At 44.5% G+C, this 144,179-nt stretch overlaps 2 protein-coding genes and 1 long non-coding RNA gene across 5 annotated transcripts; 1 reads left to right on the top strand and 2 right to left on the bottom strand.

Moving 5' to 3' along the window:
* Positions 1-38,456: 38,456 nt before the first annotated feature.
* Positions 38,457-80,783, bottom strand: Tbk1 (TANK binding kinase 1). Its single transcript, XM_075953993.1, has 21 exons — positions 80,682-80,783; positions 77,837-77,952; positions 73,772-73,912; positions 70,415-70,544; positions 65,920-66,101; positions 60,954-61,114; positions 57,762-57,872; positions 55,467-55,646; positions 53,520-53,716; positions 51,733-51,791; positions 51,296-51,387; positions 48,644-48,745; positions 46,951-47,029; positions 44,908-45,029; positions 44,737-44,813; positions 44,204-44,243; positions 43,249-43,350; positions 43,042-43,138; positions 42,470-42,576; positions 42,255-42,326; positions 38,457-39,246 (listed from the first exon to the last, which is right to left on the bottom strand). The coding sequence occupies exons 2-21, from the start codon at positions 77,921-77,923 to the stop codon at positions 39,195-39,197; spliced, it is 2,190 nt and encodes a 729-aa protein (XP_075810108.1). The 5' UTR covers positions 77,924-77,952; positions 80,682-80,783; the 3' UTR covers positions 38,457-39,194.
* Positions 80,784-81,767: 984 nt separating this feature from the next.
* Positions 81,768-125,668, bottom strand: Xpot (exportin for tRNA). Of its 3 annotated transcripts, none has more exons than XM_075954775.1 (26): positions 125,465-125,598; positions 121,785-121,918; positions 117,275-117,357; positions 115,500-115,556; positions 114,988-115,057; positions 113,918-114,136; positions 112,336-112,520; positions 112,069-112,237; positions 109,836-109,874; positions 109,638-109,715; positions 108,427-108,465; positions 107,637-107,699; positions 106,039-106,163; positions 105,418-105,562; positions 105,139-105,258; positions 104,794-104,888; positions 104,120-104,189; positions 103,140-103,378; positions 102,008-102,293; positions 99,794-99,983; positions 98,610-98,726; positions 98,344-98,459; positions 97,219-97,266; positions 91,217-91,288; positions 87,113-87,169; positions 81,768-84,536 (listed from the first exon to the last, which is right to left on the bottom strand). In XM_075954775.1, the coding sequence occupies exons 2-26, from the start codon at positions 121,842-121,844 to the stop codon at positions 84,510-84,512; spliced, it is 2,769 nt and encodes a 922-aa protein (XP_075810890.1). In that variant the 5' UTR covers positions 121,845-121,918; positions 125,465-125,598; the 3' UTR covers positions 81,768-84,509. The 3 variants fall into 3 exon arrangements, with proteins under 3 accessions (XP_075810890.1, XP_075810888.1, XP_075810889.1); XM_075954774.1 differs by having other exon boundaries at positions 84,310-84,450; positions 84,488-84,536; positions 109,638-109,874; XM_075954773.1 differs by having other exon boundaries at positions 109,638-109,874; positions 125,465-125,668.
* LOC142838980 (uncharacterized) lies at positions 85,273-97,209 on the top strand. Its single transcript, XR_012908661.1, has 3 exons — positions 85,273-85,334; positions 86,969-87,034; positions 97,095-97,209. It is a non-coding gene; the product is annotated as an uncharacterized LOC142838980 (long non-coding RNA).
* Positions 125,669-144,179: the final 18,511 nt, after the last annotated feature.

Genomic DNA, 144,179 nt, shown 5'->3' with positions numbered 1-144,179 from the left:
CCACTAAGCTATGTCCCCAGTCTGCTCTTTTCTGTGCCTTTATCTTTTTCCTCTCTGGTGTTGGGACTCTCCAGGCCGCATGCTTTGGAGGCAAACCTTAAAATCATCCTGGTAGCTACACCTCAGACCACTGTGTAAGTCCGCTGCGGCCTATGGAACCACCTCCCGGTGTTGATCATTTGCACCGGTATTAGGGGCTTTGTGCCTTCACAAAAGCAAAGGTTAAGTCAACTTCACCCTGGTAGGAGAAGGAACAATTTTATGGACATTTAAGACTTGGCCAGATGGTGGTGGCACGCCTTTAATCCCAGCACTCCAGAGGCAGAGACAGGTTGATTTTGAGGCCAGTCTGGTTTACAGAGCAAGTTCCAGGACAGGCCCCAAAGCTATACAGAGAAACCCTGTCTTGAAAAGCCAAAACAAACGAACAAAAAGCTTAACTTGGCCAGCAAGATGGCTCCGTGGACAAAGGAACATCTTAAACCTGAGCTCCATCCCAGAGCCCACAAGCTAGGAGGAAGGAACCAACTCCTGCAGGTGTCCTTTGACCTTCAGATACGTATGTGAGGGCACTCAGACACTCACACAGACACACACATGCAGATGTATGATGTTTAGAAACAGAAATATCATTTTAAGAAGATACAACTTGCAGATAAGCAAGAAGCCAGCTGCCCAGCAGTCCTTGCCTGTCTCATTCATCTTCACAAACAAAGCAAAGACCGAACATGCTGTGTGACTTGGAAGATTCCCCCCAAAGAAACAGGCACTCAGTTCAGACAAAGGGGAGTGAGTGGTGGCTCCTCTTGTGGTCCCAGTTTTCTCACATTCAACAAAGCGTTTGTGTTTCCCTCCCTGAGCCACTAAGACTCCTCTTATTACAAAGCCAACTTGGGGCTGTGACAGTGCCGATCCCAGCTCGAATATTGGTCACGATGAGTCCAAAGGGAATGTTTCGAAACCAAGCCTCTCGGGGGTAATAGAAAACGTGACCTAAGGGATCTACTGGCCTTTAGTGCTTCCTGAGCCAAGGCTGCTATGGAGGCAGGTACACAGGAAGAAGTCTATTCTCAAACTACTTATACCTGGGACTGCATGGATGTTTCAGCAGTTAAGAATGCTTTTATAGAGGATACAAGTTTGGTTCCCAGCAACCTCATCACTCCAGTTCCAATGGGTCCACTGTCCTCTTCTGGCCCCCGTGGGCACTGAACGCACAAGGTGCACACAGACACTTAAAGCGTGTAATTATGACAGGGTGTACCCCTCGGAGATGACTTAAATGCTTACCTAAAGAAGGCAAGACCCTGAGTTCCATCTTCAAAATTTTCAGACACTATGTTTTTTGAGACAGGTTCTTACCAGGCAGCCTTGCTGTCCTGAAACTCACTATGCAGGACAGGCTGGCCTTGAACTCACGGAGATCTGCCTGCGACAACACACTCAGCATTTTTTGTTTGTTTTTAATTTAAAAACCGGGGCTGGAGAGGTGGCTCAGTGGCTAAGGGTGCTTACTGCAGTTCCAGAGGACCTGCGTTTATTGCCCAAGCGCCCACATCAGGTGGCCCACATCCAGAGGATATCTGGACTTCCGGCCTTCACTGGCAGCCAAACACACGTGGCGTTCTCTCACATAGACACACACACACACACACACACACACATACAGAGAAGTAAAAATTAGAAGTAAATCCTTTTTTAAAATCGTATGTATTAGCCGGGCGGTGGTGGCATACGCCTTTAATCCCAGTACTTGGGAGGCAGAGGCAGGCGGATCTCTGTGAGTTCGAGGCCAGCCTGGTCTACAAGAGCTAGTTCCAGGACGGGCTCCAAAACCACAGAGAAACCCTGTCTCGAAAAACCAACATAAAAAAAAAATTGTATGTATTCGGGGGGGGGGGGGAGGGCGGAATCAGAGGACAGCTTCCAGGAGTCAGGCCTCGCCTTCCACCACGTGGGAATTTGTAATTAAACTCAGGTCAGGCTTGGCAGCAAAAGCCACTGAGCCATCTTGCTGGCCCCAGCAGGTTTTTTGGTTTGGTTTGGTTTGGTTTTGAGACAGGCTCTCATGTGGCCCACATTAACCTCAAATTCTCCATATATTTGAGACTGATCTTGATAACCTGATCCTAATAACCTCTACGTCCCCTCTCAGAGACTCCAGATGCCAGGCAGCTGCCATCCTGGCCTGTTTATGCAGTCCTGGGGACTGAAGCCAGGATTCATGTACGGTAAGCCAGCACTGTATCAACGGTGCCACATCCCCCAGGCTTGTGTTTTGGAGACAAGGTCTCATATAGCTTTGGTTAACCTCAAACTCCTAATTTTTTCATTTTTTTACTCCCAAAAACGAAAATTATAGGCTTGGGCTTAGCAGCCCAAATGACTTTTCACAGGGGGCTAATTTGCCTTCTGTGGTTGTTTGAATGGAAAGGTCCTCCATAGGCTCAGGCTTTGGAGCACTTGGCATCCAGCTGGTGGCGCTCTTGGGTCAGGCGGCCTTGATGGAGGAGGTGTGTCAGTGCAGGTGGGCTTGAGAGTGCCTAGCCTCGTCCTGTTAGCGCCTTGTAGAAGCTGGAACCTCTTGACTTACTGCTCCTGCTGCCATCCCTGTTGCTTCCTGCCAAGCTTCCCCAAGATTGTGACTCTTATGTCTCTGGAACCCTCAGCCAAATCAACGTTCTTTCGGAAGTCGCCTTTGGCCATGGCATTTTATCCTAGCAACAGCTGAGTAACTAACACAGCCTCCCACGTATGGGAATGTAAGCGCTTCAATTATCGTTGCTTAGTAGTTTTAATCTTCCAGGTATCAGTTATTCTGGTGAGCATCTAGTGATAGCTCTCTGTGTGTTAGCATCCAGGCACACCTTGGCGCTGCCCCTTGGGAACCTGGCTCAGTGTGTCACCCCTCTGCGCATGACAACCAGTGCCCTGACTGTACAGGTGTGGAGGCCCCTTTACGAGACAAGCTCCGCCCACTCCCACTCTTGCCAGCTGCTCTTCGGAAAAGGCAGGGTGGTCCTTGCCTCTTCTTCCTCTTCCTCTCTTCCCTCGCCCACTCCCTTTATCTCAATAAAACTCCCACGTACGTACGCTCTGCTTGCATGGTGTGTCTGTCCCTCACCCACCCACCGTGGGCTCTCACCTGCCGTGCGGCCCCTTGGCCTGCCAAGGTCTCTGTCGCCCTGTTTTACAACACTATGGTTATTTTGTCTATGTGATTTGAATTTGGAATCTCTTGATCTGATTTTCTAATATCGCTGGGAACATCTAAATATATCTGTTAATCGTTCCCTTTTCTGATGTATACTTTTGTTTGTTCTTTTGTCTCGTATTTATGCTCAGATGTTTCTTTTTCAATTTAATTTATAGGAGTTCATTAGACATACTGGGCAGATATCCTTGGTTAATTGTTTTTCTCTCTCCACTTGTGCCAGTTGAGGAGTCAATATGCCTAACTTTAATTTAGTCTAATTCAAGGGCTGACAAACACTTTCTAAAAAGGACCAACAAGGAAATAGTTCAGGCTTTGTTAGTCACACTATCTGGGACACCCTCCTCAGCCCTGCCAGGCTGTGAGCGCAGCCATAGAAACTCTAAGTGAGTGGGTGTGGCTGCATTCCAGTAGAACCATCCGCAAAAACAGGTGCCAGGTCTGGCCCATGGCTTAACTCTGCCGATTCACAGCCTGCGAGTCAACTGTTTCCTCTACCTCAGTGCTTCTGTGTCCTATTTCTGTCTTTTGTTACCCAGCAACAGGGGGGAGATTTATTATCTTCTAAAATCTTTATTGTTCTAACTTTAACATTTAGATTTAAAATCTAAGTGGAGTGTTTAGGTTTTTTGTTTTTGTTTTGTTTGTGTATATGTATGTCTATTGTGTGTTATGTGTGTATCTGTGTATGAGTATATATATATGTATATGTGTGTGTCTATGTATGTATGTGTCTCCATGTTATCTGTGTATGTGTGTATGTTTGTGTGTATATATGTGTTAAAGTACTTTCCTTCTTTCTTTTTTTATACACATAGATGTCCAGTTTGATGGAGGAAGGTCATTGGTTAAATAAAAAGAAACTGCTTGGTCCTCATTGGTTAGAAGATAGGTGGGAGGAGTAAACAGAACAGAACGCTGGGAGGAAGAGGAAGTGAGCTCATACTCCACAGCTCTCCTCTCGGGAGCAGACGCCTCAGAGAGATGCCATGCTCTCGGCTCCTGGGTAGACACACACGATGAAGCTCCGACCCAGGATGGACATAGGCTAGAATCTTCCCAGTAAGACGGGTGCTCACAGATTATTAGAGATGGGTTGATCCGGATATCAGAATTAGCCAGTAAGGGCTAGAGCTAAAGGGCCAAGCAGTGTTTAAATGAATACAATTTGTGTGTTGTTATTTCGGGCATAAGCTAGCCAGGCAGCCGGGGTGCTGGGGACGCAGCCCCGCCGCCCTTATTACTACACCAGTTGATCCGGAAATACTCATGATAAGACTGTTCAGGGGAACTGGGGAGATAGCTCATTTGGTAAAGTGCTTGCCACACAGCCATAAAGATCTGAGTTGCATTCTCAGAACTACACAAAAATATGGGCATGGTGGCATGAGCTGATACTCCCAGCACTGGGCAGGGGAAGACAGGAAGACCCTCCAGGGTTTGCTGGTCTGTCTGGCTCTATTGGTAAGCTCTGGTCAAGGGAAGAGTCAGTCAAAGAGGTGGACAGCACTCCTGAGGATGGAGAACACCGAAGGTTGTCTTCTGGCCTGCACACATGTGACATACATGTAACCCTCCCCCATACATACTAGAAGAAGAAAGGAAGACTGCTTCGGTTAGGAGTGCTCAGTGCTGGAAGGACTGCCTAGTGTAGGAGGCTCTGGACTCCACAGACTAAGAATTAAGTATTCACACATGGGAGACCAATCAAAGAGCAGAAGTTCAAGATCCTGCCTTAAAAAAAAATAAATCAGGTGTTGTGGGATATTTACTCACGCTGTGAACCCTGAGTTTGGGTTAATTAAATAAAACCTTGAATCGGGAGGCAGAGCCAGCAATGAGTTGATAGGAAGTCATCATAGAAAGTTAGAGGGAGTCTGGAAAGGGATAGAGAAACACACAGACATAGTAGGGAGAGGCTTTGAATCTGGCGGTCTCCTTGGTTTGGGAAGTAGGAGAGACTTTCTCTTGCTGGGTCACTGAGGAAGGTCAGTTGGTTGTGTTTCGGCCTCTCTGAGCTAGCAGGTTTTCACCCCAGCCTCCGACTCACAAGTCTCCATTGGTATATGAACTATAAAGACTTAGTTAAAATCTACATTTGGCTACAGAGGGGGTTCCAGCAGGATGTGCCGGGCCTCGGCCTGAGCATTGGGGCAGTGATTGCAGAGTGGCAGTCAGTAGCAGAAACAGCATTAGAGTCAGGTGCAGCCACTGTGCAGACAATAAAACAACAGGCAGGCAGTGGTGCCCACACCTTAATCCCAGGACTCTGAGGTAGAGGCAGTCAGATCTCTTTGAGGACTTTCTAGGCTAAGAATGAATTCTAGGATTGCTAGTGCTGTATAGAGAGACCTTGCCTCAATAAATAAATAAAGAAGTATCATATAACTAAAATGAAGCATTAAGCATACATAAATGTGTAAGGTTCTTTCTAGACTTGACTTTATTGAGATGAGGATCTCACTGTTTCCAAGGCTAAGTTGAACTTTTTGGCTCAAGTGAGACACCTGTCTCATCTCTATTAACTAAGACTGTATGGCTTGCCACCATGCAGGCCTAGGTTCTCAGATCTGTTGGCTTTTGTTGTTTATTCTTGAGCTGTTATCACATATTTAATCATAGTGGTTTGAGCTTTAATGAAAAGACACTTTCATTTTCATCTTTTTCAAATCTACCTCAGCTGTTCTTGATGCCTATTGTGTCAAACATTTTCTGGTCAAAATTTGTAAAATATTTGCAAGGGTGGGTTGCTGAGGGGTGAGTATTTGCCTAGCATTGCAAACCCCTGATTTTAATCTATAGAACCACAAAGAAATAAAGAAAAAAGGAAAAATATTATAAAAGACCATTGGGAACTCTACTGAGGTTTATTTAGCTGGGGAGAAAATTTGGCAGGGTGATAATTGATATATTTGCAGCTAACAAGTGAATATCAAATATTACCAGATTGATTCTTCTAATTCATGAACATGATATAATCATCTTTAAAAAATCTTTAGAGCTGGGTGTGGAAGTAATGCAGTCGGTAGAGCGCTTGCCTAGTGTGTGTGATATCCTGGCTTCGAATGCCAGGACTGCATTAACTAGGCAGAGGGGTCCAAGCTTGAGATCCCAGCATCAAAAGGAGGGGCAAGATGACCACTAATTAATTCTAATAATTGTTCTAAAGACTTTTAGTATTTTCTGTGTCTATGAACATGTCAGTGGCAAATGTGTGACTCTTTGCTCTGTCTTTCTGTCTTTTATTATGCTGGCTAAAGTGTCCTTACAAAGTTAAATACAAGAGGCAGCACCAGGGCTGGGCTATAGCTCAGTGGTAAAGTGTTTGCTTGGCACGTATAAGGCACTGGGTTCAATCTCAAGTACTAGAAAATTGTTAGGTCTTCAACCAAGGACAATGGCTGACTGAGGTATCCATTAACATATCAAAGTGGGGATGCTGGTGGCCAGGTTCTCCCAGCATCCCTCAGTCCCTACTTGTCACCAGGTATGGCTGGCATGCCCTGCCCCCTACCCTAAGTTTCTCCAGCCCACGGGCTGGGTTGCCCTTCCGTATGTAATCCAATCATTTTGGTTACCTGCTCCCTTCTTCTGCCCTTTACCCTCCTGGCCTCTTGATCTGGCTCTCCCTTCCCTCCTCCCCCTCTTCTCACATGACTCAGGGTCATGCTCACTCTGGACTTTCCCAGACATCCCTTTCTCTGGTGTCTGGAAGCCTAAGACCAAAGTACCAACCTTGGAAGGTCCTAGTGAGGTCTCAGCCTCTGGGCTTAGAGAAAGTCGTTCTCAGACATGTCCACATGGGAGGGAAGGGGAGGAGGGAGAGAGACCCAGTATCTCTTTAATTTTATTGGATGCTGGGATCAAACTCAGGGTCCATGCATGTCAAGCATAACCCCTACCACTGAGCTACCCCGCAGCCTGGAGCCATCACGAGGAGCCCTGTTACTGTGACCTCCCCTAGCCTTAATTACCCGCCAAATACTCTAACTTCAAACACTATCACATAGAGGGTGGGGCCTAAAATAGGACACAATTCAGCCCACAGTATAGTCTAATGAGAAGAAAACACCCAACAAGCAGCCACGCACTCTAATCTAGGGTTATCAACTATATTCATTGCTAGAAAGGCAAAGTTCGGGGGGAATTAGCGTAGAACCTTAACTCAAAGGAGAGGGAAACATACAAATGGCCTTGTGAAGTCTGGGCTTGATGGAAGAACCTTTGCCCTCCAGCCCTCAAAAACAACAGAGCCATTGATTTCTGGCATCAGCAAAACCTCAAAAATCAGTGCGTGTCCTGGGGGGGAGGGGAGAGGAGTTAAACCACAGCAGCAAGTAAGTATATAAACAAGAAAATAAAACCACCACCTGCCCTCACTGGCCTGATCCCAGGGTTGGCTTTATACATATCTGGGCATGCCCAAGCACATGGGAGTTGGAGAAGAGAGAGGCCACATCGACACAAGATGGGCCGGATGGGGATTGGGGAGGATGGCAAAGAAAGCCTCCAGGAACTGTGATACAGGATTCCCAGATGACTGCTGGGAATGACTGATGTGACACCATTGCCCAAGCAGAGGAGCAGCCCAGGAGCTCGGCGTGCCTTCCCCTCCTGACAGCCAAAACACACAGAGAAGAAAGTGCAGCAGGGAGAGGCAGGGGGAGGGTGTGGAGGAGAGGGGAGAAATGGGGGGGGGAGTGGGAAGGAGAGAGAGAGAGAGAGAGAGAGAGAGAGAGAGAGAGAGAGAGAGAGAGAGAGAGAGAAGCACTGAGCAGGAAACCATTTGCTCGGAAGCCCACCCCAACCTTTCAGAGCTGATTGCTCTGAACTGGCTTGCACTTCCTCCGTTGCCAGGCGACTGTGAAGCTTCCTGGCTTATTCACAGGGAGTAGATGGGAGTGCTTTTTCATTTCCTGTTGCCAGGTGGCCTCTTAAGCCCTGACTTTGAAGGCTGACAACCCTGCCTTTGTCCTGGGCCTGCTGCACGTTATTGTGAAGGAAGAGCCGGAAGAGGTTTAGTGACAGTTACTCCCTTTTTCCTTTCTTTCTGAGACAGTGTCCCAAGTGTCCCAGGCTGCCTTGAACTCCCTACATCACCAAGAATGATCTTGACCTTCTGATCCTTCTGCATTTACCTCTCCCATGTTAGGATTACAGGCTGTGCCACCATGTCTGTCTTATCCAGTGCTGGGGATGGAACTCAAGGGCTTCTTGTATGTTAGGCAGGTACTGGGCCAGCTCCACACTGTTGTTCCTAAGGCTGTCTTCAGGGTCACTCCTACAGTGGGTTAACCCGGAAGCCCACTGTTCACATACTGCCTGTTTCTCACCCACTGTCCTCCTCCCCGTGCCGGCTCCCGTGTGATGGGGCTGCTCTGTACTGAACTTGGCAGTCCTCTTACTGATTTGGTAATTAGCAAGGGACTCCCCTAGTGTCCCCCAAGTTGGGATTACCCTCCAGTGGGTGCACACTGACATAAACTGTTCTGCAGCCCAAAAGCCTCTTGAGGGACAAATATTTACACATGTCAGGAAAATGCTTCCAGATGATGTCATTGAGATTTTTTGTTTCAAAGTATCTCTTTGGTGGGTTTCTGGGGAGTGGAGATACACAGGCAGAGTTTAAAGCAAAAAACTTTCAGTGAAAGTTTTCTAAATACGTCATTTCTTTTTGTTTTTAAATTTTTGACAAAGTCTTCTGCAGTCTAAGTCAGCCTTTTACTATGGAGCCGAAGGTGACCTTGAGCTTCTGATCACCCTGCCTCCTCTGGACAGCTGGGGTTACAGGTGTGCACCGCTCTGCTCGACTTGTGTGATGCTGGGGAGTGAACCAGGGGCTTAGTGCACGCTGGGCAAGCACCCTACCAATTACACTACATTCCCAGACAGTAAGTTCTTTTTAGCCTGGCCCCTTGGTGGCCAGCAGTCTTGAGAGCCCAAGGTTAAGAGTCAGTTCCAGTTCATCCTCTGAATCAGAAGATTTACTTCACATGATTGTGATGAACCCTGGTGAGAAGACAGGAGCTCTGCGTGTTCTGTGCCACGCAAGAACCCTGGGAGAGACGCCACAACTGGCGTGGACTCAAAGGCAGGGCAGATTTTTGTGAAGGCTGTTCCTATACTGTAGGAGCAGCGGGGGCAGGCACAGGCAGCGAAGTGGCTCTCTGAAAGACAAATTTCCCCTTTGTTTTTGGCCATTGGAGAAAAGGACGTTTCTAATTTCTAGTCAGCAAGTTAAGCCAGCTACACAAGTGGTGGCTTGACAAAGAAAGAGATCAGTATGAAAAGATATTAAAATTCAAAACCCACTTCAGAGACCGCCTTCTCCTCAGATTGCATGGTGGAAGGAAGAATTCATCATCAGAAATGAGGTCAAGAATGGTGTTGAGTTCGGCCTTATTTGTCCCTTGGTATTATCATTATGCCCAGATGAGAAATATAAAGGAGAGAGGGCTGAGCCCAAACATCTGTCCTCCGACTGCAGAGTCGCTGAACATAGCTTTAGGATAACACTGAATAAGCCCTGTCAAGAGGAAAAATGTCTGTAATCAGCCCTGCCCACGTTTTAATTAAACCGGCCATCTGTAAAGACACAATTCTCTGCTTGGGGCTTTGATTTCCAAGGAAAAATGAGGTCCTGAAAGTTCTCCTCCCCCAGTTAGTGCCCTTTGTGAGCCGACGTCAGAGGGTGCCGAAGCCAAATTGGAAGCAGCTAAGACCAGAGTCAGAGGGAGCCTCGGGGATGCAGAGGCTTAGTGTAGGTAGAGGAAAGTAAATTGTGCCGTATGCAAACCCGTGTTTTTAAATTTAAATTTGAATTCATGTACTTATTCATGTGTGCATGTGTGTGTTTGCACTTGTACATGTGTGTGTGTGCATGTGATGTGTGGGTGCATGTGTGTGCCTGTGAATGTGTGTTCACGTTGTACGTGCACATGTGTGTGCCTGTGCATGTATGTGTGCATGTGTGCACACATGTGTATGTATGTGCTCGTGTGTGCGTGTGCTTGTACATGTGTGTGATATGTGGGTGTATGCGTGTGCTTGTGCATGTGTATTCATGTGTGCATGCACGTGCATGTGTGCATGTGTGTGCATGTGTGTGTGCATGTGTATGCATGTGCTTGTGCGTGTGTGCTTGTTCATGTGATGTGTGGGTGTATGTGTGTGTGCTTGTGCATGTGTGTTCCCGTGTACGTGCACATGCAATTGTGCATGTACATGTGTGTGTGTGTGTGTGTGTACACAAGTGTATGGTGTGCTTGTGTAGCTCAGAGGATAACTTGTAGTAAGTCAATTCAGGGATAAAAGTAATAAGACTTGGCAGCAAGCAGCGTCACCCATGAGCCACCTTGCCTGCCCCAGACCCTGAATTTTTTTTTTTTTGAGACAGGGTTTCTCTGTGGTTTTGGAGACTGCCCTAGAACTAGCTCTTGTAGACCAGGCTGGTCTCGAACTCACAGAGATCTGCCTGCCTCTGCCTCCCAAGTGCTTGGATTAAAGGTGTGCGCCACCACCGCCCAGCTCAGACCCTGAATTTCTAACGTGAACATGGCCCTTTAAAGATCTGAGCTGTTTGGAAAAAACCCAGAAACACAATTTTCTGCTAGGAACAATGATCTTTTCTGTATTCCTATAGATAAGTCCATAGATTTCCAGTTGGCACGCTATAAAAAGCACCTTTGGGGCTGGCAGCATGGCTCAGTGAGTAAAGGCACGTGCTGCCAAGGCTGACAGCCAAAGATCGACACCTGGGACCCACCTGGAAGGAAAGCCATGCCGTGCCATGCACACACACACACAAGTGCAACATAATAAAAATGTCTTCAGTGACCCTCGCCACTGTGAGACCCCGAATCTATGCCTTGAGAGGGAATAACGAGGGATGGGGGAGGAACTGGCCGCAATGCTGGGGGTGAGGCCTCGGCAGCAGTGGGAAAGAGCCAGCACTGCAGCTGTGTGGCTGTGCACTGCTCAGAGCAGCAGGCCGGAGGCCAAGCAGAGGGTAAAATCCAGCCTCTCTGTGGCAGCCAAGCTGGGCCTCCAGGGCAAGCCTCTGTCAGAAAGGCCCCAAAGAGTACTGGAAGCTTCCATGGCAACAGCGAGGGGCAAGGAGAGACAAAGAGAAGCTACCATGTTTATACACAACTATACATCTGGATCATTGGGTTCACATTGCAGGGGCACAACCTTGTCCTAGCAAAAATCTCTTGTGGAAACAGAACTTGGGCCTCACCGGCTCTCCCCCTGGCTCATTCGAGACTTCCTAGTCAACGCAGCTACCTCAGGGGCTGAGTGGCTAGGCTGGTGCTAGAGGAAAGAAGAATACAAGAAACCGAGTTTTCAGGAGAGTGAGGCCTAAGTAGACAGGGGAGAGTGCCCACTGTCCCTGTTCTGGGGAGAAACCTCACCAAGCTGTGAGGGGAAGCAGCTGTGGAAAGTGACCCCACGTCACTTTGGATGGGCGTGAATGATATTTCCCAAGACACGGGCCCTGTGAGGTGATGCAGGCAAGGGAAGCAAGCAAGTAGTTAAAAATGGCAAATTTTGCCTGGTGTAGTGGTGCACGCCTTTGATCCCAGCACTTAGGAGGCAATTTGAGGTGGCCAACCTGGTCTACAAAGTGAGCTCTGGGACAGCTACGACTACATAGAGAAACCCTGTCCTGACAAATAAATTAATGAAAAGGCACATTTTATGTAATATTTGGTTTATGCCCTCTCCCCATGCACATGACCCCCCCGCCACACACACACACAGAGGCATCAGTATGCAGACACACACCCACGTACATGCACACAAGGTCTGGGAAAGGCAAGAGAATCTATATGGTGTAGGAGGTCCTTCTGTCCATGTGTTACTTTCATTGGTTAAATAAAGAAACTACCTTGGCCTTTTGATAGGGCAGCCTTTAGGTGGGCGGAGTAGACAGAACAGGATGCTGGGAAGAAGGCAGGCAGAGAGAACCGCCATGAAGTCGCCAGGGTCAGACATGCTGAATCTTTCCCGGTAAGCCACGACCGACCTCATGGTGCTACACAGATTACTAGTATGGGTTAAAGCAAGATATGAGAGTTAGACAAGAAGAGGCCAGATATAATGGGCCAGGCAGTGTTTAAATGAATACAGTTTCTGTGTAATTATTTCAGGTATAATCTAGCCAGACGGCGGGACACGCCTGCCACTTCCCTCATGACATCTCTACAGTGGCTCTCACGGTCTGTTGAGTTAGAGCAGGGCTGCAGTTTGCCTTCCCGATGAAGGGAGGAGGTCAGCCCTGCATGCTGGTCTCGGAAGCCTTTGGACTTTGGAGACCTATCTCCCAAGCTTGCAACACCATCAAAGACTCGGTGATTCTGAGCTGTGGCTAGGTAAGTCCTAGTTCATGAGTTAGAATTTTAATTCTGTATTGTGGCAGGTTTGGGAGAAGTCTCAGTAGGAGGCATTTGTGTCCTTACACACGACCGCTTGCCCGTCTGCTTTCTACTGTGTGGCACAGCCTGAGACCACAACAGTGGACACACAGTGTTGTTCTCCCAGTATCAACATCCCAGAGTTAAATTTCTTCTCCTCAGAAAGCATCTTTTTCTCACCAGGCGGTGGTGGTGCACGCCTTTAATCCGAGCACGTGGGAAGCAGAGGCAGGCGGATCTCAGTGAGTTCGAGGCCAGCCTGGTCTACAAAGTGAGTTACAGGACAGCAAGAACTGTTTCACAGAGAAACCCTGTCTCAAAAAACCAAAGAAAGAAAAAAGAAAGAGAGAAGAAAGAAAGAGGAAGAAAGAAAGGAAGGAAGGAAGAAACTATCTTGTCTCAGGTTATCTGCTATAGCCACAGAAAATAAATTGAGGTCCTTTTCAGGAATGGTATTTTGTAGCTGCCGGACCCCAAGGCTGGCTATTTCTCAGGGTTTGTTAACTGTTTCAGAAAAGTCTCAAATCCTTCACTTCAGGCTGTAGTCGAATGGGCATGAGCAATCACTGGGAAGCCAAGGCTCCTTTCAGGCTGCAGCACAGAGGTCCCTTAGCTCAGCTCAGTGTGTGGAGATGTTTGAGCATGGCAGATTTAGGAAGTGAGGGCTGTTACCTGTCAGAGAAAAAGGGAGGCTGGGGGTGTAATGGAGAGTCTGCCTGTCACTGACCCTCCACACAGGAAATGGTAGCTTGTGGTCCCTGGCAGGACATTCTGGCCACATCCCTGTGTCTGTCCTTGTCCGGTCCTAACTGAGACAGAAGAAGGCAGAACCAAGAGTCACTCCCTTAAGTTCAAGTCACCAAGAGTCAGTCCCTTAAGTTCAAGTCAGACGTCAGCCAGGGTCCCCCCGGGGGGAGTTACTGTCATCAGCAGGCATCTGGCTCTGAGCAGCTTCTCTGCAACAGGTCTCCTCTGTCCAGGACTCTTTGAAATCCATCTGCTCAACAGTTGCAAGCCCCAGCTGCTGCCCGGCCCCTGCAGGCAGTGGGAGAGAATCAACTATCCCGACCTTGGCTGCTGCAGCCTGCGCCCCAGCCACGCCCACGAAGCTGTACTTACTGTGGACCTAAGCACCCCAACAACTGCCTTCTGTCCTTGGTCCCCACCTGGCAACATGATAAACACGGTCTCAGCTATCAGGAGTCTAGAAACCCTACCCCTCCGGAGACAGGGACCAGCATGCATTGCAACTTCCATTCCAGATGCCATGTGCACAAGTGAATATCTGAGCTTTATCTTTTCACATTTAAAAATTACATTTCTGTACCTATTTGTTTGGTTTGTGTGTACGCGCATGTGCCACAGTATTAGGGGGAGGTCACGGGACAAACTTGGGGGAGTTCTGGTCTCTTCTTCCACTGTGTGTCCCAGGTATTGAATTTGTTACCAGGCTTGCCAACAAATCGCCCTAACCGGCTGGGCTGTTCCACCAGCCCAAGTGGACTTTAGCTATTTTATTAAGCAATCAATGAGGTGGGGACTCACTACATAGCTCTGGCTGTCCTGGAACTCACTACATAGACCAGGCTGGCCTGCGTCTGCAACTTGAGTGCTGATATTAAAGGCAGGGACTACGATCACTGGCCCAGGCCTTTATCTTTAATGTGCGTTTTTTTTCACACGGCAGCCTATGGTCTCCTTGTCTCTGCCTGAGAAAATTCAGGAGTGTCGTGTGTGGAACCCGGATTCTTACTCGTTTTTAGAACTCTCAGCGTGGCTAACTGAGGATGTATCTGTTGCTGCCTTGGCCCCCTCCCCACCTGGGCTGGATAATTATAGCAATGAGCCCGCTGACTGAGCCCTTCGTGGGGGCCCTAGCTCCTTCTGGCCCCTTCCAGTACCCCATGTCTGGCTTACTGAGTACCTGCTAGGTGGCAGGCTCCACTGGACCCTGAGTTTTGAAACCACTGGCTTTGTTTCCAATAAGTTTTGTTTGGGAATGTGTCTCTTGGGTGCTCGGCAACAGTGCCACAGAAATGGACTGAATGATAAAATACAAAAATGTGAAGCAAGGTGATTGACGTTCCTTGGAGGAAAAAGCAGAAATGTCTAGGATGGTGAATGCTCTTAGAAAAGCTTTCTTTGGGGCTGGAGAGATGGCTCAGTGGTTGAGAGCACTGCTTGCTCATCCAGAGGTCCTGAGTTCAATTCCCAGCAACCACATGGTGGCTCACAACCATCTGTATTAAGATCTAGCACCCTCTCCTGACTGACAGACATTCATGCAGAGAGAACATTGTATACATAATAAATCTTTAAAAAAAAAGAAAGAAAAGCTTTCTTTATTTATATCGTGAATATGGAGTTTCAGGCTGCTCCTGTCCACACACACACACACACACACACACACACACACACACACACACACAACCTGATAGTTGAGTTTAGTCTCCAAAATCATAGGTAAATAGGATAAAAAAGGAAACTTAACCCTACCCTGCTGAGGTCAAAGGTGGGGCTTTGGAAAGTAATTCAATTGGATTAAGTCCTCCTGACCAGTTCTGAGAGCCTCTGAGGGAAAGAGTGTATTATCAGACAGACACTGAGATCCATTACCCCTGCCATGATGTAACCAAGCCAAGGGGGCTGTGGCCAGAGCTTCTTTGTGCTTTCAGGATCCAAAGCTGTAGGTTAAACAGACCTCTATTCTCCATATAGCTGACTGCCTCAAATACGCTGTTACAGTAACAAAAATGTTACTAGTAAGGAAGATGCATCTACAAAACCCTTCCATCCTTTGGGAGTCAGTAGTTGGTACGAAAAGACAAGTGTGTTCTAGCACACACTCTAAGGGACGCTGAGGATCGTACCCAGGGCCAGGCAAGGAACAACTGAGCTACACTCCCAACTCCAAAGCAAGACACTGTGTTGTTTTTATTTTTCCAGTCATGTACCAACCTTTTGTTGGCTCCCAGAACAGTTTGTTTCCATTCACTCTCGACTTCCTCATGCAGAGTTTAACCTGAACTCACTAAAGCGGGCAAGAACCACCGAGACGCAATCAAGATGTCTTCTGACAGGACGAGTTTGTTCTCCCTCAGAGAAGACAATTTATAGAACTGTCCTGGGGAAGGCATTTCTCCCTCCGCGTCCCTCCTGCTCTTTGGAGTTCTTTCTCATTTTTCCTTAATAAATTCATGCTTGCATTGTCAAACATGTCAAAATATAGAAGGAGGGAAGTAGTGATTGGCTCTAAGAGAATAACAAAAGGAAATCATTAACATTAGAATAATAGCTATCAAGAGTCAGGGCCCTCCCATCGTTTGCCTTGGAAACTACGGTTCTTCATCACCAAATAGCAAGTATTGTTTATCAGTTGAGAACTGATAGGTCAGATCAACAGCACATGAGACAGAATCCAGCATTCAGGATACTATGCATCCGTAGCCAAATCTCTAATGCAATTATCAGAACCCACGGTGACGTCAGATAGGAAAAGAACCAGTGTACATGGAGGTATAATTCAGCCGCTGGGCACGGTTTGCAGAAGCCATTGTGCCAGGCTGGGATGGGGACTGAAGTGAAGAAGACAGGCTGAGGGGATAAGCAATAAAGTAAGCCGCGTGCTGGTAACTAACATGGAGACAATGGACCAAGACTGTGTCTCGTCAGAGAGAAGGCATGGAGTCGCTGGGGTTTTGGGAGCCAGGAAAGGCCTCATTGAGAAGGTGATGTCTGAGCTCAGGCTGATAAGGAGTGAGTGGCAGAAAGATCTGGGGAGAATGTCATAGGTGACTGAAAAGTGAAGGACTGAGCTTGCAGACGTCTGGGACAGGTCAAGGTCAGTGGGTGTCTGGCAATGGAGCGCACAGTGGTACAAGCCAGAATCAGTTAAACAGACAAGCTCTAGATTTAGATCATTAGGGTGCGTGTGTGTGTGTGTGTGTGTGTGTGTGTGTGTGTGTGTGTGTGTATACACAATACACATACACATATACATACATACACACAGAATATATGTGTGTGTTTGTGTTTATGTGTATGTATATGTGTGCATCTGTGTGTGAGATGTAGTGAATATGTGTATGCATGTTTATATGTATGTGTGCACATGTGAATGTGCTTAGATGTATGTGTATGTATTTGTGTGTATCTGTGTGTGTATGTGCACATGTGTGTATTCATGTGTGGGAGGGAGGGAGTTAAAGACCACCCAGGGCCTTATGTATGCTAGGCAGGCACTCTACCGTTGAGTTATAGCCCACTTTTTTTTTTTTTAGACAGGGTTTCTCTGTAGTTTTTGGTGCCTGTCCTGGAACTAGCTCTTGTAGACCAGGCTGGCCTCAAACTCACAGAGATCTGCCTGCCTCTGCCTCCGGAGTGCTGGGATTAAAGGCGTGTGCCACCACCACCCGGCTATAGCCCACTTTTTATTTTAAATTTTGAGACAGCATTTCATTAAGTTGTACAGTGTGACCTTGATTCATTCCGTAGGTCAGGGCCACCTCCACCTCTGGAGTAGCTGGGATCACAGGCCTGTGCCCCAGACTCAGCTTATAGGGTATCACTATGGCTTGTGCCCAAAGGTTCACAGGCTAAAAGAGTGGTGCCCTGGTGGCAATGCTGAGATGAGGTGGAGCATCTGCAGGGTGGGGACCCAGCAGGAGTCACTGGGAGAAGCCACCCTTGGGTGAGATTAAGACAGTTCTCACAGGACCTGGAGGAGTGTCTACAAAAGAGGCTGTAATAAGCTTGTCTCCTGCCTGCTCCGGCTTCCTGTCCTTACCACATGACCCCTTCCCTTCACGTGATGTACGTGGATGTAACACTGTCTGTCTGGCTCATGCTATTCCAGTAGCTTGAACCTCCATGACTGTTGGCTAAATCCAGCATTTGATCTCTCTCATCTGCGTTCTTCCTCTCAGTTTCTTTTTTCTTCATTCTTTTTCTAGCATAAGGACTTAAAGCCAGGGCCTGTCACATGCTAAATGCATGTTCTGAGGCATTCTTCTAAGCTCTCTTCTCTGCAAGTGTGTGTAGGCGTGTGTGTGTGTGTCCCATATGGGTGTTTGTGCGTGTGTGCGCGTGTGTGCGTGTGTGTGTGTTTGCACGCTCGTGCACGCCCGTGCGTGAGCTCCCAGAGGCCAGGAGAAGACATCGAATATCCTATTTTATCGTTCTCCACCTTGAAATAGGGTTTCTCACGAAGCCTGCAGCAGAGCTGGCAGCCAACAAACACAACAATCCTATTGTCTCTGCCCTGCAGATGCCGGGATTATTGGCATGTACACAGCCGTGCCCAGCTTTTTAACGTGTGCTAGGAATGCAAACACAGGGCCTCATGCTTGCTCAGCAAGTGCTCTTACCCACTGAGCCATTCTCCCCACACGCTAATCTCCTTTTCCAAAATAAATCCTTCACTAGAGGACACCTCCGCGTGGGGCCTGGGATTTAATAACTCCGGAGGACGAGTCAAACCCATTGCTAAGGTGACTTTTCAAAACCTGGAGAAATAATCGCCAGCGCCTAGCGAAGTGGGAATGCTGGTTGCCCTGGCGAAGGAAAAGGAATTCAGGAGCCAAGAAAGGTGAACCTGTGAGGCTCCAGAGAGCATGCTGTCTTTAAAGCCTTCGGGACTCAATGGGGCCCCAGTGGCACTAGCAAGTTTGGAGGTGGCTCTCCCTTCCGGTCAGGACTGATGGTAGAAATGACAGTGATAGGCTGGGCTCATTAACAACCAGGGTACAACGAGGCTCCAAGATAATAGAGGCCAGTGTGTGTGTGTGTGTGTGTGTGTGTGTGTGAGTTACAGATGTTTCCAGAGCTGTGAGGCCACAATTGCTATTATTGACTCGTGTGGGCAGAGGGACAGGCAAGGGGGCTTGACCCAAGGGACTCGTGTGTTGTACCCAGAGGCAAAAATCATAGGTATTTAGAGCGCTGTGTAATATCTATACCAGAGAAAGGTGGGCGGGAGCTGTTCCAATAAAAAGCTGAATCCCTTCAGATCCCACTGACTGTCAGGGTGGCTGGGTTCCAAGGAGGAAGGGCCCTGCCACATTGGCAAGTGTCTACTGCATCCATTCTCACTGCCATTCCTCGGGGAAACCTGCAGGCATTTACCCAGCTGACTGGAGAGCAGAAAAGGGGAGTGCCCAGTCACTTCAAGGACATCACACCAGGGGGCACAGGGGCTCAGTTCCTGGAGTTAACCCTCCCCTTCTATGTTTATGGGCCTCTGACAAGGAAGACTTGGCTACCGTGCACACAGCAACCACATGTGACCTTGAACTTCTGGTCCTGCTGTCTATCTCTAAGGTGCTGAGATTAGAGACCCGTGCCCCAAGGCTGAAGGGCTTTTAAACAGGCACTTTACCAGCTGGGCTTCAACTTTAGCCCTTCCTTCTTTTTTTAATTAATTAACTGATGTCCAAAGTCCTGGGGATTCGCTTTAGAGCCCTGCAGGTGCCGGACAAATGTTCTACCATGAAGCAGTGCCCTCAAAGCAGAGCCTTCACCCTTTAGAGTGCCAGTAGGAAAAGAGAAGAAAGAAAAAATCCTAGTGGAGGATTGAGCCTAAATATGAAAATATGTTTATCTTTTCCTTATTTCGTAAAAGTCATTTAACCTCTCTAAACCTAGAAACAGAAATATCTTTTTATTTTTATTAAGATTTTTTTTAGTACAATCTTTTCTCATTTTATACAGATATCCCCATTTCTACTCCCTCCCCAGAAATATCTTGGTAAGAGAGAGCAATGTGACTCAGCATGGAAAGGCGACGGCTGGGGACCCAAGGACGGGCCCTGGAACCATCGTTAAGGTGGATGGAGAAAACTGATTCTACAAAGCTGTCCTGGGAAGTCCACATGCCACCCCCCTGTGTAACACACACACGCACACACACGCACGCACATGTAAAATAATTTAGAAATACCATACACTTGTTGCTAGCATGGACCAGAAGGCTATCTGAGCAGCACTCTGAGGCTTTTCTTTCTCTCTCTCTCTCTCTCTCTCTCTCTCTCTCTCTCTCTCTCTCTCTCTCTCTCTCTCTCTCTTTCTGTCTCTCTCTCTCTCTCCCTCCCTCCCTCCTTCCCTCTCTCTCTCTCTCTTTCTCTCTTTCTCTCTCTCTTTTTCAAGACAGGGTTTCTCTGCAGCTTTGGAGGAGGCTTTCTGAACATCAACATTAGCGATGACAGAGACCAGAGGTAGTGACATAAACTTTAGTCCTTCATGGGAAACCAACCAACATCGCATTATTAGGCGTCGGTGTTAGAGCGCCCTCTGCTGGCTACGAATGCAACAGGCTAGCCAGTCTAATTGGAGCAGACCAAACCACTCCACCATTCTTAACACCCTGCCCACCAAATCTGAAGAAGCTACATTTTTTAGTGGATTTTAAATTTTTATGTGCATTTAATTTTTGAAATTTATTTGTGTTTTTCTTTTTTTGAGATTAGATTTTGCTTCTTTGCTCAGTTTGTCTTGAACTCGTGGTCTCAAGTGATCCTCCTATGTAGCTAGGGTTGCAGGTAGACACCACTGGGCCAGACCCTACATTTTTAAAAACACTTATACACTGGTCGTAGTGAGTGGCACACGCTTTTAATCCCAGCACTCAGGAGGCAGATCTCTGTGAGTTCAAGGCCAGCCTGGTCTACAGAGTGAGTTCCAGGACAGCCAGAGCTACGCAGTGAGACCCATCTCAAAAATAAAACAAAATAAGTAAAAATGACTGCAGGCTAGGAAATGGTGACGCACGCTTTTAATCCCAGCACTCAGGAGGCAGAGGCAGGCGGATCTCTGTGAGTTCAAGGCCACTGTCTTTTCTGGAGGGGTGGGAGATGGGTCGAGACAGTCTCTCTACATAGCCCTGGCTGTCTTCGAACTCACACAGAGTATCGCCTGTCTCTGCCTCCGACCTGAGTGCTGGGACTAAAGGTGTGTGCCACCATACCTGACTGACTGTGTCCTTTAACTATGTGCAAACGTTATCTGTGAGTTAAGAGAGACAGGTGATTTATGCCCTGGGAGCCACTTCCTGCAGCGTTTGTCTCAACTCGACAGGCGCTAAGCCCATCAAGCACAGGTTTGCCGTCTCCGGAGCCTCTCGGAGAACCTGCTACCCTCTGCTCCCTCCAGAGTCATCCTGCGAAGGTACCAGCTGCAACCCCCTCAGTGAGAAGAGGGCGTCTCCTGCAGCTCTTGGTAAGGCCGGCACATCTTGTAGGAGCCTGCATCCATGGCAGCCATACTCGTCATCAGTCACTTCGGAGAACAAAGCCTTCCGGTTGCCAGGAGGACCATTCATTATTCATGCCCTCTACAGATTCCTCCTGGGCCCTCTCTGCTCCTGCCAACTGTGACTAAGCTGCATGGGGACCTCCACATGTGAACCACACATGCAGAACAAACTCTTCAGAAGAGTCAGCTTTGTCAAGAAGGAACAAGGCGGAACTGTGGGTCTAGTATCTGTGTTCAGTGTTGGTCAGGGATCAGGGGAATTGGATCTTTGGCTTCAAAGAGTTTCATTCTCAAAAAAGGGAGGTTGAACAGCGCTGTTAACTTCAGACAAGATACTGAAAGATCATTCAAGGCTAGTGCCCAACCTTTGGGGAAAAATACCAGCTTTTTAATACAAACTAATATGTCAGGAGAGAGATGCTAAACTGAGTTTGCAGACGTGTGGCCACCATGGCCAATGACATGTCTAGAATTTCAGCTACTGTGAAGGGACCATAGGGTGCTGTCAGGAACCAGCCGAGGCCCTTTGGGAAATAGGTTATTACTTCCACTAACTCATCCCTTCTTCAGATGTTCAGTTTCCCATTGGTTTCAGTTATTTTAGGCACACTTAATCTGACAGATTACAGAAATGGGTAATTCCTAGGTTTAAAAATTACTACTGTGTGTGTGTGTGCATGTGTGTGCATGCACGTGTGTGTGTGTTTCAAGATCAGGTTTCTCTGTGTAACTGCTCTGACTGTTCTGGAACTCACTCTGTAGACCAGGCTGGCCTCGAACTCACAGAGATCTGCCTGCCTCTGCCTCCTGAGTGTTGGGATTAAAAAAGGTGTGTGCCACCACCACCTGACCTGTTGTATTTTTTGAGACAGTGTCTTACTTTGTAATTCAGGCTTTCCTGGAACTCACTATATAGACCAGGCTAATTTCTAACCCATGGTAATCCTCCTGCCTCAGCTTCTGAAGTGATCAGATTATGATTATAAAGATGAGCCCACTGTACTGCTAGTTTTATGTCAATTTGACACAAACTAAAGTCAACAGAGAGGAGGGAGGCTCAATTGAGAAAATGCCTCCTTAAGGTCAGGCTGTAGAGAAGCCCGCAAGGCATTTTCTTAGTGACTGATGGGGGAGGGTCTAGCCCATTGAGGGTGCAGCCATTTCTGGACTGGTAATTCTGGGTTCTATAAGAAAACAAGGACATGTGCTCAACTATGTTCATAGCAGCATTGTTTGTCATAGCCACAACCTAGAAACAACCTAAATTCCCCTCGACCAAAGAATAGATAAGGAAAATGTGGTACATTTACACAATGGAGTACTACACAGCAGAAAAAAATAACGACATCTTGAATTTTGCAGGAAAATGGATGGAGCTAGAAAACATCATTTTGAGTGAGGTAACCCAGACACAGAAAGACAATTATCACATGTAGTCACTCATAGGTGGTTTTTAAACACAAAGCAAAGAAAGCCAGCCAACAATTCACAATCCCAGAGAACCTAGACAACAATGAGGATCCTAAGAGAGACATACATGGATCTAATCTACATGGGAAGTAGAAAAAGACAAGATCTCCTGAGCAAATTGGGAGCATGGGGACCTTGGGAAAGGGTTGAAGGGGGGGGGGAAGGCAGGGAGAAGAGCAGAGAAAAATGTAGAGCTTAATAAAAATCAACAAAAAAAGAAAAGAAAACAAGCTGAGCAAGCCACAAAAGCAAGCCAGTAAGCAGCACTCCTCCATGGCCTCTGCATCAGCTCCCGCCTCCAGGTTCCTGCCCCGGCTTCCTTTGATGATGAGCAATGGAAACCAAATAAACCATTTCCTGCCTGAATTACTCTTGCCATGTGTCACAGCAAAAGAAATCCTGAGATACCCACCATGCCTGGCTTAAAGAATTTATCATTGGGGGCTGGAGAGATGGCTCAGTGGCTAAGAGCACTGGCTGCTCTTCCAGAGGTCCTGAGTTCAATTCCCAGCAACCACATGGTGGCTCACAGCCATCTATAATGAGATCTGGTGCTCTCTTCTGACATGCAGGCATACATGGAGGCAGAATGTTGTATACATAATAAATGAATAAATAAATATTTTAAAAAAGAATTTATCCCTGGTCTACCGAGCTACCTCCAGGACAGGCTCCAAAGCCACAGAGAAACCCTGTCTCAAAAAAAACCAAAAAAAAAAAAAAAAAAAAAAAAAAAAAGAATTTATCATTGTATATTATTATTAGTCATTATTAATCTGTTATTACACTTAATTACTAAAAAAGGTTATATATACATATATATATGTATATATATATTATATATATATATATATGATTTGGTACACTGGGGGAGGGGACTTGGAACATGTCTGTCACAGACAAGGTGCATCTACTGTCCTAACTGGAAAGGCACACAAGGAGTCGGACTCCAGCAGGGTCTCAATGCTTAGGTTCATCGTTAGATGGTATGGTGGTTAAAAAGAGAACTGTCCTCCATAATTCAGGCATTAGAATATTTGGTTTCCAGTTGATGGTGCGATGTGGCATGTTTAAGAGATGGAACATGGGCGGCAATTGCACACAACCTTAATGCCAGCACTCGGGAGGCAGAGGCAGGCAGATCTCTGTGAGTTCGAGGCCAACCTGGTCTACAAAGCGAGTTTCAGGGCAGCTAGGACTATTTCACAGAGAAACCCTGTCTCAGAAAACAAAGAGAGAGAGAGAGAGAGATGAAGCCTTGTTGGAAGGAGTATCACTGAAGGTGGCTTTGGCAGCTTAAAGACCCTGAAATCTCTTCAAGTTTGTTCTGTTTCTTGCTTACAGTTCAGGATGGGAGGCCTCAGCATCCAATTCCCGCCACGGCCATTCCCGCTACTTGTGTCTTTACTACGATAGACCCTAACCCCCAGAACCAGAAGCCAAAACGAATCCTTTCTTCTTTAAGTTGCCTTCGTCACATATGTATAGCAACAGAAAGGTAATGAATACATAAGAAAAAACAAGCATCCCAAATTCAAATTCCATGTTCTGGCAGCACAGACATATGCCTCTCAGTATGACTGACCCTGGATATACAAGTGATCAAGCAGATTAAAGCCGTGTGTTCTGTAACAAATCTGTTGGGTAATCCATGGCACAAGCCACACATCTGTTCTAAAACCATAGCTCGGAGTTGAGCTTCTGGCTCAATAGGAAAGACATAACGATAAGGCGAGAACACAGATCTGTTCCTCCGGGCCACCTTGGTAAGCCACAGGGCCATTCCCCCGGCACAGCAGTGACAGATGGCCTGAAACTCAGAATGCTGCCCACGCCACAGACGTCTCTGCTCACCTGACTGTCCCTTTTGCTGTAATGTCTGACTTCAGAAACAGAGCTGCAGCGGGGCCGCTTGCCGTTCTGTGGGCAGTCCAGATGTAGCAAGTCTCGGCAGAGAGAGTGGCAGGTGTATCTACCCTCTGAAACAGAAAACACACACGGCTCTCGTGGAGATGAACAGGGACCTCTATCCGTCCCACAGGCAAATCTAAATCCCCTATAACAAAGCTCTATCCAACTTAAAGTAATGAAAGTAGAAGCATTGGCCCTGTCTGCTCACAAGAATGTGCGGAACTGTTTAATTCTTGGAAATCTTGGCTTTCTATGAAATCCAGTCATAACTTTGTTGATTATCTTTTGTAAAAGCAGTGTGCTGGGTTTATTGCTTGGTTGGTTTTTGAGATATAGTCTCAATATGAAGCTTAGGTTGATATCAAGCTTTTTTAAAATGTATTTTGTGTGTATGGGTATCACATGTATGTATATGTACCTGGTAGTCATGCGGGCTGGAAGAAGACATCAGATCCCCTGGAACTGGAGTTACAGGTGGTGAGCCATCGTATGGGTCCTCTGGAAGAACAGCTAGTGCTCTTAACCACTGAGCCATCTCTCCAGGACCTGGCCCCAAGCCCTTTACCGTATCGTCTCCTCCCCAACCCCAGTGTTGGGATGACAGGTGTTCACAACCATGTTGGAAACATAATTCACATAACATGAATTTCACAGTTTAAACAGCAAAATCCAGTTTTTAAAATATGTGTGCAACAATGGCCACTAAGGTTTATCCATGTCTGTCTTCCCAGAAAAAAACAAAACAAAACAAAAAAAACCCTAACTCACATATGGTTGGTGGGTACTTCCCATCCCCGTTTCTGTAGCAACCATTAATTTATTTTCTTTCTGTACGGATTTGTTTAACCTAGATATTTTATACAAGTGAAATATGTACTATGTGGCACTTTTTTTTGGTCTAGCAACATTGTCTCAGCAGAATATTTTCCAGGTCTGTCTACTGCAGCACGTCACCCTCCACACACCCTGATGCACCTGTGTCAAGTGAACACATACAAGCACACAGGTGAACTGGGGTATGCTATAGAGTCAGACAAGTCCACCCTACACGATCAGGCAGCCTGTTGGCCACAAGCACTCCAACATAGCTATGACTGGAGCTGACACTGAATCATAAACCTACTTAGAACATTGAGACACATTAGTTATTTGTTTGTTTTGTGACTCAGTCGGGTGCCTGTTGAGCACGAACTTTGTACATGACAACGCCGTGTCGTGCTGCAATGTCGTAAAGTTGGAGATTCCAGTCGGCGTGGTTTAGAGTAGGAACTACAGACACGGTGGCGACCGTTTTTACTTTCGCGGAGTGCTGCTGTGGAGGGGTGCTCAGAGGATGGTGGGCGGTGAGCGCTTCCAGGGATAAGGGAGAAAAACTACGAGGAGGGTAGGGCTGGAAGTCCAGACCAATGAGCTTCAAGGAAACAATGGGGGTGGGGGTGGCTGGGCAGTTAAGATTGCGCGCTGCGCTTGCGGAGGACCTGAGTTCTCTTCTAGTACCCTGCGCTAGCTCACAACCCTCCATAACTCCAACTTCAGATTTGTCATCAACTGTACATGCACTCACAGACAGAATCAGACATAGATACATTTGGAAATAAAAATAGTGGGGTTGGGGAGAGGAAGAAAGAGTTAAGAGCCCTGGCTGCTCTTGCAGAAGACATAAGCTACGTTCCCAGCACCTACATGGCAGCTCACAACCATCTGAACCCCAGTTCCTGGGGACCTGACGCCCCCTTCTGGACTCCACAGGTATCAAGTACACATACATACAAACCCATACACACTCACACATATAAAATAAAAATTAAAAATAGAAATAGGTGCTTTCTTCCTTTTTTCGTTTTTAAAGAAAACAATTAGGTTGGCAATGCAAATCGTGACAGCAGAGAAGACGGACAAGGGGCCAGGTGCTGGGAAAGTCGAAGGCAGAGAAACTGGTCTTAAACAGAGAGATGAGGCAGAAGGGAGGAATCTGACTGCGTCTCCCCGGAGACTCAGGGGACACTAAGAAGAGACCCTGCTCACAGAGAACATGGATACTGCCATGCTGGTAATTAGGAAAATATGGATGTTGTACCGTGAGGGAAAGGACAAAGTTCTCTGCCTGTTATCCCCCATCCCGTGGGAGTTTAAATACAGAATTCTTTATTTCAACTCTGTATAGAATAGGATATATGAAGATTTGAATTCCTTGGTTCACATTATTCTCCTTCTAAAGCTACGTACCTTAAAAAACAAAAAACAGTTGCAGGCTGTCTGTTCTATCCTGAGAAGCAGATTAAATTGATCATTTTGCTATTTACGTCTGCTTACATGGTAGTAAAGTCAACACACGAACCGAGTTAGCCAGCTGTGTGAGAGTCCGCATTTTCCTAAGAGGGGCGCTGTCATAACAAGAGTAAACACTTTCTCCCTCACTCAAGACTAATTCTTATCTCTGTGATGTTGAGTCCACAACAGACCTACCTTCTCCTTCTAACACACTCGCAAGAAGCAAACACAACCCCCGAGCAAGATGCAAGCTGAGCTCTCCTTGCACGCACGTAGCTTTGATAGATTGGGAATGGTCTTTTAAGGAGCACTGAGTTATGAGACAAAAGGCTTTTCTTTGTCTTCTAAACCCAAGGTCTTGGGCTTATCTATAAATTTTATCTTTACTAAATGGCACTTTTTGTTTTGTGCTTTTGCAACATAGCCTCGAACTTGCTTAATATGTAGCCCAGGAGAACCTTGACTATCTGCTCCTTCCCACTTCACCTCCCATGTTCCAGGTCTACAGGTATGTACCCATGTCCGTTGTGTATGGAGTGCTGGTAATTGAATCCAGGATTTTGTGCATGCTAGGCAAGCCCTTTACCAACTAAGCCACACCCTCAGCTTCCTAAAAGACACATATGTATTTTTTGTAACGCATGTAAGATGGCATACATCTTACAAAGAAAGGCATGCTCAATATAATTGACAGCATTTTCCATTCTAACAGATATAAAATGATGTTGTTTATACAAATCAGTGGTGCTCAGCTGGGAACATAGCCCAGTTGGTCAAGTACTTGTCTAGCATATATAAAGCCATATATACAAGACACAATGGTGCTTGCCTGTAATCCCACCTGAGGAAATAGAGGTGGGGGGGGGGAGGAGGAGGGACAGAAGTTCAAGGTCATCCTTGTAGGTGAGTTTGAGGTCAACCTGAGATGTGTGAAGTATCCAGTCTTGGGAAGAAAAAAAATGGTGCTGGGCGTGGTGGTGCACACCTTGAATCCCGTCACTCAGGAGGCAGGCAGTTGGATCTGTGAGTTCGAGGCTTACTTGGTCTGCATAGTGAGACCCTGTCTCAAAAGAAAAACAAGGGCTGGAGAGATGGCTCAGCGGTTAAGAGCACTGCCTGCTCTTCCAAAGGTCCTGAGTTCAATTCCCAGCAACCACATGGTGGCTCACAACCATCTGTAATGAGATCTGATGCCCTTTTCTGACCTGCAGGCATACATGGAGGCAGAGTACTGAGAACACTGTATACATAATAAATAAATAAATCTTAAAAAAAAAGAAAAACAACAACATTGTGCCTCAGATGTGACAATAGTCAGGCTGGGCTTTCTAAAGGCAAGCTGTTCCAGATAAATGACTAAGAGCCTCTAACATCAGGAAGATGGTCTCATGGCGAACACGCAGCCCTGACATATGTCATGGCTTAGTATGAAGTCTGGCAGCTTGCTGTACACATCAAGAAAAAGCAGACCATGGATCAAGGTCATAGGTTTGCTTTCTGAGGCCATTCCAACCCTCTTCACCTTAACAATCTCTCAATCTCTCTCTCTCTCTCTCTCTCTCTCTCTCTCTCTCTCTCTCTCATTTTCTCACCACACACACAGACACACACACACAGACACACACACACAGACACACACACACACATACACACACACACCCTACACCCTGCAAGGCACTTACATCTTGCAGGGACTTTACAAGTCTTGGGACCAGGCCTCCCCAGCCCTACTTTATCTCAGTATTTCCTTTCTGCTGAAACTTCAAGGCACATCTGCTGATAATCAGGGCCTCCCTGTTTTCCGAAAACCCAGGGAACCCCAGCCCCTCTAGGCGTTCTCCAGAGATGCTACGGCACCTGCGTACATTCCCCCCACTATTTTCTGCCGAGTACCAGACCCAAATGTTTCCTTGCTTGCTAAGAACCTGGAGTCACAGCCTGAAAGTTCTTGTGTCCTTTTAGGAAGACCCTGAACAGCAAAACACATGTCCTTGATATTTATAACTGGTCAGAATAATGCTGGAGTCCACGTTCCATCTGTTACTGGGAATCAGACCCTCTGAGCTATCCCGTGGCTGTGCTGGCCACCCTTTGTTCAACTCATGCAACATTTGAAAGCATTTCAGCTTACATGAAACAAAGTTTCCTAGGGAAACGACTTCTAATCGAACTCAGATGATGAGAAACTCCAACAGCAAGCCTGCCTGAAGGGTTCATCCCTGGCCCCCAGAACCAGCTGGGTCCTGCAACATCAAAGGTATAAACAATTGAATCAACGTGGGTCCCTGATCCCTCCCAGTGGTCCTGGGGCCCTCAGTCATCTCAAACGAGGGGAAAGCTTACCGGGCCTGTGGGTCTTCTTCCCCTGAAAGTTGATTTTATCTGAGAGCTTATATATTGCCGTCCCCATCTCTGAACGGAGCCCAGCCCGGCTGTGTAGCATTGAGAGACAGCTGAGGGTGACAGGCTGAGCGGGCCAGCCCCACTGACCTGTGTGACTCAGAGCCTACCAGACAGGGGCCGGGTCCCTCCAGTGCCGGCTCCCTGTTTATTTTTTTAGCGGGCCACCAGCGCGCTCAGCTTCTCCTCTCAGGGCTGCCGTCCTTTCACACCTACGTCCATAAACGACATTGGAAAAGACTGGAGACCTGTGGTTTAATTAGAGGTGCCTCTTCTATACTAGTTAAGAGACCTCTGAAATCACACACCTAGAACTGGCTAATGTTTGGCAACTTTATTAACACCTTCTCACTATTTAGCCATTTCTTTTGTAAGCTAGGAAAATGGTTCCCACTTGATTCGGGTCATTTTTATGGTACCCCAGGTTGAACTCACTGAGCCTTGTACGTGCTAGAGGCTAGGCAAACAATTTTTTTTTCATTTTGAGACTGGGTTTATGTTGCTACAACTAGCTTTGAACTTGCTCTGTAGCCCAGGCAGGCCTTGATCTTGGGCTTCTGCTTCAACTAGCTGAGATTCCACGTCTGCACCACCGAGGCTCAAGGCCTGGCTCCGATGCAGTTTGTAATTCGTGCCAGAGGAGGGCGCCGCTGAGCGCGGCCTGGCTCAGCATCCCCGAGCCCCAGCAGGCTCTCCTTCAGAGGAGCCATTTCCACCCTTTTCTAATGCCACTCCGTCCCAGCTCTGCCTTCCGCTCCCTTGGTTACTCCCCGAAGACATTTTCGAATGTGAGGAAAGCGGATTTTACCAAAACCGGATTCACAGAGGGAGGCTGTGAGGATTTGGTCAAATCCCCCAGCCGCACAAAAATAGCAGTTCTTTTTTTTTTCTTCAGCTGGCTCTGTCACTCAGTGGCATGATCCCCGGGTCTCAGTTGTCACCTCTCTGAGAGGAGTGATGCTTCTACAGGACCTCTGGGAGCCCTGGAAATGCCCTGCTTTCCTTAAGACTCAGACCCACCTCTCTGGGACATCAGTAATTTTAAGTTTATTTTTGTGGTCCCGGGGAACTGAACGGCGGGCCTTACATAGGCTAGGCAAGTTCTCTACCGTTGAGCTGTTTTTCATCCCTAACATTTCTCTTGAAACAAAACTAGAGAATTAGGAAGTGGCACTAAAAATTCCAAAGTTTGAAAAAAAATGGTTTTTTAAAAATGTTCATTTGGGGAAAAATAGGAGTGATTGATGATAGCATTGCATTGTGTACATGTGATTAGTGCCATTGTGTCCTGTATTTAAAATGGCTAAAATGTGTAATTCCAGCCCTTAGGATGGAAGCAGGCTGGGGTGAGGTAGTGGGGGTAGATTTCGTCTGAGATCAGCCTTGGCTAACAGACTCTGTCTCTCAAAAGGGGGGTGGTAAAACAGCAAATTTTATGTTATATCCACTTTCATAAAAATATCAAAGTGCAGTCTTCAACCCAATGTGGTGTCGCAAGCCGCGGGTCATGAGTTCAAGACCATCCTCAGCTGCGTAGTGGCCTTCAGAATCTGCCTGAGCTACCTGAGACCCCATCACAAGAAGCCCAAACCAACCAAACTTAACATGACAACACATCCTTCTGTAGACTAGAGAGTACAGAAACTAGTCTACACTCGTTGGTCAACCGACTTCAAATGCAGGAGGGCAGTTCAGTGGAAAGGCAGATCCTCTGACCACTCGGCACTTGAGGCAGCAACTCTGACATCCATGCTGACACCACGGATGAGGCTGTGGGGACAGAGCTAGAGACCTTCAAGGCACCTGTGGTGGCTATTCTTGGCTGTCAACCACATCTGGAATTAACTTAAGCTCTAGTGGCTGGGTATACTGTAAGGATTTTTTTTTCCCCTTAATTAGACCATTTGGAGTGGGAAGACCAACTTCTAACCTGAGTCTTTTGCGGCGGGAGGATTCACCTTTCATCCGGGCCCTACCTTCTCTGCTGGCAGCCTGTATAGAAAGAACACGGAAGAAGCAAACTCTGCCCTTTGTCTGCTCGCCCTCACTCTCGCTGCAAAGTCCATTCCTTCGCTGGCAGCAGAGCCCACTTCCTCGGGATTCTGATGTATAGCGCAGACCAGCTGAGACAGCCAGCCCTCGTGGGCTGAACAATTATTGGATTCTTGGACCTTCTGTTGGTGCAGGGAGCCGGACAGGATCGCCATTACAAGATGGCGCCGACATCCTGTCTTGTTGGAAATAAACAACTCCATATTTGGCTCTGCCTTTGGGAGCTGCGTGTCCCCTGCTTCCCCGCTTGCCCGGTGGTTTAGAGTCCTTGGGCCTGTCCTGACGCAGTCTAGTGTCAGCTGATGGTGGCAGCCAATCACAGGGCGACCCGTGTGCCTACTCCCTATATAAGCAGCTGCTTTAATGCTCTCAGGCGCCTCTCGCTTCCTGCTCTCCCTCAACCAAGGGCACTCCATTAAAGCGTGATCTGAGAAGAATCCTCGTGTGGTGGTTGTTCTTTCTCGCTGGTCGAGAAGTTCGCCGCATGTTGGTAGTCAGCCTTTGCCGGACTAGCTGGACCACAGGCCGCAAGTCAGTCTCATAAATCCCCTTTATCTATATAAACACAGAGTCATTTGTTCAGTCTGTTCCTCTAGAGAACCCGGACGAATACACCTTAGGCAGAGATCCATATTGCGTTTGTATGTGTGTGCGTGCGCGCCCCTGTGCATGCACGCGTGTGCACTGAAAACTGATTGCTAGGCCATGGAGCTAAACCAACATTCCAGAATCACAAGTCTTCAATGGAAAGAGTTGAAAAAAACTGAACATGAAAATCAAGAACACTCAGCTGAGGCGGTCGCTCAGTTGAAAGAGTGCTCGCCTGGTAGACAGGAAGCTCTGGATTCGATTGCGTCACCGCATAAACTGGTGTGGTGGTGGACGTCTGTAATCCCAGGTACGAGGGTCAGAAGTTCAAAGTCAGCCTCAGCTACATAGAGTTCAGGGTCAACCTAAGATACACAAAACTGTTTCAAAAAAAAAAATCAAAACAAAGCTATCTCTACCTGGGTGCATGGTATATGCCTATAGTCTCAGAGTATTTGCAGGCTGAGGCAGGAGGCTTGCTTGAAACAGGGAATTAAAATTGGCTAAGTGACATAGTGTTACTGCGTCTATACACACACGCACACACACACACACACACACACACACACACACACACACACGAGGCTGTCACATAAGAAGGCTCTCAGGAGGTCTAAGCCCACGTCTAGAAGAGGGTGTTTGTGTTCCTAATAGCTCCATTGGACAGATTTATGCCATGTGTCAAGGTGTTGGGAAATGTTGATTGGGCACAGCAAAGGGAACAGCTGACAGTGAAGAGGCAGTGTACAGAGTGCATGCTTCTAGGTGCTCGGCTCACGGCTGTCCTGGAAGCAGAGAGGAATGCATGCATGCATGCTCTAGGTGCTCGGCTCACGGCTGTCCTGGTGGAGCTTGCCTGCCCGCCCCTTCCTGTCAACTTGAGTTATCTGTAAAGAGGGCTGCTCAGTTGAGAAAATGCCTCCACAAGACCGGCCTGTGATTGGCATGGGAGGGCCACACCAACCCACTGTGGGTGTTGCCACCTCAGGCAGGTGGCCCTGGCCAAGCAAGCCAGTAAGCAGTGCTCCTCTGGGGTCTCAGCTTCAGCCTTTTCTCCACCTTCCTGCCTTGGCTCCCCTCAAGGGGCTGTGACCTGGAACATGCAAGCTATAAGCCCCTCCCTCCCCAAGCTGCTTTCAGTATTTTATCGCGGCAATAGAAACCTAAGACGACCACCCACATCCAGGAATGGAGCCATCCACATACAGAGCGGGCCTTCTGGCTTGATTCATCCAGTTTAGGGAACCTGTCACAGGCGTGCACACAGGCCAACCTGAGCTAAACAACTTGATGCTATGTTAGGTCAAGATGTCAACAAAAGTACACCTCACAACCACCATGCCCAGTTTACAGGGTGCACTGGAGAGTGGATTCGGGGTCTCAAGCTTGCTACCCAAACAATCTAGCACCGAGCTTCATCCCCAGCTCTTCTTTAATTTTCATTCTGAGACAGGTCTGAGTTGCCCAGGCTGACCTTGAATTTACTCTGTGACAAAAGTCACACACCTGAAAATAATCTACAATTATTAGGCCTTTGAACTTGAACTCTTCCTGCCTCCCTCAGTCTCCTGAGGAGACCCCAGGCCCAGCCTCACCTTTCCTTCTAGGTATATCACAGCCTCAATGACACGTTCGATGATACCTTGATTCTCACATCTGTCCTGGCAGGAGTTCTGATCCCACTGGCAGTAACGCAATAAACTCCAAAGCAGGTGCAAGAGAGGGTAGACTCAGGAAGGCAGAAGCAAACAAACCCTCTGTCTGTAGGAATCTCATCCATGTTCACACTGTAACCTGCATGCCCATGTATCCCAGCTCGCACTGCTACCTGCGTGCCTATTAACCTGCGTGCCCATTACCCCAGCTCACACTGCTACCCCAGGGCCCATTTATCTCAGCTCACACTGCTACCTGAATACCATTTCCTCTTCCAAACCAAGCAGGGCTCCACCATGACTCTGCACATGTCCAGACAGATGGCTGAAAGAGGCTCAGAAGAAGTGGGAGTGTGTGAGTGGTTGAGTCACAAAGCAGTGGGGATAGAGCTGTTGTAGAGTCGGGGCTGAGGCTGGTAAATGGCTCAGTGAGTAAGAGTGCTTACCGTGGGCTGGAGTGGGGGCTCAGAGATTGAGAGTGCTTACCGTGGGCTGGAGTGGGGGCTCAAAGATTAAGAGCACTCGTTGCTCTTGCAGAGGACCCGGGATGGATTTCTAGCACTCACAGGGCCCCTCACAACCTCCTGTAAGCAGGAGGAATTTGAGTCTGAGGTCAGCCTGGGCTGCATACCCTACCTCACAAATAACAGCCTGCTCCACCCCCGGAGACAGGCAAACATCTAAACTCCCAACTTCTTTAGCAGAAAACAAGAGGCGAGTGTCCACACCTGACAGGATGGCTTCAGAGATGAGGTGGATGGACAGTTCCTTCCTCTGCTGGTTTGGCCTGCCCCTGGTCCACAGCTTCCAGTCACTATCAAAAAACCAAACAAACAAAACCTCGATAGTTGTCAGTTGATTAACTCTGTAGGCTTTTGGGGGGCCCACCACCCAGCTCCCAAATATATTGTACCTGAAGGCTTATTCTTAGTTGTGAATACCCAGCCTTAGCTTGGCTTGTTTCTTGCCAGCTTTTCTTAATTTAAATTGTCCCATATATCTTTGGCTTTGGGGCTTTTATCTTTCTCCATTCCTGTATACCTTTTCTTTCCTTCTTACTCCGTGTCTGGCTAGATGACTGGGTGGCTGGGTGGCTGGGTGCCTGGACCCTGAAGTCCTCCTCCTGGCTCGTTCCTAGATCCTTTTAACCTAGATTTCACCTCATATTTAGCCTCTCTGCCTGCTAGCCCCGCCCGTTCCTCTCTCCTGTCTCGCTATTGGTCGTTCAGCTCTTTATTAGGCCACCAGGTATTTTAGGAAGGCACAGTAGCACCGCTTCACAGAGTTAAACAAAAGCAACATAAACAAAAGTCACACACCTGAAAATAATCTACAGTGCTTGCTGGGCAGCGGTGGTGCACACATTTAATCCCCGCACTTGAGAGGCAGAGGCAGTCAGATCTCCTTAAGTTTGAGACCAGCCTGGTCTACAGAGTGAGTTCCAGGACAGACTCCAAAGCTACAGACAAATCCTGTCTTGAAAAACAAACAAACTAATCTATCATGCTCAATCATCCTGGTGAAAAGCCTAAGAATTCAGATCGTACCAACTACTTGAGAGTTGGTACACTGGCTAGTTTTGTGTCAACTTGGCACAAACTAAAGTCATCGAGAGGAGGGAGCCTCAATTAAGAAAATGCCTCCAGAGGATGGGGCTGTAGGGCATTTTTTTCTTAACTAGTGATCAATGCGGGAGGGCCCAGCCCATTGCGGGTGGTGCTATCCCTGAGCTGGTGGTCCTGGATTCTGTCAGAAAGCAGGCTGAGCAAGTCATGAAGAGCAAGCCTGTAATAAACACCCCTCCATGGCCTCTGCATCAGCTCCCGCCTCCAGGTTCCTACCCTCTTTGAGTTCCTGCCCTGACTTCCTTTGGTGATGAACGGTGATGTGGAGGTGTACGCTGAATAAACCCTTTCCTCCTCCTTTGGTCATGGTGTTCGTCACAGCAACAGGAATCCTAGTCAAGACAGTTGGCAGCTTCAAATGGCTAACATCAAGAATCTGGGGTCAGAAATGTGTGTAATGTTTCTATGCTGCTGTGTGTATGCGGAGCCTGGTGGGAAGGTGGGGTGGGGGACGACGATGACGAGCGATTTAAACATTTTACCCATGCATTTCATCACCGGGGCCCACCACGGTGGCAGTGCCTCATTGTTGAAGGACATTAAGTTGGATCCCTGCCAATTCCCCCACAAGTCCTCAGTAGGAGCCCCGATGAAAATTCCCTGTGGGTTTGACATCTGGGGATCAGAAACGCTACTAGATTTCTGCTTTTTATTTTATATGCCAAGGGGAAGGGGAAGGAAGGGAGAGAGACAAAAGAGGGCAGCGGGAGCGAGGTGGGTTGGTTCTGTGCCTGAAGACCCCTCCTCACCACAGCGCCTGTGGCATTTTCCAGGGGGGTCTCCTTTGAGTTCTCTATCCAGATCTGTCTGGAGAACAATGCACAGGGCATCTCCAAGGGTGGTTATTCATTTTCAGGACTTCCGGAAAGTTTGCTGTTTTATTGCATGTCTCTAGTGTGATGCTACGGATTGAGCTGTGGGACTCACACGTGCTATGCACATGCTTAACCACTGAGCTGTGTGCATGTGGTGGTCACATGTGTACACGCTCATGTGGAAGTGTGTGTGAAGGGCAGAAGTTGGCATTAGGTGTCTTTAGTTGCTGTCCACCTTAGTTTTGAGACAGAACTGTTCACTGAATCTGAATGTTACCGGTTTGGCTAGGCTGGCTGATCAGCATGTCCGGGGGGCGCTTGCCTCCACCCTTCCACCCTTGAGATTACAGGCATGTGCTGCCACCCCAGCTTTGACGTGGTTGTGCCAGAGCTGAACCAAGGCCCTCATGCTTGCATGGCAAACACTTTGGTGAGTGAGCCACCTTCTGAGCCTGAGTTTATTTGTAATGTTTAGGAGTTGCTATTAGATTTATTCATTTTATTTTATGTGTGTTTGCCTACATGTCTGTAGGTACACCTTGGTGTCCAGGAAGATCAGAAGAGAGTACCAGATCCCCTGGAACTGGAGGTATAGATATGTTTGTGAGCCACCATGTGGATGCTGGGAATTGAACCCTTGTCCTTTGCAATAAGTGCTGTTAACTGCTGAGTCATCTCTCCAGACCCCTGGAGTTGTTTGTTTGTTTGCTTTTGTTTTTTAAGAACTCATAAGTGTGAGATTAGGATGTAAGAGTTTTGTAAGTCAACTTCACCCCATTGCTCTGACTCAACCAAGCCAGGAGGTGGGACGGATCCTATCATTTGGGGAAGGGCCCTAACACATTTCTTCATCTTATCCATTTATTTTTAAAGACAAGGACTTGCTCTACAACCCAGGCTGGCTTGAACATTTATTCTTACTTCCTCAGCCCTCTAAGTGCTGAAATTACAAGCTCAGACTCTTAACAGGCGGCCAGCCCTTAGCATGACTGATGCCGTGGTAGAAGTCCAGTCAAGCCTTGGAACCCAACATGGAGACAGTGATCCTTGCCAAAAAAGGAACAAAGGTTGAGTCAATGGTTCCAGGATAGGGCTGGGGAAGTTCCCAAATGTACTAAGCTTGCTTTTCGGTTTCTGTAGGTCAGCTTCTTGCTAACTGATTTTGCTCATTGAAATAGGTCAACCCAGGATTGTGCTTTAAAACCCAAGAATTAGGTATGGCTTGGTGCTGCATGATCTGGGCAAGCTCCCTGTGTAGCCACCAGCTGGCTATAAAGACTTTCTATGGACTTTAAGATCTGTGTGTTCCCTGAAGGAGCTACTTTGCAACAATGTCCCCATGCTGGTCACAGAGTTTCAGTACAGATGCTGGCAGCTATCCAGTGTGATGATGTCATACACACACACACACACACACAGAAAAAAAAAAAAACAGGCAAGAAGGTTCGTGGAAGGAAGCTTCTACAAAAACACACAGGCTTCTTCTACAGGATCCATACGTAACTCCAGCTCCAGGAGAACTAAGCCTGTTGCCTCTGTGGGCACCTTACCACTAACATGTAAATAAAACATGGATTTAAGAAACTGCAAGTTTAAGGCTTTTTCAGGTACATTGTTCTTCCAAAGTGATATGGGGAAGAGATTCTAGCTAAAATTACACATACTTTTTTTTTTTTTTACATTGTTTTTTGAGACAGGTTCTCATTATGTAGCCCTAGTTGTCCTGGATCTTGCTTTATAGACCAGGCTGGCCTCAGATCAGAGATGTGCCTGCCGCTGCCTCCTGAGTACTGGATTAAAGGTGTATGCCTGGTTAAAACAATGGTCCTAAGCATCTCTTTCAATGTTTCAACAGTGTCTCTTCACAAGTTCTGCTTTTGATTTACCTACCTTGTGGGCATGTGTGGTCAGAGGATAAGTGATGGGAGCTAGTTCTGTCCTCCCACCTGGGGACCGAGCTCAGATAAGGCTTGGAATAGAGCACTGTAACCCACTGAGCCATTTTGCTGGCCCTAGACAGGACCGTGCTTGTGTTGCTCCAGTGACTGGCCTCAGCCTCTGGCATGCCAGCTTCAGGAAAGAAGGGGACGGGGGCCAAAGGCCACCTAACTGTTCTAAGTCGTGCAAGCATCGCCTCTCATATCCACTGGAAACGGCTGGAATAGCCCATCAGTGACCTAAAATGCTAATACAGTTCAATTCTGGGTTACAGTTGTTTGCTGCCTTGCCCAAATGTCTTTCAGAGCTCAGAGGTACTGCCTAACTGTCCTTCAGCAATCTGACAAACCAAAATCCAAGCCAATCAAAATCGTCACGGACAGACAAATTTCTAGATGAAGTCACTTCTTCAGCCCAGAGCTCCGGGTAGGCTTCTCAAGGACAACACTGCCTTTCATCTTGTACAACATGAAGTCTCTAAGAGGGGCAGTGTTACCCCACATCAATATTCCGAGAATAATTTCCCGTCACCATGAGACTGGCTTCCTTCAGGGTAGCTTGTGGACCGAAGATGTGGCCCAGTGGTGGGACGTGGCTAGCCCAGTGGTGTCATGTGACCCAGTGGTGGGATGTGGCCCAGTGGTGTCATGTGGCCCAGTGGTGGGACGTGGCTAGCCCAGTGGTGTCATGTGACCCAGTGGTGGGATGTGGCCCAGTGGTGTCATGCGACCCAGTGGTGGGACGTGGCCCAGTGGTGGGACGTGGCCCAGTGGTGGGACAGTCAGTTCCCTGGTTTAAACAGACAATAACACCTCGTTTTGTTTCACTAACCAGAGATACGAAAGCACACAAGCTTAATTAAAATTGAGAAATTTATTTTTTTCATGAAATAGTAAGCAGAATATTTCATGAAATAGTTAACAGAATTAAAGTACAGAAATGTACAGCTTAAAACAATTGAAATGATACTAGAATCTGAATGACAATTACACATTTATGAGCAAAGAAAAAACAAAGTTTAAACAATGAGTTCACTTTAAATTTTTTTGCTCAATAATTCACCTGAAATTAGACATACGAGGAGAACGGAGTTCTGGGCACCTCGTAAAATAAAATAATGCCACTTCATCTGTGTCGAGGACCTGGCCCTGGTCAGCAGTGGGTCGGCTCTGTTCCATCACAAAAGCCACCACTCCACCCTTCACAAAGGTCTCCACTACCAGTCCTTTCTGAGTTTTAAGGATGCCAATTTAAAAAATATTTTCCGTAGGCACCAAGCAGTAGACGTCTCCAGCCTCACTTGAAGCACTGGGGACAGCATCCCAAAGCACCGGCTGGTCATGGCTTTCTTCTGCAGCTCACTGAGGTCAGTCTGCCTTAAGGACTTACAAATGTTTTTAAAAGGCAAAATTACATCTGAACAGCAGCCAAAAATTTATATATATATATTTTTTATATTTACAAACTGTACATATTTACATGACCTCATCAAATACTGAATTGTAGAAATAAGAACCACCAATAAAGGTGCTCATTTCATTACCCAGTGTTACTTCTTGTGCAAACCAGAACTTCCCAGAGTTCCTAGAAAGCTAAAGACAGTCCACATTGCGGAGGCCACCATCCATTGTTAAAGCACCAAACCTAAAACATACAAAACGAGAAAAAAGAAAACTTCAGCAGATCTACTCATTTGCTCTCTGGGGTCCCCGTATCCTGAGGATGGAATACAGGACCCTCACACAAGCTGGGCAAGAACTCTACCAATGAGCTGTATGCCAGTTTCTCATAGCCAGAGAAATTCCTGACTCCAGAGAAGAATTATAGAATAAAATATAATTTGCACAATAGAAATAAAATTTCAGAAGAATGTTTTATTGTTATTATTATCATTATACTATTATTTATTATTAATGGGCACATAGCTAGAGGTCAGAAGACAACTTTGGAAGAGCGGGCAATGCTCTTAACCGCTGAGCCATCTCTCCAGCCCATGAGGACAACTTTGGAGCCTGTTCTCTCCTGCACTTTTACCACGGTTTGTGGACTTAGTTCAGGCTGCCAGGCTTGTCTTTAAATAATTTAAGCAACTATGATTTGTTCTATGTCATACTGAAAATGGGGGGCATTATTATATGAAGAAATACAATTCAGTGGCTTGGGGAAGCTTAATAACAAAAACAAGGCTGGGCGGTGGTGGCACACATCTTTACTCCCAACACTCGGAGGCAGAGGCAGGTTAAACTCTGCGAGTTTAAGGCCACCCTGGTCAACACAGTGAGTTCCATGACAGTCAGGGCTGTACAGAGGAACCCTGTCTCAAAAAACAAAACAACAACAAAAACAAACCCATATCTTGGGGCTGGAGAGCTAGCTCAGCAGGTAGAGACTGCTGTTCTCCAGAGTACCCGGGCTGACATGGTGGCTCACAGCCATCTACAAGTTCAGGTCCAAGGAATCCAGCCCCTTTTCTGGCCCCTGGGAGCACTGTATGCAAGTGATTCACAGACATACATGCAGACAAAACAATGAAACATGTAAAAATAATAAATAAAATGTTCAAGAAAATATATTTTGAAAATCCCATGTATTTATCGTGTGTGCACCCTGCACACACGCACCATGGTGCTTGCGTGGAGGAGTTAGGTCTTTCTAGCATGTGGGCTGTCAGGCTTGTAGCAAGTACCAGTTCCCTAACCTGGAAAACATTTTTAAGAGAGAATGGGAAGTGATGTACTTTAAAAAGTGTTATAAGAATTAGAGATTCTCTTCTGAGTGAGGGGTTAGGTTTAAAGGTTGAAACACCGAGTTGGGAATGGCGCTCTTCAGGGTGAACGAAGGAAGGAGCCTGGCTGCAGGGCATTACTCTCAGGTAGAAGGCAGTAATGCTGGTGCACAGGCTACAACCAAGACACCACATCTTTCTCAGTGCAGACATGGATGTAGACTGTACTTCCTGTAACAGAGCCTTAGAAATTTTTTCCTTTTTCTTTCTTTCTTCTTCTTCTTTCTTTTTTTTTTTTGTGGGGGGAGGAGATAGGTTTTCTCTGTGTAGCCCTGGTTATTTATACCAGGCTGGCCTTGAGCTCACAGAGATCCCCCTGTCCCTGCCTCTACAGTGTTGGGATTAAAGACATCACACCTGGCTAGAAGTTTTTAAGGCAAGGGGGGACATGATCATATTTTAGAAGATTCTTCTGGCTTTCTGGCTGTAAATACCAGGACTGTGGTTGCAGAGCCAAGCTAACAGGTTACCACTGCAGCTTCAGAAGGGAAGTCTGGATGAGGGAGACAGGAAGCCTTGTGAAGAGTACCAAACTAGTCAAGGGGAAGCAAAAAAGTGAGCCTGTAAGAATTCATGTTTCAAGAGGTAGCAAGTAGTGTCCCTGGAGCAGCATGGGACATTTAGAGGGAAAACTGAGTCAGAATGATTTCAGATACAAAAACTCCTAGAAGTAAAACCAGGATATCTATGTATATAGGTTGTACAATATTCTCTGCTGCCCTGGCTTTCATTACAAATCAAACACCCTGAATCTTAAAAATCTGAAATAATCCAAAACTTGAAACTTTTGAGCACTGACAAGAGGCACAAAATAAAAATTCTGACCTCTTGTGACAAGATGCATTTATAATGCAGGCATAGCAAACTTTGTATAAAATTACTTTCAGCTTAAGTGTATAAGGGACATAAGGAACACCCCCGTGCTGGGCCTGCATCTGGCTGTGTATAAGGGACATACGGAACACCCACAGTGCTGGGCCTGCATCTGGCTGTGTATAAGGGACATATGGAACACCCCCCCCCCCCCGTGCTGGGCCCACATCTCATTATCTGGAAAAATTCAGGAGCCTCAAACACTTCTGGTTCCAAACATTTCACTCATGCAAGTGAATGTATGTGTGGACGGGGGAGGAGTCATGAAAAATTAGCACAGCCAAAGGCTTCTAAATACACAGCAACCAAAAAACGTCAAGTGAAGCTGAGGTGTTCTGACAGCTGGCACTGCAGGACACAACTCCTCTGAAGCCCTGAACACCAGCAGGCATCTTACCATGCACCCATGAGCCCTGTCCGCAGGGCGTGGCTCGGATCTGAGGCTGTGATATCATGAACTGTACTGACTTCATTGAGAATGCAGTTTCTGCTCTTAGTTTAATTACGGGAGATGCTTTCCCAGTGCCATTCCTCAGCATGAACTGTACTGTGTTAAGACAAGCACATTCCTTAGGACAGAACTTTGCTTTCCTCCTCAGTAATAAAAGGTGTGCAGTGGCCTTGGAGACCTCTCAGCCCCAGTACTGTTGTCTGGGCAACTGTGAAGGCCCAAATGGGAAACTCAAGTGGCAAAGATCCCTGTGCAGAGTCAAGTAAGCAGGCGTGATGGCGCAGAGGCAGAGGCAGGTGGAGCTCTGTGAGTCCCAGGATAACCAGGGCTACAGAGTGGGACCCTGTCAAAAACAAAACAGTAACAACAAAAACCAATGCCAAAGGGCATCACAAGTTTCCCATCACACCGAGAAGGAAGAGTAAGGGCCAAGATGTCCCTTGCCTGTCTCATCACTACACCTTCCGAACAGAGAAGGACAGAGAAGCAGAGATGTTCTGATCCAGCTGCAGCCACATCGCCAGCCAAGCCCACGCCACTCACCGTTCTAAAATATGATTGTTCTCAGCCAGCTCCTTAACCACGCCTTCCATCTCTTCCTTCAATTTCTTCATACTAGGGGGATAAAGCAAAGACGCTCAACATCCGAGAATTAATTTGCAGTGTTTTAGTTGTGTAATCTAAGCCGTCATGAAATAACACCACGCACAGTAATGAGAACAAGCAGCGCTATTCCAAATTCCAACAAAGTTGCTTACCCGAGAGTCATCTCCACTAAAGTGTTAGAACTGGGGTAAATCGGGGTCATGGCATGCTTGGCTCCACTAGAGGCTGCAAGCAGTTTCTGAGGCAGAGTTTCTTGTAACTGTAACATAAAGCAAAGGTGTCTCTAGACAAGGCACATACTGCCAATCAAGGACCACTTAGCGCTTCAGGAAGGCTGGACTCCCCATACCGACTCTGCAGGGGCGTGGGAAACTTCATGCACTCTGGGCAGGCGCTTAACCACTAGTCTACAGCCCAATACAGTTTTTGAGTTCCTGTTTCAAAGACATCAGTGCTAAGTATTGAAGCCAACACCCTCTAAAGCAATTTTCCTTACAAACAATCAAAGATGAATTATCAGGTGTTTCAATTGTTCAACATCTGGAAGCAAAGTGAGCGAGGGAGAGACGGTGGGCAGCATGGGAGCTGCCAGGCCTGTCGACCCGAGCCACCTGGAGCCCACACGCTGGAGGAGAGAACCGCACCCCAGAGTTGTCCTCTGGCATGCATGTATCTCCTGCAGTCCTCTCACAGAAAAGCTCTTTCCTCCACTTCAGGGTTGTACCTCATTAGTGTAGTCTTGATACTTGGACACTTCCTCTTCGATATCAAAGCACTGATTAGTTAGAGATAACAGCTGTTTCCTCAGAAGAAACATCTTTCTGAAAACCAATAAGAGCCTGTTAGCAAGCAGCCTCCTGGGACTGTCACTTAAACATAGCACACAGTGCACTGCACAGCCGACCTCCCGTCCCCACTGCAGTCTCCTTACCGCATCCACTCTTCTGACTTATCCAGAAAAGCTTCGTACTTCTTAACACACTCTTCTGTAAAGTGGCTCATTGCTTTTGTTGCATGGTAATACAGTTTTTGTCTGCAAATTAGAAAAAACATGAGGCTTAAAATTACCTCACAATTTCTACCTCTGATTAAAAACACTTCAAGCCAGGCACAGTGACACATAACTGTCTTTCATTACAGCCCGTGGGGAATCTCTGAGTTCAAGGCCACCTTCACCTACAGAGCGAGTTCCAGGACAGCCAGGGTTATGCAGAGAAACCCTGACTCGAAAGTCAAAAAAAAACACTTGAAATACATGAAATTCATGGGTTTTTATTTTTTTTTTTTTTTTTGGTTTTTTGAGACAGGTTTCTCTGTGGTTTTGGAGCCTGTCCTGGAACTAGCTCTCGTAGACCAAGCTGGTCTCGAACTCACAGAGATCCGCCTGCCTCTGCCTCCTGAGTGCTGGGATTAAAGGCGTGCGCCACCACCGCCCGGCGAAATTCATGTTTTTTTTTGTTTTGTTTTGTTTTAGAATTATTGTGGATTTGGAGCCGTAGCACAGGTTGTTGTGAACCACCTGATGTGGGTGCTGGGCACTGACTTCGCGTCCTCTGAAGAGCAGCCAGTGCTTTTAACCACTGAGCCATCTCCAGCCCCAATACCTATTGGCTGGAGTTAGTTAAGGGCTGTGCTGGCCTCAGGAGCTCTCCTCACTGCCATCTGTAAGCACGGCATGGAGGCAGAGACAGCTGAGTGAGCAGAACTGGGCCTTTCTCTCAGCCATTCTTCTGTCCTAGGGCCCTCCCAACCAGGAACCATATGAGTGGGCTTGAACAATGTGGACCCACAGTGGAACCTGTAACTAATCCCAACTTTAACAAGAAATAAAGATATTACAGATACGCAGCGAAAAGGACCGGTTTTAACCCAGCCTGGATACTTACTTATCAAACTTGTGGATCTGCTCTTCATTATAAGCGAGTCCTGAAAACGGAAAAGCGCACTTCTGTTAATGCAGAGCTGAGCTCCTTGGAGATCACTGCTTCCAAAAGGCTCAGAGTTTGAAGTGGGCATCAAAGTTTTGGGGCCCACGGGCTACATATGGCTCATTTACACTTTAATTTGGTTAGTATGAAGTTATGATTTAAAAAGGAAAATTAACTATCAACATTTAAGTCAGGATATTTCTAATAAAGCTCACATCTCTAGCTTTTCTTTAAAAAGAGAGGCCTGGGCAGCATAAGGCAGCAGAGCAGTGTCAGATGTGCTGCTGACTTCTGTCCCCAGGCCACCAGGAGCCTTCCCTGTGTGCTGCCGGCCAGGCTCCAGAAGACCGAGGGTTCGTGGCTGGCACTAACTTGGTTCATCAGCCTTCCCCGCACACCCTGTTAAGCAGCCGCCTTAAACGGCACAGGTGTGCTGCTCCACCCATACTCACGAGCCCACACGAGATGAAGGAACAGCAAACGTTACTTACTGCGCTCTGCCTTGTCCTTTTTGAACTGATAGTAAATCTCTGTGATGCAATTTAACAGGACTTGGAGTTTTTCTACGCTATGTAAGGAAGAAAAACCCAAGTAAATTATTGGGATTGATGCAACAAAGGACAGTTAACAGGAACAGAAATTCCCCCAAGGCTGAAACCTACTTTCTGTCCTTGGGATGAGTGCCTTCCTGATGGGCCCAGGTGTCTGCCAGCGAACCCCCTGGAGACAGCCTGCTGTCAATGTCCTGAAGGCCGCTCTCTATGGTCCCCTGGGAACTGGAGAGCTAAACACAGCAACGGGTTAGGTCAGAATGCCAACCATGGGAGGCTCGGTCTAAGGGTCTCCGCTGTTTCTCCTGGTTTCAGGTGAGGCTGATCCTGCTGTTCAATGTGCCATTCTGTTGACTGCTGCAGGATACTCACAAACACCTTTAGTTACTGTTTTTGTTGTTGTTGTTTGAGGGGGAGTGGTGGTAGGCATATGTGCTATTTTAAAATTAGAACTTCTATGCTAAGGATTCACTCAAGCAAATGAGCTACATCTCTTGTTTCTGACTTTTAAATAACTTTATCTCCTAAAAATTTTCCCAATGTTTTAAGTATCATTTAAAGTGTGTGAGTAAAGTGAAAGTTTTATTCACGGGGCAGAGACTTGTAGTATGCGATGTGCTCTGACATTTTCTATCCTCTCTAAGGATGCCACCGACCGCAAGCACTAAACTTCATAGTCCGTTACTCATCGTGATTCCTTCTTTGGAAAACCACTGTTCTAGATCTAAAACCATGGACAAGAACAACTAAAGATCAGTCCACTATGGAAAGAGGAGCAGGCTGCTACCGTGTTCCCTGTCTGTGTGCAGCGGGTACATGCATGAGTAGGTCAAACCCACGACTGACTGGGCTGAGCGGTTGGCAGTAAATCCCAGGGAGTGTTCTAGCACTGTGGTTACTGGCTGTTCTGGGGATGGAGCTCAGGTCCTACCAAGCAAGCTATTCAATCCCTGCCCTCAGATTTCCTTATTTATAAAAAAATTTTTAATTCCAGTTTCTTTCTTTGTGTGAATGGGTGCAGACATGGCACAGTGTATGTGTGGTGGTCAGATAATTTGTGGAGCTTCTGTTTGGAGGATTCTGGGAATTGGCTCAGGGCATTAGGCATGGCAACAAGTGTCTCTATCTGCTGAGCTGTTTTGTGGGCCCTCCTTTATATCCTAGCTTCCACCTTATGAATCCCTTAAATGCTACAGGCTTGCAGGAACACATAGTTCTGCCTTTATTTAACTGATGAGATAAAGAAGCTGACAATTTTTGAGACAGAGAAACCAAAACTACAAAAGAACTACTAAAGGCCTTATGATGGCTGGAGAGAAGGCTCAGTGGTTAAAGAGCACCTACTACTGTTCTTCCAGAGGACTGGCACCTACATCAGGTGGCTCACAACTGCCTCCAACTCCAGCTTCAAGGGGATCAAGGCAGGGACACCTGTACACACATGCACAGAGCAGCACATATATATGCATAACTTGAATATAATTTAGGTCTTTTGAAAGGCCTTATTCAGCCCATCAGGAGTGTCTGGGTAAACAGGCAGCCCAGGAGTCGGTAATCAGCTCCCACAGTACATAACTGTGTGGACTTCTGCATTAAAGAGAAATCCATTCTGACACCTATTTTGTGTTCAGCAAACTTGTGTCCTTACTGTCTTTTCTAGTTATAGAAATGACCCACTGCCGAAGGATTCCCAATCCTTTACTTTTCAAAGAGATGTTTCTGAATTTGCAGTCATTTCTAAGCAAGTTTAATCACCAATGTTTGACTGCATGTTAAAGAACCAATTATGAACATCCATTATTACATGACAGCATGAAGGATTAAAAACAAAAAATGCAGAAAATGTAGGATGGGAGGTAGGAGAGATAAAATTCACATGTGCTGAAAATACAGAAAGCATTTGGAAATAGCACAAAGAACTGAATGGTAGATATGGTGTATGTGTATATCTAAGAATATATATAGAATAAAATATAATTGTTTATCATATATATTGTTAAGAATACATATAGAATAAGATATAATCATATCAAGCCTACACACACACAGTCTCTTTTCTCCATAGAGCTTTGGAAGTGACACTTTTCTCAGGAAGCGCAGACAGAGAACAGGTTATGGTCCACCCTGTAACTGTCACGATTCACCAATACTTACTCTCAACAATTTGGTGTGTATGTCTGAAATTTCACCCAACTCTGCTGTTTCTAGGTTAATTTTCATCAACTTTTCATATCTGTATGAAAAACACATCAGAAAACGAATAAGAGTAACAAATATAGATTTCTAGAGGTAGTTTATGAAGTGAATTTTATTACTATAATCACTTAATAAAAAACTTAGTCAAGGTCTATGTGGTAAGAGATTCTAAGAAACCTTTGCTGCCTTCCTAAAGGAGGCGTCTCCTACACAGATGTTCCTCCTCTATCTGTGGTTTTTGTTTCAGGAGGCTGCAGGTGCCAGTGGTCAATGGTAGTCAGAGATTATTTTGTGGAAAATTCTACAAGCATTTCCTATATTTTAAGTTTCACACCATCTGAGTATAATGAAGTTACATGCCAATTACTCGTCCAGCCCAGGACAGACCCTGCCCTTGTGCTATGGATCCACACTGTATATACTATACACTTCATAGTTACTTAGTAGTGATCTTAGTCATGGGATGAACTGTGGAGGAACAGCAGGGGCTCCGATATCATGCTTTGACACGATCAGAATCTCTACTGGGAATCTGGGACTGCATACCGAGAATCAGTACACATTGTATACTGTGTACTTCCATTATATACTGTGTACTTCCAATATACATGTGCAGATTAGGAAAAAGTAGAGAAGGAAGTGAATTTCAAATCATGTTATGTCAGGATAATGGTCAAAATACCAGATTTTAGAATTATATATGCATATTAAAAATGTATACTTTAGCAGACAGAAGAATAACAAGAATAAATTAAAAGTCACTGCTAAAATTCTGTAGTTTTTTTTTTCTTTTTTTCCAGACAGGGTTTCTCTGTGGCTTTGGAGCCTGTCCTGGAACTAGCTCTGTAGACCAGGCTGGTCTCGAACTCACAGAGATCCGCCTGCCTCTGCCTCCCGAGTGCTGGGATTAAAGGCGTGCGCCACCACCGCCAGGCTGCAGTTTTTTTTTTTAAATAAAACTTATTAATGGTGTGAGTGTGTGTGTGTGCATGGGCTGTGCATGCCACAGCATGCATACGGAGGTCAGAAGAAAATGGACCTGTACTCTCCTCCAGCCTATCTGGAGATAGGACTCGAGTTACCACGCTGTGCAGAGAGCACCTTTACCCACTCAACCATCTCAGTGGCCCCTCAAAAAGTTGTTCCTAAAATTCCCAAAACACTACCCAAAGGCTGTTTCAGCTGCCGCTTCTTACTTGCTTAGTTGATGGAAGATTTTCTTTTTTTTTTATTTGGATTTTTTAAGACAGGGTTTCTCTGTAGCTTTGGATCCTGTCCTGGAACTAGCTCTTATAGACCAGGCTGGCCTCAACTCATAGAGATCCACCTGCCTCTGCCTCCTGTGTGCTGGGATTAAAGGCATGCACCACCACCGCCCGGCTTTGATGGAAGTTTTATATTTCCTGTTCATCTCTGCTTCCCAAGAGAGATAAGAGATAGTCCTACCTCCCACTGCCTGCCACTCAGAAAAGGTGTTAGAAATGCCATCAAAATGATGGTGTTAATTCCTTATAAGAAACCTGATGTTCTCCCTGTTGAGATGGAGCAGCCACGAATCCAGAGCTGCTGCATAAATAAACCCTCGGCACACTGTGTCCCGCCGTGCTGGTGGTGATTAAGACAGAGGTCAGTCTGCGACGACTCTACTCACACTTTCACAGTCTTTTCAATGTTTCGGATGCAGAAATCCAACGTGATCACAACTTCTGTCTTCTTGTGAACAGTTTCATTGTAATCATCTCTCACCAATTCACTAAAAATAATGTTATCCTATTAGTTAAATACTATTTTTGGACTACCACTAATTAGACTGAAATTCTACTTCAAACACATTTGATAAAGTTTAAGTGCCAAATCACATTTTTTAGGGTACTATTAAAAGCATATCTGTGCCAGGCAGTACTCTAGCCAGTCTGTTACCCTCTTGTAGGGGGTTCAATTAAAAACAACAACAACAACAACAACAACAAAGCAAAAGCGCTTGTATGACCCCTACACACCTGGGGCAGCTACACTTGTAGGCTGTCATCACTAATTAGGTCAAAACTGTAGAAACCCACGGCATTAAAAATACATTAAGGAGCAAAAACTATAGTCACAGAAACAAGTTGTGTAATATTTGTTATTACAGTTAATGCTATTATAGCAGCATGTGTGATCTCTGAAGAGCATGGCACTGTGAATTACATACACAAGGTACAATAGTGACCAGCAAACAAGGTCTAAAATCTGTACTTGTGGCCTTTAGAGAGATTCATATGAAAGACAAGGAAGACATCACATGTGGCCAAGGAAGTCTAACATATGACAGACCCTTAAAAAAAAACCTGACACTGTGATTACATGAAAAAGGCTTTTTAAACTTAAGCTATAGCAAATTAACACCACTGAACCAGGGACAGAAAAACAGAAAAACCAAATGCTGTTTGTATTTGGTGCATTTAGATTTCTTCTAGACATGCCAAAAACCAGTTTCACCACTTAAGCCATCCCGGCACTAACTAAGCCTTCCTGGCACTAACTAAACCATTCTAGCACTAACTAAACCATTCTAGCACTAACTAAGCTATCCTAGTGCTAACTAAGGCATCCTCTGGTGCTAAACCAGGCCAGCACTAACTAAGCTTTCTTGGCACTAAGCCATCCCAGCACTAAGTCACCCTGGCACTAAGCCATTCCCAGCACAAAGCTTCTTAGCGGAGACAGAAAACCAGGTTTAGAAATAGAGGCCAGACCAGGTTGAAAGTCATCACAAGCACAAGGCTGTATTTTTGTTTGACACAACACTAGCCACAGGAAAGAAACCTAAACACCAAGAGCAAGCTGAGGTAGCACAATGCCTGTGGTTCCAGCACTTGTGAGGTGGAGGCTGGAAGATCATGAATTTGACAACAGTCTGGGCTACACAGTGAGCCTCTGGCTCAGGAGTAAGAACGCTGCAGGGACACACATGTCTTTGTAAGCTTATATGGGCTGTTCAAGCATTAGGTTCCCAGGACCTACAGTGAGGTGAGCCTGGGAGAGGTGTCCTTCGGTACCAGGTCTCACTGCATCTGCAGAACGCAGTTGACATGGGCACAGCAACAGCAGGGTTCTCAAATGAGATGCACTTACTCTTACCAGATAGAAAGATGACCTCCATGAGCCATAGACGGTTCTCAAATGAGATGCACTTACTCTTACCAGATAGAAAGACAACCTCCATGAGCCATAGACGGTTCTCAAATGAGATGCACTTACTCTTACCAGATAGAAAGATGACCTCCATGAGCCATAGACGGTTAAAAAAAGACCCAAATCACACACATCTTCCATGTGTGCGTGCATGCATGAGAGAGAGAGAGAGAGAGAGAGAGAGAGAGAGAGAGAGAGAGAGAGAGAGAGAGAGAGAGAGAGACGGGAGGGGGGGGAGGAAGCCAGAGGCCAAGCAGTGGCTTTTCTCAAGTGCCATCTTTCTTTTTCAGAAGGGTCTTCCTCTGAGACTTGGGACTTGTCAGGCTGGCTGGCCAGCCAGGCTGAGTGACTCTGTCTCTGCCTTCTCAGAGGTGGGTTACAATCCTCTGACACTGTGCCTCCACCTCCTTTGTTTAATAAAAAATGGGGTTGAACTCAAGTCTTCATTCTTGCAAAGTGAGCACTTGACCACCTTAAACTACATCCTCAGTCTAAGACTTTTATTTCTTAAGGTAATTTTTAGGATGACAACACTTCATTAGATCAATTTTTTGTTTGAGAATAACTGTATGAGATGATTAGTAAAAAAAAAAGTTTAGTCTGCTTGTCAAGATGAGTATATACACATAGGTGTGCATCCACGTACATGCAATGTCTACAATAGGCATATCTATGGTGTATTAGTGATGTATAAGGTTAGGGGGTGGGGCTAAGAGCTGCTGGGCACTTCTGAGGTGATGCAATGGTCTAAGCTCAGCAGGGATGGCTGCATCACTCTGTGCCACACTGGAAGGCCCTGACTTGCGCAATTGAAATGTACACATTATCACTGCTTTAATTATGTCAATGTCAACGTAGCCCAAGAGAGCAAATAAACCCGTGTCAGGGTCTTTGAAGGAGGACTATACACTTTACACGGAGCTGTGTGGGTTTGAAACTCAGACTGTTTACCCTGGAGGTCTCAACAGAAATAATGCCGACTGTTCTACAAACAGCGTGAGGCAAACGTGGTGCAGCAGAATCAAGCTGTGACCCTAGCTGCTGCAGTGGCAGCGGTCAGTGAGGCGGCACGGCCAGGTTAATGAGGTCAGTGGGAAGGACGCATTTCAGATTGCAGTCTGTTACTTACATCAACCACCGTATCCCCTTCCGCATTAATTCCTGATAAAGCAGCAAGGTACTGGCAATTCTACAGGCGTAACACACGACACCCGTCACTGCCTGATGAGAAAGAAAGGTAGTGTTTGGTGCTGAGAGTGGACAAGGTAAGAGAAACTGTCACACAAAAGCAGTCATATTTCCATATTCCAAAGGCTTTCATATTTCCATCAGGTAAATAAATTACCACTGTCTAAAAGCTAGATATATGTAACTGTAATAAATATTTCAATTCTTGACATTTTATAAGCATGTTTTAATGGAGAGAGTTTCCTCTTACTGAGTTTAAGAAAGGAAACTAGATTGTAAAACAATGTGGACTGGATAATACTTTAAATATTTTCCTAAGGCACACAGAACACAATACCATTCTTATTTCCACTACTGGTAATTCAACAAGATACTAACCTTGGCCATGCTAGCATCACCATCTAAATCATAACGTGGATGCACTTTAGGTAGGGAAACTGAAATATGAAGTAAAAAACTTAAATTAGAAACAAATATGTGTGGATACATGATTTTATTCTTTCTACGGCAAGCAGAATGTCTAAATTAAACACACAGGAGTCAATCTTCTAAGGCATTTTCCCTAGCTTTAAAAGAAAGGCTGGGCCGGGCAGTGGTGGCACACGCCTTTAATTAATCCCAGCACTCGGGAGACAGAGGCAGGTGGATGTCTGTGAGTTCGAGGCCAACCTGGTCTACAAGAGCTAGTTCCAGGACAGTCTCCAAAACTACAGAGAAAAAAAAATAAAGAAAGAAAAAAAAAGAAAAAGGAGGCTGGGAGATGACTCAGTGGGCAAGAGTAAGAGAACTCGATGTGCAATCGTGAGCCCTAAGTTCAGATCCAGCACTCATGTAAAAAGCTGGGAGTGGCTGGTTGAGCCTGTGACCCTAGCACTGAGGAGGTAGACATGGGCAGATTCCCAGAGTTTGCTGGTCAGCCAGCCTAGAAACAACAAAAAACAAAAACAAAGGAGTGGTCCAGATTCAGTGAGAGACCTTGACTCTCAGTGATAGTGTGGAACAGATTCCAGGCCCTCCTTTCGTGCACTTAGAATGCTCATTTCCTAACAGCCACCTCCAATGTTTCTTTTTTCTTTCTTGGTTTTTTGAGACAGGTTTCTCTGAGTAGTTTTGGAGCCTGTACTAGAATTCACTCTGTAGACCAGGCTGGCCTTGAATTCACAGAGATCCACTGGCCTCTGCCTTCAGAGTGCTGGGATTAAAGGTGTGTGCCACCACTGCCCAGTTAACCTCAAATATTTTTCAAGTGTTTTATTCCTTCCTTTTTATTATGTGCATACATGCTATGGCATAATGTAGATGTCATGGAACAACTGTATGGAGTTGGTTCTCTCCTCCCACCTTCTCACGGGCTCTGGGATTGAACTCAGGTGTCAGGCTTCCAGAATAAGCACCTTTACCCACTGAGCCATCTCGCCAGCCTCATTCTTTAAAAAAGATTTATTTATTTATTTTATTATGTATGCAGCACTCTGCCTGCATGTTTGCTGCAGGCTAGAAGAGGGCACCAGATTTCATGATAGATGGCTCTGAGCCACTCTGTGGTTGCTGGGACTTGAACTCAGAAACCTCTGCAAGAGCAGTCAGTGCTCTTAACCTTTGAGCCATCTCTCTAGCCCCAAGCCTCATTTTTTTTTTTGTTTCTTAAATATATTCTAACACAATGAATTCTACACTGTCTTTCAATCTAAACTTAATATTGAAGTTTAATATTAATATGAACTCAACATGGATTCAAAATTCTGGATAAGTCCTTTTTCCCCACCAGTAGGACAAACAATTTAAAAAATTTCGAAGATTTTGATCTAATTTTTTCTTAAATTCTAAAGAATGGCAGAATGTCCTACATACACTGGACAGAGTAAATACTTTCTGAACTTTATGATAGGAATGTTATTTTGGGAGTTACCAAACACTACAAACACTTACAGTAAAGCATGACAAACTAACACTCCACAAAACAAAATGCTGAGATGCTGAGGCAAAATAGAAGAAAAATTATGAGGCTTTTCAATTTTGCAATCTTTATAAACTAATTTATGAAATTTTAATATTTATAGTTTACATTAAAATCAGTATCAATTTTATAAAACTGAGCATCAGTTTTCCAGCGACAGACGTTTGATTCAGTGGGCAGTGAGGACATGACAAAGGTCACAACTTACTTTTCTCGTACTTCAGTCCTATGGTACTTAGGGGTTCCCGGCTTACGACAAAGATAGGGTTCTCCTCTGTGGTTTTAGGGAAATGCTGGGCTAGTCTTCCAAGTTCTAGGACTAAGCGTCGTCCTTCATAGATAAGTTCTTGATTTGCAGAATTAATTTTAGTTTGCTTATATACCAGTTCATGGAATACAGCAGCACTGTGTGAGGGAAGTTAAGAAAGGATGACAGACGCTGATGGAATTGGAGGTCAAACCTGCACGTCAGCAACACTCCTCTGCCAGTGTTCTACGACTGAACACGTCTTCTAAGCCCTCGCTTGTTAATGTGGACACTAAAGACGTACTAAAATGGGAACTCCATAAAACCTGACCCTATCGTGTCTCTTTATATTGAAGATCAAGTGACATAAATATGCAGAGCCAAGAACAGGACCTGAAACACAACTATAAAACTTTTGTTAAACATTCTAAGAAATTAGAGTATTTTCAAAATCATGTTTTCGGGGAAAAGGTAAAGTCCCCTTGAACAGGTCCACACGCTCAAAGGCGGCCAACAGTGAGACGTGGCTCTGCCTGAAGCTGCTGACTTGGGTGCTGTTTTAAACTCAAGTGCATGTCCACAACAATGATGTCAGTTCATTCAGGCTATAAAGAACCAGAATATGACAAAATAATCTAAGGTTATATTTTGTTTATGTTGTATTAGATCTAGTTATTAGGTTATTAATATCTGAATATTTTGTGTAAACTATATTCTTTTTATTTTCAGTTTTTGGTGCTTGTGGTTGAAGTCAGGGCCTCATGCAGGATAAGCAAACATTTCCCACACCTGGAATTAAGGGTTACAGACAATTTGAGTCACCACGTGGGTACTGGAAATCAAACCTAGTCCTCTTCAGTGCTCTTAACCATTGAGCCAACTCTCCAGACCCCTTTTCATGGATTTTGAGATAGCAAGACTGTTAATATAAATTTTGTTGAACAGACTAAGGCACAAAGTATGAATCTGATTCTTAATTTGGCTGTGTTTTGAGGCGAGGTCTCACTATATAACACTGGTCGGCCCAGAGCTGTCTATGTGGACCAGGCTGGCTTTGAACTTGTGGTGATCCTCCTGCCCATATCTCCCAAGAATGCCCACACAGCTTCTTGATCCTACTCTGACATCCCTGTAGAATTCACACGTGGTTGTAAGATGTAACTCAGCAGAGGGCTGGACTCAATGGCAGCACCATGCAACACAGTAAGCTGCCACCACTACCTATGGTTACTTTGATACAATCCATCTAACTCCTTCCCAAGTTTTACACTCAGGTGAATATTTAGTCATGTGTAATCTTATTACATAAGTTTTTAAAATATCACCTGGTATTTTTATTTATGCAAAACAAATGTTGACTATTTCTTCAGTATCCATAAAGTTTTCATGCTAATTATGTAAATTAAGCTATACTAAATTTAGAAATTCCATTATATTTAAACCTTAGGCTGTTTTTGTTTTAGAGACACGGTTTCTCTGTGTAACAGCCCTGGCTGTCCTGGAAATCGCTTTAAGGACCAGGCTGGCTTTGAACTCACAAGAGATTCAACAGCCTCTGCCTCCCAAGTGCTGGTATTAAAGGCACTCACCACCACCGTCCAGCACTCTTGTTTTTAAAGAGGGTATACTTTCAATAAAGCAGCTCATTTTTACCAGTACACAGTACTTGAAAGAAGTCATACATTAAGCTCTGTAAGTACACAGTAAAACTTATCTGTGTATTAAGAAAAAAGTAAAAGGGTTTACTTCCAATTAGTGACCAGGAATTCACTAAGCATTTAAAGTCAGTTTTCCCGAGACATGGGTGCTGTTGATGACAGAAAGGCATCTTTTCCATTTGTTCTCCTGGCTGAGATGTTTATTATATTACACAACACATAGACGGGAGAAGAACACAGAAGCACTTACGTATTATAGCTATGAATATAAATCTTATGTGCTGTCATCTGCTGCAGCGAGAAAACGTGGATTATCATTCGGTGAAGGACATCACTAGTTTCGGCGAAGAACTGGTCAAAACCCCAGCACTTTTCTTGGTCAGCTTCAAGGATGTTTGCAAGAACTGGGGTAAGCAGTGTCTGAAGACCCCTACAACAGTATTTACAAAGTTACCTGGAGAGAGCCACAGCACAGAGCCACAAGATACAAAGAAAACACAAATCAAGGAATTGCATGGCGGTTTGAATAAGAGTAGTCTCCAGAGGCTCCTGTATTTGAATGCTTAGTCACTTTTGTTCTGTGGTCTCGGTGTCCCCCCCCCCCCCATCTCCCTCCAGTCCTGACAGTTAGAAGGGTTAGTTCTTTTCCTTAGAGGTCTTCACTGCTCCCTTGAGGTACTTAAAATCTTTACCATTTGACATAAACAAAAATCACGAAAAGCACCTTTTCAAGCCTAGTAATTCTGATGAAAGACTTCTATGCTAACAGCTGCTGTGGATGAGGTTTGCTTTAGTCCAGAAATCAGCCGTCTGTTTGTAGCTCAGACCACGACAGCACTGACTCAGCAATATACCAACAACTAGCACAGGACCCCGGCCTGAGCCCGTTACATTCTGCCAGGCTCCCCGAGGTCCCGTCAGTGTAATGTTCTGCCACCGACTATAACACGAATCGCTGTGTCTGTAAAGCTGTACTCTCCAACACAGCACATGTCTTTTGGCAAATCTAGTTACACGAGTTTACTTTCAGAAAATGTTTTCCAAAAAAGTAAAATAATGAAACTTAAGGTATTGCTCCCTCCCCAGGAGTTGGGGATGGGGCAGTTGAGGTAGTCTCACTGTATAGTTCAGGGTACCCTGAAACTCATTATGTAGCCCAGGATGGCCTCAAACCCCATGGGGTCACAGGCAGGAACTACCACCCAGTATTTTTAGTTAGTTTGAAACTTTTTTTTTGAGTCAGGGACTCACTGCTATGCAGTTCTGGCCATCCTAGAGCTATGTAGCCCAGGCTAGCTTTGAACCTGTGCTGATGCTCTTGCTTCTGCTTTCAGAGTGCTGGGTTTAAAAGTGTGTTACCACATTGCCCAGCTACTTTCAATTTGACATTATTAATCCTTTCTTTGGGACAATCTGACAATATAATAGAGTTCTGACTGATCAATTATGTAAGATCCTGTAAACATCTGAAATGCTAGAAAAAGCACTATATATGCTTAATTTTCTTTTCTTTTTTGGTATTTTTTAAAAATTATTTATTTATTATGTATACAGTATTCTGCCTGCATGTATCTCTGCAGGCCAGAAGAGGGCATCAAGTCTCACTGCAGATGGTTGTGAGCCACCATGTGGTTGCTGGGAATTGAACTCAGGACCTCTAGAAGAGCAGGTAAAGCTCCTAACCACTGAACCATCTCTCCAGCCCTTTTCTGGTATTTTTTTTGAGCTATTCTATGGTTGTCCTGGGACTCACAAAGACCCTCCTGCCTCTGTCTCCCAAGTGTTAGGATTAAAGGTTCATCTCACTATGGCCAGCCCAGAAATACTTATTTTTTACTCTTTTAATAACCTGAATACTTTTTCAAAGTAAGGAGAATATTAAACTTGGTGGTTTTCCTTTTTGTTTTTTGGTTTCACCTTTTCCCCGTTTTGGTTTTTCAAGATAGGATTTCTCTGTGTAGCACTAGCTGCCCTGGAACTCACTCTGTAGACCAGGCTGGCCTCGAACTCATAGAGATCTGCCAGCCTCTGCCTCCCGAGTGCTGGGATTAAAGATTTGTGCTGCTACTGAGTGCACCACCACCACCAGGAAAACCTCACTCCTCGTTACACCGCTGTTCGTGGCCATCAGTGTCAACGTCCTTTGTCTGAGCCCTACATTGCAAAGAATTTCAAGACAAGTGAGAACACATGCCTTCTATTGTTAGGAAATTATCCCCAAAGTTCAGAATGTTTACATCACCCCCAAATGCAAATTAAAAAATCGAAATAAAACTCCACTAAAAACTAAAGAGCCAACAGTGGGAGAGTCCCTGCCCGTTATCCCTGCATGTGGGACATTGAGGCAGGAGGATTATCAGTCTGGGCTACATATGGAGTTCAAGGCTAGCCTGGGCTACATAGCAAGACCCTGCCTCAAAAAACAAACCAACAGAAAAAAAGCCAGCACTAAAAATATGCTTAAATATTTGAATGTGTTTGTGACTTTTAGGCAACCAAGAGATTAAACACAAGATGTCAAAGGTTAAGAATTAGGTACACTCACCGAGAAAGACTACAAGAAACAGGCATGTCTCCGCTCCAGTCAATTGGCCCATTTTCTGCTTTCTGTACTCCAGATATGGCACCAGAAGGCTTTCCAGTGATGATTTTGTACCTGGGGAGGAGCAGCAGAGTAAGATAAGCAGGCCGTGATGTCGTGATACACTGTGTCCTCTGCTACACAGAGCAGACTGTGGGACTGACTGAAGTGGAATGGTGGTTGTAGGGATACTATCTCTATGTCATAACAAATTTTCATTTGGGAGCCTGGAGTGAACAGCATTTATGTTCACAACAAAAAACATTAATTTTTCCATCTGAAAAATGAGCAACACAAAAAAGCTTTATCACTGAAATCTCTAGGCTATAAAATAAATCCTAATCTTTTTTAACCATATAATTACAGCCAAGCAGACTATAATATTACTGCAAAATGAGTCATGGAATTACTTTTTTTTTAAGAGGGAGCTAAAACTATACATAGCACAGTATCAGAAAAACCCTCTTCATAGTCAAAAAGTAACACACATGTAGGAACAGATGCATGAAATGAAAAGCCAAGCTGATGAGTGATATAAACATGTGCAACAGCCAGGCTGGCTGGGGAAGCTGGGGACAGGGAGATGTGGTTAAGTCAGGGCAGCAGGCCTCTTAGTCTCTGCCATGCTGCGCTCTTAAGAACACCTGTATCCGAATGAAAGCATCCAGCGTCAATTGGCAGTACCTTCTTACAGTCAACAGTATTCTGTCTGATCAGTTTTAGTTTATCATCTAAACAAATGTGCTCTGGGCACACCAATGTATTTTTTAAAAACTAGACCCAACCAGTAAGACAGATGCAGACTACTGCTTTCTCTACAGAAGCAGCCTTAACCTCTGCCTCAAGAAATGCTTTAAAATAAAGAAATTAGCCAGGCAGTGGTGGCAAACACTTTTAATCCCAGCACTCAGGAGACAGAGGCAGGCAGATCTCTGAGTTTGAGGCCAGCCTGGTCTACAGAGCGAGTTCCAGGACAACAGCCATAGCTACAAAGAGAAACCCTGTCTCAAAAAACCAAATAATTTGTGAAAAATAAGGAGTGCTCACATGTGCTGGGTCCAGTTTTGGAGGAATAAATAGAGATGTGAAGTTAATGCAGAAGAGCAGTGAAGAGAATTAATGACAGTATTGCTAAGGTGTGCAAATTCTTCAAGAGCTTAATCTTTACAAGATTCACATGTGAACCTTAATCATGTGCAAATTTGATGCAGGTGCAATGCAGCTGTACTGGGAGGAGTGTACCACTCACCGATACAGTAGGACAGTCATTAATGATGCCAAGATACCATGGCTGTGCCGGGAGGAGTGTACCACTCACCGATACAGTCGGACGGTCATTAATGATGCCAAGGTAACACTAAATATCGCTATCAGTGCTTGCACAGAGGTGTGTTCTATACAAACAGAGATATCCCAGTATTGTACAGGTGCCCACAGAGTGATCATGCAGAGTTGTTGGGTTGCTTGTGAATCATGTTTCCTTTCTTACAAGCAGCAGACTTTAATTTATTTCATCCACTTTTAGAACAGCTAAAGTTGTCACTGCTTTAAAATGTATCTGTGAACATAGATGTGTGTACATGTCAGGACAACTTACATATAAGGAGGAAACGAAAGGAGGGTTTTAGTAAAAAGGGCACTGTTGTAAAGCAGGCTCAGGCGGGCACTGCAACATCTAAGCTGGGATGGTGGCTATACACACAATTCCAACACTCAGGGATGCAGCAGAATGGCTTTGACAATTTCTTTTAAAATGAAGTGAAGCACAATGTGTTGGTTGTTTCTTGTCAACTTGACACAAACCTTGACATCTGGATAGAGGAAATCTTAACAGAGAAAATGCCTTTCTGTAACACTGGCCTACAGGCAAATCTGCAAGGCATTTTCTTGATTAACAATTAACAAAGGAGGCCTAGCTCACTGGGGTGGTGTCAACATTAGGCGGGTGGTCCTGAAGTGTTAAGGAAAGCAGACTGAGCAAGCCAGAAGGAGAAAGCCAGTGAGCAGCACCCCTCCATGGCCTCTGCATTAGCTCCTGCCTCTAGGATCCTGCCTTGCGTTGTTACCCTGACTTCCTGGGTTGATGGACTACAAGCTGTAAGATGAAATAAACCCTTCCCTCCCCAAACTGCTTTCCGTTCTGGAGTTTTACCACAGCAATAGAGACCCAAACACACACAGTGTACAGATGAATTACATAATAAATTTCACTCCAGAAATTTCTCTACTTTTTCTTTTTCTTTGTTTATTATTAGTGACTGTGCATTGCTCATTTCCCCAATAATATGGCAGCATATAAATGCATACAATGCTAAGGGCTGGAGAGATGGCTCAGCAGTTAAGAACACTGACTGCTCTTCCAGAGGATCTGGGTTTAGATCCCAGCAACAATGCAACAGTTCACAACCATTTTAACTTCAGTTCCAGGCAATCTTCTGGCCTTTTCAATCTTCAACACTTACACACATAAAATAAAAATTTTAAACTGTATACTACACTACCAGGTTTATCTCTGGATGGAACCTGTGACAAAATTACTGCCAAAATGTTATTTTTAAGATAGTCAATCAGTTCAATGGAAGGTTGGAATTAAATTTCCTTGGTCCCGAGGCTACAGAGATGGCTCACAGGTTAGGAGCACTGGCTTCTTTTCCAGAGGACATGGGTTCAATTCCCAGCACCCACATGGCAGCTTATAACTGTCTGTAACTCTAGTTCCAGGGAATCTGACAAACTCACACAGACATACATTAAAGCAAAACACCAATGCACACAAAATTAAAAAAATAAAATTAATTAAAAAATTTCTTTGGTTGTTTTTCTCTACAGAATTATACTGGTATTATTTTTTTCAGCTGCATGGAGAAAAAGTGACAAACACAAAGTGGACTAAAGAAATGAAGCGTGCTAAAGTAAATCTCAGGGACATGGAGGTAACACCGAACCCAAGACTAGATATTAGGTTTACTTTGTAGACATTTAAACATGATTTAGATAACTATGCCAACACTCTTAGAAGGCTGCATTCTTAGTAAAATCTGGGTAGCATCAAGTATCAGAAAAAGCCATTTTCAATTTCATTTTCTCAAACTTATGGAGAAACAAGATAATATACATTAAAAATTATGTCTCCCTTTGGATGGAACAAGCACTTACATCACTTCCTTATTCCTGCGAGGCCCCTCAAATGGTCTAAATGGCAGCGATCCGGTAGCTGCATGGTAAAATGTCACTCCGATACTCCAGAGATCAACTGTAGCCCCGTACTTCTTCTGATGATCTTTTCTTAGTACGGCTCTCTCATACATGTCAGGATGCTAAAACAGAAACGTTATGAACTTATGTCTTAATATGCACGAGGACCTAGTTCAGATTCACAGCAAAGGCCGTGTAAAAAGCTGGCACGGTGGAACCTGCCTGGAGCCCTGAGGTGGGGAGTGGATGTAGGAGGACCTTGGGTCTTGCTGACCAGTCAATCTAGCCAGTTGTTGGGGTCCTGGTCCAGCAAGAGACCATCTCAAAAACAGTTAGACACTTACCCTTGACCTCTGATCTCCACAAGCACACCTGGGTGCACCCCTCAAACCTCTGAGGGGAAAGGAAAGTATAATCAGATCACCGCTCTGTTAGGCCCTTCCAAACACTGACTCACTGAGTGAGCCTGTGCAGCTGTCAGGCCTCTTGTTCAGTTACAAAAAACTCACTCCTATCGAAGGCTAACTTCGCGTTTGTGCTACGCCATCATGTGATCTCACCAATTCCAGAAGTCAATGCTTACTCACTATTATCCCTTTATTTTATGCATAAGTATTCCCCTCTTTACTGGATCATGTCTCTGTTTATAGAAATACCTTCCATTTAAGAAACCTAATCAAACAAATAATAACATAAAAATGCTAGGCAAGGTGGTATGTGTTCGTAATCCCAGAGCTGGAGAAGGAGAGGCACAGGCTCTAGTCCCGTTAGCATCGGCTAATTGACAGACTCCAGGACAGTGAAACCCTGTCTCTAAAAAGATGCATGGTATTCTTGAGGATGACACGTCAGGTTGTCCTCCTGTCTCTGCCTATACCCAAACCCACCACCTGCTCATACATATAAAACCCATGAACGCATGTGTGTGTGCATGAGCATGTCTACATGTATGCACACATACACATATGTACACACACACACCAACACCATTGCCAACACAGCTCTGGATAGGTTTAGTGGTCCACACTTGTAATTCCAGCTCTCAGAAAGGCCAGCCTCAGCTACATATCAAGATTGTGACGACCCTTTGTTACATCAGACCCTGGCCCCCAGAACAAATAAAAACTTTAATAAATCCTGGGCTGGTGAGATGGCTCAGTGGGTAAAGGTACCTGTAACCAACCCTGACGACCCCTGACTTCAGTCCCTGGGACCGGTGACTACTACAGCCGTCCTGACTTCTACAGGGGTGTCACCGCACACGCATGCCCCACCCCATAAATAAATGTAATGAAAATTTAAAACTTAACCACCCTGAAGTGTCCCATGCTCCTTTTCAGCAATTACTCAGTTGTTACTTCCCGCCAAAGCAAAACTGCCCAGTCCTCAGTGCACTGAGCCCAAACTGAGCCCTGCCTGGCCAGATGTTTCTCAAGTTTTCAGATGCCTTTGTTTTTAATACAAATCCATTGCATTGGGGCAGGAGGGATGGCTCAGCAGTTAAGAGCCTGGCCACTCTTCCAAAGCTGGGTTAAATTGCCATCACCCACATGGCGGCTCATGAATGTTTGTAACTTCAATTCCAGGGAAATGATACCTTCACATAGTTAATAAAACAACCCCCCCCCAAAACTCCAGGTGCATTGTATTAGTATATAGCTGATGTAGGAGTGATTTCTTATTAATAAAGAAACTGCCTAGACCCATTTGATAGGCCAACCCTTAGGTAGGTGGAGTAAACAGAATGGAATGCTGGGAGAAAGAAGGTGAGTCAAGAAGTCGCCATGGTTCTCCCACTCCAGACAGACGCAGGTTAAGATCATTCCTGGTAAGCCAGCTTGTGGGCTACACAGATTAATAGAAATGGGTTAGATCAATATGTAAAAGCTAGCCAATAAGAAACTGAAACTAATGGGTCAGGCAGTGTTTAAAAGAATACAGTTTCCGTGTAATTATTTCGGGAAAAGCTAGCCGTTCAGGCGGCCGGGTGCGGGGACTCAGCCCGCCACTCCGACTACAACAGAGTGGCACCCAACGTGCTAATGAACTCCACGTAAAACCTGAGAGGGCTTAAAAAGGAGAGAGAGAGAGAGAGACAGAGACAGAGACAGAGACAGAGAGAGAATTTACGACAGCTTTTTGCTGTTTGTGGGTTGCGTGCCGCAAAGAAATTGTCCTGACTCAGCAGCAGGAAAAAACTGGCTGTTTTAAAATGCCGGCTTTCTGGGCTGTGCCGCCATTGCGATCTCTGTCTGGCCCCTGTGGGAGACAGAGCTTTTGAATGGAGCATTTGGAGTAAAGCTCTACGGCTTGGTTGATGGCAATGTGGACTGCTGTGTGCCTGGAACTGTGTGTGGCTCAGAGGCACCAAATGGCTCTGAGGCAGGAGCTGCTCAGCTCCGCCATGCTGAACTGTGCTGGTCTCAGGTAGGAACTACCGTAATTACCATAAAAACAGCGCAGTTAAGGTTTAGACTGGGCAGGAAACAGGCTGTACCTTATTACCGTATTACCTGTACATGGTGCAACTTAAGTTTTTAAAAACTGCTTAACATTTTAAGAAATGCTCCTGGATAGTAAAAAAATGTTACAGATTCACAATAAAACAGATTCAGACATAAAAGACCATACTGTTGGATGAATGTACGTAGGCTTGAGAGAGAGAAGAAAAAGAATATAGAGAATAAAGTTAATGGTTTAAAAAAAAAAGGTAAAGTCTTTAAAGAGACAGAGTACAGATAGTTAAGAGATTAAAAGAAATAAAGAAAACTAAGCCACGTAAAAATGAAAAATTCACAGAGAGTCTGGATTATGTACATTGTGCTTTCTTTAAAATTTTTGACTCTAAAGGAGCTAAGTACAGAGAGACATTTCATTACATGGGCTGCCAAGCTAAACCAGAATGGATATAAGGGTATTACGATTTCAAAATTTGGGTCTAAGAATATGATGCTTTGGAGAGGGTCTTCTTTTGTTTTCACAGAGGACCAGACCCTGTGGATTTCTTCTATTACAATTTGGTATGATGGACCACGTCCTCCTGAAGGGTTGCTGTGAACATCTTCAGAAAATTGCTTTGCTCAACTGCCAACTGAGATGACCCTGGCACACAGGTTATACCATGAAAGACCTAATTAACGACGCCCCCATTCAGCAGGAAGCAGTTTGGAGAGAAATAACTGCGCCCATATTCCCAAAAATTGTTTATAAATGTTCTTTTACATTTAAAGGGGGATATGATATAGGTATGAATAATTTGCATTGGTATGGATTTTAAGGTCAATTTTGTTATATGTATATGTATTTTTGATCTTGAATAAGGTGTGATTGTGTAGTTCATTTTTAAAATGTAATGTATAATTAGGAAATATAGGTTGTTGATGGATAATCATAAATAATAGTCAAGTTTGTAGTCATGTTACTTAGATTTTCTAGATATATAGAGATATATTTCAGATAGGCATTCTTCATATCTCTCAAAGGCTACAGAATATGGCATTTAAAATATTTTAATAACTTAGGACTTTTCATGACAATGAGACATGTCTGCTCCTGGCGGCACCAATCTACTTCGAGAGGAAGATGGGCATCGAAGAGGATCCTTATGGAGTTTGATAGCCATTTGGGCAAGAAACTGCTCTTGCCTGGACACAGAGACACATTTATGCTCTTGCATAAAATGGACACAGAGAACCCACAGAGAGAGGACTGCTGAACTTGCCTAAAGGTGAGACGGTCTTTTGGGGTTCATGACTCATGAAAGAGTCTGCGAGACATTCTGCAGGACACAGCAGATAGTGACTGAACTGTCTTTGAAATTGCCTGCTTCATGGAAATGTCTGCTGGATACTATGGGCCTGAAGGCTGAAGATGGATGCCCCAACAGTACAAAAGAACTTTGGGTGACTGTCCAGGCAGCAAGATGTCTTTGTTATTTCTAGAGTTTGAAGTTTCTTAGTTCTTATTTACTTAGGTAATATTATATCCTTCTGGAGTCTTTGATGGAGTTGAAGAATGGATAGGTAGTTACAGTTTTCCATTGTTATGATAAAAGATAAAATAGATATAAATATTGTAACTGTGATTCTTGCTTAATAACTGTTTTTGCTATATGTAATTTTACTATGTTAAAGTTAAAGCCTTTCTTTTTTGTTTAAACAGAAAAAGGGGAAATGATGTGGGAGTGATTTCTTATTAATAAAGAAACTGCCTAGACCCATTTGATAGGCCAACCCTTAGGTAGGTGGAGTAAACAGAATGGAATGCTGGGAGAAAGAAGGTGAGTCAAGAAGTCGCCATGGTTCTCCCACTCCAGACAGACGCAGGTTAAGATCATTCCTGGTAAGCCAGCTTGTGGGCTACACAGATTAATAGAAATGGGTTAGATCAATATGTAAAAGCTAGCCAATAAGAAACTGAAACTAATGGGTCAGGCAGTGTTTAAAAGAATACAGTTTCCGTGTAATTATTTCGGGAAAAGCTAGCCGTTCAGGCGGCCGGGTGCGGGGACTCAGCCCGCCACTCCGACTACAACATATAGCTATAAAACAACCAAGAGTTTTTGTTGCTGGCTTTTTTGTTTTGAGACAGGGTTTCATTATACAGCCATGGATGTCCTGGAATGTTGTATGTAGACCTGGCTGGCCTTGAACTTGTACCCATTCTCTTTCTTCTGCCTCTTAAGAGCTGGGATCAAAGCTGTGAGTTACTACAACTAGAACAGCCTCTGAGACTGTCCAAGAGAAAATGACAGGATACTTAGAAAGCATTTCTTAGTTCCCTTCTTATACACCATACTCATCTGAACAGAAAATGGAATCTTTTGTCATAAAAATGATATACCATTTTACAGACTGTGACCAATCACCCCATGTGTAATACATCTATCATGTCATTAAAATGAAATTTCTAGTAATATGTGACTTACCAAGTACTCTTCTGTGCCGTACAGAGACACAAACTGCTCATCGTCCTCCAGTTCTCTAGCAGCACCGAAGTCTGTGAGTTTGTACACAGACTGTCCATCCTCCCCTATGACACGCATGATATTGCCCGGCTTGATGTCACGGTGCACGATGCCGTTCTCTCGGAGGTGATTCATTCCACCCACTTCAGCAACAAACACAAAATACAGGAAATTGTGATGGAAGCCTCTGTGTGTACACACGTCTCAAATTCACAGATATGACATTCATATTCACTCAGACTTAAGGTTTTGTACAAGTTGGCTCAATGCCCTTTTATTTTATTTAAGATTCATTTTTTTATTATGTCTATAGTATTCTGCCTGCATGTATCCTTGCAGGCCAGGGTACCAGATCTCATTACAGATGGTTGTGAGCCACTATGTGGTTGCTGGGAATTGAACTCAGGACCTCTGGAAGAGCAGCAGTCAGTGCTCTTAACCACTAAGCCATCTCTCTAGCCCATGTCCTTTTATTCTAAGAAAGAGATTCCTCTTCCACAAATACCCACATGCACACATACCCCATGCACAAGTATGCATATGTACAGTCTCATGTTTCTTTCTTTTTTTTTTTTTTTTCGTTTTTCAAGACAGGGTTTCTCTGTTGCTTTGGTGCCCGTCCAGGAACTAGCTCTGTAGACCAGGCTGGCCTCGAACTCCCAGAGATCCGCCTGCCTCTGCCTCCCGAGTGCGGGGATTAAAGGCGTGCACCCCCAACGCCCAGCCAGCCTCATGTTTCAACCACAAGGAGTTTTAGATAAGAATTACGGCCCACAGAAGTCTGCTGGCTGATAAATGAGCAAGAGTCTTAAGGCAATGACTACAGAACTACCTTTGGAGATATAGACAGAATAAGAAAGAGCCCAGAAACAGTTTTACATGTTGTTTTGAGATGGGGTCTCTGTGTAACAGCCCTGGTTGATTTGGACCTTGCCTTGTAGACCAGGCTGGCTTCAAACTCACAGAGATCCACAGTTTAAGCTGGGATTAAGGGTGTGCTATCATGCCCAGCTCTTGTTTTATTGTTATTTTATTTTGGGGAAAAAAAAAATCACTAAAAATGAACTGGCTTGGGGCTGGAGAGATGGCTCAGCGGTTAAGAGCATTGCCTGCTCTTCCAAAGGTCCTGAGTTCAATTCCCAGCAACTACCTGGTGGCTCACAACCATCTATAGTGAGATCTGGTGCCTTCTTCTGGCATGTACATGTTACCAGAACATTGTATGCATAATAAATAAATAAGTCTTTAAAAAAAATGAACTGGCTTCAACATATAAATCAGTAAAGAAGTAGCAAAAGAAGGGCACAGTGTGACTCTCATTTCCATAGAGGCGTGTTTATGGTTAGTGCCAGTTAGTCCGTGTTCTTTTTTGTTGTTGTTGCTTTTGTTTTTTTGAGACAGGGTTTCTCTGTAGCTTTGGAGCCTGTCCTGGAACTCCCTTTGTAGACCAGGCTGGCCTCGAACTCACAGAGACCCGCCTGCCCTGCCTCCCGAGTGGTGGGATTACAGGTGTGCGCCACCACCGCCCGGCTTCAGTCCGTGTTCTTTTTTTTTTTTTTGGTTTTTTTGAGATAGGGTTTCTCTGTGGCTTTGGAGCCTGTCCTGGAACTAGCTCTGTAGACCAGGCTGGTCTCGAACTCACAGAGATCCGCCTGCCTCTGCCTCCCGAGTGCTGGGATTAAAGGCGTGCGCCACCACCGCCCGGCTCAGTCCGTGTTCTTAAGGGCAAAGGCATTGACACTGCTGGAATTAACACATTAACACCGTGGGGCTGACAGGCAGGGTCACCAGATAAGGCACTTACTACATTCGGGCCTCCTCAAACATTTGACTACTTCTTTCCAAGAAGGTGTTACTTGTCTTTTAAAAAATAACGGGATAAATGAAATATGTGTGTGTGTGTATTTATTATGACTTACCACTCATTTTTAAAAAGTATATCATTCAATAGTTTTTAATAGAGTTGTACAACTCTTGACATCAGCACCAGCACAGTTTTATCATGCTCCAAGCGACAACTTTTTCTCTGAGGGTTAGAGCAGCCCCGCAGGCACTAGCAGGCGCTCTCATATTCTGTCCTCTGAGCACGCTCATTCAGCGGCTTTTTGTCCTGTATTGTACATTTCACGTGAGTGGGATTACATGACACTGTGATCTTTTGTCTCTTGTTTCTTTCAAGATTCACTCACATTTTAGCATCATCAAAATTTCATTTTTCCTTTTCAATTAAGACTTTTTTTTTTTAATGTATGTGTCTTAGTTAGGGTCTCTATTGCTGTGAAGAGACACCATAACCACAGAAATTCTTATAAAGGAAACTTTTTAAGTTTAATTAGGGTGGCTCGTTTACATTTTCAGAGGGTCAGTCCATTATCATCATGGCTGGTAGCATAGCAGCGCGTAGATAGACATGGTGCTGGCTGCATCTTGATGAGAAGGCAACAGGAAGTGGTCTGTGACACCGAGCAAAGCTTAAGCAAAAGAGACCTCCCCACCCCACAGTAATGCAGCTACTTCAACAAGGCCACAGTTCCCTACAGTGCTACTCCCTAGGAGTTTATGGGGGCCAATTACATTCAAACCACCACATTCCACTTCCCAGCCCCCACAGATGTATAACAATATCATAAAGCAAAATGCATTTAGTCCAACTTCAAAGTCCCCGTCGTCTTTCACAGTCTCAGCAATATTGAAAAGTGCAATGTTCAAAGTCTCTTCTGAAATTCATGCAATCTCTTAGCTGTAATCCTCTACAGGATAAAACCAGCTCATGGGGGTCAAGTACATGATAACTACCACACAGTATGTGTGATTAGTTTCTGCCAGCTTGACACAAACTGGAGTTACCTCAGTTGGTAAATGCCTCCATCAGACTGACCTTTAGCCACATCTGTGGTATTTTCTGATTGCTGAGTGATGTGGAAGGGCCCAGTTCACTGTGGGCAGTGCCACCCTGGGACAGGTAGCCTGGGAGGTATAAGAAAAGTGACTGAAAATGAGCCTGAGGAACATTTTCCTGCAGTGTTCCTCCTCCTCAGTTTCTGCTTTGGTTCCCGCTTTTGGTTTTTGCTCCCTCAATGATGGACTGTGATCAGGAAGTATAAGCCAAACAAACCCTTTCCTCCCCAGGTTGCTTCTGGTCATGTTTATTGCAACAAGAAGAATCAGACTATAACAGTAAGCATGTGTATGTGTGTGCGTGTGTGTGTGTGTGTGTGTGTGTGTGTGTGTGAGAGAGAGAGAGAGAGAGAGAGAGAGAGAGAGAGAGAGAGAGAGAAGATAAAGATAGAGAGACAGAAGATAGAGGGGAGAGATAGACAGAGAGTAGATAGAGAGAGACACACACACACACTGAGCTTTTTGGGTGGGGAAGTCTCATGGAGTGGCGGTTTGTCCTGAACTTGGCATGTAGCAGAGGACAGACACCCTTGTACTCCTGACCTTTCTATCACTACCTCCCACATGCTGGAGTACAGACTTGCCCCACCATACGTGGCTTCATCTCTTTTTATGAATGAGTAATATTCCATTCTATGGATGTACAACATCTTAATCCATTTGTCAGTTGATGGGTATTTGCGTTGTCCTGATTTTATTTATTGGTTATTACAAATAATGCTACAACAAACACAGATACGTAAAACTGTCATGTGGATGTGTTTTAATTCTTTGGGTATACCCGTCAGAACTGCTGCAGTGTACAGTTATTCATATTTAGTCTTTTGTGGAGCTGCTGAACTATTTCCTAAGGGCTGGACCACTCTACAGCCTGCTGCAGCAGCACACACAGACCCCACTCTCCACTTGCCAGTGCTGGTTCTTAGTATCCAATTTGTCCATCTTCTGGTAGGAAGTGGCTCTTCAATACAGCTTCCTTAGAAACTAACGATGCTGAGCACTGTTTAATGCACTCACCGGCCATCTGTCTATCAATGTCTGGTCAAGTCCTCTGACAAATTTTAAAGCTCTTTTTGGTAGGGTGTCTGAACAAGATAGCTTATATGTGACCTACAAAAACTCTTATGTCCCATGGGCTCTCTTTTTCAGTTATTGTCTCCAATAAGCTGTGGCTTTTAAATTTTTATTTATTTTATACATGTGTGTTTTGCCTGCATGTGTATCTGTGCACCAAATGCATGCCCGGGGCCTGTGGAGGCTGGAGTAACACATGCTTACGAGCTGCTGGAAACTGACCCTGTGTCCTCTAAAAGAGCAGCCAGGGATCTTAGCAGCTGAGCCGTCTCTCCAGCCCTGAAATAATTTTTTAATGGTGATAAAGTCTAATTTATCTAACTTTCCTTTTAGGTACTTGTGCTTTTGATGTGATTTCTAAGAAAACATGTATAAAAGTCTTTTTGCTTTGAATGTAGGAAATAAATTTTTCAATCTAATCTTTAAGTAATATATGTTTGAAACAATATAAATAAACATGTAAAAACCACATAAATAAACATACCCACATCTCGTAAAACAATTAAAAATTCCGATTCCGGTAGTCCATAGGCATTGGATGGCTCCTCTAAAACAGTGTATAAACTCCCACAAGGACAAAATTCCATAATAAGGACTTTATGTCTCGTCGTTGTCTGCAAAACAAACGTCACTGACTGAGAATCAATGGGAAAACAATCAAGACCAGATCTGATTCCAGGGCAGCACTTGCTTGCCTGACCCTATTCAAAGGCAGGATGTGCTGCAATGACAAAATCACTGTGACTCCAGTACTGATAATTTGTTTATATAATAAGCAGCTTCCAGTTTCTGTTTAATAAAGTGTGTGCGGGGGGCTGGACAGAGTTCAGCAGTTACAAGCACTTCTGCTCTTCCAGAAGAACTGAGTTCAGCTCCCAGCACTCAGACTGGGTGTCTCACAACCGCCTCTAACTCCAGCCCCAGGCATCCACCAATGTTTTTTATTCTCCCCAGGCACTGGAACACATGTGAGCATACATATACAAAAAAAACCCAAAACTTAATATACAGACATATTATATTATATATAAACTAAAGTGGAGTTTGTTTGAAAGTCAAACCAGTGACGACTAGCTGAAACTGAACCACAAGATTACGGATGCACTGTTGAATGTTTTCCTTCAAATCATTTTGTTTCTTCTGCACAACAACATACACAGGGAAATCTCCTTATGATAACTACTTTTACTTCAAGGAATGGAGTCCTAGTTTTAAAAAGCAATGGGTGAGCTGGAGAGATGGCTCAGTGGTTAAGAGCATGTACTGCTCTTCCAGAGGACCCGAGTTCAGTTCCCATCACCCATGTCAGGCAGCTCACCGGTGGCTGCCTGCAATCCACTCCAAGGAATCCAATACCATCACCATCATCTTCTGGCTTGAAAGGGTACCTACGCCAGTAACGTACACATATACACATAACTAAAAATAAAAACAAAATTTAAAGAAAAGGAAAAAAGAAACAAAACTGGATAGCAGAATGGTTGGGTCTCAGTAAAGTTCTGGTTTGCGCATTCCCATCTCAGCCATTTCAAATGTCATTATTATAACAGCCATTTCTTTTCTTTTTCTTTTTTTTCTTCTTTTTTTTTTTTTTCCTGAAAGATATTGTTATTCTTTTTCTTTTTTTCTTTTTTTTTGCTTTTGGGTTTTTGAGACAGGGTTTCTCTGTAGCTTTTCTGGAGCCTGTCCTGGAACTAGTTCTCATAGACCAGGTTGGCCTCGAATTCACAGAGATCCACCTGCCTCTGCCTCCCCAGTGCTAGGATTAAAGGCGTGCGCCACCACCACCCAGATAATATAACAGTTTTATAAAAAGAAGGAACCTCATTGAACTACATAATATACAGTGATCATATGATATATACCATTTTTTAGAAATCTGTAATTTTGAATAAAATTTAAAATCTAATATTAAAATTTGAATAAATTTTAAAATCTAGTATTAATTAATAAAATCTAGTATTAATTCTTGATTCTTTAAAACTTTTTTAACACAGCCCCCAAAATACTTCCATAATGTATTTTATTTTCTCTGTTCAGTAGTCATGAAAAGAGAAATAATTATAAAACAAAAAAATCTATGTGTGTTGCCACCACGATCAGCTAATTTTCTCTTTTGGAAATAACCTATGGCCCTTGAAATCTGTTTGAAAGAAGTGTTTTTGATCCAGGACTTCAGCCAATTTTTCTTTTCTTTTAAAATTTAGATAAGGTACATTACAGTCCAGACTAGCCTAAAACCAGCAATCCTCCTGTCTCATGTCTCAGCATCCTGAGTGTTTAGATTACACTTTAAAAAAGAAAAAGAAATCAAGACATATTCTTACTGCACAGTTCAGGCTCTCCCTGAACCCCTGATTTTCCTAAGATTTGTGTTATAAGAATACACCACTTCAATCAGCAAGCAATGTGATTTTTATGGAGGCTTTAAAACAGAATACGTGTTATGACTTGAAGAAGAAGTAGAGACCAAAGGTCTGCCATGCAGTCATGCAGGCAGAACATGATCCTCTTAATCCCAGCACTCGGGAGGCAGAGGCAGGTGGATCTCTGTGGGTTCAAGGCCAGCCTGGTCTGCAGAGTGAGTTCCAGGACAGCCACAGTTAACACAGAGAAACCCTATTTCGAAAAATCAAAAAACTAAACAAATGAACAGAAGAAATATCTTCCACCAAAGGCTTGGGTGGTCTTTCGGGGTAACATGTCTATGCCTGGAATCAGCTCACAGTCTACCCTGCCGTGGCTGCTCTAATTTGTATCTTTGTGCTATTATACAATAAAAAGCATGGAACTTTTCTGGGTCCTGTGACTCACCATCCATTTGATAATTGAAATTATCAAATGTCTAAGAACTCCTGATACTTGTGGTTTGTAGGAAGAGTTGCCTTGGACACCCCTGTTCGGCTGGTGTCGGAGGTGAGGGCGGCACTGTGACAGAGTCCTTCCACAGCCTTGGCAGTTTGGAAGGCTGCTCTCTTTTTCTGTTGCTATCTTTGTTTTCTGAAATAATGTCAGACACTCTGCAGCCTAGGCTCGTCTGGCTTTTGCAGAAATTCTTCTGACTCAGTGTCCCAAGTGCTAAGGTCAAAGACTTGCACCACTATGCCTGGCTTTGTGTTGAGAACTTTGTCTTGGGGAGTTCTGAGCCAATCCTGAACATTCATTAGCTACCCCACATTTTAACGACTTAGCTTTTCAATCAGTCTTTACTATAACATCCTGATACCAATTCACATTTTAATGCATGAAACTTTAATTCATACCTGATCAACCCTAAGAAATAATCATTAAGAATGAACTGTAAAGAATATATAATTTAATATTTTAAGAGATCTTTGTTGAATATCCATGTCTAAAAGTAAAAAGATCACTATTTCATTATTTGTAGAGTATTTCTAGAATACTTTTCCTAATGATGTATTTAATTTTTGCCATGTTCTCTAATATCAATTCTTTAGAACATTGGATCTTCCAAACCTGGGGTCACAGGTGGCTGTGAGCTGCCTGCTGTGGATGCTGGGAACTGAACCCTGGTCCTCTGAAGAGCAGCAAGTTCTCTTCACTGCTGAGCCATCTCGCCAGTCCTTGTTCTTTCTATAATTATGTGGACTTTACTTCAGCTTATTTTTCTTTTCCTTTTTTTGTATATAACATGAGGGATCATATTTACACATCTCCTTATGCCCTTTTCTGTTCTCATTCTTGACACTTTGTTTCTATTCTCTGGCTACTGAAATGCTGGGGACAGAACCCTTGGTTACATGGTGTTTGTGACCCCTTTGCTAGATCCTGTCTTCTGAGTGGGAATTACTAATACACAAGGGCAACCTTAGATACTTACCTCCTCTTCAATAGCAAATAATTTGACAATGTTTTTGTGGTTGAGTTTTTTCAATACTTCAAATTCTCTCATTTGAACATCCACTGGGCGAAGGAAGCTTATGTTATTAAATACTTTGACAGCATATAAATCACCAGTTTTCTAAAAGACAGAGGAAAAGAAGGAGTTAGCCACTAACATGCTATAGCAATCTGTATTCTCAGCACTCTGCATCCTTCAGACCAAGCAAGCTCTGAGACCAGAGCTCCCAAGTCTAAAAGGCAAAGAATTTGGAATTCCCCAAAGGTCACTGTTTTTGACGTTATGAACAGAACTTACAAACGGTACACTAGTGGCAAAAACAGTATTCACATAGCAGAAGGAAGCAGCTCTAGTGTCAGAAGGGAAACTTCTGGACAAGAAAAGGAAAGTGAAACTCCAACGGTTTCCCAAAGCCAAACATTTGCAAATAAGAACAAAGAGGTGGAAAATTATACTCTACCTACCAAACTGTTATCAACATTATCAAAGCTATGCAATTCAACTTTCAGACATTTTGTCACTGGCTATGCTAATGTCTGTGTTGATAAGCAGGAGCCTGAGAATCGAGGTCAGAGTGGACTTCCTGGCTGGACCATGCTGCTGCAGGGTAAAGTGGACTTCCTAGTTGGATCATGCCACTGCTGCCAAGCACACCTAGATGTCAGGGTGGGGACAGTGCGCTCCTTCGTCAGCGACCTCTGGGGAGCAAGGATCTACTGGCATGACACGCAGCCGAATCCCTGCAGCCCTTTTCCAGTGCTTAGGTCATGATGACATGCGATCTCGCAGCTTTTTAGGAGTACAAAACTAACCTTTTTCTGAACTCATCCAGCCCCACCCCCCAATTCCTTTCAGCCCCCAGAACCAGAAAGCTTCCCCTGGTGGCCAGCCCCAGGCTTTCCGCATTCAGCTTCACTTCCCCTTTTATTAAAGCTCAATTTCCTCAAAGCCAGTTCTCCCTGGGAGTTCAAGCATGGTCTGCTGAAGGACAGGCCAGGTCCCTGAATTGGTGCTCTCCTTTGGACAGAGATCCAACTGTCCTCCTCTCAGCATAGAAGCACCACCTTTAAAACCATTTTCTGTTGCCAATAATCCTGTCTATATGGAAATTTGAACCACCGAGTCTAAATGACCCCCACTGCCCAAGTCACACCAAGTACAAAGAAATGTATATTTCTTTATAATTATCTCACACTCAGTCTAACAGATTGTTTTCCCTAAAAACATTTGGTTACAGTTCTTTATTTTACTGTGGGTGTGACGGGTATGTGATAGGTATGGGTATGGGTAGGGCAGTATGCAGCAGCCAGTTTTCTCTTTCCACCATGACCTGATGATCAGACTTAAGTTGTTACAACTTATCACCTGCCATCCACTGCTACAAATCAAAGTTATAAGAGTTCCATCAAGCCACCTCTCATCACCTTGACCACGGTTATCATGCCCATATATTCCATCTGATATAACAGTAGCTAGTGACAACTTTAATAAGAAAAATTAAGCTAAGGAACACAGTGATGGCTCAGTGGATAAAAGCACTTGTCGAGCAAGCCTGATGACCTGAGTTCGATCCCCAGAATCAAAGTTGCCCTCTGACCTCCACTATGTATGCTATGGCAGTGTGCCTGTACACATAGACCACACATCTGTAAATAAAACTGCCTTAAAGATTAAATAAGTGGTATGCTTTTAATAACAGTACATTTAAGAGCATGGTATCCTAGCAATACACAAAAGGGTGAATATCATCATCAAAAAAGCTTTAAAGGGGAAGCAGGATTTTTTAAAAATTATTTTTATTTTTTATTATTATATTTATTTTATGAGGATTCATGTTTTGCATGCATGTATGCTATGTGTTTGCTGGTGTTCTTGAAGGGCAGAAGAAAGCATAATTCTGAAAATGGGTACAAACTATGGTGAGCTGCCGTGTGGATGCTGTCACCAAACCCTCTGTGAGAACAGCCAGTACCTTCACCACTAATTTTCCTGTTTCTATCATGGGCACTTGAGTGTGTGCAGATGCCTGTGGAGAGCGGAGGCATCAGGTCCCCTGGAGCTGGAGTTACAGGCAGCTGTGAGCCACCTGTGTGAGACACTGGGTGCTGGGAACTGGATTCAGGTCCTGTGCTCTTCACCACTGAGTCATCTCTCAGCCACACCCCACATCCTGTGATGTCCCTCCTAACGCTGTGAATATTTTATTACCACTGGTTAATAAAGAAGCTGCCTTGGCCTATGGCAGGGCAGAATATAGCTAGGTGGGAGGGAAATCCAAGCAGAGCTAGAGGGAGAAAGAAGGCGGAGTCACACAGCCACCAGAGTAAGATGCCAGAGCATTCCCAGTAAGCCACAGGGCACGTGACGATGCATGGATTATTAGAAATGGGTTAAGTTATGTGCAGAGTTGACCAGTAAGAAGCCTGAGACATCGGCCAAACAGTTTGCAATTAATATTAAGCCTCAGAGTGGTTATTCAGGAACTGGCAGGCAGAAGAGAAAAACTTTCAGTTACAATCCTGTTTTTTAGTACAGTCTCAGATACTTGAAGTTGACACTGATGTCACTAAGAACAATCATAGTTTCTGGAAATATATCTCTGGAGGGATTAATGACTAAATAATAAACTGGATCATAGGAACCTCTTAGGTCCATTCTTATCCTCCTCAAATCTGTTATTTTAGGTTTCTACAATATATTTTTAAAAGTGCACCTTTGTTTCTTTAAGGACTTTATGCTGCCTTAGGGGATCTAATTTGACTTTATCCATTCATTTATTCTTTCATTCAGTGAACATTTCAGAGGATTGGTCATGCCTAGGCACTTACACAAAGCATACTGAGTGCCTAAGTAGGGCACAGGACCAGAGGACATAAACTATCTAGTAACGCCAGCACTTTAAACACACGTCAACCAAACTATCACTACTGACTGTCATTTAGTTTCCAACTTATATCCTTTCTAAAGGCACTTCCATACAAAATCAAACTTGTGGTGTGCAGGCGCTGCTCACTAGTTACAATGTAACAACTCCAGGCCCACCACAGCTCCTGACACAAAATAACCAGTTCAGTAATTGAAACAAAGGAGGGCAGAAGGTCAGATGTGCTTTCAACACTAAACTCTGCTACTCTTGTCTAGCAAAGAAATATCCAAGCATGTGCAAAGTGAACTTAAATAAGGACCCAGAGCCCCTGCACAGTCCAGAGTCAGGAGGAAACTGCTAAAAGCCACCCATGTGCCAGTTATGATTCATTCTTTATGAGCCACACAGCTGTTTATAACCATATTCTCATCCACGCATGCTCGTCTCAAAGAAAATAGAAGAGTCCTCCCTACTAAGACGTTCAGCATTCCTCTATCTGAAAATAACAATTACAACTCCGAACATCACTCAAGTAAATTCAAAGTGCCAAAAAATCAGTCATTATTTGACTGGTAAAAGAAATCCTTACTTGATTATTTTTCTAGCCTTTTTCACATTTATCTTTGATTTCTTCATTTTAAATTATTCTAGTGGTTATCCCTAATTTATCCTCCAATACAACTGTTTGGGTTCTTGACCTGCTGCTGGAATCCTTTTAATCCCACTCCCACTTCTCCCAGGGTCAGAATGTCTCACCCTAGGACACAGCCTACTAACTCTGGTTTCCATGTTGAGAATCTCTTTTCACTCCAATCTACTGTGTAGCATGTTATTTTAGAGACAGCATGAGCCCTTGGTTGAGCAGATGAGAATCACCCGTGGGTGATTCTGTGGCATCTGCCTACCCACCATCTCTCCCACCATTGGGAAGTTAAGTAGGAAGGCAGAAACACTTTCCAATCAACTTCCAGTTTTTTCCATTCTGTATATGCATAAACGCTAGCACTGCCCCCAAACAAACTAAATCTTCAATAATCACAAAAATCATAAAAATCCCTTTTCTTTAGACATCCCCTCCCCCCTCCAAAAAGTCAACATCACAAAGCCAAAGGTTTTCATATAAATGTGCTGGTCAGAGGGAAACAAAGCGAGGAAAACAGGGACAGCACTGTACGTACCTTATGTCTTCCTCGGAAGACATTTGCAGTGGCGCCCTGGCCTAGGATATCAGACAAGAGCCACAGATGGTTAGACGTGCTCTGCATCTCGGCTCGCTCGGGCGCTTCTCCTCACGCTGAGGGGAAAGAAGAGTTTTGTATGTGTGCTGTTAACGAAATAAACACAGCCAAGAAACAAATGCCAGCCACATCTAGTCTGAAGTAGGCCTATTATTATTTACTGCCAAGCAGAACTGCATCAAGAGTCCAGTGTTAAGATGAACCTAACACATTAGAGGATAAAACACTGTGTGGGCACTATAGGAAAAAAGCCCCACAATATTAACCCACCGACACACAATCAGTTGTTTTTGTTTCTTTTTTTTTTTTTTTTTTTTTTTTTGGTTTTTCGAGACAGGGTTTCTCTGTGGCTTTGGAGCCTGTCCTGGAACTAGCTCTGTAGACCAGGCTGGTCTCGAACTCACAGAAATCCGCCTCAGTTGTTTTTGTTATGCTTTGGAGATAGTGTTGCCATATTTCCCAGCCTAGCTTTGAGCTCTCTATATAACCCAGCCTGGTTTTCTCCTTGGCCTCCAGAATGATGGGACTTTTGTGGATGTGCGTGGATCTGTGCGTGTGATGCTGAAGGAGGTGAGAGGGCCTCGGACCCCAGGAGCTTGGGTTAGAGGCCGTCGTGAACCATTTGCGGTGGTGCTGGGAGCTCAACTCCCACCCTCTTCAACACTGAGCCATCTCTCCAACACCCCCATGCTGGGCCTTTTTTCTTCAGATATTCAATTTAGTTTGCATCTCAAAATTAAAAAAAAAATCCCTTAATTATCTAATATTGTCTCTGCCAATTAGAGTAAATTGACTACTTATTTCCACCAAATGTTCCGAAAGATTAATCATTGACTTACAAAAAAAAAATTGACACAGGGTCTCATATAACCCACAATGACCTTGAACCTGCAATCTTTCTGCCTTCGCCTCCCAAATATTCAGAGGCAAATTAAAGAAATTACCACAATACTAACAAAAAACAATCATCACTATGTAATAGTTCCATAATGCAAAATTTCATCTACAGAGAAACTGTGATTGAGAAGTACAAAACTTATTATTCCTGAAAAGTCAGTAACTCCTCGGCCACTGTTTAAGGATAAGTTCCTGGGCTAGCAAAATAAATGGCTCAGTGGGCAGAGGGGCTTACTGCCAACGCTGGCAATCCAAGTTCAGTCCTGGAACCCATGTGGCAGAAGGAAAGGACTATCTGTGCTACAACATGCATAAGCACACACAATAAATAAAATGTAAAAAACATTAAAAAGCGGCCACATATCAAGTACATATGACCAAGTCTTTTTTTAATTTTATTTATTTATTTTTTTAGACAGGGTTTCTCTGTAGCTTTGGAGCCTATCCTGGAACTAACTCTCGTAGACCAGGTTGGTCTTAAACTCACAGAGATCCACTTGCCTCTGCTAACCGAGTGCTGGGATTAAAGGCCACTAAAGCCCAGTCATATGACCAAGTCTTAAGAAGCATCAACAGTGACTTGTCCTTTTAACATGGGAAAGGCATGCAATTAAAAAAATGGCACCAACACTAGACATGTCAGACTCCTTCAAGCCTGCTGTAAGTTCAGAGCACAAAAATCTTACCATCCATTTCCAAAAAGTTAGAATTCCAGTCATCCAAGGATGGTTAGGAACATAAAAAATGGCCAGGGGTCCACGTTTCACCAATCTCTTCTACACTAGATATCTTTATAATTTTATCACCTGTATAATTTAGATAAGTAATTGCCCATCCAATCTATTTGAAAGTAAGCAATAAGAATAGCACTCACTAGCTGGATGGATGTCCTGTGTGTGTGTGTGAGAGAGAGAGAAAAAGACTCCATTTTCATAAGTAATAAATGCATTTACCAGTTATTGCATTTCATTCAAGAGGTGGTAAACCCAAATATGTATGGAAGACTTTCCCTAGTTGTTATCTTGTTGTCAGGTAACTAAATGAAAGACAGTATCAAGTACTTGTATGTATCTAGTGGATAACTGAAAATATGCTTAGCACGCTTACCTGCCCTCTATATACCAATATACAAAGACGGGTCCACGACAGTGATGGTTTCAAACTTTCTTCCAACAACCCCCCCACGACTAAATGCATGACTCAGCACACCCACCAGAGGCTCCCCGAATTTTGACAAGCATATAAACTGGCGTTCAACAAGTACATTATTGCTGACGCAGTTGCCAGTCTACTTCCTTTAATTGTTTAAAACGAAAGTTACCAAGGATAAAACAGGTTTGGTGGCATGGTGTGCGGACAAAGTTCCAGGATTTCCAAACTCTACCTCACGTCAACCATTTATTCGATACATAGTAGAGGTTCCAGAGTGGAAAAGGTCGGGTTTTGATTATGCATTTGACAGTTCTCGGGGACACCTTCTCCTGGGGCGACCGACAGATAATACCAGGGAAACGGATGAGGCAAATAAATCCAAAAGTCAGGTCAAAGAGAAACTAGAAAACACGGGAATTTGCAATTTTGCCTGTGTACATAAAAAAAAAAAAAGTCTCGTACTGGTAGCCTCGGGTGAGTCAACCTTTGAGGACGTCTGTTCAGTTGCCAGTCCATTTAAAACGTGTCAGCTGGGCCAAGGGTGCGAGCCGGGAGTCAGCTCCGGGCTGGGCAGCCCTTCTGCCCCGCCGCCAGGGCCCAGCCGGGGCGAGCGCGAGGCTGCGGGACCCCTCCGGGCCGCGGCCCCGCACTGACTCAGCACCCGCCTGCCTCTCCGACTCCCGGGGGCGCCAGCCCGCTCCGCCCGACCCTGCCGACCTCGCCCGATCCCTCTTACCCAGCCGAGTCTCCGCCGCGTACAGCCCGCAGCTCCGGGGCCTTCTCGAGCCCCAGGCTACTTCCGGCTTCGCCAGTCCGGGCCACGGAGCACGTGACCGACGGCGGCGGCGGGGCGCGCCTGCGCGTGCGTACTCCTGCGGGCCTACGGGGCCGCGGCGGCCGGGCCGAGCTTCGCTGTCTGCAGTGCCCTGTGCCGACCGCGCTCGCCCCGCGGGTGGAGCTAAGGGAACTCGGCACCGCTCTGACCAGTCACAGGTGGGCAGAATGCTGGTCCTGAGGGCTTTCGCCGAGTAGATGACTGGGAGGCAAGTTTGTGTTTTAAACATCACTTGGCGGCAAGAGCAAGTATCAGTTCATAATGTCCATTCTGGTTTTGGGTAATACTGGAGAATTTAAACACTGAAACTTAAAAGCGCTAAACCTGTGCTATGATCAGGTTCTGCTCAAGGCAGACTCCAGTGGACGGTGTTACGCCCATATCGTGGGGTCCCCCAAAAACCACGAGTCCGCACTCGTATGTGAAAGCAAAGATCTTTTATTCAAGCAAGCTTAAGCTTGGACTCTCCGTCTCCCCAACGTAGCGAATGCGAGCAGAACAGAGTGCGCCAAGCCCAGTCGGGGTAGGGTTCTTATCATAGTAGAAGTTGGGGTGATTGGCAGACATCTGTCTAGGGGTCTCGGCAAAAGGGGAGTAGGTGAGTCCTGGGCTCCAGGACATCCGGTGACCTTATCTAATGGTTGGTATATCAGGTACTTCCCTTTACACGCTGGCCCTCCCTGGGTGGTGTCAGCTTATGGCTTTTCCCGGAACAGGTGCTGCCTGCCTTGGCCCTATTGTATGCAGCCAGGTTGCCCTGAGCCCCACGGAAGGTGTAACTTCTGGGGGTGGGGTGGGGTGGGGTGGGGGTGGGTGGGAAGGAGAGTGGGTCCCAGAGCAGAATGATGAAGGAAGACACCACACGGTAAGGGCACAGGCTTCCCCCAGGAACAAATAAGGGGATGAAGTCCCCACTTCTGACCTGAAACTCCATAGGCCCATTTTCATCAAATGCACAATGGCGATCAAAAAAAGCCCAACCCAATGAGTTCTTAAAAACAAAGTTATTTTATTAGAATTTTAAACAGTTTAGGCAATGAAATCATTCTAACAGCAAATGCACTTTCTGCTTACAATTAAAACCTATTTCAGTTCTGACGACATGAGCATCCAAGTTTCTGCCAACAGAAAAACCCACAGCTCAAAAATTATGGAGGAAATATGAGTAAGCCAAAGGACTTCACATGTTTACCACATAAGTGATACACACTAAAATACCACATAGTACTTTCTTAAAGTCAAGCCACCTGTGATCCCATTAGCAAGCATCGAGACTGAAACAAACGGTTAGGCACAGGACCATAAATCAGGCACCACAAAACCCATGTCTTTCGCCTGTTTTCTCACCTGTAACAAATGAGACTCACTAGCTTGCTTTTAAAAATAAGGTACTTAATGAATGACGGGAACAGTCTCCTATCATGGCGGTAACCTCAAGGAATGAAGATGAGCATTCTTATACATGATTATATTGACATGAAGTTCCTTACTTAAACACTCTGATTCCTTAGGTCTAAACACATGTGAATCTATTTTAGGGCTTTAGAGAGCCATGTGTGGGCTCAATAGTACAATAATACAAGTTAATACTGAGGCCTATGTTTTAACTCATTGAATTCTTAACAAGTTATGAGGTAGCTACCATTATTTTCCCCATTTCTGAGGGGGAAATCAAGGCAGGAAGAAGTCATTTAACTTGTTCAAGGTCCTAAAATCAGTTACTGGTGAGTGGTGCGTGGGTCCCGAGTCCACAGTACACAAATCTTCACTACTCTGAGGTGCTCCTAACTACAACACCTTGCACAATCACACTGTTGCGACAGATGCCACTGCATCTCAGAGTGCACAGGAAAACCCCAGTTTTGCTTGTCTTGTTTTTTTTGTTGTTGTTGTTTTTGTTTTTGAAACCAAGTCTCATTCTAGCCCAGACTGGCCCTAGCATCCTCTAAAGGCTGTGATTATAAGCATAAACTACCAAACCTGGCCCACTTTCCCATTTTTAAAAACCCATTATTTCCTGAAGTGTTATATACACTTCACTAATCTGTTTTTATCATTCAATAAAAGACTATTCCTAGCTGTCAATTTTACTGCCTTTATTTTATAATGTAGGAAATGCTATTTCTTGTGGACTTAAATCAGAAAAAGATTCCTGTGCACAATTTAGAGTAAAATGGGGGGGGGAGGGCACTCAGCAGATAAATGGTTGAATGAGAATGAGGACCTGCCCCAGTACCCACATAAACGCTGGGAGCTGAGGACTGTGTCTCGTGGGCCAGCCAACCTAGCTAAACAGTTCCAGGTTCAGTGGAAGATGCTCTCAATAAAGAGGGTTCTTATCAACCCCCACCCACCCCATACAGATGAAAACACACTGAATATCACACACACACTCACACATTTTAAAAAGATTTTAGGTCACAAATCCCTCCTGAAATCTTTTTGTCTCCTCCCTGTTCTGTGGTACTGGATCCTCAAGCGAGCATTCTGCCACTAAGAAATGCACTCACAACTCCCTCTCAAAGCCAGCAGGCTTCTGTTTACTACAATTTTAGGCAGGTTCTCATGTGGCCTAGGTTGGCCTCAAACTCATGATGCATCTGAGGACGGCCTGCTCCTCAGATGGTCCTTTACTTTTACGCAGTGCTGAGGAGGGCACCCAGGCCTCTCCTTCAGTGTCTGCGCTATGCTACAGCGGTCCTGTCCCGCCGCTCCAGCCCTCCTTCTCCTGCAGCACACAGCAGTACTTGTAGTCATCAAACACACAAGTGGTCAGACCTGGTGGTTCACACCTTTAATCCCAGCAGCTAGGAGGCAGAGACAGGCAGATCTCTGAATTTGAAGCCAGTCTGGTCTATATAGTGAGACCCTGTCTCAAGGCAAAAACAAACAAACAAACAAAAATCCAAGTGTACTTATTATGCTCTATGAATACCTAATATCATAGAAAAACATTGGGATTTATAATCCTATCATAGATTCACAGAGCCTCTTTCTAGTGCATTTAAAAGACTAACTTAACAGACTTCCGTTGAGTGACCTTTAAGGATACAGTCAATGAAATAAGGTGTCCACATTCATGTCTGTAAACCTTTAGGTGGGAAATCAGAGAGATTATGCTGGGAAAATGAGGCTATTTATAATAATTCTGGAAAAGACTTGGTATATTTCACTATGTAAAATTTATTTTTTATAAAAAATGTGTAACACCAGCACCTACTTTTAAACCAACTAATTTAGGAACCCATTCTCTTATAGAACACCCACTGGCATTGAAACAGTTTAAAGAAATGTAATGGCTATCTACAGAAAAAAATTACGTTTTGATTGTTACCCCATAGTTTGTGTCTGCACACATAAAACTTAACATTTCCAACTTTACATTCAATTGTTAGAGTCAGTTTCCCACTGCTATAGTTTTTTTTTTTATAAAGAACTTTAGAGTTTCATATAAAGAAAAAATTAAGGTACTAGGATAAAGCTATGTCTTATAAACAGTTTAAACTGGCATGCAGGCAATTGCCACATACCTACATTTAGGGAAAAATTACACCCATTTACATAAGTCCCACATCACAGCAATGCGCTCTAAACGATGTTAAAAGACGGATGTGAATGGCACACAAAAGCTGCTTCTTTATAAATTATTAGCTGGGACTCCTGGTCATGATTCTTTATAAATTATTAGCTGGAACTCCTGGTCATGACACAGGACAGGGAATCCAGTCCTCAGGGCTTTGCTCTCTGGAAGAACACCTGCAAAACAGTGTTGAAAAACAGCACAAGTGTCAGGCAAGATCTCTGTCAGGCCTCTGAATGCCAGTCCCCACTTGGTAACAAACAACACTGCTATGAGCAACAAGAGATAGGCTTTGGTAGCTTCTTATTTACTGGTAAAATTAACAGTGGAAAGTTAAATTTAAGGAAGAAAAAAGTCAAAGACAGAAATCCTAAGCCTTAAAAGACTTCATATTCCTAAGACCTAGATGTCTGGGTTCACCTGACAAGTTAGGTGAGAGGAAGGGTGGACATGGTAACTCACACCTAAGAGTCCCAAGAGTTGGGAGGCCAAAGCAAGAGACAGTGAATTCCAAGCTAGCCTGGGCTACATAATAGAGATCCTGTCTCAAAATAAACCAAAACCAAAAAGTGCTAAGAACGACCCTGAATGAGCAGAAAAAAAGCCTTCCAAGAAGACTGTCTTAACTTTTACTGTCAAGATGACATAGCCTTGGGCCCCCAGCGAAGGAGTCTCAATTGAGGAACTTCCCACATCAATCTGACCTAGGGGACAGTGTCTTGACTGTTAATTAAAAGAGGCTGGACCAGCCAACTGTGGGCAACACCATTCCCTTAGTAGGCGGCCTTGGACTGTGTAAGAAAACTAGCTACTTTTAGCCTGTGATGAGCCAGCAAGCAATGCTCTTAGGTGGTTGCAGCTTCAAGTTGCTGTCCAGAGCATGCTCATGAGGACTGTGACCTGTAAGCTGGGATGAACCTTTGGCCATGGTATCTGTCACGTCACCAGAATGGCCAGAACAGAGCATGGTAAAGGTAAGCCGAGAACAGCAAAGATGATTCTAACAAGAGAAATAGAAACATGGTCTGCCATCAGAACACGGAAACAACGGAAACCCCAGATAAGAAGCATGAACTTGTCTTAGTAAACAGCATTTCCAGTAAGAACACTGTACGAAAAAATACTTGATAGATCAGCCAAGCTATACCAAGGAAAGGAACACTGAGATAGCAGAAGCCATCCAAAAGAACAGGGAGGAATCATAAGGAGAAAGGACACAGAGATTGTTTCCAGTCAGAAGAAAATGCTAGCACCGAGACACTGCTCTCTGCCACTGAGAAGCCGAGTCAGCCTGCCAACGTATAAGAACCAACGCACCCAAGCACGGGGCCCCAGGACTTCCTGCTACCAACCAAGTCAGATCCAGTCATTTTCACGGGCACTTTCCTTTTCTCCTCCCAAAAAGAAAATTAAAAAAAAAATCCCTTTATGCTGATAACTGACAAGGGATGATGTCAGAATCAAAAAGGATAGCAAATGCTTTTGACATAAATTCTCTTTAGTTTAGTTTATGTTATGTTTTTTGATGTTAGAAATTGTACCCAGGGTCTTGTACATGTTAGGCAAGTGTTCCACCTGTATCTCCAGCTCTCGATTTAAGAATTCTACTAACGGGGGCTGGAGAGATGGCTCAGAGGTTAAGAGCACTGACTGCTCTTCCAGAGGTCCTGAGTTCAATTCCCAGCAACCACATGGTGGCTCACAACCATCTGTAATGAAATCTGGTGCCCTCTTCTGGCCTGCAGGCATACATGCAGAGAGAACACATTGTATACAAAATAAATAAATCTTTAAAAAAAAAAAAAAAGAATTCTACTAACTTGAGCCAGGGAGCCACTCACTTGTAACTTGTTAGCCAGAAATGTAGTATACAGGGCTTTGCTACAAAGGAGAAACAGTTCTGGCTCCAGCAGACTGTGACTGAGCCCCTAGGGCAGGGAAAAGTCATCTGTGCTGGTACAGTCTTAAGTATGAGGAAGGAATCTCCAAGTGTTCTATTAGGCAGGGTCTCACTAGGTAGCAGAGGCTGACCATTAATTGTTATCTTCCTACCTCCATTTTCCAAGTGCAGGGATCAATGGTATCAGTACCAACTGAGGTGTTTAAGTTTATTTACTTATAATATTTAAAACTTTTGAATGTAAAAAACAGCCTTGCTGGTTAAATCCAAGGGGTATCTTTTGTTTGCTATACATTCAAATGTTTCAAAATGAAATTAAATTTTTTTTTTTTTGGTTTTTCGGGACAGGGTTTCTCTGTGGTTTTGGAGCCTGTCCTGGAACTAGCTCTTGTAGACCAGGCTGGTCTCGAACTCACAGAGATCCGCCTGCCTCTGCCTCCTGAGTGCTAGGATTAAAGGCGTGCGCCACTACCGCCCGGCGAAATTAAATAATTTATACATCTGCTTTTGTATTTCTAGGTCCTTTCAACTTAATATGAAAGTGTCTCTCAAAACTTCTTGTTCTTCCCATCCTCTAGTACCCGTTTAATGACATCATAAAAGTATAAAACAAGAAAACCCAAACTCTGGCATTTGCATTCCAATATGTTCAGGATGTTTAGACAATTGGTGCAAATATCTCATTTCAAATATCTTTTTTTCCAACAGTTTAGCTCAAAGGAGAGTCACAAAAACTTCTGCAATTCCATCTTCTTAGGGCAAAGCGATGCCAAGGTGAGTGGGTTTGTCAGACTATATACCCTCTAACGTCACCTCACTGAGTAAAGACAGGGACATTCCCCAAATACCCACCTTTAGGTAATTTTTAAAAACTTTAGCATCAGGCTGCTGAAGAGCTTGACAGAACTCCTAGGGGAGGCGGGGAAAGAAAGGGAAGAGAAATAGGAAAATCTCTTTAATTCAAGCTATGATATAATTCAATATGATATATGATATAGTTCAATAAATTTTCTAGAGATCTATCTAATGCTGTATAAACACAACATTATTCCTTAATTAACAATACTGCACAGTAGGTATAACTCAAATTATTAATTAATTCATAATAAGCCTCTTGTTTTAAACTGTGGGAATAAACACAGCTCACCATGCACAGTACGGCGCAGACCTGCATGTGGCAGATCTCACAGCTCTTCTCACCCTGTGCCCACTCAACACTGTCTTTCTGGCCCCACAGCTGCCATTAAGCTTTCTGATTTGGTGAGTCTTACTACTTTAGGGGTTCGGCTGTTTCGTTTGCTGGCGACCAACCTACCAAGTCTGAGATAATACACTGGTTTTGATTTCTTTTGCCCTGATGACTCAGAGAAAATGAAAGAACAACTTGTCTGGGTGTAATATTTGAAAATCCCTTATATAACCTTAGGTAGTGAGAATTGGTTTGACTTGATTTTCATGAGCTGTAATACATCAAAATCAAAAGACAAAAAACAAATCTAAATGATGTAAAATGAATTTTCTAGAGGCCTATCTAATGCTGTATAAACAACACTATTCTTTAATTAACAATACCACACAGTAGGTACACTCTATGCACTGTCTTAAAGCAATAAAATAAAACTTGAAAAAGCTTCATTGGTTGCATGTACCACAGCACAAGAAGTGTGAGAAGCTGCTGAACAACGTATGTGCTGTTACACTTTGTCAAATGTCAAAGTACACAGTAACGTTCTAGCCGCCCACCTCAAAACACAACCTCAGACTTAAACATCAAAAACTTGACACAAAGCCGGGCAGTGGTGGAGCACCCTTAACCCCAGCACTCGGGAGGCAGAGGCAGGTGGATTTCTGTGAGTTCAAGGCCAGCCTGGTCTATAAGAGCTAGTTCCAGGACAGGTTCCAAAGGCACAGAGAAACCCTGTCTTGAAATACCAAAAAATAAATAAATAAATAAATAAATAAAGAAAGAAAGAAAGAAAGAAAGAAAGAAAGAAAGAAAGAAAGAAAACAAAACCAACAACAACAACAGCAGCAACAAAAATCCCAAAAAACAAAACCTTGAGACAAACCTGGGCAAAAGTTCTTTTGTTTTTTTCCCCTTCCTTGTTACCTCTTTCTTTTTTCTTTGCCATTTTCATTTGCCTTAGAACCCAAGGTCTTGAACATGATAGGCAAGCAAACGTACTACCACTGAAGTACATGCTTGCCAGAACAAAGTCTTCATGTGCTGTGATCACTACTGACAATCTATAGCACGTCTTCTTCATATGCTCTGATCACTGTTGACAAGCGATAGCACGTCTTCTTCATATGCTCTGATCACTGTTGACAAGCGATAGCACGTCTTCTTCATATGCTGTGATCACTGCTAACAATCTATAGCATGTCTTCTTCATATGCTGTGATCACTGCTGACAATCTATAGCACGTCTTCTTCATATGCTGTGATCACTGCTGACAAGCGATAGCATGTCTTCTTCATATGCTGTGATCACTGCTGACAATCTATAGCACGTCTTCTTCATGTGCTGTGATCACTGCTGACAAGCGATAGCACGTCTTCTTCATGTGCTGTGATCACTGCTGACAATCTATAGCACGTCTTCTTCATATGCTGTGATCACTGCTGACAATCTATAGCACGTCTTCTTCATGTGCTGTGATCACTGCTGACAAGCGATAGCATGTCTTCTTCATGTGCTGTGATCACTGCTGACAATCTATAGCACGTCTTCTTCATATGCTGTGATCACTGCTGACAATCTATAGCATGTCTTCATATGCTGTGATCACTGCTGACAATCTATAGCACGTCTTCTTCATGTGCTGTGATCACTGCTGACAATCTATAGCACGTCTTCTTCATGTGCTGTGATCACTGCTGACAATCTATAGCACGTCTTCTTCATATGCTGTGACACTGCTGACAATCTATAGCACGTCTTCATGTGCTGTGATCACTGCTGACAATCTATAGCACGTCTTCTTCATGTGCTGTGATCACTGCTGACAAGCGATAGCACGTCTTCTTCATATGCTGTGATCACTGCTGACAATCTATAGCACGTCTTCTTCATGTGCTGTGATCACTGCTGACAAGCGATAGCACGTCTTCTTCATATGCTGTGATCACTGCTGACAATCTATAGCACGTCTTCTTCATGTGCTGTGATCACTGCTGACAAGCGATAGCACGTCTTCTTCATATGCTGTGATCACTGCTGACAATCTATAGCATGTCTTCTTCATATGCTGTGATCACTGCTGACAATCTATAGCACGTCTTCTTCATATGCTGTGATCACTGTTGACAATCTATAGCACGTCTTCTTCATATGCTGTGATCACTGCTGACAATCTATAGCACGTCTTCTTCATATGCTGTGATCACTGCTGACAATCTATAGCATGTCTTCATATGCTGTGATCACTGTTGACAATCTATAGCACGTCTTCTTCATATGCTGTGATCACTGCTGACAATCTATAGCACGTCTTCTTCATATGCTGTGATCACTGCTGACAAGCGATAGCACGTCTTCTTCATGTGCTGTGATCACTGCTGACAAGCGATAGCACGTCTTCTTCATATGCTGTGATCACTGCTGACAATCTATAGCATGTCTTCTTCATATGCTGTGATCACTGCTGACAATCTATAGCATGTCTTCTTCATATGCTGTGATCACTGCTGACAATCTATAGCACGTCTTCTTCATATGCTGTGATCACTGCTGACAATCTATAGCACGTCTTCTTCATATGCTGTGATCACTGCTGACAATCTATAGCATGTCTTCTTTCTTCTTCGGTTTGCTTGTCACTCGGCAGCCCCAGCTGGGCCGGAACTCACTTATAATCACGCAGGTTCCAATTCAGACTCCTGCCCTAGTCTCTTAAGTGGCAGAACTGCATGCAGGGGCTACCTTGCCTGCCTGAACATTCCTCCCACCCTCAAAAGCACACAATACTTCAGAATTGGAAAAGAAAGGAAGTGTAATGAGCTTTGGTTTTTAAAAGGCTCTATTTGTTCTTATGTATATGGGCTTCCATGAGTTTATGTGCACCCCAAGTCCTTAGAGGCTAGAAGGGGGGCACTGGAGCCCCTGGAACTGGACTTACAGGTGGTTGTGAGCTACACCGAGCCCCATGAACTCGGATTTTAACAAAACTTGGTATCTTCCTAGGTAACAACATAAGCAGCACTACTCAAATACTCATAATTTCAAAATAGAGACACACACACAAATATTTCCCTTTCCCCCCATTTTTCGAGACAGGGTTTCTCTGTGTAAAAGTATTAGCTGTCCTGGAACTTGCTTTGTAGACTGGGCTGGCCTTGAACTCACAGAGATCCACTTGCCTCTGTCTCCCAAGTGCTGGGATTAAGGGTGTGCACTACGACTGCCCGGCCCACAACTAATTATTTCTAAGTATTTCCAACCAATATGCCATGAAAATATATGTGACATCAGGTTGGGGGATTCCTCATCTGGGAAGCTCCAGAGACTGAACCTCAGAACCCAATGGTGGCATGTCCCTGTCACCCCAGCACGGCGGGAGTGGCAGCAGCGGGACACCTGGGCTTGTGGACAGCTCAGCTGTTGAGCCAGAGGCCCGAAACAGATGCCTCAGGGGAGGTGGACGGTATTTCTGACATATAAATGTGCTTTCTATTAGGTGTGGTTACAGACAATGTTACTATTATTGTGGCCTGTCACTGAATGGTAGGAATTTAAATTGTATTGGAGATCAGTGAGAATGAACACGTAAAATTGTTCTCATTCAGTTTCATGGATTACTTTAGATTCTAGGCTACTGACAGCAAAATAAGTTAAATGCACCCTAACTTCCCGAATAACTATCTGACTTTTTTGAATTAAAATTTAGATTTGAAGTATACACTCACATTTATTTAATAAAATTCCCAGTGAAATCTGTTACGAAAGCTCTTACCTGAATTATTTCTGGAGCGACCTGTAAGGAGGGCAGGTACTCTTGCTGAAGGTACTGCACACATTCAGGGCCCTGCAGATGAAAAGACAACTGGGCACTAATAACACGAAGAGATTAGATCAGCACTCCCACACAAAGGCGGTACAGTATTAGGGAAAGAACATAGGCTCTAGATCAGACTTTCTTCATTTGAAACCTGGCTCTATGCCAACTTAAACTAACTGCTCTAAGTCCCCAGTTCTCCATCTGAAAAATTAAGTTACTGGATAGATTTGATGACCCATAAAAATATCTGTGCACATTATATACAAACAATATATTATGTAATACATAATATACAACAAAGATTGTGTCTACAGCCACATCTTCTGAGCACTGAAGAACCACAGCAAAGGGCAATACTATCAATCTGCCAGTGAACAGAACACAGATCATGAGGGCATGGAGGGAAGGCTGAGGTGGTGCCAGAAAAAACTGATGTTCTAAAAGCAGTGCAGTTCACTTTCCTTCCCCAACACAGCAGGGAAGAGGAAGCCACTGCTGTCAGGTGACCATTTCCTAGCACACTCACATGTGAATCTTCTGAAGCCAGCCTTGGTAAACTCAGTGGAGCAAGAGGACCCCGCCAATCTCTGGGTCCTACCCACTTCCAACTACAACCAAGGAATCCAGGAGACACTTTGAAAATCGCTTCCTCCTTGATGTGGGATGGTCTTCTGTTTTGAGTTGATTTCATTGGTTAATAAAGAAACTGCCTTGGCCCTTGATAGGACAGGAAATTAGGTAGGCGGAGTAAACAGAACAGAATGCTGGGAGAAAGCTAGGCCATCGCCATGCCTCTCCTCTCTGAGCCAGATGCGATGAAGCTCCAGCCTAAGATGGACGTACACTAGAATCTTCCTGGTAAGCCACCATCTCGTGGTGCTACACAGATTATTAGATTTGGGTTAAAGCAAGATATGAGAGTTAGCCAGTAAGAGACTAGAGCTAATGGGCCAGGCAGTGTTTAAATGAATACAATTTGTGTGTTGTTATTTCGGGTGTAAAGCTAGCCATGCAGGAGCTGGGCAGGACAAAAAGCAGGCTGGCCTGCAGCCCCTCTCTACACTCCCTAGCGATGAATTTTTGAGATTAAGCCATAAAAAAATATTGAACAAATCCAACACTTAGGAAAAGAAGTGCAATTAATTTCCTGGCTTTTGATAACTTGTGCGTGACCACTTGGAGGCCAGAGACTGGTGCTGGCTGTCTTCATACATTGCTCTCTGCCTTATTTCTCAGACAGGGTTGCTCATTGAATCTGGAGTTGGCCAATTTGGGAGTAAACTCCAGAGGTGATCCACCTGTCTACATCCCCCACCCCCGCCCCTGTCCCGAGATTACAGATGTGCATAGCCATGCCTGGTTATTTTGTGGGTGCCGAAGACCACAGGTCCTTGAGCTTGCACAGTAAGCGTCCGATGGCTGAGCCATCTTCCCTGGCCTGCATTTGATAACTTTTAAGGGCTTTAGTAAATTGATGGTTCCAACCTGGAAGTAAATCACTAAACAAAAGCAATGGTTCACAGCTAGCCCTGGGGAGGCTCGAGGCCGCTTCCCTCCACTGTCCTCTCCTCTGCTTACCATCACCAGTCCTTCTCCTTGCCTGTCTGCTCTGACTCCTGGCCCTCGACCTAAATGGGCCAGGTTTCAACTTCCCGACCCCTCAGAGAGAATCTGTCAGCTGTGGGGAATGAACACTACATTGGTTCTGAAGGGTTTCTCAGTTGGCGTCTCACACCTTTCCATTAGTCCATGAGTCTACCCATTCTGCTTATTTCCAACACACTGACTGCCATTCCCATACGCCTGTATTGTTGTGCGGCAGAGAGAGAGAGAGAGAGAGAGAGAGAGAGAGAGAGAGAGAGAGAGAGAAATAAACTTCTTTTTAAAACACAAAACAAGGGTATCTGGAAAAGTAGATTGTATTCTAATATTCAAAACCAGAAACAAGTGTCCGGGCATTGGTCTGGGACATTAAAGGGAATAGGCAGGAACCTGGAACCTCTGCAGGTCTGAATGTGAGTCTGGGACCTCTGAGGGAGTAAGCAGGTCCCCTCTGTGGGTCTGGGCGCAGTGAGCCTGGGACCTCTGAGGCAGTAGACCAGAGCCAGAAACCTTTCCAGGCCCAACTCCAAACCAGGGACTTCTGCAGGAGGGAATCCAGACCAGGATTTAGAGACACAGATCAAAGCTAGTAACCTAGGCCACATCTGCCCCAAGACAAGGAACTCCATCTTGGGCAACAAATTCCACAGGAGAGGCTCAGAACCAGCAACCTAGGACAGAGAGGGCCTGAGGAAACAAGCTCCACCAGGAGCAGAAGCCAAGAGCAAATGCAGCCCTGGAAGCCAATCCAGTCCCAGGACACTGGCGGATCAGGACTGAGCCAGTGATCTCCACCAGAACAGGTTCAACTCCAAGCCAGGGACTTTTCTGCAGGACGGGATCCAGACCAGGATTTACAGAATCAGGGCAAAGCCAGAAACCTAGGCCAAAGTAGTATTGAGACAGCAAACTGCAAGAAGCAGAGCAAGGCACAGGAGCGCTGAGCTATCTCCAGGAACAGGAGTAACCAACGGGGTAACTAGAACGGTGACACCGTACCACGAGGAACAACCACCTGAGCTTTGGATTCACTGGCACCTAGAAGATTATTTAACAGAATCTCAGACAGCCCCAACCACACCTATTAGAGGAAAAGATGAGTAGAGAAGGTAAGATCACACACTATACCAAAGAGCAACACAACACCAGTAAAACCTAAAGACCCTACAACAGCAAGACCTGAACAACCAAATATGGATGAACCAGAAGAAAATGACCTAAAAAATAACTTCAGAAGAATGTTTGAAATTCTTAAAGATGAAAAGAGAAATTCCCTTAAAGAATTTGAGGGAAAGACAAAGAATTGGAAGGTATCAGCAAATCACTTAAAGAAAACCAAGAAAAAGAAATCAAACATATAAAAGAAACTATTCAGGACTTCAAAACTGAAATAGAAACAATAAAGAGAACACAAGCTGAAGGAATTATAGAAACAGAAATCATGAGAAAAAGATCAGGAACCACAAACACAAGCATGAACAGCAGAATATAAGAAATGGAAGAGAGAATCTCAAGCGCTGAAGATACAACAGAGGACATAGACTCATCAGTTAAAGAAAACATTAAATCTAACAAAAGCTTAACCCAAAATATCCAGGAAATATGGGACACCATGAAAAGACCAAATCTAAGAATAATAGGTACAGAAGAAGAAATTCAACTCAAAGGCACAGAAACTTTATTTAACAAAATCATAGAAGAAAACTTTCCCTACCTAAAGAAAGATATGCCATGAAGATACAAGAAGCGTGCAGAACACCAAATAGACTGAATCCAAAAAAGAAGTCCTCTTGCCACAAAACCAGGAAGCAGAACCAAGCAAAAGTGTTTGAATTAGAACTTTTACTTATATGGATTGAAAGCACTGCTTCAGATCACCATTTTACACTGCTTCTCATCCCTCGTCCCAACTCTCAAGCGTCTCCCGTCATGACTCTCTGCCCTTACCTTTCACAACAGCCTAACTGTGGTGAAACCCACAGGTAGCACTCTCATTTTTAAGTTATTTTTGATTATGTGTGTGTGTTTTCAGTGACTGAATGAGTGTGTGTGTCTAGAGACACTGGATCCCTTGAGCTAGAGGTACGGCCCACTCCAGGGTCTTCCCACATGAGTGAAGGGATACAGTCCTCTGCAGGACAGCACGTACTCTGCCTGTTGAATCTGCCTCTTTTTCTGGGTATTTCTTTGCTGCTGCTTTAGGTAAAGTTCTTTTGGTCCTGATCTTATAAATTCTGACAGACTAACGGTGAGGATGCCAAAGTCAGCATTTAGTTCTAAGCATATATGGCTCGTACTCCCAACAGTTTCCTGACCGTCTCTCCTACCCAGCTACCCACACCACAACCATCCGGCCATTCAATTCAACAACACAGCTTCTAACATTTATCCCCATTGCATTTTTAAGCTATTGCTTCTGCCTATATGCATAATTGGGAAGGGCTAAGTCCAGTCTTCCACCAGATCCACCATGGACACCTGTTGTCCTCACACACCATGCTCTGTCCAGAAAGTCAGTCCAACCAACGCACATCTGTCCAAGACCTAGCAGACACACTACACCTCTTTCTATGGCTTGCTTACTGTTCAGCTAGGCAGTCTGAATCCTCTACTATTTTATATACCCATTAAAATGCCTATTTAAACTACTGAATGTTATTTATACATTGTTTTCCCTTGTTTCTTAGCTCCATAAATAGCGGAAATTGTAGGGTGTCTGTGTGTTTCCAAACTCTTTGGGGGCCCGCATCCAGCTTCCAAATAAACACACAGAAGCCTAGTCTTACTTATAAATGTCTGGCCTTAGCTTGCTTATTTCTATCCAGCTTATTTCTATCCCATCTATCTTTTGTGTCTGTGCTTTTACCTTTCTTCATTCTCTATACTTTTCTTTCCTTTTTCCTCTGTGACTGGCTGTGTGGCTGGCCCCTGGCATCTTCCTCTCCCTAAAAACGGGCCATCCTTCTGCTTAGCCCCCACTAAAGAACCCTTGTTACCTCTTCTGTCAGTTAGTTGTTGCTCAACCTCCTGAACCCAGGTTAATTTTATTTAATCAAACAAATGTACCACATCTTTTCATCGCTGACAAAAGCCAGAAACAACTTAACACACCTTTACACAGTTCAATAATATTCCGCAGCAGGGGATTCATCCTACACCCTTTTCTGTGCAAACAGCAGTCCTGACCCTACCTAGGGAAGCACAGGTGCCATGCATGGTGGCGCACGCTGTGGGACTGAGAACCGCCAGCCTTCCACCAGAAGAAAAAGACTCAAGCTCAGAGAAGCGAAAGCGCTGCTGTCTCGTTCTTTTGCGGAAACAGGGAATGAGCTACTCTGCAGTTAACTGCAGCTCAGGAAATGCAGGTCTGTGCTGGGTCAGAAGAAGAAAATAGGAATTTTTGAAAAAGAAAAAAAGGTACTTATTTTTAAATGTTGGGAACTAATTCAAGTTATCTGAAAATACCTAAAGTTAGTTATAAGCTATACATAAAATGAGACTGCCCAGAAAGAACTTGGTATTTACAAGTAACAGAAGTCTCTAATCCTATCTGTAAACCCAACATGTGAGAGGCTGAGGCAAAAGAATTGCTTGGACCACAGTATGAAATCCTGTCTCAACAAACCAATAAAACAGTAAATTAGCAAATAAAAAATAAATCAATTAGCCAGATGTGGTGGTGCAGGCCTTTAATCCTAGCACACGGGAGGCCAGGCAGGAGGATCTCTGTGAGTTCAAGGCCAACCTGGTGTACAAGTCGGATTCCAGAACAGCCAGGATTGTTACACAGAGAAACCTCATCTTGAACCAAATATATACATATGTTCATATGTACATATAGACACATACACACATATGTACATTAAAGGCTAGAGTAATAAACTTAGTTGGCTAAGCACCCCAACACCTACCTTAATTACAAAAGCCCACACGCTGAGGGATGCTTCTAACTCCTGTGATAAGGAGGCAGAAACCACGGTTCCCTGGAATGCCCTGCCAGCTTAGTCCAGCAAGGAGCCCCAGATCCAGTACACCTGAGGCTGACCTCTGGCTGGCACAAGCAATGTGCCCTTTCCCCCACAGGCACATCTGGCCTGCACATATACACACAGACCCAGAACAAACAGGGCACAGACATCTGGCTGTACAAATTGAATACTGAAATTATCTTGTGACCCACAGTGTGAAGGCAGCAACAGTCACTGCTACTTTCACTCAGTCCCTTCCACAGCCACAACAATCAGTCCTGAAGTCACCTTTCAGAAAACACAGCTTTCAAGCATAAGTCAGAGCCAACAGAAAGCAGAGCAAATACGGGATAAACTGAGGGAAGGAGCAAGGACTGTAAGCCTTACCCGTTTGAGATGAATTGTTTTCAGAGTCACAGCACACTCAGAAAGCGCCTGCAAAAAACAAGCTTCAGATTTTAATATGGGCAGTTCTTCATTACAAACCCTCCCACCTCCAAGCTACAGCAAGGAAAATCTGCACAGAAGAAAGCAAAACACAAATCACTGGAGACTGCAGGGAGGACTCGGGGTAGAACCATTGGCTGCTCTTCCTGAGAACCAGCAGGGTTTGATTCTCAGCATCCACACAGTGGCTCACAGCCAACTGTGACTCTAGTCCCAGGGGATCTGACTCCCTCTCTGGCCTCTGGAGGCACTAGGCATGCACATGGCATGTAGACATACATGGAAGCAAACATCCATAGACATAAAAAGAAAAAGAAAAAAAAATACAAAGTGCAGCCCTAATGTAGTATGGCTTTTAATAAACCAATGAGAGGTGAGGAAACAACTCTCACACGAAGTGCTCTGATGATGGTATCTGGGACCCATCACACAAAAAGAAAATTGTTTATTAATACTCTTAATCACAGGGGAAGCCCCAGAGTAGAGCATGATGATACATGCATATAATCCCAACGCTCTGGAGGCAGAGGCATGAGGATTGGCTACATGTTTAAGGGAAGTCTGGTATACATAGTGAGATCCTGGCCAGCTATGGCTACACAGTAAAACCCAAGTGAGGAGGAAGGAAAAGACAGAGAAACTGAAGAGGGAAGAGGAGAGAAAGGAGAGAGTGAAAAAGACAAAAAAAAGGGGGAAACGACAAAGAGGCGGGATGACCGACCAAATGTGTGACATCCTTGTTCTGTCTCCAGAACAAATAACTCAATGAATCCTAATTTGAAGTCATTATGTATATATAAAAACAATCCATAAAGACACGCGTGGTGGTGGCACACGCCTTTAATCCCAGCACTCAGGAGGCTGAGACAGGCGGATCTCTGTGTGTTCTAGGCCAGCCCGGTCTACAAGAGCTAGTTCCAGGACAGGCTCCAAAGCTACAGAGAAACCCTGTCTTGAAAAACCCAAAAAAAAAAAAAAAAAAAAAAAATCCATGAAGCAAAATCAGCCTGTCATTAGAGAAGCTTCTACAAGATCTGTGCACGGTAAACAGACTTAGGTGCTTACCAACACAGTCTGCGCATCAGCCAGGTCAAAGGTCTGCTTTAGAGGGGCCAGGAAACATGCAGGGACAATGTGCTTATAAACAAAGTCAGCAAATCCCACTGGTCCATCTTTGCCTCCTGCCAAGAGAATCCAAATTTTTACCTTGTTTAAAAAGAAAGTCACTCAGTCCACATAAAGGAAAAGAGGCCTTGGGTTTGAGTCCTAGGCTGGGGGTGGAGGGAGGTCAGGATAAAATCTCCAAAAATGAAAACAAAACTTCATCTCACCCCAGAGCTCCACCAGCTTTGAGAGAATGATAAAACATGTCTTCTGTGCAATCGGATCTGGATACTCAACAGCTCCTTGAATAACAGTAACCAGCACACGTTCTACATTCTCTGCACCTGGAAGAAAAGAAAAAACAACCTGAAGCACGCATTTCAAAATACACACTAATCAAAGCACATTACAGCAGTGATAAAATGTCTTCACCTCTTTTATTAACCAACCACCTAAATGCTAAGCACCGAGGACTCCTTTAATATCCTGCTCTGCTGAATTTTATTTATTCATCCATTTGTTTATCTTGAACCTTGCTGAATAGACCAGGCTGGCCTCAAACTCACAGATGTCTGCCTGCCTGTGCCACACCAATACTGGAATTAAAGGCTCTATGTGGTGGTTTGAATGAGAATGGACCCCTAGACTCATATATTTGAAAGCCTGGTCCCCAGCTGGTGGACTGTTTAGGAAGGATTAGGAAGCGTGGCCTTGTTGGTAGAAGGGTGTTACTGGTTGGGTTTGAGGTTTCCAAAGCTCCCCGTATTCTCAGTCAGCTCTCTCTGCCTTGTGCCTGTTCTCTCAGCTGCTCTCCAGCACCGTGCCTGCTGTCGTGCCCCCACCATGACTGCCATGGACTTACCCTTCAAAACTGGAAGCAACAATAAGGTCTTTATTTTAAGTTGTCTTTGCCACGGTGTCTCATCACAGTGTAACCGATTAGTAATTAGTGTCTTCGCTAATAGAGTAGCGAAGACACTCACTATGCCCAGGTTACCCCTCTTCCCTTGTAAAGAAAAGGGCTGGCTCTAGTTACTGAGGCTGGCCCCTATACTGTGCACTTCACTGTCCTGCCTCAGTCCCCCAGATAAGTGCAATAACAACCACTATGGTTGGCTAGTTCTACTTTCAGTTATAAGATGGCCAACTAGCCAGGAAGACTCAAGTGTCAGGCAATTCTGGTACATGCTCACTACGCTGCTCACCAGCAATTTAAGAGAAACTGAATACAAACTACTTGTAAGGTGCTTTACATGCATGCAACTCATTTCTATTCTTAAAGTGCTGGACAACCATAGGGCCACCAGACCACACCCTCACAGTTTGGTGTTTACTTTCACTCACGCTGACCACAGGGTGTACAACTGTGACAGGGACCTCAGCAGACACGAGGCATGGCGTGCATCCCTACCTTGATTGGCAATCACTTCGCTCATTCCGCTGCCAGTGACTGTTTGCAGGAAGGCGAAGTAACTCCTCCTCAGCATCTGCTTCTCCAGCGCAGCTGACTGGTCGTTGTCTTCTGCTGGTCGTAGCAGCACTTCAAAAATGGCATGAAGTAGGGGCATGAACATCTGCTGTAAAAATGGGGACACCTGAATCTGGAAAAAAGAACATCTGTCACTGCACCCTGAAAGTGATGAAAAATAGTACCGCGAGGCTTCAGAAAGAGTGTGTTAAAAAGTCTTTCTGTGCTCTCTAGGGAGGGAATTTACAACCTAGCAAATTTAAAACAGATACACTACCCAAGGACTCAAGATTAAATTCAACATGCATGGGGCTGAAGAGATTGCCCAGGGGTTACGAGCACTGACTGCTCTTCTAGAGGACCTGGATTCCGTTCCCAGCATCCACATGGCAATGCAACCATCAGCAACTTCTGTTCCAAGGACTCTGACTCCCTCTTCTGGATTCTCCAGGCAGTGCATGCACATGGTGCACAGCACGTGTTCTGGCCACACACCATACACATAAAAGTGAATCTTAAGTTCAACTTGTTTGGCTGTGGTGATGGCACACGTCTTTAATCCCAGCACTTGGGAGGCAGAGGCAGGTGGAGTTCAAGGCCAGCTTGGTCTATAGAGCAAGTTCCAGGACAGGCTACAAAGCTAACACAGAGAAACCCTGTCTCCAAAAACCAAAAAAGTTCAACTTGTATCTTAGAATTTTGGCTGTGGGTCAGTCAGCAAGATGGTTCAGCAGGTAAAGTTACTTACTGTGCAAGCCTAGTGACCTGCGTTCAGCCCCCAGAAACCATGAAAAGATGGAAAGAAAAAACTGATCTCCATGCTTTGGCATGCATGTGCATCCATGAAAAATGAAAAAAATTGAAATAAAATAACAAGTGATCATGATCAAAGTTGGCCAAGAAAGCCGGGCGATGGTGGCGCACGCCTTTAATCCCAGCACTCGGGAGGCAGAGGCAGGCGGATCTCTGTGAGTTCGAGACCAGCCTGGTCTACAAAGCTAGTTCCAGGACAGTCTCCAAAGCCACAGAGAAACCCTGTCTCGAAAAACCAAAAAAAAAAAAAAAAAAAAAAAAAAAAAAAAAAAAAGTTGGCCAAGAAATATTTTAAGATTTAAGTTTCTAAGGGAAAAAATTCTAAAAAAAAATTCAAAGCCTTATTTTTGTAATTAAACTAACATATGTGACTTCCATTAGTTAAGTTCCTTAACCTATCTAGGCCCCAGTTTCCTCTTCTGTAAGGCAGAATTTTTACCATATAAAAATATATAAAATGAGGAATATAAAGCGACATCCAAAATCATTCAGGGCAGAGTTTGAACTCAGAAAGCCTTGTGCAAGTGCTGGCCTTTCTCCCTAACCAGTTCATGCCTATTTTAATTCCCTGGATTACTTCTAGACTCTTTCTTGTTCCGGTGCCACGTGTTCACAGCCAGAACTCAGAACCAGCTTCACCTGCTTTCCCTGGTACTTTTCTCCCACTACAGTGATTAATGTTTTTATTAAAACATCTACTTGGAGGCCGTAGAGGTGGCTTAGTGATTAAGCCATCTTGCTGCTTTTGCAAAGGACCTAGGTCCTTTTCCCAGCACCCACATGGAGGCATGCCAATTCCATATCCTGTACCTCCAGTTCCAGGTGATCCTTTAGACCAGTCATGCACACGGTGCACTTACAAGCATGCAGGCAACACACTCATACACACAAAAAAATTACTTTTTTCAACTTAGAAATCTCCCTCGCCTTACCTGTGGGGCAGACAGTAGACTATTCAGAATGTTAGACACTCCATGACCAAAGTAACCAGGTAACTCAGGGTTATTTACAAGGCAAAGGTGGGGCTGAGGAGGGCTTGGCCTGCAAAGAACTTCCTACACACAGTTGAGGACCTGAGTCTGAATCCCAGTCTTCTGTAATGAGAAGCTGGGAATGGCTGTGTGCACTGAAAATGGGGAGGCCCACTGGGGCCTACCGGACAGCCAGGCAACCCTATCAATGAGCTCCAATCCAAGCTTAGTAACAGACCGTGTATTAACAAACACTGTGAAATGTGATGGAGGCCAACCCCACCTCCACCACACTCAGATGTGCACGTCTAGTTTAGGTCTGCAGAGGATGCGTCCGTCACCAGAGTCTTAGGACTCTCAGGGTTTGCGGTACCTTGAACTTGGCCGTAATCTGGTTGATGAGTGGAATGAATTCCTGGAGGTCTTTTGCTTCACAGTCTTTGAGCATGTGTTCTGAGGCAGATGGGATGAACGGAAGAACCTCCTCCTCCAGGCAAATGATCATGCGATGAAGGAAAGTGCGAACCCCGCTCCTTAGAGTGTCCTTCTGTAAAGGGCAGCTGAGGGCCGGCAAGAACGTCTGGAGACAGTCCAGGTAAACCTCGGAGCAGCCACACTGCTTCACAGTCTGCTTGTTGCTGAAAGCCTTGCTGGTTCGACTATGTGACCAAAACCCAGACAGTCAAGTTTAGTTTTCTTCTTTAAAGTTCAGAGTATTAAAGATACAATGCGCAACAGATGGCAAATTGTCAACAAACACTAAGGCAGAAATTATTTCCTACATCAATATTAACTTCCCTCCTTAGTTAATGGCTGTGGGAAAATGATGCTTTCAGATGTCATCACAGAACAAATGTGAAATAAATTAAACAAGTAAGAAGTAGTTAACACAATCTGAGTCTATCTGCTTCTCTAAAATCTTGATATCTTCAGGAAAAAAATGTATTTACTATGACTAAGCCATTAGGTAATCTGTATGCAGTACTCACTAAATTTAGGAACCAACCTAATCCCTCCCATTCACGGTCAGATGATTCCTATCACCTGAGGCCTGGCTCCTGCACTGAAGTATATGGTGTAATATAACTTTATTAGCAATCATTTCAATACAGAAAAGAAGTAAATGGCTGCGTGGTGGTCTTTGGGACACAGTGTAACATCCAAGCAGTCTCAGGACCTTGTCTTGAGGGGACCAATACTAAACCACAACGTCGCGATATGCTATTTTACACAGACACTTAAGCTAACTCCTGAAAGACAAGACTGATTCACACTCAAGTCAGAAGCAGGAGTGTTAGTGATAGTCTTCCTGGTAAACACACCGCTAGCAAATGACCTAGCTTCTTTGCTAGCTACAGCTTAACTTACTGGAGAGACAAGGGTTTAGACAACCAGAGGAATTCAGCTTCGAAAACAGTTTAGTGTGTCCATGCTAAAAAGACCCACAGCAGAGGCTCTGCCTATGCAGACACACATTTTTTAATTTTAATTGCATTTGGGCTCACCTGGCAAATCCCACTGCATGGCTGAGACTATCTGCAAGAGATGCTTGCCTCTCTTCATCTTGCGCCATCATCAGTTTTTCCAAGAGAACCTTGAACCTCTCCATCAGCGGCGTCAAGAGGTCCTTCATCAAGGCCCGCTTGTTCTCTGCTGGGTAGTCACTGCTAACAATCAGTGCGCCCGCTGCTTCGTAAATGAAGAGTTGGTCGTCACTGCTCAGCAAGGACTGGTAACCATTCTCCTGGAAGGGAATTTTGTCTTATCTGCATGTTTACATTTTAGTGCCTCTCATTTAACTTAAGAAAGAATAAGCACAAGAGAGATAGGAAACATAATCTACCACATTGGCTCATATACCAAGCATTCATAAAGACAGATGGTGGTGGCACATGCCTTTAATCCCACTGCAGGGGAGGCAGAGGCAGGGGGACCTCAAGGTCAGCCTGCTCTACAAAGTGAGTTCTAGGACAGCCAGGGCTTGTTACACAGAAAAGCCTTGTTTCAAAAAATATGTGTGTGTACACACACACACACACACACACACACACACACACATATACACACACACACACACACAAACCAACCCACCAAAACAAAATATACATGTATATCAAAATGTACTTATAAACTATCTCAACTTAAGTCCTTTTAGTGAAGTGACACTGACTCCAGTCTGAGACAAGAACTTTAGTGTTAAGTGGCCCTCACAATGACCAGTACGATGTCATCACAGACTAATCTACAAGGTGAGTTTCTTCTCTTCCATTAAATTTCAGCTACACTTAACACTACAGAGAAATTAGAACATACTCCACACTGTAAAGTCCTTCTATTACTGATATGCTTGTCATCAAAACAACCTTGGTGAACAGATCCAAATAAACTGTGCACACGCACCCCCCCCCCACTAGTTAAACACAATTGGGGCCTGAGAGGCATATGTATTGTTGATATCTGGGGAAGACACCCAGAAGATACTTACAGGTGGAGAAAGAGTTAATAGATCTTGTATTCTATTCAAAATATCCTCAATGAAAGGGTTCATTTGTTTACTGAATGAAATCAAGAAGAAAACAAGGTAAGTAATGTGCTCACGAGCTGCTAAAATATCAATCCTCCTTTTAAAAGAGAAGGGAACAAGGCTCAGTTTTATGTTAGCCAATCTGATTACTAAAATTAGCATATAAGCAATTTAAAAAGTTCAACTGCTCTGTAGTGAAGTATTGTCACATGAAAAGAAAAGTACGTATAAAGGTACTACAGATAGCAGACTAGGTTAAAAGTGTATGTACAAGATGGACATCACGTTGCAAGCCTATACTCCCAGGACGTGGTAGGTAGACAGAGACTCTCTGGGACCAAACAGATAAACAGAAACGCTAGCCTCGGGGGATGGCACAGCAGTGACATGCATGTGCCTTGCAAACATGATGGCTTGAGGGTGATACCTTGATCCCATAGTGGGAAGGCTGTATCCCTTACACATCACACACTCAATGCATAGAACCTATAAAACAATATACCACTACATGAAGTCGCATAAAAATATGCAAACAAGGCTGACTACAGTAACTGGTCAGTCAGCAGGGAAAGAAGCCCGTGTAGGAGGAGCCCCCAAGTACACACTCCACAAGAGCGCTGAAAGCCAATACTTACTTGAGAGACTTGACAAATCTAGAAAACAGGTAGGCAGTTCTGCTCCGGACTTTAGCACTGGAATGCCACAGACCCCTGTGGTCTAAGAAAGCCATCTGAAGAAAGAGACAATGATCGTTTCTGTTCTGATTCAAGCATTTCATTGTCAATACTGCATTTCTGCTCACAACCAGTTGTAGTTCTGGGCGGGGCCAGGAATAAGGAGGAATGGCACATCACACACAGCTCCTAAGCACTGGACTTACATAAACTGTCACCCAACTTTAAACTTCTGACTCTGAGAAAAGGTAGAGAACAAGGACAGAACACTATCTGATCATCAAAAACCGAGTGAAACACACTTACTAGTACACATGGAATGTGCTGAGGTTCAACAGTGAAAAACTTCTCATATCGAACAACAGTTTCAAAGAACTCCAGAGTCACGGACGTGTGCTGATAGGAGCTGACACCTGATGTCACCAACTGGAAAGGGAAAAATGAAGAGACCCATTTTTGTTTACTGAAACATCCATAATTCCCTCCGTAAAAACACACCAAGCTCTAACAATTAAGAACCCATGAGCCCACAATACAACACACAGAGCACATCACGTCACAGTAAAGGACCCTTGGTGTACCTACCGTTCGCATCATGTCCTGCAAAGCACTAGCTTTTGAAACGTCACCTGAGAAGTGAGCACCATGTGACACTGGGAGAGCTTCCGCCAACATGTACAGCAACCTTACTGCCACTTCAACCTCCATGAAGCGTGTAGTCTGCCAATTCCTACCAAGGCACAGAAGTATGTGACATCTGACAAACTTTAGATAACTCCTGATACTCAGGACAGGAACGCACCACCAGAACCGTTTCAGTGGCACAGCCACTGGTGAGTTGTCCGCTCCTGTAACCATCCGTAATGAAACCCACTGGCTACCAACCCAGCGGGAAGTAACATTGTGTGTGTGGGGGAAAGATGGCTGAAGTACATTGACCGCGTGGATTGCAGTTTCATAAGTATACTAAACGGACGTGCTACTAAAAACCATTCTTAGAAATGTCCTGAATGAGTTAAAAAGTCAAACCCTTTTTGTCAAGCAATGTAAATTTATGCCAGAGGTAGACACAAGTAAACTACGGAGCAAAACAAACTGCAGGGACTTAAGGCGCGATGGACGCTGCGTGACTCATTTGCTGCACACCTCCTCCCCACCCCCCCACCCCCCGCACAAGAGGAGCCTTACTCTAACAGCAGAACTTACTGCAGTGTGGCACTCAATACTCTGCGAACGGAAGCCAGCACTAGCTCCGGGGACACCTGAGCCAGCCTGTCCAACAGCAACTTCAGCTGTTTTCTGTACTCTACAAACATGGCTTCATCTTCACCCTACAACACAAGTTAAAAGCTTGGTCTTAATGGTTTAAGTGCAGCATCAAGATGGCGCAGGTTAGGAGCACTGACGCCAGAGCTGACAGCTGCTCTCCTTACCTGCAGCCAGGAGAGGGAGGAGGAACCGACCAAGGCAGTCCTCGGACCTCCAATGCAACACCCTGGCCTACCCTCAAAAGAACAACCAATAAATTTACATAAACGATCAGTTAACTCCTATCTTTCATCTTTGGATAGAAAAATCACAAATGCTCAGTAGCACATCCCTTCCTGCTCACTAACCTGCAATCCTAACAAAGGCCTGGGTCACACACAGTCTAAGGAGGGGACAGGGCTGAGAACACAGCCAGCATGGGCTCTACTGTCTTCACTCACGCCCCTGCCGTGCTAACAGTGTGAGGACTGGGACCAGTGTGCTGGTTATCATCTCTATTATCCTTCCGCAGCACACAGCTCAGCAACTCACGCCCCAGTGTCCAGGACACACTGGGAAGCAATCCTCTGTGACTCTGGACACTTTTAGATGAGCAAGTTCAGCTGAGTTTCACTCTCACCCTCTCCAGACTGAGCCTCAACCCAGCACTCCTAGTAAATGCACCATGAGAGAAGATCATCAATAATATGTCAGGTGTAAGTTCAATGTTAATAAATATTATTTTTCTTTCTTTGGACTGCTATAGATATAATCTAGGGCCTGCACGCAGCAAGCAAAGGCTCTCCCACTGAGCTATATCCCAGGTTCCCTTCTGTTTCTTTTGTTTTTGTTTTTGTTTTTCAAGACAAGGTTTCTCTGTAGCTTTGGAGCCTGTCCTGGAACTAGCTCTTGTAGACCAGGCTGGCCTCGAACTCCCGGAGATCCGCCTGCCTCTCCCTTCTGTTTCTTTTGAGACAAGGTCTCACTTTGTAACCCAGTATGTAGCCCAGGCTGGCTCAACAGTTATGGCAATCTTCTTGCCTAAGGCTGCCAACTGCAAGGGTTTCAGGCATAGGCCACAAGGCCAGTTTACAAGATTCTGTATGTACGAGAGCATATGAGCAGACAAGAGGTCAACCTCAGGTACTGCCTTCAGGAGCTACCCATCTTCCTCATTAAGACACGGGACTCAACGCTTAGGCAAGGCTGGCTGCAAATGCACAAGGGAGTCCCCGAGGTCTACCTTCCCACCTTCCTAGCTCTGAATTACAAGCAGGCACTACCAAATCCAGCTGTCTACAACCATCAATCCTAATGTTAATGCTTACACAGCAAGCACTTGACCAAACCAGTTGCCTCTCCAATCTCTTACAGTGAAGGTTTCAGGTCTCCATGAGTGTTACCCCAAACTGACATTAATATACATCAGTAAAAACAAGATTGATTTAAAACACTATTTCTCATTTTAAAAGGGTCTCAAACTAAAATATAAAATACTAATTTAATGCAAACAAACAATAAAATTAAAACCAGTTCTTTGATGTAAAATTACTTACTTCATTTTCAAAGTTATATTCTTCATCATAAGTCAATTTTTTCATAACAGCCAACATGATTGCCTAAAATTAAAAAGGAAACATTTGTTAATTGTTCTTTTTAATCTAAAAGTTGAGCTACATTTCAAAGTAGGCTTCAGACAAAGAATTGATCAGGTGAGTGCTGGAGAGATGGCTCCGCGGTTAAAGAGCACTGACTTGCCCTTCCAGAGGACCTGGGTTCAAATCCCAGCACTTGCATGGCAGCTTGCAACTGTCTGTAATTACAAGATCTGACATCCTCACACAGACATATACATGCGGGCAAAACGCCAATGCACATAAAATAATAAAAATAAATTTAAAAAAAAAGAATTGATCAGATTGATCTGCTTTAGATGGGCATCTATACCACTCACTCCAAGGCTCAGGGAATCTCATGAGGAGGAGGTGGTACAATGGCAAGGGCGGAGTGGTGGGTACAAACCTGAGTTAAAACAGTCCTTCATGGAGGAAGGCTACCCGATACTCAGGAAACAAACAAATCACAAGTCCCTAAAACTCAACAGATTCACTAAGCCCCGCCCCCCAGGGCTATCCACTCATGAAGGACTGCTGGGAAAAGATTATCCAACACACTGTGCAGAGGAGTTAGCACCCAAAGCTGGGTGGGCTCTCAAGGATGCAGCTGCCTTGGAGCTGTCTCTGCTCACCTAAGAAACCCCCTCACCTACAGTCTGGTGAAGAACCCCAGTAAACGCACTGATTTGGGGGAAGAAAAATCAATCATCGGTTTAAAGAAGCCACTTACCTCTATATTAGCTTTTTGCTGATCTGAGAGCACTGAAAGCTTAAAATAAAAATAAACAATAATTTATTTTTAATGTTATACTTGCTTATCAAGTTTTTTCTAAGCAATCAGTATCTTCTAAAACAACACACAAAGGAGCTGGTGGTACAATGACAGGATAGAAATTTCCCCAGCATCCCTGGGTCTAATCTCCAGCATAAAAAAATAAAACACACAAATTCTTGCTGAGTAGTTTGATAGCAACCAGTCAATTCCTAACTTCAGATGTAATAATATCATGTCTAGTAAATAACTTGATTGATCTGACTGATTAAATTGTTTATCCTGTATTTAGAAAAGAATTAAGCTCTAAGGCAGTAAAGGATGTTTTTGCTGTTTTGAGGCAGGGTCTCAGTATGTAGCTATGGTTAGTCTGGAACTCACTATACAGACCACGCTGGCCTCAAACTCAGTGATTTGCCTCTGCCCCACCGACAACTGAGATCAAAGACATGCTAGACCATGCTTAGTTTCTTAAAACAATGATCATAGCTCCTGCAATCCTAAAAACCCTTCTGCATACAAAATTACATATCTAAGAATGAAGAAAACCTCGATATAATTAAATATAATTGGTAAAAACTAACAAAAACAGGAATGGTCTTTCATTTAATGTCATAATGAGAAGCAACTAGTCTTCAGAACACCACACACTGCACTACGGGAACCTTCACCATCACACTTTGTGTTGTTACTGGGAAGCAGCTGTCAGCAATGAGTTTAACAAGTTGTTGCTGTGTTCAGAAACACACAGGTTTAAAGGAACACACAGAAAACAAGAGTAACCCCAGACCACATTTATGCCTCATGAATGTACTGTGTCTTCTGAGGCAAGGGCCTCAGGTTGCTTGTGGCTAGTCTTGAACTTGCTGTGACGCAGACGATGGCCTGAACCCTTTCCCCATTCTAAGTGTTGGGATCATAAGTATGGCTCACCAAGTCCAGGTTAGTGTACTTCAGAACTTACTCACATTTTGTCTATATTTTTTACGTAAAATAAATAAATAAATAAATAAAAACTACAAAGAAGAAAGCCAGTAAATAAGTAACAGTATATATCTATATATCTCTCTGTCTTGGAACAAGGAATATGAGATTGTTTTCTTTTTCTTATTCTCCATTTTTAACAGCTCTTTAAATATCTACTAGACAAACTGAACACGATGACTCACCTGTTTCAAAATATGCAGATAATCGTAACAAAACCCAATAATGTTGGAGGAGATATCATCATCCTCATGAACTAGCAGCTGTAACATAAGTGGAACTTTTGTCTCGATAGCTTCGAGTGCCTCTTGAGCATTCTTGACAGCCCCATTCTTAATTAATTTAGTCCAGCTAACTATTAAGGACTGTCCCATTCCATTTACCAGCTTAGAAAACCTGGCCACGAAGTCCAAATCTTCTTCCTATGAGCAGTAAGCAAAGACCACAATTATAACCACCTACCTTGGGGAAGAGGAAAGCCCTTGAACTTTAGCAAGAATGTAGTGCCAATTACAGGGCTCAATCTTAAAAAAAAAATACTATGTAATCGGTTATGACACGGAGGGGTTAGTGTGGGCACCATTTTCAGGAGCCAGTCTTCCCCTTCCACCAGGGCTTTCAGGAATGAAACTCCGGTCGTAAGGACCTCAAGGTAAGGGATTTATCTGCTGAGCATTGAACCAGGGCTCAATGTTAAGACAACAGCTATCAATTCTGTCATTATGACAGTAAAATGATCAGAATATGAATGTTTCTGCTACCATTAAGCCAATAGTACTCTAAAAGCAACTATGTTGTTTTTTGATTAAAGAAATATTTTGCATGGTGTTTTGCACACATATCTGTGCCACATATGTGTCTAGTGCTCGGAGGCCAGAAGAGGGCACTGGAGTTCAGGAACTGTAGTTTCAGACGCTGGAGAAGCAGCCAGTGTTCTCAACCATGCCTATAACTGCTATTCTAATGACAGTCCTGTGGGTATTACCCAAAGAGGGAGGGAGGAAGGGAGGGAGGGAAGGAGGGAGGGAGGAAAACAAGAAAGACCTTAAGTAAAGAGCTGCCTTTCCTAACTGTTCAGCGCAGTAGGTGCCGTTCTGTGACATCAGTGCTGCTGCACTGCCTGTGTAATGGCTGATAACAGTCGTTTCCCAACTTTCTGACTTCGGCTTCTACGTTCCTACAAAGACACGGGCTGCTAGCAGAGCGGCCCGCTTGAGTCACTGCCAATGCTATAGGCTTCCCGATTATTAGTTATCCATGAGCTCCTCTCTCACAGACAAAGGCTCGACTTTCACTATTTTAGATTTCCTCTTCTTAAAAGACCCAGACACTAAGTAAGGCAGAAGAAGGTAACCGAACCTTTGGTGCACGAAGAAGGAATCTACAAGAACCATATTACTGACATTATCACCAATACAAGACATCTTAGGGCCTGGCAGGACTGCCACCAAGCCTGACAACCCGAGGTCCATCCTCGGACCCACCTGGTAGGTGCCCATGCGCACTCTAGCACTGGAGCACACACAGCCGTAGCTGAATCTGAAGTGCTGCCACGGGCTCGGCGGGGCTCGGTGACAGTGCTAGTGCGACCCTTGTCTCCATTTCTACCACACACACACACACAAGAACACAAAGTCTTCGTATTACCTAAGTGACTAACTCACCACACTGAGACCCATCAGTCTCAAACGAGTGGGAGAAAGGGCTCAGAGCTTTTGCTCTTCCCGAGGACCTGCACCCACAGGGCAGCCTAAAACCACCTTAACCCCAGTCCCAGAGGCTCTGATCCCCTCTTCTGGTGTCCTTGGGCACCAGGCATACAAATGATGCAAGCATAGCCATGCAGATAAAACACACATACACATAAAATGTGAAAAATTACATTAAAATTCAAGTCTATGATGAAAATGAAGCTTTTATGGTTACTAGGACTAACCTGGGTCAAAGGTCAAATGTAATGTAAATGGTGGATTTGTTACTCAGGGCACGATCAACACTGTAAACTTGCAAAGTGCACACATCACTCCGACTGTTAAGTGTCAGAATGGGTGTAACCAAATGTACAAAGAAAATGCCACAGATATTAGTTGGGGGGTTGGGTAATATTGTTTTCAGGTGTGTGACTTTTATTTATGCTGCATTTGTTTAACTCTGTGAAGCTGTCTAAAACACCCGATGGTCCTAATCAAGAGATGAACAGTCGGTATCGTGGCAGAAGCAAGGACAGGTAGGACCGGCAGGCAGAGTGTCTAAACAGGAGAAAGGAGGAAGAAGAAGAGCAAGAGAACAAGGAGAGGAGGAGATCAGGGGCCAGCAACCCAGACAGTCATGGAGTAAGAAGAAAATAAGATATACAGAAATAAAGATAAAAGCCCAGAGACAAAAGGTAGCCGGGATAATAAAAATAAGGAAAGCTGACAAGAAATTAGCCAGGACAGGCTGAGCATTCATAACTAATAAGCCTCCGTGTGTGATTTATTTAGGAGTTGGGTGGTGGGCCCCTCCAAAAAGTCAAAAGAGCAAAAACATCACACAATATTGGAACTCTCAGAATATAGTGGTTTACTATTAGTTCAAGGACATCCCCCAAAATTCAGAGGGAAGAAATCCACTGACCTGGTCAATGCTGAAAAACCCGGCAGTCTGCAGCACTCGACACAAGGACTCTACCAGCTTCATCTTCTCCACAGGGTCCATCCCTTTATTCACGATCTCAAATAAACAGTCGCACGCCTCCTCCCGCAGAACTTCTACGGACATGTGACTCAGCAGCATATTTATAAACCTAGTGACGGGGGGATAAAGATTTTATAGCATTTTCAGCTCACAAGTTTTAGACACCAACTCTCCAATCTTTAGTTTAGGGATTACAGGTGTACGCACCTATCATTGGCTATGAGGGATAAGTCTATCCAAGAGACGTAAGCCCCAACTACTTCAAGGCACTGGCACAGCACTTCTGAATTGGTATACTGGTAATTGTGTAGAATCTGGTACCACGACTCCACCAGATTTGGAATGCACTGTTCTCTCATGGTATCTTTTATCAGAGTATTCCTGCGAGCCTCCTAAAAACAAACACAAAAGACAAGGAAGATTGTGAGACAGAGCTAGACGTCCAAGTTCAGTTGCACACAGTAATTTCCTCTACATGAAACCTCCAGGCTTGTTAAACAGTCCTGACCATGGCTTCCTATTTATCTGCTCTAAAATTATATCCTGTGATTCTTTGTGTTTCCTTTTTCCGTTCTATTCCTTGGTGCCAGACTTAATTCATTAAATAAAACTATAAATAAGCATTGCTTAGAAATCTTAAGCATGTGAAATTATCTCCAAATATTAGACAAAAATGATTCTTAAACATTTAGAAAAAACGACTTATATGTACAGTAGTTATAGTTTTAAAATATTATAAACATTTAGAGCTATTTCCAGTGGTGTTTCTGTTGTGTGTGTTTTTTTTTTTAATGAGACAAAGTTCTCATAAGTAACTCAGGATGGCTTTAAACTTGAGGCCTCCTACCCCCATTTCCAAGTGCTAGAGACAGCCAGTTAACTTCCCACACTCTTTATTAAGCACTTCTATACTGAAGTGGTAGAGATCAAACCCCGGGCCTCCTGCACCCCATAACCAGTGCTTCCTATTACTTACTGTAGGATACAGCTTGATTAAGGCTGTGCCTCAGCTATAAAGACTATTCGTCAGTGATGAAACACTCCAATACATTACTAGCACTACTTAACAACAAGCAAACAAACAAAAGGCAAAGGAGATGTCTAAACACATAAAGACTCAGATGGAGGGCTTGGGCACACGACTGGCGTGGCCCCGACATCTACACTCATAAGCCTTTACACTTGTTCAGAAGCACTCAGAATGGATGACATTTCACAGGAACTATGAGAAAACAAACACGTACTTCATTGGTGACAACAGTGGCTTAGCTTTAAAAATAATGGAATGCTCTAATTTCGGTGGTGGGAGGGGTTAAATTTCATTGTCAGCAAATTCAAGATGTGAGGTACATTTGTAATTTAAGAACAGGCAAAAGTGCTGGGCAGTGGTGGCGCACGCCTTTAATCTCAGCACTCGGGAGGCAGAGGCAGACAGATCTCTGTGAGTTCGAGGCCAGCCTGGTCTACAAGAACTAGTGCCAGGACAGGCTCCAAAGCTACAGCAAAACCTTGTCTTGAACCCCGCGCCCCCCCCTACACACAAAGAACAGGAAAAAGAGCCAGCCGGACATGGTGATGCAGGCCTTTAATCCAGCTCTTGGGAGGCAGAGGCAGGCAGATCTCTGCGAGTTCCGAGTTCCAGGACAGTCGGAGCTACGCAGAGAAACCTCATCTTGGAGGGGGCAGGGAAGCAAACAAACGAAACAATGTAAGACTCTCTGTCCTCTCATCATATGCTTGTTCCCCTACAAAGCACACACTAAGAACCAGTCAGCCTGAAGTTACTTGCCTCTGACGTGTGAACTACATCACGGTCCACCAACTCCGAATCAATGGCCATGAGGATGCGCAGGTACAGATCCACGCCCCTTGGGTTTAGGTCCACGACAGAGAGAATGTCAAAAAAAAACTTGGGCCATTTAGTGAGATACTCTGTAACAAAAAGCAAGGCGAAGACTTGGGCTGCTTTGTTTCGTATAAAGGTCTTCTCTGGTTGGGGATTCAGCATCTGGCAAAGAGAAATATCCATGAAATTAAATCCAAACTATTCAAAAGCACACTAGTTTTTCTATTTACCATTAGTTGGCAAAAACCCAATTAAACGTCAATATTGCCCAGATTAGCGGCAACACAGCAAACTGCAAAATTACCCATGCGTGCAAGTAACCAGTCACATGATGAGCAAGTGAATAATGGCTGTCTCTACGAATTTATATTTCTCAGTGTTGGGGATAAAACTGTATGCCATTTAAGGATTCTACCCAGGCCTTTCTTAACCCCCAGTACCACCAGGGATGGGAGAGCATGCCTGTTCTGAGTCAGGGTCTTTTGTAGCCCAGGTGGCCTCAGTCGAAGGGATCCACTCAACTTCCTGCCTGTGTGGGATCAAAGGTTTGAGGCGCCAGGCCCAGCCCATGCCTTATTTTTATGTGACAAGGTCTCCTATGCAGCTCAAGTTGGCCTTTAACTTGTTCAAACTCCAGGCTGGCTTCAAAACACCAATCTTCCTGCCTCTGCTTCCTGAGTACTGAGATACAGGGATGGACCAAGAGATCTCCTTTACTAAGCTCCATGAACAGAATTTTAACAGTTCATTTCTTTTTCTCTTTTTGCCTTTTGTTTTTCAAGACAGGGTTTCTCTGTGTAGCCCTAGCTGTCCTGGCATTAACTCTGTGGACCAGGCTGGACTCAAACTCAGAGATCTCCCTGCCCCTGCCTCTCGAGTGCAGGGATTAAAGGCGTGCACCACCACCGCCACCCAGATCATAAAATTTCTAAGAAAAATATCCAGTTGTTTTTCTTTGGCTGGATCTTAAAGAAAAATACTCTAGCGACAATAGAATGAAATGAACGGATTACCTGAGCCTGAAGCCATGACAGGAGCGTCTCCCTGATCAACTGCTGCTGAACTGTGCTGAGTTCTGAGTACCTGGTAAAGAGATAAACAGTGACTACATTGCCGTCTGTGGCTTTGAATGCAAATTCATCTATCAAAAGGGAATTTTACAGCATTCCGGCACCTGGTTTCCTAAAATGCATGGCAAAGTCCATTAGCACAGTTGTGAAGAATGCACAGACAAGCCTGCCAGACAGGCCAGTCAGCGAGCTCAGATCTGCAGCTCAGTTCACGCTCAAACAGATGACAGCTATGTGATTTCTTAACCAACTGTGCACCGAAGTCTGTGCTCTACAGAATAAGCCTGTAGACTAGCTAGCTCGGTCTAAATAAATGAAAACACATTCACAGCCCAGATGTAATGACTACACTGGTCGTTTACTATCTATATATATTTTGGTTTCCTCAAGGACAGAAAAATTAGACACGCCTGCTCCAACAAATCTTCGAGATTAAAAACAATGGAAAGACGTACTTGTATTTAACTTGATGTTCTAATACTTGGAAGCAGAAAAACTTTATGTGATCATCACTGTAAAAGAAAAAAAATAGATAATCAGAAAATAAATCAGGGAAAACAATGGCAAAATGCTAGTAACAACCGTGAAGTTTCTAAAGCGAGGCTGCTTGCCTGGCTTTCTATTTACCAATTCTATTTTACTTATTTTTACTATTGTACTAGGTACCTAACTCAGGGCCTCATGAATTCCAGGCAAAGGCTTTACCAATCAGCCATAGGCCCAAGTCCTGGATTTAAAGGGTTAAGAGAGCTCTAAATACAATTCCCAACACGTGGCAGTCTGTTCCATTTTCTAAACAACACGACCACGTGCTCTAACACACAGCCTACCCTAAACACAGGGCTCGTAGAGGCCCCTGCCCCAATGCTAATATGGAGTCAAGGTCCCTGGAACAACCTCTGTGCTGTATTTGATAATGGTCAGGAAGATGCAAGCTGACAAACAGCAACAAAGGCTGACCAAACCAAAGATGCCAGGCATGGCTTACTTGAAACTTAAGCATTATTAGTCTGATTCTCTTATAGGCAAATAGAAAATAAAGAGGGTAGAGGGACTCAGGTCACCTCAAAGTTCACACAAGAACTAAAGGATAAAGAAACCCACCTTTGTAGGATGGGAGGAGGACCCAACAGCCGTCCACTACATATTTCTAACTCCCTCTAGGGGTAACATAGCCTACAATTCTAACAGAATTCCTTAGGAGTCCAGACAGACGGTGAGTGAGGCAGGCTGTATGTGAGGACACCCTAAGGTGTTCAGGAAAAACAGTCCCAGTAAACGCAACCAGGCTGCAGCCAAGCAGGATTGGGGCCAGCACACCAGCAGCTCTGGCCAGAGGCGTCACTAAAGACCCGCGCGGCTGCTCCCATCAGCGAGCTGCCTGTGCTCTGCGAGCTCACTGTTTTCCACAAGCTTCACTATGCCCATTTGCCGTCCTTCCTAAGAAGCTAACTTAACTAATGATGAAATGGGTATACACGTTTCTATTTCCATGAAACTGTGCCTGCTGCTTCAGAGAGACTACGGCAAAGTCACACCGCAGGGGCAAGCCTTTTCAGCGTGGTATGTGGCCTCTGTCAACAGCAATACAGAGCTGGAGGGAAATACTGTAAGACCCACTTTCACCCTTCCTGACCCTTCCTGACTTCTCCTCAGAGGTCTGCTGGAAGCACACAGGGTGGACTATGGAAGTCATCAACAAGACCTTGGTCTAGACAAGGGATAGTAACTGAATAGTGATATACTCTAAGTGAAAGCTTTTGAATAAGATGGTCACCTCCTTCACCAACTTCCAACAAACAGTAAGACAAGAACAAGTTCAGTGTAACCTATACCAGTGCAAAATACATATAAAGAAAAGGATAGTTTGGGCTGAAGAGATGGTTCAGCAGTTAAGAGCACTGACTGCTCTTCCAAAGGACCTGGGTTCAGTTCCCGGCACCCACATAGCAGCTCACAACTGTATCTAACTCCTCACGCACACATACAAGCAAAACACCAATAAAATAAAAATAAATAAAATTAAAAAAAGGATAGTTTTACTGAAAAATCAATTCTGAATTGGCTCAAAAATTGGTTTCCTATTTTTCTCTTTTCATGCTACTAATAGTTTTTCTAAAAGGCAAATCACAAAATGTTTTTGTGAAAATACTTCCCAAAGGAAAAACTAAAATGTCTCACTTTCTGGAAACATCAATGCTTCCAGACAACATGGAGACTCCGTCTTTACCTGTGCGTCTTCTGTGCCAGAGCCTCTGCGCACACCTGCCAAGCATCCGGGGAAATCTTTAACTGCTCAAAATAAGCCAGGGCCTGAAAGATTGCAAAACAAAGCAACACGGTTCATTCTGAATTCAGATGCCCTATGCATACTAAACAAAGGGCGGGGTAAACCAATGATCAACAACGATTTGGGTTTAATACGTCAGCAAAAACATCCAATCAGGCTTCTGAATATGTGCAAAGTCCAGATGGTTCCCCCAAAATAGATCAGTGACCAGTTAACAGACACTTAAAACAGTTTCCTTATGGTAAAGGAGATGGTGTAATGAAGAAGACAGAAGAAAAGCCCAAGTGTTCTACCAAATGCAACACTGTCAAGGTATACACAGTCATAAGAGGGTCTCTGAAGGGTGCACAGAGCACACATGGCCTCCCAGGATGAATAAATGCTAAACAAAATAAAACACAAAACTTTCTGGCCAACGACTAATCTAGGATGGGTGAGAGGGGAGGGAGGTGCCAATCTCTTTTAAAATCTCTACCTTCTAAGCTGGTGAATACTTCATGGTGCTAGGAAGGAGACACGAAGGTACGAAAGCCCTTGACCCTTCTAGGCATCTCTTCCATTTGGCCGTTTCTGAGTTGTATGAATTATATCAAACTGACAATATTAAGTACATTGCCTTCCTATAGCCAATTATCAAATTTGTGAGAGACTTGGTAGTCCTTGATTCAGCAGGCAGTCGTCAGTACAGATGGTCTGGAGCCACAACTGCAGTGAAGAGCAGTCTTGGGTGACCCTAAAATCCTTGGCAATGTCAGAGTTTCTACAAAACCTATGACTGCCACTGTGAACATTTCAGGAGCTAGGACACAGGGCCAATGGCAACATTACACTGCTGCTATTATTTCCCTCACAAGCAGGGGCGGGGCTCATCGGCTAAAACCCTCATTAATATATTATTTTTTTTAACATCAGCAAGGGCTAGGCACACAGCTCAGAAGGTAGAGTTCTTGGCTAGCTAGGAGCCCCAGGCTAAATCCTAGGCATCACGTGGGGCGGTGCTTGTCTTAGTGGTACCAAAGTTCAAGGTCATTCTCAGCTACCTTTTGAGGCTGGGGGTGGGGGGAGATAAGTGAGACCCTGTCTCAAAATAAATTCAACAAAAGGTTTTAAGCTAAATTGGGTGTCTGAGCCTGGGAAGAGGGAGGGAATAACTAGAACTCTTTCCATTTTGGTCTCTGGTAAGATGTTAAGATGGCTCAGCAGGAAAAAGGCACCTGAGTTCAACTCCTGGAACTCAGGAAAAGAACAGACTCCATGCAAGTGCCACGATAATCATTCCCCTGTCCCACAACACACACACCTGCACAGTTATTTTTTAAAATGTTGACTATTGGAATTTAAAAATTAACAGAATCCAGGAGGTGGCACACTCCTTTAATTCCTGCACCTGGGAAGCAGAGGCAGGTGTATCTATGAGTTCAAGGCCAGTCTGGTCTACAGTGAGTTCCAGAACAGGCAGGGTCACACAGAGAAACTGTCTCCAAAAACAAAAACAAAAACAAACAAAACTAACAGAATTAAAAAAGAATATATTAAAAAATAAGGATAGGAACTCGGCATGCTGACGTACGTATGCCTTACAATCCCAGGACTCAAAAATCAATGTAGGTTTGCCAAAAGTTGGCGATTATCCTGGGCAGCGTCAGTTTTTGCCTAACACAAACAACAAAACACCCAACAGAAAGTGTCAGACATGGCGGTGCACACCTACAATTCCAGAACACAGGAGGCTGAAAGAGGAAATCAAAAATGCAATGCCGTCCTCAACATGGCTAATCCAGAGCTAGCTTGGCCTACATCCTGTCTTCTTCAGTCTCAAACAAAACAAAAATAACAGAGCCAGCAAGATAGCTCAGTGCATGAATTTTGATTCCTAGAGCCCACATGGTAGAGGAAGCAGAAGCAGACTTCAAGTTGTCCCCTGAACACATACACGTACACCATGGCAGGCTCACAAAGCTCTGAGCCCACCAAATAAATACATGAAAAAACTAACCCCCGACTCTGCCCATCCCCAGTCCAACAAGTCCAACAAACAAATTAAAGCAGAGAAAAGGGACGGGGAGACTGCTCAGCAGGTGAAAAGCGCTTCTTGTCTGTGATTGGAGACGATCCCGGAACCCACAGAAAAGTGGGAAGACGGACATTTTCCACAAAGTTGTCCCCACACTGACACCTATGCCAGGAGCACAGTAACAACTGCTCAGAAGAAAGGCCAGTGGCGGCGGGCTGCTGCAGCGACTCCAGCGGACACGAAGAGGAGCCGGCTGACAGTTCGCAGTGAGTACCGCGCCAGGCCAGGGGACACCGCAAGATGCTGCCACAAACAAACTGAAAGGTGCTTGCAAGACAGCTCCGCTAAAAAAACCTCTGGGGTTTAGTGAAAGTTGTTCTCATAAAACAAAAAACTAGAGTAAAACTCAGCAGTAGAGTCCTTGCTTAGGCTCAATTCCCAGGTAACAGCCTAGACAGGAAGCCACCAAAGGCTACACTTGCGGTAGAGCTGCTTGGACAAAGGAGGAGACTTCACGACACGCATGGCACATGTGACGGGGTGGCTCCCAACGCCACTAAGGTGAATGGGGAGGTGATGCAGAGGTGGGAAAGACACAGGAGCGTTTGTTTGCTTTCAATTAATTAAAAATTTCTTTTAGTTTTCTTTTGTGGGCACTGCAGGGGTGAATGGCAGATATGAAGGGACTGGGGTGCATGATGTGAAATTTTTTTTCACGGTGCCCTCGTCCTTTATTTTTTTTTTTATTGATATTTATTGAGCTCTACATTTTCTCTGCTCCCCTCCCTGCCTCTATCCTTGATGTGAAATCCTTAACCAATCAATAAAAAAAATCGCCAAGCGGTGGTGGTGGACGACTTTAATCCCAGCACTCGGGAGGCAGAGGCAGGCGGATCTCTGGAAGTTCGAGGCCAGCCTGGTCTACAAGAGCTAGTTCCAGGACAGGCTCCAAAACCACAGAGAAACCCTGTCTCGAAAAAAACAAGAAAAAAAAATCACGATAAGGATGCTAAAGTGTAGCTTTGCACAGTTGACAGCGTGGGTACTGGTGGGTAAGGACAAATTTTCTCTCAGGGGCTGGCTACGGGGAGTTTGCCCATGTTCTAGTGAGTATATGGGCAACACAAATTGGACTTTTTTTTTCCCCTTCTTTTTTTTTGCATGGAGGTGGTTTTGGGGGGCAGACCTGAGAGGACTGGGAAGTGAGTGTGCTGGGAGTTCATGATGTGAAATTTCCAAATAATCAATAAAAATATTATTAAAACAAACCACAAACAAACCCCCAATCACCCAATACATATAAAACAGCCAAAAGCTTTTAATTATAATCAGCTTGCAACATCAAAGTAGGCTAAAGGTCAGACTGCAATGTTTCAGCTCCTCTGAAAGCAGATGGTTTAAACCCCTATGAAAACAAAACCATTTATATATAAAAAGCCTGGACTTCTAGGTTTCTGAGATACTCACATCTAGATTCCCATTATTTGCCATACTTGAAGGGTTAGTTACTTATCTATCAGCAGAGATATAGATCATATCATCAGAAACTGCTTAGGAGGTTTGTTCTCTTTTTAAAACCACTTTAAAAGAAGTTTCTACTACTTAAAAGCAAAACAAATACAGCTGTAATGCTAGGTGAGGTTAACTTTTAGCTCACTTACAGCAAGCTCTCTTCTTTGCTACACGGAGTAGGAAGAAAGAAAAACCCCTCCTTCCTCTGCTCCTAAACTTCAGAGCACTCGCGTCTCTAAGCACTAATTAAAGGCTTGTTCTTCAGTGTCTTCTTTCATCACTCAGCTGAAGTCCTTATGAGACTCACCGGCTACATTAGGGTTAATTGTTTACATTTACCAAGTATGCCAGCATCTCCTTCCTAGTGGATTTCCTGTCACAAAATCGGTTCATATCACTTAAGATGTGGCATATCAAAACTGCTTGTTTCCAGTCTGCAACGACTACACAGCAAGGAGGCAGCTGTCCCCAACACAGGAAAAGCAACTTACAATCCGGGCCAGCAATGGGAAAGTAGTGAGTATGCACTAGGGGATGGCAAGAGTTCTCTGCCCTCGTAACTACCTGCTTTATGTGCACTAGGAGACGGCAAGAGTTCTCTGCCCTCGTAACTAATTGTGAGTGTGCACTAGGAGACGGCAAGAGTTCTCTGCCCTTGTAACTAATTGCCTTATGGCTTTACAACAAAAGAAAGGCCGGGTGTTGCACAAGGACCTGCCTTCACACGTCAGGTTTCAACATGCTGGTTCAGCCAATTCAACAGAAATCAATCACAACACCTGATGTTTCAATATCAGCACACACTCACCTCAAATCTGTCAAGATGTATTAAGGCTCACTTAGGTCAGATGTTGTTTCTGTTTAAATCCTCCAATGCACATTTGTGTAGCATGCTCTGAAGAACAACTAAATCGACGGACTTACCCTCTGTCTAAAGTCGGAATCAGCATTTGGATTTAGCCCTAAAAGAGCCTGTTCGTCCATGTCTGCCGTTATTCCTGGAGTTTTCCAATCACAATAGACGTGGCTTCTAATCCCACAGAAGAATCCACAATCATCTGCACACAGAAAACAAAAGATGGTTACCTGGGATGTAAGAAGTGGCTGAAAAGACACAGCTCTGAAGAGTCAAGGGAGCCTACATCTCACCAGATCAGAGTAGGCCCGACCCTCGGCACCACCAGGGGCTAATTTTGGGGAGTATAACAAGCACGCCATTAAGGCTCTCAGGTGCTACTACCTGCAAAGCTCGCCAGCCAAGAAAGGATGCGTGCAGTGCTGGGCTGTCTGCCCCACAACGTGTGCCTGGGGAAATGAGAGGTTCCCTACTCTCAGATATGATCCTAAGACATCTCTTAAAACAATTAGGATGGCAGGCCGCAGCTACTGGAGTGTCTACAGTAGGGCTAGAGAAGTTACAAGAAAGGGCTCAAGAGCAAAAAACCAATTATTTAACATTGAACAATGACTTAATTCTGTCTTTTACAGGTCTCTGCTCTTTCCAGCCAATGCTAGAAATACTTCGTAAATGACCTCCCTCACTTTAGAACGCACCCCCCCCTCCCGGGCCCACACCTGCTTTCCTCTCCCCTAAATCCCTGGAAAGCAATCTACTTCACAATACAAAAATCTAGTATTCTCAAACTAGAACCTGGACAGCCCCCAAAGACAGTTCTCTGATACACAAGATGCTTTTCTCTATGCACATGGAACAAACTTAAAGCCATGCGAACACTATGCTCTCGGGGATGGAAAAGTGCTCCCTAACCTGGATAAAGTGACTCCCCAGAACCTAGGTAAAAGCTAGGTGTGGCAGAGTTAGAGAGGTGGGGAAAAATACCAGGCAGATCCTCAAAGCTGTCTGGCCAGCTACTCAAGTCAAACTACTGAACTCCAGGTTCAGTAAGACCCTGCCTCAAAAAAAGGTGTGATGGCAGTGTTTACAAGGGTGGGAGACAGAGAAATAGAAGGCAGTATGGACATTTGTGAAATTGTCAAAAAAAATAACTATGTTGTGAAAATTAAGGGGGAAGCCACCTGATATTGATATTGGCTTCCAACTGCACACTTATAAGCACATACAGACACATCAAACACACAAATTACATTTTCTAGAACACTGTGAAGGTAGGGAAATTGGACCTTACATTACTATTCCAAAGCTATAAAGGTTTTTTATTCATCTATTTTTAAATTATTACAGCTAACTAGAACTTAAAAAGACCAAGAGATGAACAGGGATCCTGTGCAGCCCTTTAGTAACATCGAAGCCAGGGCGCAGGATCCCTATACATTCCTGTTTTCCGTGGTATTTTTGGAATCAAAATCAGAATAGAAGATCCTGAGAGCCTTGGGAAGAAAGGCCAGCCTCTTCTCTCACCACTCACAGCCAGCCAGCAGACCACAGCAAGGCGATCTAAACCCAACTGTCCACAGGATTAGATCCAAACACTTCTGAACAACCAAGCCTACCATGCTGCAGAATACGCAGCGGCTTGCAACACCGTACTGCCCAGCTCTCAAGTGGCCTTGTACTCATCTTTGTGTGCACTTGTTCTTTCCAGCCTCGTGGTAAAACCCTGCAAGGCCTTCACATGGCAACTTACAGAGCGCCCATGCGCTGACCCTACCAAACTGGATGAGATCCCCCTTACAAACTCTGCTATGTTGCGACTGCCAGCTAGTTTTCTCTCATTGACGGTCAAAAACAAGGACTGTGAAATATGCATCACTGTGCTCCTGGAATTTAAAAATGCAGGGTTTGGGTTTTAAAAGTTCTGAATTTGAAGCAGGGAAATGGCTTGATGATTCCCTAGATCCACGTGGTGAAAGAAGAGAACTGACTCCTCTCTGTGTATGCACGCATACACACCTGTATACATACATACAAGGTAAATACACAAATGTAATTTTGAAGCCGTAGATTTATATTCCAATCTTGTCATTAAAAAACAAAAACTAGCTGGGGTGGTGGTAGCTCATGGCTTTAATCCCAGCACTGGAGAGGCAGGCAGATCTTGGGTGAGTTCAAGACCAGACTGGTCTACAGAGTGAGTCCCAAGGCAACCAACCTGAGAAACTATCACCAAAAAAAAAAAAAAAAAAGCTAAGCCAAACCAAACTGGACAACAACGACAAAAAAGTCAAGGTAGCACATACCTTCTAATCTCATTGCTGGGGGGGAAAGGGGGGTGTAGAGGCACAGGATCTCTGAGACTTCAAAGCTAGCCTGGTGTATCTACATACAGATTATCTGGCTAGCTAGAGTTACAGTGAGATTTTTGTCTCAAAAAACAAAAAAAAAAATTGAGGCCACACAGAAAACAGAAGTATTCATTCCTTTCTATCAGAGGAAAAGAGGCAAAGTCCTAAAGACTACGGTGTAGGCAAAGCATGCCTCCAAATCTTATAAATTCAGAGGCAGGCACAAAGGATGAACTAGTGGAAGCATTCTTAAACTAGAATGGTATTTTGAAGAGATGGGAAAGCAAAATTGTTCCACCAGAAAAAGTAAAGTATTATTCCTCTTATAAATGCTCAGAGAGAAAAGTTAGTTTAAAAATTGCTATGAACCCCTGATTGAGAAACCTTCTAAAAGTTCCTCTCAATTATCCACTGCTTTGGGAAAAACTGCCATTTCAGTCTAATCTTGACAAGAGAGAGAACAAAAAAAAAAGAGGCCCCACGGAAACACATGATCAACAGAAAAACCCTAAGCAAACGTGTTACAGTTGTCCACAGAGAGGGAATCCCTCACAAACCCCTCGCCATCTAACACGTTCAGGAAAAGCACTAGGGTGATCAAAATAAAATGTTCACTAATCTGTGAACAAAGCACTGAAAAGCTACCCTTAGTGCTAAAGGGTAACAGCTTCCTAATAAAGCCCGGGAGAGGACGCTTAGTATTCTGACCCACAGAGCCTTACAGACTTAAACACTGTTACAATATGGTAACATTTTATACGACCTGCAAAGGTGGGGGGGGGCGAGAAATACACTTAAACTATGAAGCCATAATTTTTCCTTAGCCATCAAGTCAAGAATCAAACAATGTGGAAAATTCCTCCACACCTACTTAAGCGTGTTTGAGACTGACTTAATCTTTCCAGCCTTTTTACATCAAGTTGACAAGTCGCTTCAATACAACGTAACTTCCCCCAGTAACAACTAATTAAGGCTTTCAAAAAGTACTCGTTTTTCAGGTTACAGAAAAACATCCAGCTTCTCCACTGCTGCAGGACTGTAAAGAAGCAAAGAGGGGGGAAAAGGGCTGTCCGTGCTGGCAAATTACTACGCAGAAACAACACTTTTTCCCTCTTATTTGTCCCGGGGCGGGGAGCGTATCAACTTGAGGTCTCCACAGCTGAAACACACTCCGAAAGTATCACGAATGGGGTCGGGGGGCAGCCTCCGAGGCCGGCCTCGCCCCTATTCTTTGCCCCATCCCTCCCTGGGCGAAGCCTCGTGGCCACTCGGGTGATGAAACACCCGGCAACCGGCAGCCACGCACTCGGGACGTGGCCGCCACCTCTGGCCCCCAACCCCAAGCCCGGCCCGTCCGGTCACGCAGGGTCCCCGGCCCCCCGCCCCCAGCCTCCAGTCACCATCACTCCAATATCTCTTCCTCGCCGGCACTCCAGAGGGCCGGCCAGCCGCAAGGAGCGGCGGCGCACGCAGGGAGGACGGCGAGCGGGCCCTCGTCCTTGTCGCTGTAGTCCTCCACTACGAGCCGCAGCGCTAGCGCCGGAGCTGGCCCGGGCCGCGCTCCTCTCGGCGCTCGCTCGGCGTCCCCGGGCGCCTTCTCCTGCGTGGCGCGGAGCGGGGCGGGCAGGTTGGCAAGCCGGCGGGCGGGGTTGGCGGCCTTGGAAAGAAAACTGCGCAGGGGCCCGCTAACGCCGCCGCTGAGTCAGCGCGAGGCACGCCCCCCGCGTCGTGCCGCGCGGACCGGCGCCAGCAGCAGCCTCATGGAGCAAGCAAGCCGGACGCCCGCGGGCTGGGTCCCCGGGGACTACAACTCCCAGCATGCAACGCGCGCGCAAGGGTCGCTTCCAGGCGGCAGGCCGCGCACGTGCTCCCTGGAGCTCGCAGGGGGTGGGGTGGGGGCGTGGTCTGTGGGGCTGTGGTGCATGTCGGGAGAGCGCATCCGGCCGTCCTCGGCGCAGGTTACTGAGGTCCTCTCGGTAGTTTAATGACCGCCCTCGTTGGGACCTGCCTGAGCAGCGGCCAGAAGGACGCTCGACGTCTTCCAGAAAGGACTGGTCAGGTGGTGGACGGCTTAGAGTACTGAGCTCCCGAGATCGGAGAGTGGATGTGATTTAAACCACGTGTTGAGTCAGTTGTTTAGTTCCGTGACCTGGGTTGTCCAGAGTCCAGAAGCTTGAGGATCTGTTGAGGGCTGACAACTTTTTAAAATTCACTTTATTTTGATTTACTGGTTATGCTTTTGACTCAGGATCACACTCTAGCCCAGGCTAGTCACTCGGTTTGGTTTTTTTGTTTGTTTGTTTTTTTTTTAATTTAACCTGGGCTAGCCTAAACTCTAGCAATTCACCACCCTCAAATTCCTAAATCCCTGGAATTAAAGGCATGAGTCACCACGCTTACGTGTTTCTAATCTTGCCCTCAAAAAGGAAAGCATTTCGAGTGATGGAGGCTCACACCTTTAATCCCAGCACTCGGGAGGCAGAGAGATCTCTGTGAGTTCAAATCCAACCTGGCCAGGATTATACCGAGAAAACAAAAACAAACTGGGTGGTGGTGGCGCACGCATTTAATCCCAGTGCTCGGGAGGCAGAGGCAGACGGATCTCTGTGAGTTCGAGGCCAGCCTGCTCTACAAGAGCTAGTTCCAGGACAGGCTCCAAAGCTACAGAGGAAACCGTGTCTCAGGAAAAAAAAAAGGAAACAGAAAGTATTCCTAAGAAGTCTAGTGCTTAGGTTCTGTGCTTGTCTCAAAATGTTACTTTTTTTTATTTGACCCCAAGTTACTGTTACTTTGTGGGAGCAACTCCAGCTGCTTGGATCTGAATCCAAAACCTGATCCTCCATTGTTGTTGGCTTCAGATGTGTTACTAAGTCCATCTCAGTTTGGTTTGACTTACTTTATTTAGAGACAGTTGGTCACTATGTAGCTCTGGTTAGCCTGAAGCTTGCTGCCTTCTCACCTGAGATGAATCTCTTGCCTCTAGCTCCAGAGTGCTGGGGTTCCAAGAAGCCACCAGGTCTGGCTATTATAAGGATTGTTAGTACATGTGTTAGTACACTGTGTTAGTACACTGTTCCTGGGGATACGGGAGCAAACATTCCTCGCCTCAGATGGGATACAGGGAAAAGTCTAGCTTGGGGAACCGGTGACTTTTACTTTTAGTTTACTTACAGGAACAGATGACTTAAAGACACATTGAAACCTTTGAGTTGTTCACTTCCTGAGCTTAGAGTTTACAGGATGGAATGTTTCAACTCCCCTTTAATACCTTGTGTCTGTGAAAGATGTTAATCCCAGAGGAAGCAACACAGTGATGTCATTTTTTTTTTGGTTTTTCGAGACAGGGTTTCTCTGTAGTTTTTGGTCCCTGTCCTGGAACTAGCTCTTGTAGACCAGGCTGGCCTCGAACTTACAGAGATCCACCTGCCTCTGCCTCCCGAGTGCTGGGATTAAAGGTGTGCGCCACCACCACCTGGCCTAGATTTTGTTTTTTAAAGACAGTGTCTCACTATGTAACTCTGGCTGTCCTGGAACTCACTCTGTAGACCAGGCTGTCCTGGAACTCACAGAGATCTGCCTACCTCTGCCTCCCGAGTGCTGAAATCAAAGGTGTGCATCACTAAATCTAGCTCAACATTTAGAGTTAATATCTCATTATTCAGTAACCTGAATATAGGCTGGATGAAGGACAGGCAGATCTGCCTTGTACTGCAAGCCAGTGATCCAAGCTGCTTGGGAAGCTAAGGCAGGAGGATCTCAAATTCAAGGCCAGCCAGGACAAAATAGCTATACCCATCTTAAAAAGGAAATAAAGAAGTCTGGAGATACAGCTCAGTGACAGTGTGCTTGCCTCAGATCCACCACCCTAAGGTCAATCCCTAGCACAGGGGTTCTTAAAATTCTTTAAGTTTTTTTAAAAAAAATTCTTATGTTTATTTATTATGTATACAATATTCTGTGTGTATGTCTGCAGGCCAGAAGAGGGCACCAGACCTCATTACAGATGGTTGTGAGCTACCATGTGGTTGCTGGGAATTGAACTCAGGACCTTTGGAAGAACAGGCAATGCTCTTAACCACTGAGCCATCTCTCCAGCCCAGCACAGTGGTTCTTAACCTGTGGATCCGGGTTGGATGACCATTTCAAAGGAGTCCCCTAAGACCTTTGGAAAACACAGTTATTTACATTACAATTCATAACAGTAGCAAAATTGGGACTTGGGAAGTTAGCAATGAAAATAACTTTGGGGTCACCACAACATGAGGAAGGTAGAGAACCACTGCCCTAGTACCACAGAAAAGCTTATAAAACTTGGGAGTGGAGTAAGGAGGGGAATGGAAGAAGAATAAAATTGATGTAACCGTTTAACAGCTGCATTTATTTATTGAAGTCACTAAAATTCTTTCCTGGGGGAGTGTTAAGCAGAGTCTACCCCATCTTCTTAAGAGTCTAAGGACAAGCCCACCTAGATCCCACGAGAGTTCGCTCTGGGAACCAGTGAGTTTATTGGGCTTACTTACTTAATGAGTGAAGGATAACTTACTAGAATGCGGGTGTTCCTCTCCTCTAAAAAAGACTGCACCGAAAGTCTTTACCTATCCAGGATGATGGCTTCTCTGTAGCCACAAAGATGGATTGCTGCCCCTAGGTCAGGTGCAGTTCTAACAGAGGTGCTTGCAACAGGTGGTAAGGACTGGCTGGATGTGGGAGTCTCCAGGCCTTACCTGCTATGACCTTTTGCAAGGACACCACGGTTTGCCCTAAGAGGATATTCCTATACAACAGCTGACCGGTTTGAGACACAGCATTTCTTTTATAGCCTTGAACTGTTTGAAATGTCAGGCCTCACTGAGGCTGGCAAGGTGGAGAAACAATTAGAAATTCATACTACAGGTGGGGGTAGATGGTGTTGGGTGGCTCACACCTTTAATTCTAGCACGTGGGAGGTAGAGGCAGCATGGTCTAAGATCCAGGACAGTCAAGGCAATACAAAAAAATCAAAAAAAAGAAGAAAAAAGGTCATGTTATTCTTCCAGAAGGCCTGAATTTGATTCCCGGCACCCATGTCAGGTGACTTACAACCCCTTGTGACTTCAACTTCAGGGAGATTCAAAACCAATGGCCACTGCTTGTGTCCACACATATGGCACCCCTCCCCCCACGAATTAATTTTTTTTTATGTCTTAAAATGCCAGGCTTGGCTTTGCTTTCTGTCTGTTTCAGTGTGTCCAGTTCAAATGTGTTGTTAAGTGAACTGTTGCTTTAGCTGTAAAACAACTTACCTAGCGCTAAGCCTGGTGTGAGTGACTGCAGAGCGGATTTCACTGCCTCATTCTTTTTGTTGTTGGTTGTTGGTTTTTCGAGACAGGGTTTCTCTGTAGCTGTGGAGCCTGTCCTGGAACTTGCTTTGTAGACCAGGCTGGCCTGGAACTCACAGAGATCTGCCTGTCTGCCTCCCAAGTGCTGGGGTTAAAGGTGTGCGCCGCCACCACCTGGCCACTACCTATTTTTAAAAATTCAGTCTATTGTGACTACATTTGCTCTTTCACTTACAAACTCATTTTTGTGGGAACGTTAGTAAGCATTATACAGTACTTGTCTATAGCTTATCTACAATTAAATTTATTTAGTAACATCGGTCCTTTCTGATAGTTCAAGTGGAACTGCAAAATCCCCTTCCAGATTGCTAAACTCATTATTTCAGAGTAACTAAGGACATGTTGGAAGGTCTCCAACTAGAGAGGATCCTATTTGTCTCTAAAGGAATAGAGGTGATAGGATGGAAACACACTATGTGTGTATAAAATGTAGGTGTGTAGAGGGGATTTACTCGAGTGGCTTCTAGGCTGTGGTCCAGGTAGTCCAATGATGGCTGTCTCCTATAGGAAGGCCAAGAATTCAGTAGGTGGATGTCTCAGCAGTCCTGACCTGGTGCTGAAATCCCTGGGAATTCCCAGAGAGCTGCTGGTTTTCCATCCAGGAATCCCAAAGAGGTAGGTTCTAATACTATAGAAGGAAATTTTTTTAAAGATTTATTTATTATGTGTACAGCATTCCTTCCGTGTGTGCCCGTGTGCCAGAAGGGGACGCCAGGTCTCATTACAGATGGTTGTGAGCCACCCACCATGTGGTTGCTGGGAATTGAACTCAGGATCTCTGGAAGAGCAGTCAGTGCTCTTAACCACTGAGCCATCTCTCCAGCCCTATAGAAGGAATGTTTAGCAACAGGATAAATTAACTTACTAGCAATAGTGAGGGCAAGCAGGCAGAAAAGCAAAAACTTCCTTTTTCCAACTGCTTTTATGAGGGCTGCCATCAAAAGGCATGGCCCAGATTGTGTGTGGGTCTTCCCAACCTCAGAAGATCCAATCAGGAAAATCCCCCCAGGCTGCTTGGGTTTCAATTGATTCTAGATTAGTTGACAGCCAAGATTAGCCACCACACCCACTCAATGACCAGTTTTCTTACACATTTCTTTCAACAGCTCTTTTGTTTTGTTTTGTTTTTCGAGACAGGGTTTCCCTGTAGTTTTAGAGCCTGTCCTGGAACTAGCTCTTGTAGACCAGGCTGGCCTCGAACTCACAGAAATCTGCCTGCCTCTGCCTCCAGAGTGCTGGGATTAAAGGCGTGCGCCACCACTGCCCGGCTTCAATGGCTCCTTTAACTATTTCTTTCACCCATGAATTTCTTTTGCTCATTATTTCTGGCACCATGATTTTAGGCGTATCTTTTTGTCTGTTCCTCTGTTTTCTTCAGTCACATGCCTCATTTTGCTTTCTTACGGTTGTCCTTGGGGTTATTCTGTAGTCATTTGATTTTCTTTTGTGTATTTGTGTCCCTCAGTAGTTACCCATTTCCACAGTTTTAACACTTGGTAGTCTGATTTCCTACAGTTAGTTCTGGACTTTTGGGTTGATTTTTTTTTATTTTATTTTGTTTTGTTTTGTGAGAGAACATCTCATTTGGTACAGAGACTCAGAGGGACCACACCACAGACTGGAGGCAAGATTAACAGCTGCCGTGGTGTTAGTTCTGAGATTATCTCTTGGTCTCTCTACACCAGGAGATGCTGGCATGGGGCTCACTTGTCATGGGAGGACTGCAGAGCTGGCTCTGAGAGCTGTGCTGTCGGCTCTGGAAAGGAGAGCTCATCTTAACCAGAGTGTGTATGGGTGGCCAGGGAAGCGGAAGCGAGGGTGTCTGATGGGGCTGAGGTGGTGTTGGGCCTTAGTTTGGTAAACCACGAGAACCCTCAGAGACAAGGGTTCTCTTCTAGTTCGGGGGACCTAGTAACCCCCAAGAGATGTGGCAGTGTTTTCTTCCCTGATCCAGCCTCCGAGTATTTGTGCTGCCCTCAGCTGTCTAAAAGGCAGAAAACACCTCCCTGAGGAGCAGAGAGAGGCCTTACAGGCTACCCTCATAGTAGTCTGAATTAAAACAACATGAGAAAAACTCGATTTTGTTTGGCGGGAGGGAGGAAATGTACCAAGATTTCATGTTAAGTTTGAATATGGCTGGATTTTAACATTGATTGTCGTGTTGGAAGTTAAGAAAATGGACTGAAAACAAGGACAGCAGTCGTTTTGAGACATAGGTAATCCAGATGAGGGCACGCAAGGGCAATGTGTGCAGTGTTCTGCAGCAGACTCTACAGGTGTTTGCCACACAGAGCACACCTGAGCTTGACTAACCCTACCCTCTTTCACCTTTATATGCATGTTTTCCTCCTCCTCCTCCTCCTCCTCCTCCTCCTCCTCCTCCTCCTCCTCCTCCTCCTCCTCCTCCTCCTCCTCCTCCTCCTTCTTTTTCTCCTTTTTTGATGTTGCTTCCCCCCCCTTTTTTTTTATTAAGTATTTATTAAGTATACAGTGTTGTGCCAGAAGAGGGCACCAGATCCTATTATAGATGGTTGTGAACCATCATGTGGTTGCTGGGGATTGAACTCAGGACCTCTGGAAGAGCAGTCAGTGCTCTTAACCGCTGAGCCATCTCTCCAATAAGCTACTTTCAGGGCTGTGATTTGTGGTTTAGCTGTGTTGGATTGTTCAGATCTTGCTGTTGTAGGATGGTTCAGCTCTGTTGATGCCATATTGCCCTTCCTGCTATTGTGTTCTTAGCCTGGATTTGGGGTGATTATAGATGTAGGTGCTGATTCCTGCATTTGTCTTTGTTACATGGGTGTTTTGTTCCTTGATTCTCCTTTCTCTCTGGTCTTCTGGCTTCTGTAAAGCCAAAGTCTTCTTCCAGAATTGTAGATCAGGATATGGAGCCAAGAGGAGAGGGTCCAGTCTGAGGTTCCTAGATGGTCTGACCTCTGGGGTCTCTTTGACCAATCTGGCCTCCAGTCTGGCTGCTGGGGTTGGCGTCCCTAGTTCAAGCTTTTGCTTTGGTAAAGCTAAAGTCTGCTTCTGAATTTGTAGGCCTGGATTTGGAGCCCAAGATAGGAGGTGCAGCCTGTGGTTCCTAGATCCTGCCTGGTTTCTGGTAAAGCCAGAAACTTCCCCCAAAGTATTATTAAGTCAGGATATGGAGCAAAGGGGTTGGAGTGCAGTTTGTGGTTGTTGGACAGAACTTAAAGGTCTAGCAGGCAGTGGGCAGTGTCTTCTCTGGGGTTCTAGGACCAGTTTGGCCTGTAATAAAGCTGCTGGGACCCAGATTTTACAGTTTTTTTTAATCATACCCAATATGCTTACAAATCTTGCATTAAGGTTTATACCTTAGCCAAAGTTTTAAAGACTTGAACCAACCCCAGAAGAGTATGAGATGAACAGCAACAGCCTCCTTTGTGAATATTTTGTCCCTTTTTTTGTTTTGCTCCTTTTTCTGTCACATAGGCAGGTGGCCCGCCTAATATGGGACAGAAATTTTGGAGGAAATCCTTAAACAAGCATGCTTGGGTCTAGAGGAGGAGGAGTCACATCCCAACTCCAGAGCCAGCTTTTAGTTGAAAGGGGACAGCAGAGAGGAGCAGTGGTTTTAAAGGAAATTGCCCCAAAGGAATGGCACTATCAGGAGGTGTGGCTTTGTTGGAGTGGGTGTGACCTTGTTGGAGAAAGCTTGTTACTTTGGAGGTGGGCTTTGAGGTCTCATATATGCTCAAGCCACACCCAGTGTCTCAGTTCACTTACTGTTGCCTGCTAGGTATAAAACCCTCAGCTGTCTCTCTAGCATCATGCCTTCCCGCATGCCATCATGTCCCATCATGTCCCACCATGTCCCACCATGCCTTCCCACATGCCATCATGTCCCACCATGCCTTCCTGCATGCCATCATGTCCCATCATGTCCCACCATGCCTTCCCGCATGCCATCATGTCCCATCATGTCCCACCATGCCTTCCCGCATGCCATCATGTCCCACCATGCCTTCCCGCATGCCATCGTGTCCCATCATGTCCCACCATGCCTTCCCGCATGCCATCTTGTCCCACCATGCCTTCCCACATGCCATCATGTCCCACTATGTCCCATCATGCCTTCCCACATGCCATCATGTCCCACCATGCCTTCCCACATGCCATCTTGTCCCACCATGTCCCATCATGTCCCACCACGCCTTCCCACATGCCATCTTGTCCCACCATGTCCCACCATGCCTTCCCACATGCCATCATGTCCCACCATGTCCCACCATGCCTTCCCACATGCCATCATGTCCCACCATGTCCCACCATGCCTTCCCACATGCCATCATGTCCCACCATGTCCCACCATGCCTTCCCACATGCCATCATGTCCCACCATGTCCCACCATGCCTTCCCACATGCCATCATGTCCCACCATGTCCCACCATGCCTTCCCACATGCCATCATGTCCCACCATGTCCCACCATGCCTTCCCACATGCCATCATGTCCCATCATGTCCCACCATGCCTTCCCACATGCCATCATGTCCCACCATGTCCCACCATGCCTTCCCACATGCCATCATGTCCCACCATGTCCCACCATGCCTTCCCACATGCCATCTTGTCCCACCATGTCCCATCATGTCCCACCATGCCTTCCCACATGCCATCATGTCCCACCATGTCCCACCATGTCCCACCATGCCTTCCCACATGCCATCATGTCCCACCATGTCCCACCATGCCTTCCCACATGCCATCATGTCCCACCATGTCCCACCATGCCTTCCCACATGCCATCTTGTCCCACCATGTCCCACCATGTCCCACCATGCCTTCCCACATGCCATCTTGTCCCATCATGTCCCACCATGCCTTCCCACATGCCATCATGTCCCACCATGTCCCACCATGCCTTCCCACATGCCATCTTGTCCCATCATGTCCCACCATGCCTTCCCACATGCCATCATGTCCCACCATGCCTTCCCACATGCCATCTTGTCCCACCATGTCCCACCATGTCCCACCATGTCTTCCCGCATGCCATCTTGTCCCATCATGTCCCACCATGTCTTCCCGCATGCCATCTTGTCCCACCATGTCCCACCATGTCCCACCACGCCTTCCAGCATGCCATCATGTCCCATCATGTCTTCCCGCATGCCATCTTGTCCCACCATGAAAATGGACCGTACATCTAAGACTATAAGCTGCCCCTCAATTAAAGGTTTTCCTTTATATGAGTTGCCATGGTCATGGTGTCTCTTCACATCAATAGAAACCCTAAAAAAGGCACCACTCACACTTAAAAGACATCTGAATCCTCGCATAACCAAATCGTAGTAAGCTGAGAATAAAGATGGCTTAGAGATGAGAGTCACGGGCTTAGCCTTGCCAAACTCAGCCCCTGGGATCAAGGTGAGGACAGAAAGTGACCTCCATTTGGTTGGGTGGGTGGTTGGGGTCTCATCCACAGGTAAGGGTTGGAGAATAGAGTCACAAAAGTCTCAGGACCTGTGCGTTACAGGCAGCTCCAATGGGAATGTGGGAGAAGAGGGCAAAAAGGGGAGCAGTAGCCCAGCTTGGCCTAAAGAACCTGCAGGATTATACCGCCAAGGGTGGGGAGATATGGTCAGGTCAAGAGGGCCACCTGGAGCCTTCAAGGCCATCTCTGGGGGTACCTCTGCATCCAAGAATAGCAGGGGGTGCCAGACCCTCAGCAGTCACTTCGTCAGACTCAGGGAAATGTTTACACCAGGCAAAGGGGAAACTTCCTAATTGCTGCTGGTGGATGGGGTGCAGAGTGATCCCTGAGCCAGAAAGCAAGCCTTCTGAGAGTGGACTGGAGATGAGGGAAAGGGTTCCAGTGTGAGGCCCCAAGGGGAAACACAGGCATCAGGAGAACCTATCCAAATCATGGAACCAATATAAGTGTTACAGCTCTGAAGAGAAAGGTATCCTGGCAGTTGTGAGCCTAGGAACACCCAAAAGTTATACTGCACAACAAACCTCACACAAGAGATTTATTGGGAGCTAAGTAGGAAGGTAGCTGCCTCAGCTTGGGCGAGAAACAACAGAGAACTGAGCAGAAGACAAGGCTTGTATAGTTTCTGGAGGAGGGGATCCGATTTTTCCAGGGTGGAGATTTCAAGTCCTGAACTTGGGTGAACTTTTACTCTGTTCGGTGGGGGATGGGTTTAGCCATTAGGGCAATTAGAGTATTCTGTGGGTGGTACCTGGTGGTTGGATGTCCTAATGGGAGGGGCCTGGCCTTGATGGGATTACAATACGTGCCAAAGGAAATATTTATTTGTACCCTTCACATAATGTTCATTATAGAATATTGAATGGGGAACATTTGATGTGAATTTGATGACTAGAGTAACCATACTTCTTCTGATTGTCATTAAAATCACTGACAAAATTACAAACCATCATTCACTCTAATCAGAGACCAAATATAATTGATGGAGTCCAGTGGAGGAGAAGGTGAATCTTCATCTTTTTTTTTTTTTTTAATGTGTAGTCCAGGCTGTCCTCGAACTCCAGATCCACCTGCCTCTGCCTCCTTCACCGGCCTGCGCCACCAGAGCCGGCAAGGTGAATCTTCATATACAAGTCACAGACTCCGTGATTTCCGTTCCATCACAGGGTTGATAATGCTATGCACAGACACCGAGCCTGTTTAGTGAATGTACTTATGTTTAACCATGCATCAAGGAGGGTGGGTTAAGCATATCTTCATTTGAATTTCATCCAAAGGTAAATTTGAATGTAGGTGTTTTGGGACACAAACTCCTTGATGAACACACATGAACTCATGAGGGAAATTTACACTCCACTTGTGATGTCCTCTCTCAACATAACTTTAGGACAGCTGGGCTTTGTAGTGTTGGACTCTAGCGTCCAAACACCGAGGAGGAGTCGCCCCCAGAGACCACCTCACACACCACAGCCGATGCAAAAGCATGAGGATTTTATTAATTCTGTCATGACAGGGTCCCCTAGCATTCGGGAAGCTGAGAGACCTCGAATGGCTGGTAGTCTACTTTTAAAGGGGCCACAGAAACAAGGGAGGTTGTTCTTTGACTATTCTGATTGGCTTATTCAAAAGGGCTATTACCAATAATTGACTGGAGAGCTGTTGCCAGATCAGATGAGGTAAGAGGTCATTTTGACCCCGTTTCCCAGGGGACCGAACTAAAACATACTGTTAGGTCCTTGGTTCCCAGGGGAGGAGGGGAAGCACTATGGCACAGAGGCTGAGAGGATTCAGAATTGTCAAAAATGGCTTCAGGATTGTCTTTTTTTTTTTTTTTTTTTTTGGTTTTTTGAAACAGGGTTTCTCTGTGGCTTTGGAGCCTATCCTGAAACTAGCTCTGTAGACCAGGCTGGTCTCGAACTCACAGAGATCCACCTGCCTCTGCCTCCCGAGTGCTGGGATTAAAGGCGTGCGCCACCATCGCCCGGCTAGGATTGTCTTAAAGTCTTACAGTAGGTGAAGTTCTCACCTACTAAATACCGAGGACACCTTGATTAAACACTGAGAAGGAATGAGAGAAACACCACCAACTCCAGAAGGAGACAGATAGAGACAAAGATGCTTTCTTTACAGGCACATCAAAACTATTTGGCCCATCCTATAACTTGAATTGCCAACACATATTATCTAAACTGTGGCAAGATTGCACAGCGAAAGTAATCTCTCAAATGTTGATTTATTGCCGGGCGGTGGTGGCAGGAAAAGGAAAAGGAGGAGAGGTGGATGCCAGGGGCTAGCCACACAGCCATCTACGGAAGTACGAAAGGAGGATAAATTTAATAAAAAAAGGTAAAAAGCCCAAAGGCAAAAGGCAGTTAGAAAAAAGGGATAATTAAAGTTAAAATTTTCGTTTTAAGGCCAAGTCAGTCTAAGCGTGCCCTGTTACCCCTCTGTGAGACAACAACAAAATCTATATTGGAATGTCTTCCATCTCTTCTTTGCCTTCCTCTACAGAGAGTCCTGAGAATTTTCCCTTATCCTGCCTTCATTTTATTGTGAGGAACAATGAGGAAAAAGAAGGCCTGTGGGACTCTCTGACAGAATCTTTAAATCCCTGTACCCTGCTCTCTCTTATTAGGGATCACAAGGGAGGGAGCCTGTAGACGCTGGTCCCTCTAAACTCCCCACACTAGGACCTTGATCAGTTCTTTCAGATAAATGCTGGTGCTCAATTTCCTTTCTCCTTGTTATGTAGACATGGACTCCAATCTGTCACCCACATTTACTGTGGCTCACAAGTAATCTAATCTACATAAATATCTCACAGAGGCTAGCACTGGTCTCCTAGATGACTCCAGACCCTTTCAAATTGACAGTATTAACAAGCACAAGATTTATATCAGCCAATAAATTAATTTTTTAGAAGGACAGAGTCAGCATGCCAGCATTTTGCAACTCTGATAAATTAATGGGTCCAAATATTTATTCTCAATTACTGTTCCTAGCGCAACAAATTTTGAACATCTGACAGAATAGTATCACCTTTAAACTACTTGTTCCATATATACCTGCTCGTTGGGATACTTGAAGGTCTTGAAAATTAGGAAACGACACCGTGAAGGAACATAATTGCTCAAACCCATCATTCTTCTCAGGACAGTGCTCTGATGTAGTTTGCACGGTGGGTGCAAGCCCGTGGACCTCTGCACAGGGAACTTCCTCCTGGAAGCGGAAGTGCCTCTACGGGTAGCCTAGGAGACACTGGGCAGCACGGTCCACAGCACGACCTTTGACCTGCTCTAAGTGGCATCAGATGCTTAGAACCCCAGATTCCTGAAGAGGCCACGGCCTTGGGTCGCTGCCGCGATGGAGGTAACAGTGGCGTCACTCCAGCCCGCGAGGAGTGGGAGGGCACAGCCACCATGCTGTCCTTGCTTGAGCAGCTTGGCTCCCGAGGCTGGGCACCAGGGACTGGGAGGAGCTCTTGTGATGATTTTGTTTGGAAGGATCCTGCTCAGTATGTGGTGTCTGCAGCACCCTCTGGGACCCACCCGGAAACCCAGGGTGAGGAGAGCAGTCTCCTGCCAGCTTCCCTGTAGTGTGGAAAGGTAATGAATTGGAAAACACGAGCATGGGAGGAGGATTTTTTTCTTTAAAAGAAGTATCCTTTCCTCAGGATTTCCATTATAACTTATAATCACCCACTGATTTTCTGTTCTTTTTTTAAATTTCCTGATGTGCAGGTAGTTTGTTTACTTCACGCTCCTTGTTAGCGCTATGCTGAGAGATCCTGCCACATTTGAGACATTTAGCCTGGTCTTGTCTGGTGAAGCTCTTTTCTCATTCTGTAGGCTGTTGTTTGTCCTATTGACATGTCCTTAGCCGTTAGCTAATCTTGATTCCGGATACATTTGTGAAAGTTTTTATCAGCAATAGGAGTTCCCTGGTAACTATTTTAGGATCACTTATGTATACTATCATATCTTCTTCAAATAACAATACTTAGATTCTTCCTTTCTAATTTGTGTACCCCTGACCTCCTTCAGTGTTCCTGTTGCTCTCGCTAGAACTTCAAGTACTATTTGAATGCATATGGAGGGAACGGATAACCCAGTCCTGTTCCCAATTTCAGTGAAATTGCTTTGGATTTCTCTCCATTTAATCTGATGTTGGAGACTTATATTTGATGTGGAAGTTTATAGACTTGCTGTAAACTGCCGTTATTATGTTTAGATATATCCGTTGGATCCCTACTCTCTTCAATACTTTTATCATGAATGGGTGTTGAATTTTTGCCAAAGGCCTTTACTACATCTAATGAGATAATCCTGTGAGTTTTTTCCCAGTGTTTTTTTTTTGCATAGTTGATTACATATACTGCTTTTTGTCTATTGAACCATCCATGTATCTCTGGGATGCAGTCTGCTTTATCATGGTGGATGATGTTTTTGATGTGTTCTTGGATTCATTTTACAAGTATTTTAATGACTATTTTTGTATTTATGGTCGTGAGAGAAATTGGTCTGTAATTCTCTCTCTTTTGTTGAGTCTTTATGTGGTTTGGGTATCAGAGAAACTGTATCCTCATAAAATGAATCGGTAAGTGTTCCTTCTGTTTCTATTTTGTGGAACAATTTGAGGAATATTGGCATTAACTCCTCTTTAAAAGTCTCGTAGAATTCTATGCTAATACCATCTGACTCTGGGCTTTTTTTTGGTCAGAAGTTTTCTAGTGACTGCTTCTATATCAGTAGGGGTTATAGGGCTATTTAAATCATGTATCTGATCTTGATTTAACTTTAGTAAGTGATATCAATCAAGAAAATTGTCCATTTCTTTTAGAGTTTCCAATTTCGTGGAATACAGTTTTCTAAACTATGTCCTTATGATTCTCTGGATTTCCTCAGTGTCTGTTTTTATATCTCCTCTTAGTTTCTGGTTTTGTTATTTTTGACATTCTCTCTCTACCCTTTAGTTAGTTTAGATAAGTGTTTGTCTATCTTGTTTATCTTCTCAAAAAAACTCTCCTTTTTTCATTGATTTTTAACATTGCTCTCTGTTTTTATTTTATTAATTTCAGCCCTCAGATTGATACTTCTTGCAGTCTTCTCCTCTTGGGTGTGCTTACTTCTTTTTGTTCTAAAGCTCTCAGGGGTGCTGTTAAGTTGCTAATTTGAGATCTCTCCTATCTTTCATGTAGGCATGTAGTACTGTGAACTCTTAGCTCTCTATTCATTGTTGAGAAAACCAATCAAATGCCATGACAGGGTCCTAATAGCCCTGTCAGAGACCTGGCCTCAGTTTTGGTTTACTGGAACTGAACAGGCAGTTCTAGGAAAAAAACACAATTGAGGTGCAGCCAATGAACAAGTGCCCCCAGCCTTATGGAAGCTTAAGCTAACTGAAGAGATTTCCTCCCACCCTGCAGCTGGAAAGTCTCTATCCACTAAAGCCACCTACCAATCCTCTAACAACCCATAAACTTTTTATTTAAACTCACCAACCAGCTCCCAAACTAACCTCCCTCCATGGAATTCCACTAATCTTGCTGAAAAGGAGCCTGCAATCCTCTCTTGGGGTCACACATTGGTTCTTGGTCAGATGGCTTGAGCCCTGCATGCTGGAATTTTTGCTCTCGAGAATTAAATGCTCTTGGTGATTGCATACACATCTGGTAGTTTTTTGTGCAACTTCTTGTAGACCCTAATAATTGTGTCCCATAAGTTTGGTTACATTATTTATTCATTTTCATTGAATTCTAGAAAGTCTTTAATTTCTTTATTTATGTCCCAATTCAGTATTCATTTGGTAGATAATTGTTAAATTTCCATATGTTTGTAAACTTTCTGTTTCTGTTACTCTTAATATCCAGCTTTAATCCATGTTGGTCTGCTAGGATTCAGAGTGTGGCCCAGATGATCCAGTATTTCAGAGGACTTCTGTTGGAGTTTCCTTTGAGTTCTACATTCGAAACAGCCTTGAGAGTGCTGACTGACATGATCAAGCCTCACAGAATATTCCAGTCGAGACTTGACCATAATCCTAATCTTTAGGTCCCCATAAGATTATCAGCACCCCCGGTTATCAGGAAGTATCCTAGAAAACTATACCCACATTCCCAAAAATGGATTATGGATGTTTGTCTTTGTTTAGAGTGTTGGTTACAAGTTGTGATGGATAATGGTCAGAAAAAAAGCTAAACAGAGAAGATTAGATTCAGAGTTCCTGTTTTGAAAAGAAAAAAAAAAGGGCTGGGCGGTGGTGGCGCACGCCTTTAATCCCAGCACTCGGGAGGCAGAGGCAGGCGGATCTCTGTGAGTTCGAGACCAGCCTGGTCTACAAGAGCTAGTTCCAGGATAGGCTCCAAAACCACAGAGAAACCCTGTCTCAGAAAAACAAAAAACAAACAAAAAAAATTATTTGAAAAAAGGGGGGGAAGTACTATGGGTTAATGGTCTTGTACCCTGTAAAGATTTGTCATTGTACTGGTTTAAAAAAACACTGATTGGCCAGTAGCCAGGCAGGAAGTATAGGTGAGGCAACCAGAATAGGAGAATTCTGGGAAGAGGAAGGGCTCAGGCTGCAGTCTGCTGCTGTCTAAAGAAGAACATGGCTGTGTAGTAAAACATTCAAATATGAATATGAGCAAGACTTAATAGACAGTCGTGCTTTGCCGTGAAGAACATACTATAGAAACCAGCGTTTTCACAAGCTCCATCATAAAGAAATCTCTGAACTTAGTGAGACATTTATGACAGGTTCAGGAAAAGAAAAGTTAACATTACTTTAAAATACAGGGTCTTATGGAACAGCGTGAGAATCTACAACATGAAAAGCAGGATGCAATCCTAAGTGATGAGAGTTTATGAGAAATGATTGAACTTTAACAAACTGAACTTGGAGAATCTTGTGGAAAAATATGTCAAGAGTTTGAAACAATGAAACAAGCGTAAGCTTCTGATGTTCGTGAGCTTCTGCAGAAGCTGAGAATGGCTTTTAACAAAAAGATGATCTTCTTGAAACTGTGAATTGCCTCTAATGAGAAAATGAAAAGTTATTACCTCAACCATAATTTGTACACAAACTTGAAAGTACCGTAAGGAGCCTTAAGGCAAACAATAGTGTACACTTAGCCAGTCTTGATTAAAAAGATTATGTGTAACAAGAATTAGAAGCAAAGATAAATTCTCTTGATGAAGAAAAAGATGATTTTATAAGTAAACTGAAAACTTGTCATGAAGACAGTAGACCTCAGGGAAGGAGCAGAGCTAACCGCCCAGCACAAGAATGAACTGAGACCAAGAGTAAATGAGTTTACAGGGAAACTAGGTGAAATTTTAAGATAAAACAATCAAAATGACTAAAGCATTATGGTTCAAATGAAAACTATGACTGAAGACCAACAAGCATTTCATCTAAATCAAGTCTCTTTATGAAAGAAATAATAGACTACATTCTGAAAAGATCTAGTTGAGTAGAGTTTTAGAAACTCTTCAGTCTCAAAAAGATTTTTCCTTAAAGGGCGTGTTGCTGAATTAGAAGAGAATCTCCAGTTAATGTTTGAAGCATGAGATAACTTAAGTAAACTTTGAAAATAAGCAAGTTCAGAAGTCATGTGACAAATCTCAGTTATATGTCTATCAATGGGGGCAAACATTTTAGAAGAAAATGAAGAGGAAGATTGTAGAAGTCCTACAAGCTGCAGGTGAATCCTTAGGAAAATTGAAAGAAAAACATGGCTTGGTCTCCGAATACGATCAGCGAGTATTAGAATTAGAAGGAAAGATTAAGATCAACAAGAGAGTGTAGGTGAATGTGAAGAACCTAGGGCTTTACTTAGAGACTCTGAGCAGGAGAGATTCTCTTAAGGAGAGAACTAGAAGAAGCCACATCTACAAAGAGGACCTGCAAGTCGATCCTCTAGAAATGGAGCGTGTTAATGAAAAAGCAAGCCTTGAAAATCAGACTCTTAGCTCCAGTTGGAGAATGATCTCAGATATTACACAGCAAAAATGAAGTCCATAATGAAAAGCTTCTTGTATTAGAACATAAAGACCTAGAACTGTTTCTTTAACAAAGAGGATCTGAAATACAAGATACGAGAGCAGAGTTGACGCTGCTAAAAGTACCACTATTATGAGTTTTATTTGGTTTGGTTTGATAGCTCTGGTTACAGGTTGTACAAGATGTATGCATTAGCATTTATACAGTCTGGAATCAGAAGTAAAGTTTTAGCATTTAGGCTCAGGTGGCAGATTTCTGGCAAGTGAATTAAGCACTCTGATGTGGTGTATCTCAGTCACATGTCATCAGCAGACTGATCTACGAAATGTCACAATTGCCCTAAGGACACGGACAGTGCTTTACTTTCTCAAGAATACGCTTGGTCAGAGTGTGAGCTATAAGTATAGGGTAAAAGGGACAGCTGGAGCAGGAAACCAACCAATCACTGAGCACCCTCACTCTGAACCCAAAGTCAGTGAAAGAAACACACTCTGGATTTGAGACCTGGGCAAGAGCAGTTTCTTGCCCAAATGGCTAACCAATGCCACAAGGAGCCTCTTCATTGCCCATCTTCCTCTTGAAGTAGATTGTTGCTGCTAGGAGCAGATGTGTGTCATTGTCATGAAAAGTCCTAAGTTCTTTTTTTTTTTTTTTTTTTTTTTTTTTGGTTTTTCGAGACAGGGTTTCTCTGTGGTTTTGGAGCCTGTCCTGGAACTAGCTCTTGTAGACCAGGCTGGTCTCGAAAAGTCCTAAGTTCTTAAACATCTTAAATGCTATATTCTGAAGGTCTTTGAAAGATTTGAGAAATCCTTATCCATCTGAAATATATCTCTGTACATCTAGGAAACCTAACTAACATGACTACAAAGTTTGACTATTATAGATGATTATCTATTAACCTGTATTTCTTAAATATACATTACATTTTTTAAATGAACTGCACAAACACAATACCTTAGTCAAGAGTAGAAATATACATATAACAAAATTGATCTTAAATTTGTCTCAATAAACCAAGATCCATACCAATACAAATTATTCATATCTATATCAGAAAAGCATTACTGAGACACACCCTAGGGGGCCTCAGCAAGGTGGAGCAGACCAAAAGAACCTTACTATGATGCTCCTTAAGGGGGTCTGAGCAAGGCCAGGCAGGAAAAAGTAACAACTTTTTGCTGGAGTGGGAGGAGATTGCTTTATTTATGCAGGGGCGGGAGGGCTTCCCTAATTTAGCAGAGTGTTAGCAAAAGAAGACACATCTTAGGTCAGAGA

This window comes from Microtus pennsylvanicus, chromosome 20, assembly GCF_037038515.1.
Source record: "Microtus pennsylvanicus isolate mMicPen1 chromosome 20, mMicPen1.hap1, whole genome shotgun sequence".
NCBI lineage: Eukaryota > Metazoa > Chordata > Mammalia > Rodentia > Cricetidae > Microtus > Microtus pennsylvanicus.
This window is presented reverse-complemented; position numbering and strand designations above follow the sequence as displayed.

What these genes read in the sequence shown, in the direction of transcription:
- Xpot (XM_075954773.1), bottom strand. Translation starts at nt 121,844, where the DNA reads ATGGACGAACAGGCTCTTTTAGGGCTAAATCCAAATGCTGATTCCGAC. An exon ending in TGTCATGGCTTCAGGCTCAG is followed by an intron (nt 114,137 to 114,987) that starts GTAATCCGTTCA and finishes TCTCTTTGCCAG; the next exon opens with ATGCTGAATCCCCAACCAGA. An exon ending in GGTTTTTCAGCATTGACCAG is followed by an intron (nt 109,875 to 112,068) that starts GTCAGTGGATTT and finishes TACTGCTCATAG; the next exon opens with GAAGAAGATTTGGACTTCGT.
- Tbk1 (XM_075953993.1), bottom strand. Translation starts at nt 77,923, where the DNA reads ATGCAGAGCACGTCTAACCATCTGTGGCTCTTGTCTGATATCCTAGGC. An exon ending in AAGGGGATACGGTGGTTGAT is followed by an intron (nt 48,746 to 51,295) that starts GTAAGTAACAGA and finishes CATTATTTTTAG; the next exon opens with TGAATTGGTGAGAGATGATT. An exon ending in TACACACCAAATTGTTGAGA is followed by an intron (nt 45,030 to 46,950) that starts GTAAGTATTGGT and finishes TGCTGTGTTTAG; the next exon opens with CTCTCCAGTTCCCAGGGGAC.